The sequence below is a fragment of the Parambassis ranga genome, chromosome 14 (genome assembly GCF_900634625.1).
Source record: "Parambassis ranga chromosome 14, fParRan2.1, whole genome shotgun sequence".
Lineage (NCBI taxonomy): Eukaryota > Metazoa > Chordata > Actinopteri > Ambassidae > Parambassis > Parambassis ranga.
The window spans coordinates 7,686,847-7,799,604 of NC_041034.1; the positions used below are offsets into that span (position 1 = coordinate 7,686,847).

Below are 112,758 nucleotides of genomic sequence, written 5' to 3' on the forward strand. Positions count from 1 at the left end.
CATTAAAATCAGATTGAAATTTAAACTCAAATAAGTCAGGTAAAGGTCACTCCTGTGTTCAGAGAAAATATAAAACCAATCCCAAATAATGTAAAATATTGCAGCATTTCTATAACTTAGATTATAACTTGGTTGAGAAGAATGAGGTCTTATAAATTAAGGCGGTAGATAGGTAGTTTAACAGGACATGCACTGGGCTCCTGGAAGAACTCTTTCATCAGGAAGCAGATCAATCGCTCTGCCTGTGCAGGGGAACTGCACCGCTACAGAATACTGCAGGCGGAACCATCCTCTTTGATGATGACAGATAATGCAAAGTAATGGGCTGATGACCTCTGCCGAGAGGAAACAGGGACAGTAGGAAATGAGAGCTGGAGAAAAGGATCACATGCTGGTATGACCTGTGAGACGTGAGAATATGCAAATAAGGAAATGCACAAAACAAACACTGACAACAAAACACATAAGAATTCAGGTGACAATACAAGTCAACCCTTGTCTTCCAATTTTATCAGTATAAATCTTAAATCTCCTACCCAGAGCTTATTAAAACTGAATTATTTCTGCCTCTGTGCTGAAGCAAAACCACTCCTGGCAATCACAACAAAAAAATATGTGATTTGTAGCCATAAATTAGTGCAGTGTGAAAGAGAGCTAAATTACAAAGTCTTTGCTCTAGTCCTAGCCTGAAGTGATTGAATTCTTTACAGAGTGAGAAATGAGGAAAAATAATGCACTTGAGAAAATTATTCAAAGGAGACATATTGAGTGTGTTCTGATTTTGACAGTGAAATCTGTGACTGAGTTGTGGCTCTCGGAGCAGAACGGAGCAATCTCTTTTGGTCAATGCGCCACAAAGTTGTTGCCTCAGCAAGGTTACATGATTCAGGAGGCAAATTTACTTGCCAGGTAACATCTGTCACATTTTGATACAAAGCCAGAGACGTGATGCTAGCCTTTATTGTTAGGTTAATTCACTTTAGCTCCAACATGATTGCATAAAAGTATTTTTATGCTGACGACATTTGAATTCTGTAACTGCACAGATAAGAAAAATCGCAGCTCTCCCTTTCCAAATAAACAGCGACAGCACTCTCATCCTGCTGATCTGACATGGATCATTTGTCTGTCTCATGATGTTAAAAAAAAAACTGATGCACAAAATATGGATTCCTATACAACAAGCAGCCATGACTAATCATAAGCAGAATTGAGTTGCTTCCCCCTCCATTGCCTCTCATCATTCTTTAGACTTCTAATCACTTTTAAACTTGAAGAACATGCCTTTCTTCTTAATCCACTTAATTAAAGAAAATTGAAAAGTGCCAGAGAGGGTAATTGAATTTAGGGCAGTGTATTGCCACATGCTGTCATAATTGGCTTCTTTTATAAAGTCTCTGCTGTAATCCTGCCTGTCACTGCCTGGGTGGATGAGTGGATTAAAGCCACTGCATTTCCTCTACTGCAGCAACCTATCGTCTCCAACCACCTACTGCACACCCCAATTAAGATTTCTCTCTTCCTGGCATCAAGGAAAGAGGAATATGCTACTTGTTTTATATATATATATATATATATATATATATATATATATATGTGTGTGTGTGTGTGTGTGTGTGTGTGTGTATGCAGATGGTTGATAAATTTCCTTGAACAATGAGGAAAGCTACACACACACAGCTCTATTTTTAGCACAAATGCAACGACGAACATCTTCAGAACATTTACAAGATTAACATCCTTTAATTCATCTGATTTAATTTCCTGCCACCCCGTTGGTATGATTGCTGCACGGATCGTAAATTAGCAGGCATCTGGCACTTGCAGACCCTCTTTCTCTGGAGTGAGCTGCACGAGAACTAAAATAACAATTCACAGCTGAAGAGTTTGTGAAGTTTGTTTGTTCTGATATGAGAGTTCCGCCCTCTTGAGACTTGACGAACTTCAGACAAAATGATAGTCGACATGAAAGCACCTCTCCTTCTGGAATAGGGCGATGATGTGAAAACATTTAAATAGGGCAAATATAGAACAATGGAGTGCAATTGCTCTTATGTAAAAAAACAATTTTGGATTTTTTTTTCAGTAATTAAATTATTCAGAGGAGGAATAGCAGCATGACACAAAAGGGATAAAACATGCTCATCGTGCATAAATAAATAATAAAATAGATCATATAAATATTTTTTTTCCCAGCAAGATCTCAATACATGGTTTTCTCAGCCTAAATTTAGCGATGCACAGTTATTTTATTTGAGCCTTTGTTTCTGAAATGGCGCCCTGATACAGAAGCGTTGCTTTCTGAAGGAGGTAGTGCTGTGGAGGTGTGCCATGCTTTTTCTTATCTGCCACTGACTGGCATCAGGGACAGCAGCAGTCGACCCACGAGTGTTCTACCTGTCAAAACAGATTTAGAGAGCTTCTAAAATAAGTCTCATAATATAAACTGTTGCATGGCCTTGGCTCTATTTCTTTTTTCCATCCTATCCCCACAGCTACCTTTCCTAAGTTTTCCTTAACTTTTTGCTTAAGGGTTTTGGCCCATACGGAGTCCATGTCGGACTTTAATTGATTTCAGCTCAGTGAGTAGATGCTGCACTATTTTGTTGATGCAAATCAAATGAAAGAATCCCCCCCCCCCCCCACACACACACACACGGCAGCATCTTGAGGTTTTGTGTTTAACAGCAGAGTGCAGAATTCACAAAATCCCTTATCACTGGACTTCTTCACTAAGGTTGATCTCTGCTTCAAGGCTGATGCCAAGGTCAATTAGTCTTGACTAATATTTGTGATGTCTCTGAAGACTATTTTAAGGGGTTTCCCCCCCTTCAAATGCACAGTGATAGCACTGCATTGCTATTTATATCAACAGAAATATTCATGTCACATTTTCATTCATGCTCTGCCACATAAATTAACATTTAATCAGTCTAACAAAGCTTCCAAAAGGCCAAAATCATCAGTGTAAATTGCAACACTCACCATCTGAAATGTGTCTTTCTTCTTCTCAAGTGTATCTTTTCCATTAAACTAGAAGGAATTCTCTGACAGCTGTGACAGAAAGTTCTAGACTGAGAGAGATTTTGTTGCAGCTCCAGTGAAATTATAGCTTTACTTAATCTGATCATCAGATACTCTTATAAGATTTTGTATAATCAGTTTAGGATGTTTCACACAGTTTCTACATTTTAAACCTTCCCTTTCCCTCAAACCTGTCTCCTCTATTTTCTACTTCATCCTTTTGAGGACGGGATAATCTTGTTGCTTTCAGCTCTTTTAACTCAAAGCCGTGTTGAGGAAAGAAATGACAGCCACATGTCTCTTTCACAACATGCACGGTGTCTGGGGGCTCCATTACAGTGTTGCATTATTAAAGATTCTGTCAATTGAGAAATAAATATCTGTCTCCTAATGAGAGGTTTTTCTCTGTATGACTGTTAGACATCAGAGCTGCTGTGTTTCTGTGGGACTGACACAAAAACTGAACTACTATTTTGGTTTCAGATGGTAGAAATATGTGCTGCTAATAAGCATTGGTAATAACTCAATGTGAGTTGGAATTAGTTAAAACAAGCCTATAATAATGAGTCAAAATGATTTATAGTGGTACATGTAGGGAGAGGAGATGACACAAACTGTGACTCCAGACATGCATCATATTACTTTTAACAGCAGCTGCACGCGTACCCTTAATTTGTCATTCCAGGCGACTCTCTTGTTCTGTGTGTGGGGTGACTCCCCACTGGACATTCGGCTTTCCCGAGGAAATTTATGATGGCAGAAGCGAACAGAGACCCACCGCATGTTCAATTATACATCTTCTACACACCAACTGTCACCTTCACTTTCTCACAGTCCCAGAAATTATTCATTTGCTCTGTGAGAGTGCAGTCCCTGATTGCTTTGCTCATGTTATAGTGTTTTCCAATAGAAGGACATATACAGTCTGTTCTGTGATTAAAGCAATAGGAAAATTAATATTTGAAGCAATAATCACATTATGAACATCTTTTGAAAGTATTTAGTGCAAGTGTGCTGATATTATTAGCTGAGGAGAAAAATTGTGTGCTGTACCTTTAAAGGGGTTTTACAGTTCAAGACTTTTGGAGCTTTGGCCCCATCAAGAGATTTGTCACACATTGAGGACCTGTGGAAATCTGCCTTTAATCCCAAGAGCCTATAAGTATTGCACAGAAGGAAAGAGCGAGGGAGAGAGGGATGTGTGATGACACACACACACACAACATTCTACTACACACTCACAGAGGCAGAAATACACACCACAGGAGAGCTGACTGTGGCAGTAAACTAGCACAGCTATCTACCCCTCCACAGCGTTCCCACATGGCCTTTATGCTGGCAGAGGGAGAGCGGATGCTTAGCAACATCTCATCTACACGCTTTGCCAAATCAACAGGGTCGAGATCCCTTTAGGCCCGGAGAACTCTACTGTGCTGTGTGCACTGACAGGGAGTGGCCTCAGAGATGCACAGATTGGTCTGGGCTGACTCTTCACTCCAAATATTCCTTGTTAAAGTTTCAGGAAAAATGTTGCCTCTGCGAAGTAATCAGTACATCTTCATTCTTTCTGCTGCTCCAGGAGCAAAACTTTACATTTAAATTTCAACATGTTGACATTGTCCCACACTGTCCGTGTTACAGCCAAAATCTGCCCTTTAAAAAAACCATTCAAACCAGAAACCACAAACCACCAAACCTCCAGATGCCATTTCACCTTTTGGCAGTAAGTTCTCCCTTTAAAGTGCAGGGAGTACAGTGACATGAATCTGACTGCACAGTTGGCCTCATCGCAGCTCATCTGCGTCTGATGCAATCTGCATAGAAAGATGAGTCAGTGTGCACTTACACACAGACTGACTCAATGGATGCTTTTTTTTTTTAAACAAATGAACAGAGACTTCTTCCTTCACTGTGGAGCTGTCAGATCCTCCACCTCTTCCCATACTTTCACGACACCCACAACTTGATCCTGGCCAACTGCTTTCTGAGTCCCACATGGTGCAAATTGAATCAAATTCCAGTTACTGTACAACACACACACAATGTGAACACTGGTTTGATTCTCTCTGTGAATGCAAATGGACTTTGTACACTCAAAAAAGGTCTGGCTCTGGAATACTGTTTTCTTTTCTAAAAAAAAAATCCAAATTATAAGTGTAAAAAAGGAAGACATCAGTGTGTCAGATACTGATTTTCATAACTGTCCTTTAAATAGGTGTTTAAAATCATGTACAAAATTAGAGAAATCCTGCAAGGTTAAAAACATTTAGAGTTTGAGGACCAACTTTGTTCAACCTTGAAACAGAAATAGTAGAGAAAAGAGCTGAGCTTAATTTAGCAGCAGCATATCATCATTCATGTACACCTAAACAAATCACAGGTAACATATAAACACAAGAGTAAGTCCTGGCTCAGCCGGTTGCATCCAAAATAGCTCTGGATCCACATTTCCTTGCTGTGTTTAGACTTGGCTGCAAAGATACACCCTCTTCCAGGACTAGTACAGAGTACCACACACACACACACACACACACACACACACACACACACAGACACACACACACACACCTGCAGAGTCAGTGTTAGTGAGTGGGATGACAGCTCTGCTGCTATGTTGCTGGCCAAAACACAAGCTGAGACGTTCAACTTCCCAGCTCTCTGTGGTGTCTTGCAGGCGTCTACTTATCCTGGCTCCAGCAGTCACTTGTCTGTCCCTCACCAATCCTCCCTTCTCAGGCTGCTGCCAGGGCCATTAATGTTCAGTGGGCTTCCTGTTAAATAGCCTTGTCTCCAGGGGAGAGCAGTGTGCCCAGTTTAGCAGTTTGGCTTGTGCAAAGAGTGGGTGAGGAAAGGTTTGAGGGGCAGAGCAGCAGAGAAAGAACTCATTTTTAATCTGCTGAAGTAAACAGAAATCCTGAGGTACTGTGATTGTATTCCTCTAGACTCCAGGGGAAATCAAACTGTTAAAACTCATTTGGGAAATATGTCCCCAATTTGTCACTCTTGAGTGTGTTAGGCCACAGAGGATTACTGCCTATTTAAAATTGTTGATCATAATATTGATGGCATCACTTTAGATGCGATAATCATAGCACACAGCTAAAACCACTTCCTCACTCCAGCTGATGCCTAATTGCTGGTATCAGCTAAAAATATCTTGTTTTGATGCCAAATCTGGGGCATTGGGGCTCGATGCTGATTCCCAGAAGGACTTTGTGGAGTTTATGTTTGAAAATCAATACTGCAGACATAAGACATACTTTAATCATCACAAGTTCATCGACATACTTCTAAAATAAGATGAAAATGATGCTGAGCTGAGGGGCCTGTGGAGACTGATGACTCATAGAGTTACTAGCTGCAGGATGAGCAGGAGTTCAGTCCAGTCACTAGCCGACTTAGACGACCCTATACAAAAAATTCACATATGGAAGCTGCCACTAGCTGTATTACTGCCTTATACGTGTATACACTATGTTTCTACAAGCCAGTCAAGTTGCAATTTATGATAATAAGATGGGATATGTAGTGAAGAAACAATGTAGAAAAGTGTATTTACCAAGCAGCAACCTCCAGTGCTGAGAAGTGCAGCCCATGTGGGCTTGTGTTAAAAATTGCAGTTCACCCTGCAGCCACTAGGGACTGGCTCCAAAAGCAAGAAAAATGGCCATCTTTAGAACAGAAATAAACATGTTCACGGCATGATCTCTGTTATTAACTTCCCTCTATGTGACCACTGTATATAGGGTAAAAACATTTTTAAACTCACCGATTGTAGCTATATGAGGACTTAAAATTACGCATAATTATAGGTGTGGCTGCCTTGAGTGACAGGAGGGTGTCAACTTACAGCATGAGTTCCTGCTTCTGCCTGCAAACCTCAGCTCTGCCTGAGCTGTGTTTGGAGTTAAGGTAGACTATGAAGCTGCCAACACGGTCCGAGCCTTTCCCAGAGACTCAAAGCGACTGTTCAGAAACCTACATGTGAGGTCACAGAAGCTTTGTCCAGCGTTACATACTGTCTTTTTACACAACATTTTAGTTGCAATGTGAATTTGACCTTTGACCTCTTGCCAAAAAGGCATTGTCTATTTAAACGCATCAACAAATAGTTTTGATTTACAAGTATACGGACTGACATGTCCCTCATTAAGCTTCTTCCTCTTTCTAAACCCTCCCACTGCTGTCCTTTCAAAGCTCTTATGCAAGCCATCCACACACAAACACACACACACACATCAGCCACAATCACTCCTTGACGAATGCAAGCCCACACCTAACCTTAGACCACTCTTTACCCGAAAACGTATTTTATACGGACGTGGCTTTTTTTTTCTTCTCAAAGGGAAGTCATGTCTCTACACCATGACAGTGTGCCACAACACGACGAGTACAGGTAAGCACACAGAACACTCCCAGCTTGCTCTCAGACCAACTAATCACCCAGTGACTCACTATACTTGAGAGCTCCCCATTGGCAGCACTGATGAGTTCAAAATAAATCAGCACAATGCCCTCCGCAGTCTTTTCCATGACATCTACAGTGCACAATCACAACACCTTGTTGGTCTGACTGTTCTTACAACACATAAAGCTAACGGTCAACATCAAAACTTTTAGCTGACAATGTTTTTAAAAAAATTGGTTGAGGAATGGCCGAAGCTCACATAGAAACTCATTTTGGTAAACACTCATCCTCTCTGTGGCGACTGAATTTATGCATTGAATATCCGCCTGCGGTACTTGCAGATTTCCCATCTAAGACCTGGCATCACTCAGTGTGGCTGGGTGGCTGTAATGAGAGATGGAAGTGGGAGTAGTATGCTGTTTATTTCAACCATCTGTGACTGGCCTGAAGATTCCCTTTAATAGTTTTCTCTGCACTGCACAGGAAGAAAATGACTGCGCTGCGAGTAGATCTCCGTCGTGGAAGTGAAGTGTTCTTGATTTTACTCATATGTAAGAAGCCGATTTATTTTTCATGTGAAAAATTAAGAATCCCTGATAGCATGTCTCTCTTTGAAAAACGATGAATTATGAATGTTACTGCTGTGCTTATTGCTTCCGCTGCTGGAGTAAATATTTTCGCATACGATATAATGAATGATATAAAAGAGCAATATAACATATATGCAATAATATTTGTAGATTCCCTTACTAAAAAACAAATAAAACAAGAACTCATCTATCAAACAACCACATGTGTTGCAGTCTGTGTTGATATCTTTTGACATGTGGCCACAGAACAGATAACACAGAGGACAGTGTCATCTGCTGGGGTTGGTGGCTTTGCTGTGTGTTGTGCAGGCTTTTATACCATTGAGGTAAGTGCTCTTTGGGGACAGAGAAAGCAAAGTTGAAATGCACCGTGTCAGCCCAAACAGGTTTAACTCCTTACAGGTGGTCAATCATCTGTTCTTTAAATAGCAGCACAGCAGGCACTGTTGTAGTGGTCACATGTATTTATGATGAGGCTACCGACATGGCCTACTTCTGGGTGACTGCTCAGGTCCCAGCTAAGCAACACTTTTTCTCTCCGTCTCTCTCCACCCCCCCCTCCCCCACCACCGTCCCTCCCAACCCTCCCTTGTCTTTTATTTATTTTGTTTTTATCACTCTTTCTCTCCCCTAGTGTAAACTCTGTCCAACTAGATGTTAGGAAAGCATTCTATGAATACCCGATGCTGATTTATTTCTGGAATAAAAAGTTGGCTATGTGAAATAAATGTGTTAACATTATACCGGCACATTCAGTCTATCTGTACCTAAAGTGAAAGAGTCTGAGGATTTTTTTAACTTTAAATGTTTGCGTTATAATTTCTGCAATCCACAAATGTTTCTGTCAAAAACAGTAGCATAATCTGTATTTGCAGCTGCTGTGTGTTTGTGAGAATACACAATAAGCTATGTAACATTTCTCTTCACTACTAGACTACAACTGAATCCTGCAGAGACATACAGGTCCCTTTTTGTCTTATGGTTTTAGTCAGTGTACTGTACTGCACATAATCAGCAGCTCTGAGGTGTCTGTGAACAGTTCAGAATGGTGATGGGCTGATGTGATCACTCTCCTGTGTCGGGATCTGTTCTGATTCTGAAAAAAGAAGCACCAACAGTAGGAGGCGCTGTTGCTCATTTAACGAAGCAAAGACAAATACCTCACACACGTTACAGTATGGTTACAAGTCGTAGGCACATACACAGACATTTCTCAGCCGGGTTTTTGAATATAGAAATTAGTGATAGGGTTTCAATATGTTAAATAAAAAAAACTCAACTATTTTAGAATTATGAATAATATACAGCAGAATTTGTGCATGGGGAAATCCCAAAACTCCTTAACCTTTGACAACACTAAGTTTCCACATTAGCAGTAGGGTTAATGTCAGACAGGATGACACACCAAACCTGTTTGATGTATATTAATATAAATATGATATGTGTGTGTGTGTGTGTGTGTGTGTGTGTGTGTGTGTGTGTGTGAAAACGAGGGGGGGGGGGGGGCAGCCGTGAAGACACCACCCAACTCTGTAGGGGAAGGGAGGCGGTACGAGTGCGTGCAAAGGAGGGTGAGGGAGTGAGGGAGAGAGGAGAGGAGAGGAGGGGGTGAAATGCTGGTTTCAGCACCGCGGACAGCTCCCGGTAAACGCAGCCAGCAGCGGCGGGTCGGTCCAGAAAGCTGAGGTTCTCCCACATCTGGAGGACAGCTGCATGCTCCATCCTTTCATTTTGTATTTTTACTTTAATTCTGTCCGGACCAGGCGACATCTGTGCAGTGACAGGCTACAGATAAAAACCATTAGAGGACTGTGTGTGTGTGTGAATCTCCGCGAAGTTGAGCCTCCACAGCTCGGAACATTTCAAAGGAAGTTGAAGGGGAAACAAAAGTGACAACATCGCTTCAGCCACTTCCTCCTTTTTTTTCTTTTGGAAAAATCCTAGAATAAGTTATTGGACTTTTTTCCTTTCCGGTTGTGTTGAAGAAGGATTTATATTTGTTGGATAACACTCTTAGAAGCCAAAAAGAGGCAGGTTTTTTTCTTTAATTCGGTGCTATAGGATTTTTTTCAGCCTCCGCGGGCGTGTAATGCGCTTTTCCCAGGGGCGATGGGAATCCTACATCCTCTGAAGTAAACCTCTGATGCGCCCGGATACAGTTCTCCTCTCGCCTTACACTGATTCTCTCCTCCGACTTATCCACAACATCCACAGAGGGACGCTCTGGACTGTCAGTGTCCTTCCCATGTTTGACTACTGATAAAGACTGGGAGGTGATAATTGATTATGGATCGATGAACAAAAAATGCTCATTCAGATGAAGTTAGAGGGCCTGCGTCAGAGTATCAGAGGACACAACTTTTGACACTGATTCCCTATTTTGTCGGACCTGCTGTAGAAAAAGGTGTGTAGCCTGTGTGTAGCTGTTCATGACGGAAACGATGGCGCTGAGTGGAAACTGTAGGACTAATCCCAAAGAGCCGGCATCAGTCCAGAACAGTTTCCCAGATGTTGTTGAATTAAATGTGGGGGGGCAGGTTTATTACACGCGTCACACAACTTTGGTGAGCACCCCCACTTCACTGCTTGGGAAGCTATTCTCATCCAAAAAAGACGCGTCTAATGACTTGGCGAGAGACCCCAAGGGGCGTTATTTTATCGACAGAGACGGCTTTTTATTCCGATATGTGTTGGACTACCTCCGAGACAAGCAGGTTGTCCTCCCGGACCACTTCCCGGAAAAAGGAAGGCTCAGGAAGGAGGCGGAGTACTTCCAGTTGCCCGACTTGGTGAAGCTCCTGACCCCTGAGGATATCAAGCACAGTCCGGATGACTACTTCCAAAGCGACTATGAAGATGGGTCCCAGGGCAGCGACCACCGACACTGCCCGCCACCATCTCTCGTCCCCGCGGACAGAAAGAGTGGCTTCATCACAGTGGGATACCGGGGGTCGTGCACCATGGGCCGAGAGAGTCAGACCGACGCCAAGTTCAGGAGGGTACCTCGGATACTAATATGCGGCAGGGTGGCCCTTGCTAAAGAAGTGTTCGGAGAGACCCTGAATGAGAGCCGAGACCCGGACAGGACCCCGGATCGCTACACCTCCCGGTTTTACCTCAAGTTCAAGCACCTGGAGAGAGCTTTTGACATGCTGTCGGAGTGTGGTTTCCAAATGGTGGCCTGCAACTCGTCAGTCACAGCCTCGTTTGTCAACCAGCACACAGAGGACAAGGTCTGGTCCAGCTACACGGAATACGTTTTCTACCGTAAGTCACATGCACGCACATTCAGACGTGAATGGCCACTAGAAGGCGCGGCTGGTTTGTGCGCTGGCGTGAGAGTAACATCTGGTTGTGGGGGTGGGTGTGGGCCCTCGATCATGATCGTGGCGTCTGTGCTGAATGACCGGATGCTTTGCTGTGGGGATCATTTCTGTGATCCACATCAGACCCAGTCCTACTTTGTCAGTAGTTTTGTTTGCTTAGTCAGGGTCACCAAACTTGGTTAAGCTGACAGACAGTTGTTATCCTGCGTGGCACCTAGTGAGGTAAAGACAACATCCACACTCAGCTGGAGTTTTGTCTGATCCCTGTGGAACCAAACCAATTAGAGATCACTTCCTGTAATTGGGGTTAAGCCAAGGTGTTTTTCCCTGGAAGCAATGAAACCTCTGCAGCAAGCAACTGACAGGCTAGTTCATGTTTTGATCTCAGTGTGTTCAAACCTATTACAGCATGTTGCAGCATTCAGACTAAGCTCATGCAAGCTAGTTTGTATTTCATAAGATATAACCAGATTTTAATAATTTCACTCCTGTCTGAGCCGCAGCAGTCATCAGAGCGATGATTCGTCAATGTTTGCCATTTCTCATCATGGTGCAATTTGCTACTCCACCTCCTTTCTGCTTTCATCCAACTAATGCTTTCAACTTCTTGCACTTCCTCCTGGCTTGTCTACTGCACTCTCCTTCCGTTTCTCCATCTTTGCCTCTCACTGTTAGGAGCCCGGCAGAGTGGCAGTGAGGAAGACATCATCCTGACATTTATAGAGGCACTCATAAGATTTTATGATGCAACAAAATAATCCATATTCTTTGATGTGGCAGTGTATAATTTAGCACAAACTCTTGCTGTGAATCCACTGAGTGTACCTTGTATGACAGAGCTTGTCCTGCCTTAGCCCTGGATTGGTGGCAGTGGCCATTTTTTTAAACAATCCATAACAGATCCAAGAAAAGGCCTTGAATGTGATGGTTGTAACAAGTAAGTTAAAGGCTTGTTCTGTCATTTACCCATGTTTCGTGTATATAACAGATACATTTTCCCAAGCAGATGTATCCTTTTGCCCTGTTTTGGTCATAAAACATTGTGAAATCATTCAAACAGGTCTAAATGTGTGTTAAAGGCTTTCTAAGTTAAATCCCTAAAGTGAAATCAAGGTTACATAATAGATAGGATGTAGAATATGCTGACGGCTGCCAAAAAAACCCTGGAAAAGCTGCCAACAGTACTGAGATCATTGTGTCAAGGCGACTAAAGCATTATGATATTCACTAGTGTATTCCAACACTTAAAATATTACAATTAAATAAAGCAGCTGTGACCCTGACTCGTTTGTAGTACTGAAATCTATCCTTTTATCAAGTGTTTAGGAGTGAATAATAATGGGTAATGATGATATAAGCATGACACTTTATGTAGAATATATCCTTTGTTGTTCTGTATCCTCAGCATTTATACAAACCTGCTTTTAGCAGCAGCTGTGTTAGTTCTATAAACTCCTATTCCATCCTCATTTTAGTGGTACAGAACTGGCAGATTTTATACTTTCTGCAACTATAATGACGCCATAGACACTGTTTTATATTCATAGTGTAGCATTTCCAGTTAGAAGGACATCTCACCCAGTTGGTACCACAGGCTTGGTTGACACATGTCAGTGTCCAGTCCTCCAGATGTTCTGAAAAAGCTAATTTTCAGAATGTTCAAGTGTGTTTTATGATATTTCAGAATAATCAGTAATTCACGCCTGTCCTGAAAATATCTTTTATTTATCATGTTCCAAGATTTCTTTCTAATGGCTAGGATGGAGGCCAGGACCCCTAGTTAGAAACCACTGAGTCGTGCTTTCACCACCAGCAGAAAGGAAACCACTGCCAGCCTCATAAATCAAATAAGCCAAATGATCACATGGTCACAGAGCAAACAGGAGGAAAAAAAAAAACATGTGAGTGATTTGCTGGGCTTGGTCCAGGCTAAATGAGCTCTGCATAAATGGCCTGCATGAAGTACAATGATGGCTCTTGGCTCTCATAACCCCCCGAAGTAGCACTAACAAGCCAAATCAAGTGGTGGTGAGGGCTGCTGACACACACTGTACAGATACACACACATCACACACACCTTGATTCTGCAATATCTGGCAGAGTGTCTGTGGGCTGCCTCTGCAGACCTCTTCTTGCTTACTGACAAATAACAACTGCTTCCTGGCTTTGTTGACAAAATGTTCAGCCTGTTAGAGGCCACACAGTGAAAAGCAGGGGCACAGATGTGTCGGCTCTGCACTTCAAGCCAATATGCAGTCAAGCAAAAAACATGTTTGCACGCAAATCCATGTAATGCATGTAATCAGGCACAGAGCCAGGCCTACATCTAAGGACACACTCACAAACACACAGGTCAGGTAAGCATGCATTCACATAGGAACTCATGCAGGAAGTCAGTCTTGTGTTGCAGTCACACAATGGATTAAATGCAGCCATTGACAGTCTCTTGTTTATCTGCCTGTCACATTTTTTTTCTGGCTGGCTCCCTCCATCCCCCTCCTCATCCTACTATCTTCGCCTTCCTTGTATTTTCTCTCTTCTCTACTTTCATGTCTTCTCATTTTGCTCCAGTCAATCATACCTGGTTTCTCTCTCTTGTCTTGCTTCCCGCCTCCCCCATCCCTGGCTTCATTTTGCTTTGTACCCTGCAGGGGCAAGGAGCACTGTGGCAGCACCAGTTGCCTTTACATGCCTCACTGCACCGTCACGCCTCCTGTCTTGCTTTTTTATTCACATCTCTGTCTGTCTGTCTGTCTCCATGATTGTTTATTTACCTTCATCTTCAGCTGTCTTGTTCCACATTTGAGTTGTTTTTCAGTTTTTTCAGTTTTTGACTGTGCCTCTCCTTATCATACCTGCTCTTGGCCTTATTTGAGGGCTAAAATTACAGCACCTTATTGCACCTTTCTATGTCCAGCATCTTGTAATTTTCACATCCCTTTCTCCCTCACAAAGCTCCTAAAATGGAGACAGATGGTCATCACTCTTCATGAACAATTCCTTCAGCTGATGCAGTATTCAGAGTTTAATCAATCACTACAAGCTGCCCAGTCCCCTAGTCAGTGAAGCAATCCCAACCTATAACATTTCTACCGATGGGCTTCACGGTTACAGGTTTTTTTTCTTCTGAAAAGCTGCCTTTGATCTGCATCAAATACATCTACAGCTCTAAATTTCATTCATCTGTCCAGATTGATCCATTGATCCAATGATTATGGGCAAACCTCTGTTCTCATGTTCTTATTCGATGGCAAAGGCTATTTCATCTCCCATGCAGATAAAAACTGTGTTCAGACATCTTGATTGTAGATTTTGATGATTTTTTGAAACAATTTTTTAAACACGTTGTCAGTCCAGGGGAAATTCTCATTTTTATTGATTTTTCCTGTGATTGATGAAGTTCCATGAGGTATACTCATTCTTTCACATAAATATTTGTGTTTGGGGTAAAGTGCTTGCCTCAAGGGTTTCTAGAGCAGCAGTTGTAAAGGTAACTCACTTTCTGTGGCCAATTTAACTAACACGACTTTGTCAGCTTCCACTTACAGGCTCCTTGTTTTTCTTGCCAGGAGCCTGAACCTCCTTTATCACTTTCAGTCCTCGTTTTGCTTGTTATCTATTGCTCTGAACTCTACACGCCTATGATTGTACCTATCAATCTCCCTTCTGTTTGTGGCTATTTAAATTCTGGATACCCTCTGAAGCCCTGCGTAGAAGGCAAAAAAATGTTTTTACCAATTTCCTGCATGACTGGAGTGACTGATAATTAATCATCTCTGTTGACCCCAAGAGAACCATTGAACAAGACGACATTGTCCATGTGGCAGAAATGCCTGCTGAAAGCACTGAAAAATCATAGCTTTTGGCTCAAGCTGAATTTCCCTCAGGCAGCAGGACATGCCTGTGAGTGAACTGTGTGTCATCACAAATGGCTACTTTCAAATGACCATGTATGCTCGTGTGTGACACTCTGTGCCATTAGCTTGTTACACACAGATGAGTAACTCCTTCTGTGGCAAATGTGTTTTGGCAGGTGGCAGCGGTTATGCTGTGTGTGTGTGTCTGTGTGCCTTAATGCGTGACCCATGTTGCACTACTTTAGGCATTTGCACACCCGTTGAGCCACTAGCTAAATGCACCTGCACTTCACCAGCCCCTCATACACACACACACACACCCAATGGCAGACATGCACACTTATCTCCATATGAAACTACATCAAGCTAATCCTGAGAGCATCTCCCAGACCAGTCAGTGACGACATTAGCAGCGGCGGCCCCATGCTGCAGGCCTGTAGGAAGTGATTAGCTGAGGAGCAGACAGGCCATGACAGCTCTGAGGAGAGTCTTGATAGGGACAGCTGCTACCCTGGCCTCAGCTCCACAGGGGAGTCCACCACCACCACCACACACCTCAGCTCTGCATTATTTAGACTGAGATGGAACAGAAGGGGAGAAGAAGCAGGTGGATGTCTGATGTATGAAAGAAGATGAAACAAATACAGCTATTCATCTTACTATTGCTGCTGTACCATGACTGCTGCTGGTGCTGCTAGCTGTATGAGGGCTAGTTATTGGTATACCATTGCTAAATTTACAGCTACGCTTGTTTGCATCCCCCTTCTGGCAGTGAAAGTAATTACACAAACACACAGTAGACCTTTATCTAAAGCTGGTACATACTCGACGAGAACAGAGAACATTATTCTTGCTCTCAACGCTCCGAGAATAGAAAATGTGTCACTTTGGTCTCAGAGTGCTGGTTTGGCAGGTTTTTCAGTATGTTCTCGACATATCGTCTGAGCAGAACGTTTTTCTTGGTCATGTCTGACAACTACTGTGTGATTGGTCAGAATCTTAGAGTGGGTGTGGCCAAAGGTGCACAGACCCCACAAAGGTCAAACAATGCTGTCTTCCAGGCCTGTTGTTCAATCTATTATATACGAGCATGTGCATGCTTACCTCCCTGAACAATACCGGCTTGTTACCATCCCTTATTTAGGTAAACAGATATTTGGGCAAACAAGCAAAACTGTGAAATCACAAATAGTAGCAACATCTTTCTCCTTTTTCACTTCAAACTTGTTCACCTAAACTGCTGTTTCTGCCGTTGTTCAGCAGCGAAACATTTTCAAAACCTGTGTGTGTGTGAGTGTGCAACATGCACTGCAGTGGGAGTGCTGTATGAGGAGCTCTGCACACACATTTCTCATGATGTATGAAATGTCTGGGCTGAAACAAACTTTGTTCTTGTTCTTGCCACCTCGGGAACACGAACAGATTTCTCTGTTCTGGTGGAGTATGTAACAAGCTTAAAGGTGAACTCACACTGCAAGCAACCTGCTTGATAGCCGTCCCGCCACAGTCAGAGCACACAGTCTACGCAGACATAAAAGATGTCCATGTATGTATTTTGCTTTTTGTTGCTGCTTTGCAAAGGGATGTGCTGCTACAGTAGATGAAACTGGCAAGAGTCTGCCTTTTATTCTCCAGGAAGAGTTGGAAGTGCTGCATATTGTAGAAGCTGTAGGCGAAGAAGAGACTTTTGACTGAGGCAAAAAAATACAAAGAGAACTGTGGAGACATTAATGCAAAGATGACCTGCCTCATACTGGGATATATATTCAGTTTAAAATGAAAAGGAAATGGAACATAGTAAGTGTTAAATCAGATTTGTCAAAAGACAGGATGACTAATTTAAAGCAGCAACCAAGAGTAGAAAGAGAGAGAGAGAGAGAGTGAAAAGGGATGTGGTCTGTGGATGAGAGCTCTGAGGGTAAACAGAAAATGAACTCAATCTTCATTTCTTTTTTCAGAATAATAAACAATTTGTTACAGAATTTTTTAAAAAAAGAACTCCCTATCCTGGCCAAATAAAAGTCTTTGTTTTGTATTTGGATTGATTTTTAATTAATTTTGAAGAGGAAATTGTGTGTGTGTGATAGATAAAGGGCACGCAGGGTCATATAAAAAGAAGATAGAGTTTTTTGTTTGTCTAGCCTCCCCTTGACCTTCTCCCCTGGAAGCTTAGTGTAGCTACGTAGCGTAGAGTCCCATAATCCCCATCCCCTGGAGGACAGGGGGAAGTACGGTGCTCCGGGAGAAGGAGAGGGAGAGAGATGGAAAAGAAAAGAAAGTGCACAATGGAGCATCAACAACAAGGTTGCCTAAATCCTCGGTGACTGCCTCCCCTACCTGCCGTCTATCAGTCCATTTTCCCTTCCTCTGTAACTCTTGACACTTTATTCTCTCTCTGCGGTGGTAGGCACAGTTAATATAATGCTGATGCTTTTCCCCTGTTGTGTTGGAATAAGTGCTCTGTGGTGCGACGAGGTGTGGAGCGTTGCCATAATGACAGAAACTGCAGCTGGAGAGCCTCTTCACGCGCTCAACCCACCGGCTGGCTGCTGCAGTGCATCAATGCTTTAATAGCCCTGCTATGTGTGAGCCCAGATTGGCTGAAAACACAATGTAAATGATACACAGTGTGTCGACCACATCTGTAATTGCATCCCCTAATCATACCAACATGTGATTCCACTGTGGGAGTTTATGTCACAGCTCCGATTAAAGGTCTGAAGAATAAGATGAAAACATGAAACGTGGTTTAGAAAACATATTTGTTGGAGTTGGTCAGAAAATAATAGAATTCTTCTGAAATAGAAGCCTAAATTAAAGATAACCCTGCACAGCCAAACAGGAGCTTTTACTGAATAGAAACATGTTTTTGCTCACAGTCAAACTCATGCATCTGCACAGTGAAAAAAAACAAACTGTGCTTTGGAGTAGGCAGAAATGAAGGACAGCAGCAGCCCACCTTTTCCCCTTAGAGAACTGGGTCTGTCTCCGTTGTGTAGGACCAACGGCGTAGGTTTGCTTTTGACATTGGTGGGGACCTTAAAATTCCAACAACCTTTTCACACTTACTGTCTCACATGTGTTTTGGTGTTGCCAACCAACGTAGCCTCACACATGACAGCAGGAAAAGGCAGACAAATCACATGGCCATATGTGTTACGGTACAGGACCAGAGCCCCTGATATAACCCAATCAGAATCAGAATATCAAGGGCTTTGGGTAGGATCAATCACAGGAGGATATCTAAGGACGCCAGAGAAGCTTCACAGCTGAGCTAACAGATTCTGTAAATCGAAAAATGACGAAAACTGACATGACAGACACAAACTTTCAAGTGGTCAGTTATGAGTTCTCTCGTCAGCTGCCTATTTATCACTGCCTACATCTATCTCCAGTCTGAAGCTGTTCCTCTGATGAAACATTCAGTCAATATCCAGTCATTAAACTTGAATGAAAATAGCATTTCTTATTCCTCTGTGCTTCATTAGTATCACAAATTGTTGCTCACGCAGCAGTGGTCCACAGCTTGATTGAGGATATGGCCACACCACTGTAATTTCATTCCATAGTGCTTTATACCTTCCTGGGGCGGAATGTCGCCGGCATTTCATTTGTAAGTGGCAATGAAGTCTTTATGTGCATTAAGAAAGCTGAAGGCACTAATGTAGTAACTCCAGAGGAAATTAACTCTGGCAGAAATTACAGTGGTGAGCGAGGACAAAAGCTGATTTTGTCTTGAACTTCCACAAAGAGATTTTATTATTGATCAAGTAGATAAGTGCTAGAAAACTTATACCTGTATTTAAAAAAACACTAGCAAGAGGTTCAAAGTGTCTAAACACCAACAAATGTACAAATTCAGAATTTAAGAACTGTGTTAAAATAGTTAAAAAGTCTTGAACAGGCAGTACCTGATGTGGTGCCACTGCAGAGGATTATTCCAAACTCTAACTGTGTCTCATTAGTAATCCCTCTGTGTCATTTTAGAGTACTCAGCTGCTTGCTAGAGCATACTGTCATCCCCATTTCATTCCTAAGTAACTGTGAAGCTTCATGTCCATTAAAACACACACACATATACTGTAGGCATGCTTGCACACATAACCTCCCCTTCCCCCGCACGTACACTCGGAGGTTAGGTTATACAAACAGCTCACAGATGAAAAATAGCTCTCATTAGAGGGGAGATTAAAAATCAGACTGCTCACTTAAACACGTTCACCGTGGGTCTACAGATTTCTGCTGCTGTGTCTCAACTCACACTGTAGGAAGCAGGATAGATTTGGATGCCAAAGGGAAACACACCTCGTACGACCACTGAGCTGCTCCTTAAGCTACCTCATGGCCTTCTGCTTTAATCGGTTTCATTTGCTTTCATCTGCAGCTCTCTCTTTAGACTGAATGATGTCATTTTCAGGGAAAAGATCACAATTCTCACCTGAATCCATGACTTCAGCCTTGTCTAGTCCCTGGAAAGCACAATTAGACTAGAATTTTGCTCTTGTGCAGACAACATCGACATTGTAGACACTACATTTTACAGATCAGACACATTATGGTTGAGAGAAACATTCAACCCTGCACCCTTAAGCTTCCTCCCTTACCTCCCTATAGTCTGACTTTTAGATACTGCTACTTCTGCCAACACACACTCTATTGTTTCCCTAAATTTTTGGCTATACACTTCCACAAGGTGTTGACAGAAGTATATTGAAAACAGGCCGCCATGTTGCAGTTTTGTTCCATTTATTCATGTTACCTCTGACTCATTCGGAATTTTTACATCAAACGCTTACTCGTGTTACCGTATTTTCCGGACTATAAGTCGCACCGGAGTATACGTCGCACCAGCGGGCCAGCGTAAATCACTACGTTTTTAGCGTAACGTTGCCTCTTGAATTCCTCTTAACTTAAGTGGTACAGCTGCAGGGCATTGAGAGTAAGACACACGCATTTCAACAAGTCCTCACGCAGAGAAATGATTAGCTTCACCACACAGAAACTCCTATAAACACCCTGTAAATGAGTAAAAGGCAGATTACTGTGCGCTATAGCTGTCTGGAATTAGCGACCTATCGGCCTATCGGCTCAGCTGCAAGCACACGTTTAATGAATGTGCGCGTCACCTATGCTTGGAATGCAAAGTGTGGACAAGCTGGAGGTGAAAGAGAACCATCAGGAGAGGGACAGAACAGCTACCAACCATTATATTTGTAATGGGACGTCAAGACACAAGGCTAACTAATTGTATATATTTTCATATATAAGTCACAACTTAGTATAAGTCGCATACACAGCCAAAGGATGAAAAAAGTGCGACTTATAGTCTGGAAAATACGGTATTTCTCAGTTGATTTGGTGACATGATTTTTACACTATGGCTCACCAGCTTCCTTCATTTTAACAAAGAAAACAATAGGCCAGTTGATTGATGGGTAGCAAGGCATGTAGGGAATGAGAACAACAGTGCATTATGGGAGAATAAGTTTATTTTTTCCCCCACATTTCTGACAGTCACTAAGAGAAGGCAGAAATGAAAGGTGAATATAATATAATGCAGCTTTTATGTGCTGCTTTAACTATAGCACCCTCATTAGCCAACATGGTTGCTGAGTAGCAAATAACAAGTTACTTGTTTTTTTTGTTTGGTCAGCGTGAGTGTGTGTGTACTGTGCTTTGTGGTGGTGGGAGTGGCAGAGAATGGCAGTGCTAATATCAGAGAAGCTAGTCCCTGTTGTCCCCCAGTTGTCCTGCTTTTGTCACAGCCATAAAGCCTCAGCCCTTCTTAAGTGTCAGAGAGGACACAGACCAGTATCAGTCAGGTTAGGTGAATTAATTAATGTGAAACATCAGTTCAGAACTTTGCTTGTTCAAACAACATATTTTAGGTGTGTGTGGTCATGTAGTTCTGCAGAATGGTGAATAGTAATAAAATCCTCCTATTGAGCCCACACTCCTGTTTACTATTCACACTGTAATGAATAATTGAGTGCTGTGCAGAGTGCAGGACTACACAGCCCCAAAGAGGTCCAGGCTGTTTGTTTATAAAAGTAATGGCTTGCTACCTGGGGTTCTACGTACACATACTACCTGTGTAATGATCTCCTAACGTCCACTTGCCCTGCGTAAAGCTTTTAAATATCAGCCGTGTGTACAGAATGATTTGCTGGCTGTGTGATTATGGTCTGCAGACAGGGGGTCTGCTGGTAAATTGGTTTTTCAGGATACAAGCACATCAGGGTGTAAACGTCCAATGGCACATACACACAACACTTATACACATTATACAGATAAGATCGAACTGAAGTCTAGCTTAGAGACACACTGTTTACTACAAGATTAACCTGGCAAAAGCTTCAGAGGGATTAGTAAGAAGTTTGTGTCAACACAAGTCCGAAGCACACATGCGTGTTTGTGTCTGAATATAAGGCTCTACAGATTGAACGCCTAGATCTGATCTGATCTCTGGAGCATAGTGTACATGGTCGTGTGTGTTGGGACAAGAAGCAAGCAAATGGAGCAAGACAATTATCTACATCCATCACCTCAAAAACTCATTTAGCCAATTAAAACTGTTACAGGCTGACATTTAGGTGCAATGATCCCCTTTAATCATTACAAGTCTGTCTTTCATGAACACACACACACATCACACAAACATACACACACACACACTACATTTAAGCTGTTAAAACGGTGCGATCAGAGCAATAATGTAGTTGTCTCATAATATAATGACATGTCCTTGTTGAAGAGCAAATCTCATTCATCTTGATTAGGTCTTTGTCGGGTGTGTGTTCCTGAGTGTGTGTGTGTGTGTGTGAGAGAGAGAGAGGTGGAACAGAAGACACTGGCCTTTTCAGATCTCACTCTCCTGTTTTCACGCAACACCCAATAACAAATGTCACCCTGCCTCGGATATCCTCCCCCCTCTCTCTCCCTCCCTCCCTGTTTTGGAAGGAGCTCCTCTCTATCCTTCTTCTTAACATCCCCTAGCCTTTCTTGTCTTTCACACATGAATACACTATTAGCTTTGTTTTTCTTTACACAAAATATTGTACAGTTGAGGAGATATGCCAGATTGTGCAGACAAACAAACCCAAAAAACAGGCTTAAAATATCCATACTGAGTTAGTCAACCAATGAGCCAAAACCGAAGATTATGAATAAATATTCAGGGTGTGCTTGGTGTGTGTTTGACAGTTCACTCATGTGTTAAGGATGATACCTCCTCAAGGGCATTAGAGGGCTCGTTTGCCTTTTTCTATACCCAGCTCCTTTTTACTGATCAGGTGGTTTGTGTTCCCGCTGTAACACTTAGAGCGTCATAATGCTGTGCTGTTAGATGCACCACATGGGCCTTCTGTTTGTTATTTAAGTGTCCAGCATAAAATATTCATGGTTCATGATTAAATATTTCCAAGAGGAGGCAGGAAGAAGAACAAGATTAATGGTGTGCGTTTTGACCCAGTGATAAGCTGACATCTTGGTCATTCACTGTATGAACCTGATCCTGAATAGCATGTAACAAAAAACTTTTCAAAAAAATACCAATAAATGTTTGGATTTGACTTAACATAGAAACGTGTTTTGGATTGAAGTGTACGGGTGGGCGTCAAGTATATATGCCACAAGCATATTTTTTCTCTTTTTTTGTTTTTCTTCTTGGGTCTCACCTTCCTGTTCTGTATCTGCTGCAGCTTTAAGCATTTGGTTCTCAGCCAGTCGTGTAGATCTGATATTTTTCCACTATTCTCCAGAGCATCTGAAGCATCAAGGTGTTGTGCTGAGAGCACAGCCTTTCTGTCTTCCGTAAACAATCTCTAGCTGGGATTTTACTGATTTCAAACATCACACTAGGAGTGCACATAGCAGCATAGCTACCAGTGCTGGAGTTGCTGACAGATTTATTTTATTTTATTTTATTTTTTATATATCAGCACTCTGAGTGCTCTGAGCTTTTGTCTCCACAGCCGTTTCTCATATTAACCCTTCCCCATGCCCCCCCCACCCCCCACCCCCCACTGACAGCTGGAGTGGAGTGTTTGGGTAGGTGCAGTTTTCACTGCTTCAGGGCTTTGTCTCATTCCTGACTGTCCTTCTGTCTGTATTTGCCTCGCTTTTGTCTTCTTTTGGCTCTCCCTTTTCTGTGATAGTGCATTGTTGCCACAGCTTTTTTGTCTTTATCTTCATTTCTCTTTTTCTTTCCAAGCGCCTGAGGAGTAAAATCAGCAGCAGCCAAAACAACAGCTCTGCTAGTACTTTTCATTCTGTTCTGTTATTTATTTTCTCATCCCCTCTCACTCTCTAACACATTACTGGCTCAGTTTGTCTTTTCGTTTCTTCACTAAATTCTCATCATATCAAAGAGCCAAACTGCAAGCAGCAGAAGTAAAAAAAGAAAAACCTATTAAAGTTAATATTAGCAGACCTTTAGCAACTTAAAGATTGCAACTCTACCAAGATATTGTAAAATAAATCACTAAAGGTCAGCAGAAGAAGGATGAGTGGGACTGGAAGTCATAATGTAAGGGAGCTGCTTGTATTTCTACACTGTCCAAGAGTAAAAATAAAGAAAACTGCTGATAACTTCACATTCTGAACTAATTCTCAGGTCTCTCTGGCAATTTTACCTTTATTTTGCACCTTCAGCAACAAAATGACTTCATCATGCTTCGGTTTCCACTACATTATAATATTTTGGCAAAGAAAGGTCTGACCTTATAATCTGGTGACCCTCAGAGGGATCTCTGTGCCTGCCTCTATTATCTAATTCCTTCCTGCATGAAAAAAAGAAAAACACACAAAAAGCTTGTGTGTTCCTTTTACCTCTTCTCCCAGAAGGGGTTTCAGCTACAAACAGAAAACAGTTCTATCTGACCCCACACCAGTGACCCCTGCCTGCCTATGACATGGCAAAGGTACATGACACGGATCATTGAGATTCTAGAGGCTTTAAGTGTTTAAAGTAAAGGTAAAGAGTAAGAATATCTTTCTCTCTCACACACATACACACACACACAAACACGTTGCAGAATACAGAAGCTGGTGTGCATCTCAATAGATTCATCCGTCCATCCAGTGTAGCAGACTATGCACGTAGCCCAGATGCCCTTTTACCCACTCACGTCCTCCAGTTCTTCCTGGGGGATCCTGACGTGTTTCCAGGCCAGATGGGAGGTTTAATCCCTCCCCCGTGTGTTTGGGTCTGCCTCAGGGTCTCCTATCAGATACACATGATCAGAATACCTTTGTGGCGAGTGGCAAATCAGATGCACAAGTAACTAAAAGGGAGAACTGTAGGATCTCTGTCACCACAGCAGTCATACATTGACAGATACTTTACATTCATATACTGTAAAAGGGATTTCTGACCATTGCTGAGAAGGAGATAAATGCATATTTGGTCAGCTGCTATATCTGAATCACAAACAGCATAAGATGACTAATCACAGTTCCTGTTATCTCCATACTGTGGGTCTAACATAGGCTACAGTTAGCAGGTAGATCTCACAGTAGATGTGCTGAAGGCATTGCTACACATCTTAACCTTCAAAACCTAATTACACACCAATGGCTGGTTGCAAGTGTACACAAAGTTACAGAAATTGATATTTTGTAATTTCAGAAAATAAAGCACTGCTGCGGTCCACTGAGGAAAAAGTGCAAACCTGCTCAAGGCCTGTGGCTCAAGGCTACATTACTTGCTACTTGCATCACATAACCAAACCTCTGTATGATGAGATATTCATGGCAACATGTTACTACAAGGCAAAAAGACACAACTTGCAATGCTAAATCGGTACAGTCCCCTTCTATAAATAACAATCCTGAATTGAAGAGGTGATGGTTTAAATAGCATCTTCATCTATGAACTTGTAATTATAATACTATATATTAAAAACACATGATGAGCATGGCTTTATTTTGTTATTCATAGGTTAGGATTTCTGGCAGTTCTCCGTTGACTTGATATTTGTTATGATATGTTTTGGGTTAGTTTTGGATTCTTATTCTGTGCCTTTGTTCTTCCATTGTCCCTCTGTGGTGGCCATTTATTTCCATCTCACGGCTAACACAGAAAAACAAAATGCCTCACATTGTAACCTTCAATCTCAAAATGAAATTGTCAGGCTGCATATTTGCACATGTCTATCTGTTACATCAACTAAATAAGTAAAAGGAGATGGAGACACTCATGTTTTAGGCCTGTCTGTTTACATTCACTACAACTGGAATAAATGCACAAACACATACTCTCCACTGGATCTCATCGTTCTTTCTTTCTGCATTTGTGCTTGCGTATATTTAAATGTATTTTCATCTGAGTCACTTTTTGCATGACCACAGGAGGAGTGACATTCAGATATTCAAATCAAAACAGTGCCATCCGAAGATCCAGAAAATGAGAGAGAACATTTTGGAACATATTAGTTCACCACACACACACACACACACACACACACACACACTCTCTCTAATGCTTACGGTAAGACAGGAATCCATTATCAATCTAGAGTAGCCCAGAGAGAGTGTGAGTGATGTGGTATGAGTGGGTGGGGTGCTAATGTGAATGGATGCCTCTCATATATTGCATGCAGCTACCAGTCAACTGAAGTGATGACTTTGTGCATTCACGCTGAGCGGAGGACTTTCTGTGATCAACTTGGTTATGGTGTGATGAATGCAAGTCAGTACGACTTCATTTTGGGGAGGTGATGTGCCCGAAGCCTCTGAGGCAATTTATGATGACTCCGTTTTTCAACTTTCACTGAGAACCGACCGACAGACTGACTGTAGAACTTCAGTCAGCTTCATTCAGGCTGCTGAGTGTCTCTGGAAACAGGGGATTAACTATGAAACATACATGAATTCAATCAAAGTATTTTAATAAATCTAGCACAATTCCCTAACCGTTAGTTGTAATCACTAAATAGAAATTCCCTCCTATAGTCCTTTTCACATCTAAGTTTACACCCACACTACTGTGTTCACTTATTTTGCCTAATTAGTCATCTATACTGCGTGGGTAAGTGAAGACGGTGCATATCAGAAGTTGGGGTCAGAGTTCGTTGACAAAAACAGACAAAAGTAAGAGTATTGTATAAACATATTATAGCAAGTGTTGTTTTATTTCTATCATCCCAGCTGATACAACCTTCGTCAACAAAGTAGGACCAGCCTAGTATTGCATAATTGTGTACAAATTAAATGCCAAGGACCACAGTATGTCCATTTAGTCTTTGAAAGGTAGATGTGAGTCTCTACAACAATCACTGATTCTGAAGAGAAGCTTTGTGAAGAGATTTGCAACAAGTAAGACAACCTCATGTGCAAACCAGAAACAAATCCTGGATTTTACTGTTAAGTAGTTGTGCAGAGAATGAACTAAATATGCAAACATAGGCAATCAATTTCAAGCAAGATTAGAATATGTTGTTGTTGTCACTTTCTTCTTTTTCTCATTCTCTTTCAAGAAACAAACTTACCCAGGACCACCTTGTTTTATGCTTTTGGGAACAAACAGTCCTCCTCTATCTGCATCTAAAACACTCCACTGGGGTAGTTACTGTATGAGTTACACGCATTTCTCAAAGGCACCTCAACAGTGGGGGAGAGAATTACTTATTCACTTCTACCCCGTAGTTGTTTTTCCAGCTGGTACAAACATCCTTCCATGCCAGCCCATAATCTCTGTCTCGCCAGGAAGTTTCCCTTGTGCATCCCTAGCATTATATGCACCATAAATTGTAAGGTCGCGTGTTAAAAAAAAAAAAAAGAAAGAAAGAGGGGATCTGATCTGGTATTATCAAGTGATATTTCCACTCCGTGGGCTGCCTTTCACTGCTGCTTCACATGCTCATGGATCATCAGATAAGGCAGCGCTCTGACAGGGAAGCTATTGGCTGGCAGTGTCTCTGGAGACTCCCCCACTCCAAAGCTCACACTGGCAGCAGAAATGGCACACATACTGTACGAGCGCACACACATACACCTACACACTTAGAGAACTCAGACACACACAGATTCGCATGCCCAATGCAGATAGAGATGCAAAGACATAAGCACAGACTGCAGTGTTGTATATCACCCATATAGTGTAAGCTTTGCTGCTCTGGCTTTGTAGGTAGAGCAGGTCATACATTAATCACATGCTTTATCGATTGATCTCTAGCTCCTTCTTTTCTAGTGTCGTAGTGTCCTTGATCAAGATACTACATCCCAAATTAGTACCGATGGCCAGCACCATGCAGGGCTCACTGTCGCTGATGTGGAGGGATGTGTTCAGTTGCATTAATATCTTCATCTCCCCTTCCTCCCCTGTTTTAGTTGTTATTGTTGGTGTTACACTACATCTCCCCAAACAGCCTCAAACTCTGTGTTGCTTTGGGAAGCATTGGTAATCAATCAGTCGCTTGTGGGTGAAGATGTGTTAGAAGACAGACTTACCAAGTTTGAACTACATCATCACACTCCCCTTAAAGGCTCCTTGGAGATTGAAAATATTTCTCTCCTTCTTATTGTCAGAGGGTACGCCACATGATCACAGACCCAGTGGGACGCTGCAAAAAAAGACAAGATGAAAGAGTAAATGATGAGTCTTGTTTTCACCAGTGTTCATTTTAAGGCACTCTGAAAGCATCCAAAAGAAACTCTTCAGCATCAAACCTCTCACAGAGACGTGACCTTGAGGTTTGCCTGAAAATGATTTTTCCACAGTTACTTTCAGGGTGGGGGCCTTTGAAGTCATGATTGTTCTGGCTGAAGCGTACTGGGTGTCTTTTGTACATTATGATACCAGTACTGATGGCTCCAGGAAATGTCTGGTCCCAAATGGAATTCTCTATTGAATTCAATTTATGTGTGCTCTGGGGACCACTAGCTTCATAGCATACAGTGAGAAAGATTTATAGCACGGATGTTTCATCCTGATTTCGTGGCCCAGAAAGGAGATGAACAGAAAGGAGATCGCCTGTAAGCAGACTGTTACAAAGAGTTGTTGATGGAATTTGTTTTAGTGCTCTCAATGTTAGCTGTGATGATTTATACAGGAATGCAAAATATTTCACAGCATCCTTGTGTCAACTACACAACAGCCAGCCTGTTGAAGGGAGGACCTTGGGTGCCTTTAATCTGCCTTACCTTCATGAAGCTTTGGAGGCAGTAATGCGGGACATGGTTGTGGTGCCTTTAAGCCCGTGGTGATGGTGGTGGTGGTGAAAACTTGTGAATGAACCAAAGTGAGCAAGCGCAGTAGTGGGGGAAGATAGTGTGAAGTGTGAGTCTGTCTGAAGGGGAGAAAGCTGTTTTTTTGCTCATTCTCCACTAATCAGTTAAAGCTGTAGATGCCTTTTAATAACTAAAAATTGCTTTCATTGCACTGGCACAATCACAAAGAACCTGCTTTGTGAGCTTTACTTATTTGATTTGTGTGTTTTTTTTTAGGTTGTACTATTGTAGTTGCCATTAAAAAAATGCATCTGTAAACATTAGGTAGCCACTATTCTAGCCGTACTTCTGCCCTTCATTATTTGTCTGAATGGAAAAGACTGTTCTACTCTCATTAATTCAGTGAACCGTTTTGACCTGCAGTTTTGTATAATCGATTGGAAGGTGCTTTGTAAGAAAAGAGAGATTCAGGGAAGGAGACAGATATGGGGCTGAGAGTGGATACTGTATTGGATAGTCCTGCAGAAACAGGGCCATACTTTATCCTGACGCACACAGCCATGTAAAGCCAACTGTTAGCTGTACAATAGAATGCTATTATGCTCTCTGACTCTTTCATTTTTCAACGTGGAATTTCCAAGTGATTAAACAGGCAATCTATTTCACTGCTTATCTTATTATGAATTAAAGAGCTGTGAGTTTTGTTGTTAGTCCCACAGTGCACCTAATGTTATATATAACATATGGCGAATGGCTTGGCTTTATTGGACTTAAAAAGTCATCTATTCTCAGTATGAGCTTATAGAAATGATTAATTGTTTTGGCAGCTGTACCCCAAAAGTAGTATTTAAAAGGTTTCCTTCCCTCATAGGTTATACTTCTATGGATGACACAACACTGACTTTAGGCACAGGAAGTTGAATCCTCTCTTCTGTATTTGGTGATGTGTGAGTTGGATTCAGTTTAGACAAATGTACATAAATCTTTGTCCCTAACGGACAAACTAATTTGCATTTGAGTACACGATTGTATAAATACAGACAGCCTAACTCACCACACTGACTAGATGGTCAGAGTTGATGAATGATCATCTGCAGTCTAATTCTAGTGACAAAAAATGAAGACATAACTGAGCCATTTTGTACAATTACGTGACCATCTTGTCCAGAGTGCTCTGTGAAGAAAGAGTCTACCTTTCAGCAGCACTTGAAGAAAGATAGTTACTTAAGATGAGGCTGTCTTTTAAAGTGTCGTCTGACTATGCTGTCTGTCACATCCCTTTCCTCTCCTCTGCTTTCCTTTAAACCTGTAGCATTCAAGTAAGTCAATGATCATAGAAATTCTAATCTGTCTCAATACTGACAACTAAAGGGCAGCGACGTTTCTACCACTACATCCAGAAACTCAATAAGTATATGAGGATTGAACAAGTGCGCAAGATTAGGGATCGATATAGTCTGATCAGTCAGTTAGAGAGAACCCTGGTCAGAAAAAACAAGTCAGCAAGTAAGTCAGACCTTCATAAGGTTGAGGTATCACTTTTAAAATAGCAAAAGGCTCAACAACATTAATGGATATACACCAGCACAAGGAATACCCAAGAAAAAAGTCCAGGCCTCAACAGATTTTCCAGGACCTGCACAAGCTTTTGGCTAACATGGACAGATACTTCAATGAAAGATGCATACTGTCCATATCCAGGAGCAGAGGGAATATGAGGACAGGGTTCACAGAAAGGCAAAGGATCATGAGAGGGAGGAATGTGCAAGATGCATAAAAAAAGCTTCTAATCTTGTGCATCTGGCAAATATCAAGCACATACTGTGCCTCAGTTCCCTGATTGAAGCAGTGAAGAACATTACCATAAAAGTGACCCCATGTCTGAATGTCCAGCAGTGTTGCTGAGCCAAATTATCATGTAATAATGTAAAGATGTGGAGAATGCATAAAAAATAATTAGCTGACTCTGCTATCTCCCTCAGCTACTCAGGCCCAGCTCATTATTTTGTTTATAGCTGCAGCTCTGATGTAGAAACAGCGGCAGTGATTAGCTGGTGAAACAGGTGACAAAGTTGTATTTACTAGTGAAAACCGACTCATACAGTATATACATGTCCACAATCACTTATATCAGAGAGAGACTTTTAGTAAGTCCTAGTGTAAACAGAAGACAGCTGATAAGGTAATAATGTAGCTAATGCTCAATCATTCCTTTGACAATGCCACAGAAAATATAATTGCTACAGAGACTTGGCATTGCACATAATAGAGGAGTCTGGGAGGAAGCAATTTTACAGTCGCATGCTATTAATTAATTAGAGACTGCTCTCAATGAGAGGAGAGAGACGCACAATAGCTGAGAGACTGAGCAAGTTTTCTTTTAAGCAAAATGCCAGTGATAGCCCTTGTGACTGAAGGGTGAATCCTCTCTCTCAGAACAGTGAGGAGTGAGTGAGGAGCGAGTGAGTGAGGTGGTTGTCCTTTTATAATCAGCAACCTTCATTTATCCAGGAAATTAATCTTAATTTTCCTCCTCAAGCGTGCTCTTTATAGCAACACCATTTATATTCATATCACCACCTCAGGGAGATTTCTACAACAGCTCAGTATGGAGCAGCACCATGCGAGCAACTGGAGACTGCGTGCTGTGCTCAAGAGTACCCTGCATGTAACTACCCATATAACCTTTGGGCTGCACTTCAGGGTAAGACAAATTATACTTTATATGCCATAACGACACTTGGTGTTATTAAAAAAAACAAAAAAAAAAAAACAAAGGAAAAATCCCCTAACACGTAGCACAAATCAGAAATGTCATATGTTTGTCAACACAATCCCACTTTCACTATCACTCATCTCACCTTTCACCTTCTCTTTAACACAAACTCACAATTAAAAACATCAAAGACTTAAATGACTGTGAGAAGCTTTGAGGTTTAATTCAATATACAGCATGTCTTGGAATGTTTGCTTTGTACTTAATGCACAGAAAGCCGGCTGTTTGCTCGACTAGAATGCAGATAAACAGGGTTTCATATTTATTTATTTTTGTATGCGTGTGGGAGAATTTATCCACAGACTGACAATTATTATTTATAATAATTATTAACATTTTCAATCCATTTATTAAAACAATCAGCTGAGCCACTGATGTCCTACCTATCTAGATCTTCTTCTAGATTCTGCTTTCTCATAGCAAACATTTCTGTTAACTTCATGCTGCACTAACATGAAGCACTCTCCCCTCCATGTCCTTGAGGAGCTTTAGTACTGACTTGCAATCTTCAATTACTCAAAACATAAATTCCACAAAAAGTTCAGCTTCAAAGTTAAAAATCAGTTTCACTGCATACATTGACAGCTATATAACTCATCACCTTCTACCTTCAGCCACTAAAAGCATACATAATATATTTCATTACATTATACTAAAGATAGATTTAAGTCTATCATTACAGCAGGTTGGATTTTAAAAGACATTACACATCTAATAAGTGCTGCAGCTTCTTTATTTTTTTATTTTATAACATAGTGCTTTTCTATTTTTAGTATTAACACCAAATCAATATTAGGCCCATATATAAATAGATGTTGATGCAGGCTCCCATAAGAACAACAGGATCACTGTGTGCTTTAATGTTTGACATTATGAAATATGCATCATAAATACATAATACATAAATCCAGAAACTTTTCTCTCCCTGTTACGTTTCTGGATCTGATTAAATGCCTCGGTGAGTACCGAAGGTAAATTTCTACTTTGGGGTTGCGGAGCTGCCATGTTGATGGACAGGCATGCAGATTTTGAATAGCATTCCTCAGTGACAGCTCAGTGCTCTCCGGGGCTGCTGCCTCTAAGCAGATGTCCACTAAGGCAAAAGGGACAGGATGATGTCATAGTAAATACTAAGCTGACCCAAACATGAGGAGAGTGCACTGACTCCCCATGGGTACAAAGAATACAAGCATAATGAAGTTGGACATATGCGATGTGGTAAAAGTAGAAAACCTAGTTATCAAGTAAACTCTGGCCTGTGTACTTCAGAGGGTCTGATCTGCACTAATAAACTTCAAAAAAACAGATTTAGAGACCAGCCTTCTGAAGAGAATGCACTCAGAGAGCGATCCTTACTGTTTGTTCATTTATATCTGAGTCATCGAGGAGAGAAGAAGAAGAGAGAAGCGCCCACAACAAAGCTTCATTGAATCATAGAATGTGGTGGATTTCACTTACAGACATGATCATTATTAATGGATAAAAGTGGGTCCAGATGTTCCTTTCAGTCACAGTCTGTTGTCAGCTGTGACTATATCACAAACATGTCACACTACGATCAGCGGTAGCATTCTGCAATCTGTTGTTTCTGAACTATACAGTATGGATGCAGTTCTGATTACTGTGGAGGATCCTCTACAGAAGTGTTCCTCATTTTATTTTTAATCAATAGTTTGTGCAAACTTAGATGCATTTTCTTCTGTTGCAATTTTCAGCAAGTTCAAAAATGATTTAGTGGTTTCCTCATTTGCTTTTATAGTACACTTTCCAGTGTACCGCTGTCTGTGCACAGCATGCATAACTGAGTTTCTTTTGTGGTGTTTTAATTCAAACTCTAAATAAGTTGCCATTTTTTATTTATTTTATTAATTAAACATGGCTTCACACTGAAAGTCGGTTTAGGTTCCATCCTGCTTTCAGACTCTTTTAGATCTTAAAATGGGGCTCATCTGAGTCTGCTGGGAACTGGGTTATGTTCATCACGTCATTGTTTACCAGCGTGAGTTTACCACATAGCCTAAACCTTATTTGAAATTACTTTGGAATTGGGGCAGAGCGCCTTTATCTCAGTCTTTCTGCATGGTGCTGAAATATTCAAACAGTTTCTCTCTCTCTCTCTCTGCGGTCCTGAAACATTCACACACAGTCTCTCTTTTCTTGGTTTCTCTTTGTGTATCAAAATTAGCGTGTTGGAGATATGTGAGGCATTTGAAGTAACATTTAAATATTCTCAGCCTCAATCACAGTGTTAAATAAAAAGGTGTTGGATGAGCAATACAATTATATCCTGGATTTCACTGCGTTTTTTTTTTTATTACAGAATAAAAATCATTTAGCTTTTATATCCAGGATCTGTGCTTCCTGCCCACCCACGCACCATTAGTCAAGTTTGCCTTCTCCCTTCAAACGTTTCTTCTTCTGTTTGGAGCCTTTGGAAGGAGTTGAAGTTTTTTTTTCCTTCAGAGTCACATCAAAGTAGTCAGGTTACACACAGAAGAAGTTAGCGCGAGAGTGAAAGAGAGGAGGAGAAAGAGAGAGAGGGATGATGTACTGTGGCTCTGGATGTATTTCGGTTTCCACATTCACTCACATGCTGAGGAATGGCACACCGCCTCTTCATTCCACACCATTCACTCCTCCGCAGACACACACACAGGCACACGCACCTATGCACAATAGCACAATAGCATGAAAGAATGCCACTTTATCAGTACTAGCATGAAAGGAAAGCACAGTCGCTGAGAGGCAGCATCTCCAACTGTCTTCAGTGATTTTAGGACTAACGAGCTGAGGGTGCTAACAAGAGTCAACAAAGCTGCAGAGTCACTTGTGGTTATTCGTCCTTTGTTTTCACACTTGTTTTTTTTTTTTTTTGTTGCTTCCCAACTGTCCATCTGTCTCTTTTCTGCCACTGCTGCCTGCATGTCCTTATCTGCCCCCCGAGTTGCACCACCCATTTCTTTCCCAGCTCTCCATCACCCCATCATCCTTGCTGCTTGTCTTTTTTTTTTTTTTTGCCTCTGCGTCTCCTTCCTCATTATACTTTCCCCTTCTCCATCACCCATGATGCTCAAGTTCAGCCCACTGCACCAATTTGCCCTGACAGCGAATTGTGTCGAAAATAATTCCCTTTGCTAAGCGGCCTGTCCTGGACCAGGGTGCAGACAGATAGGAGATGATGGGAAGGCCTGTCAGCCTAGAAATTGTGTGGCCATTGGAAAACACAGAGTGAGTATACAGAAAAATAATTACACCAGTGGCTCCTATAGGACAAGAGCGTAAAAACAAAAACAGGCCAGCTTACTGTCTTCATACAGCTAGTGTGCTATAAGTGAGTATTAAAAGTGAATCAACAAAAAGCACATTGGTGCGAACTTTTCATTCACTGATATTGCCTTCCTTCAGTCCCCTTTGTAATATTAATAACACTGAGGGAATTCTGTGTTTTTACTGCACATTTAAGAACAATCTACTCAGCAACTTATCTCCTTTTCAGCACAAGCATAACAAATAGGCTGAACTCATTTATATAATTCACTAATCTCCCCGGCAGCATCTCATCTGGTAACACACATACAGTCTCTCTCTCTCACACACACACACACACACACACACACACAGATAATAATCCTACACATATTCCCCTAAAATTCACATTCTTGCAGATGCTCACATATTTCTGGGGAGTTCTCTGTGTTGTCTAGCTGACAAAGGTCCAAAGGGTGTTGGATGCTGAGTGTGTCTGGTTGTAGCCAAGACATCTTTGAGGCCAAAGTCTAATTCCTGCACATTCAATGGCAATCTGATTAGAGCTCTAAATTGCTTTTCCGCTCAACCTCTTAGCACTTTAACAGTTTCTCTCTCTCCCCTTCTACACCATATCTTGGTTCCTTTCACCATCTTTCTTTTTCTCTGTGTCCGCCTCACCCGTTTTCTATCTTTATAATTACTGTTCGCCTCTCGATCTCACTCCCTTCCTTTCCTTTTCCCTCTCACTCTCTTATTACTGTCTCTAATACTGCTGCACGTCTTACTTTCTTTTTCCTTCTTTCACTTTCTTAACCCTGTCACTTCATCTTTCTCACGCTGTGCCTTTCCCTCTCACTCCATTTCTTTGTTTCTTTCTCCCATTTACTTCCATCTTTCCCTGTCCATCACCACCTACTTTTTCTTTATCTGCAGCAGTCAGAATGGAGAGTGTTCTCCATTCTTTTTTCCACACTCACCCCATTAGCCCATTAGAAGCTGCAGTAAGATGTACATTATACTGGTCTCAGGGGACAGCCTATTGCTTTCACTACAGTCAGAGAGCCACAGAGAATGACGTGTACTCAAGGCAAGGGGTCCAGCACGCCTTGTTAGGTGTGTCTCAGGCTTCAACGATTAGCAATTACACTGTCTGCCTAAACTTCTTGGGACTTGATGGAGTCAGCACTCTAGTCCAATCAGATATCTGAATGAAGCTGTTTTCCGCAACAAAGTGAATAAGCATTTGATGGAGGGTATTACTTTGTTTTAAAATTGAACTTGTGTAGTCCAAACAAGATAGGAACAGGTATGTTATTGACTTGGAAAGAATAAATTATGTGTCTGAAGTAATGTAGAAACCAACTTTGATATGGTTATTGACATAAATGGACTGTGAAATCACAGTGTATGCAGTGTAAAACAGTGTGGATAAACTCCTGTTTTCTGCTTTAATTAAATAAATGTGGATAAATGTTTTAACTTCTTGTTGTCTTGATGATCACTCATATTTGTTGTCATTTAATTCTGCCTTCCTGCTGAATACTATTTGTAAATGTTTCACAATAAAGGCGCTGTTAGGGGTCCATTGAAATACTACAGGGCTTTTATTTTGAAACCCGTAGCAAGTTTGTAAAAGCAGTGTAATAAAGTAACTTAAACACAGGCAGTGGGAGGAAATCATGGTTTTAAATACTACTTTTATTACTATAAGAGTGCTATGGTCATTTATTACAGTATCTTTAGTACAGATATAATCTCAAGTTCAAGCTGTTTTAAGCTTGCAGCTCCAAACTTTCTATTCTTTTCTTTTCCTTTATTTTGAACTTTTTTTAACTGTGTCTTAATCTTTAACTTTAAGAGAGAAGCCTTGTACCCGGCCGCTGTATAATGACAATAAAGATCATTCATTCAAATGCAGACAGCATCAAGAGAGACGGTGAAAGAGAAATAATTGAATGAATCCCTGAAGCTACCAGACTGAGCTTTAAAAAAAATATAGTTATATTATTTTTGTTCTGAAAAGTGAAAAACTAGTGAATCTGATATAGAAAGCTTGTACCTAAAGTGTGCATCACAGTACACATAACCTCCATCCCTCTTCATCCCTGTCTTTACCAACCACCAGCCTTCTCCCATCTTCAGCCAGCTCAGCCTTGCTTAGTATTATCCTCCTACGACACACACACACCTCTCATTCCCATCCATCCCTCCCACAGCCTCCGTCACCTAAGGCTTTCCTGCTTCTCTGTAGCCCTTCAGCTCTCAAGCCTGTTACCTGGGCAGCCAAGTGATGGATTTGTTTTCATCAGACCTTGTGACCTCCCCTCTGGCCAGGCACTACACTGCTCAGACTGAGAATGACATTTAGCCCTCAGCCCACCCCCAGCCTGTCTCTGCAAGGACTGTAGATGACCTTTAAACTCTCAATCACCACCGGCATATTTACTCTGCTGATACAACACATATACATACATAGGCAAAGAAAAAGGGTGGGGAGTTTAAAATGACAAGGAGAGGGGGTAACTTTAGAGGCAAAGGTTTATAAGCTGGGGCAATTACCTGTCGTCCCCATTGATCACTGTCACCAATTTGCTGAGACGATAGACAGCAGACAGAAATAGTGTTTCATCACATATACAGTCATCAGCATCCTGATTCCTGAGTCCTGTATTCATGCTTTTAAATGGCTTTATTTAGTTAGCTTGTTGTCAGCTGATTTATTTTAAGAGCCCTACTATGTGTACTGCATTCAAGGAAAATTACATTTACTCAATTTGGATTGTAACCTGAAACTTTTATTGTCCTCCAAGTATTTGTTGCTCAGCCTCCATGAATGCGGCCTAGATGGCACCAAAGTGTTTCCTCTCTACCTAGCTTATAGTTAAGTGCTGATGCAGCAGTATACACTCTATACTCATGAGTAGGCCACACAGGGTGCATGCTGTGGGAGTGAAAATCAGGCAGGATTTATGCTGTTGTTATGGCTAGACCTGGCTACAAATGAATGGTATAAAGTCAGTGTTAAAAGCCTACAGTGTGAAGTTAAAAGGATGAAGCCCTTAACAATATTTGCTTGTACTTTATTAAAGGGTGCAAATCATTTATAGATGCTGCAGGGTGTATAGTAAATTCCTGTAGGTCACCATTATGGAATTATGTGACTTTCCATTAATGTGCATTTTTTAAACTATGGCTACTTATGGGAATGTATATATAGCAGTGACAGCAGTATATACTACATGCTCTCCCAGAGAGTAAGGCATGCACACATTGCAGCCCTGGCACTGCCCCCTGCAGTGACACAAGATGTGCGCTTCCTCATGACAAGGCCTTAGCCCCTTAAAATTGTTCCATCGCCATTTGCGCTTGTCTCTTGATGTTATTCTATCTCACGTTCTCTATTCTCTGTAACTCGCTTGCTCTGTGTTTCTGAGCCACTGTATGACAAGTCCCCACCCCCCCTGTGTGCTTTATTGGTCTGGGCAAGTCATTGGAAAAATACCCCAAACAAATGTTAGACAGAGATGTGTGTGGCTACACAGAGGATGAGGGAAGGCTTCTTTAATTCCTCTCTGTCTAGGTCTCACACAGCAAATTACCAGCACTACAAATGTCAGACACACTCACTGCTCTCTATCTCTTTCTCTGTGTTTGCCTGGTTTTCTCTGCAGAGGCACATTCCTCATTCCTTTTCTCCATCTCCTGCTGTCCGTGATTTTGATGTGCACCAAGCTTGTTTAGGCCATTGATAAGAAAGCTTGTCATTGATGTGTGGTCAAAGTGTTTCTCAGTGGAAGTTAGAGGTGGCTGTTTTGACAGCAGATAAGGGAAGAAGGTGGGTGTCTGAATGCTAATGCATGCCAAAAGATTCAGCAGCCCCTTTCATCTATGGAGAGCAGGGATGAAGCACAGGGGGTGAGCTGAGACATCCTGTACAACACAGGGCAAGAAGTTCACTTGGTGTTTTTCATATCGACACTTTTCAACTGTTCTTTGATTCATTTGTATCTGCTAAAAAGTAATCTAAATCTCTGTTTCCTATAAGTACAGTACAGCGTTTGTTTTTGAGTGCCCTCTCCATTAACCGGCCTCCATTAAAGCCCATTTGTGCAAGCAGGTTATTGCAGCCTATATATCACTGCACAATGGACAAATACCTACTATCATCTAGCTTTTATCTTCAGTGGGAAAGGTTGCTATCAAGACAACATGCAAATAACTCTGCGGTGATCAAGTATTTATTAACTCCAGATCCTACTGAAAGAGTGGGAACCATAAAACCTGTGGACACACTGTTGTTTGTCTTTTAATGGCTACAGATGGAGTGCAACTTGACAAAGTGATACAGGAAGCAGCACTCCTCTAGTAGCATCCTCTGAACTTACTGTATGCAAATCTAATCCTATTCAAATCTTCACCAGTTAAATATTGACACTCTGTGGTATATCCTTCAGAATATAGAGCTCCCGTGGAGGATACAGGGACAAATAACCTATATGGTCAAACATATGTACAGACTGGAGGCCTTGTTTGCACATGCACATGGAAGGGATCTGTTTGTGAGTCAGTGTGCATTACACAGAAAGATCATTTCCATGAACAGTCTCTTTGTATTTCAGTCAGTTTTCCCATTTCCCTACAATATTCTGAATAAAGCAAGCCAATTACAAAGGAGCACCGTTCCAATTACATAAACACTGATATCTAGCCCGGCAGTGGCAGCTGGTTGAATGGTGTTCTTGTTATGCTTAGCTGTTTTTTTTTTCATTCCTCTTCTCGCTAATTGCATCCCCAGAAAACAGGAAATTAAGAAGGTCAAGTGCCTCCAGAAATAACCCTTAAGATTCTGTCTCATTGTTGAGTCATTGGCATAGAGCAATAAACATACATCAAGGCCAAGAGAGAAGGAGAAACAGGTAAAAAGAAACAAGTGGAATAAAGGAAGACAAACAGGCAGAGAACTAAACCCAGGCAAAAGGTGCACATACAGGGGAAGACACAAATGGAGCAAAGGAGCTACAGTGCATGGCTCATCAAGTTGCCACCAGCAAACCTGCAGGTGTGACATCTGAACACTTACCATTAGCACTGCAACCTTGCTTCCCTGGGTCTGCTGATAGCTTCTTAAGGGTAGCATATTGGGGTCAAGGGGGATGTTGTAGCAGCAGTGGTAGCTGCATCTGCGGCCATATACCCCAGGTGTGCTGGGTGAGAGATGAGCCCTGGGTCTGGCTCTTGGCAAGGCTGTAGAGAAGTAAGCAAGAAGACAACTCAGGGAAGACAGGATCACAGTGGCAAGTTTACTCACTCTTACACAGTGCTTTGCTCATACAGAGACACACACAGAGATACAGGCAGTGCTTTCCTTACTGCACTGAAAAAGCATCATTAAAACCAGCAGTGGCTGCAGAGCTGGTCCTGACCCTGGGGACCTGAACAAAATTCTGCTAAGAGGCCCTGCATCCTGACCCGTGAGCCATGTAAAGCCTTTGCCATTGCCACAATGTCACACTTGACACCCCAGTGCTCCCACTACCATCCTACTGCTATAAGACTGTGTGCTCCATCTCCATAGGATGCTGTATGGGAGAGAAAAGAAGAAATCTTAAGTTTAATATGTAATCTATAGTTAGCATGAATCCCTTGCTTTTTGTCTTTTTGTCGAATCAATGTAATCACTGTAAAATGAAAGTAGCGCTATATAATTGCTTGGACTGGTCCACACTGGCCTTTAGTTTGTGCAAAGACATATGAGGACATGTTTCTCAGTTATTGATTCCAAGCATTTCACTCTTACAGGCACACAAGCACAGAACACACCCGTGGAAGTAGCTGGTAAACCACACACACAGCACTTCCTGACTAAAAGAGAGAGACAGCCCATAAACATACCATTACTGTTATTTACCTTACATCAAACTTGGAGATGAGGGCACAAATGTACTTGACTTCTGTTCTTGTGACTCACTCTAACAGTGTTTTAAAGGTACCTAATCAACTTGTGTAGCAAAGGTACTGTACCGGATCACCCAGCTCTGAGCAGGTGCCTTACAAGAATCAATTTTCACTGAAGCCAGTGAAGGAAGAGTTCATTCCATTTCTTAAATGTTCTCATCATTGATCCAGCACCTGAGAACTTTCTGATAAATGGTTTTCCCCTGTAAGGTGTCAAATACACGCACAAATGCACACATACACTGAGACCTTATTAGCACGATGGCAGAGGGAGCCGCAAGGGAAATGCATGCACACTGACAAAAGCCATCATCAGTTTTACAGCACATCCATACTTTGCATGTGTTGTATGTGAAATATTTGTTTTTCCATCCAAGAAAAATTCCATGAATCCATCCAATACAACTATAAATAAGACTTAACTGTGTTAGCATATAATAAGTAAAGATGTGTATGTGTCAATACATTTAAATAATGCAAGGTGCATTATGCCAGGAATCTACAATTCGTCAAAAATACCCTGCAAAGAGAAATAAGATGGTCGGGCACATAATCCAGTGAGTTAAGCACACACTAACTGCAGGGACGACAGCAGCATGATGAGAAAATTAGAACGGCAATTCCATTACTGCTTGAACTTGCATTAAAAGCTTAATTCCGACAATTAGTACTGGTACATCTAATTTGCAGGATTTAGGGACCCGTCATGCTCTCACCTGTGGAGTTAAACAACATGGAAAGCTAATTGAGATGGCTGGCAGATGTACTGCGCTGTCGGTGAAGATGTCATATATATTTACCCAAGCATCTGCTTGAAGAACAGCTTTCATCTATTCACTGTGCTTTCTAATGAGCAGCTGGAACACATCTACACAAACATCTATCAAGTTGTACTGTATGATTGATTTAATGTTTGAAGCACAGAAAACAAAACTATTCATGCAGCAGTTCAGGGAGGCCTAAAAACACACCATAGATGATCATCTTTGCTAATAAATTACATATAATCCCTCCTAGAAATATGGTGTCGGACAGGTGTCGATTTGTAGTGAAGAAAAACACACAATTCTGTGCGAATTAACCTTGAAAAAGTTCCTCCAGAGCTTCAAACATCATGCACAACTAAGCAACCTCCATCTGTTGTTGAGGATCAAGACTCTTCCTGTGGATATGTGTTGCCAATATCGCTCAAACTAACTCCTACAGTATGCATGTTGATGAGACCATTTGCCAACATATCTGTTGGTTAGTTTGTTAAAGGCCACTTGCAATTAGAATTTTCCTACAGGTTTGACATTTAGTTTTTTTTTTTTTTTTTTTTACAAAGTTCAACTGCAGTTTTGCATAATTACTCCTACCTGCTGTCATGATTAACTTCTGAGTTATCTCCAGTGTTCTGCAGCTAGTCAACAAAACGAAGAGTTAATGGAGGAACTGGAAGCAACGGAAAATAAGCTACCAAGTGTTCAAGTAAAGAGTCTGATGCTCCTAATAGAAAATAAACTCTGCATTTAGAGGAAGATTGTAGTCAAAAATGAAACACAAATGCTACAGAAGTGTTAATAGTTACACACAAATTTCCACATTTTCAAAATCATAATCCATTAAACAGTTATATACTCCAAGTATTTTACAACTACCAATGCATCCAAAAGCAATAAGGTAAAATCTGTGTGCCCTCAGTTTACTTCCATTAACCTGTCTTAGCAAGCGAGCTAATGCTTCTCTGAAAGTAAAAAAGTCCTAATCTGAGGACTGAAAAGCCACTGCAGCAACACTTATAAATGTTAATAATCACAAAATGTGTGTGCGTGCTTGACTTGAAGAGAGTACTTTATCTGCTCCTACAGTAAACATACTGCACCACAGAGCAGAGTGACCTGAATCACAGAACAGACAACTGGGCATAGCACATGAATACACAGTACATCTAAATGGAAAATACCTTGAGAAATTACAGTAGCCCCGTATCTCCACAAACATAATATCTGTGTTCTGCCTCCAAGCCACTTCCCTTTTAAATGAATAAATTGAATGCTGTGTTAAAGTCTGTGTGGGGGGAGCTTTCTCTTTTTTTTTCCATTTTTTCTTTTTCCCTCTCATTTGCTGAATTCCCTTTTCTCTCATCCACTCACTCTTTCCTCTCAATGCACGTTCAGTTTTGAATGAATATAAAAACCTTCTCTTTTCTTTCCTTCTCTCTCTCCGTCCTGCTCTCAGGCCTCAGTGCAGCTGCTGAAGTGAACCTAACATCATTTGCATTCCTAATAAGTGCTCTTTAAAAGGCACTCTGCTGTAACAGTGCAGACTGGGCAATATAAAGACAAAACATACACAGCCTACTCTTTTTTAAAAAAGACTAATGACTATCTAAGCAGCTCCAACATGCTATTTTCTAATTACTAGTTTGAATAATTATCACTGTGCAGACTAAGTATAATCTTGCCGTCTAACAGCCTTCAAACTCCTAATTTGTGTGTGTGTGTGTGCGTGAGACAGAAAGAGAGAGACAAACAGAGCAGCAGAGGTCGGGAGATTGATACAAAGAGAGATGTAAGAAAAGAAAATGTTCACATTGTCCTGAGGGAGACTCCCAGCAAAGAAACCAGTGTGAGTCATACCCAGCAGCAGAGCACATACACCACGCTGAGTGGTAAACAACACTAAAATTTCCATATAGCTTCCTACTACTGTAAGCTTGTGTCATAGGAAAACACCAGATATGCTCAAGCTTCTTCAGTTCTGCCAAACTCAACTCCACCTCTTCAAAATATTAAAATGGCAATGAACATCTTGATCACTGTTGCACTGCATACTGATAAAATTTTAAAACATAAAGCATATATGCCTTAGGTTTTCTGATGTATTACAGCCAACTTCATGACTCGCCAGCCTCCAGGTGGGAAAAAAACATATTAAATTCAATAATTTCCAAGTTGCACAGTCAATGTCTGAAAATGTGAATTTGAAGCCTTTCATATTTGGATTATTATATGAAAATATGTATAAGCCAAATAACAGGAGAGAGATGCAATCATCTGTGGTATGATGGTCAAAAATACTCACATAGAGCCTTTAAAAGGAAAAAATACAACCATCAAAAACAAGACACATTGTGCTTGTATATCACGCATTCCCACATTTTATAGTAACACTTGCACAAATTAATTTTTCACTCCATTTCTCATAGTCCATTCAACCAGAAAGGGAAAAAGTCCTGAACCCTTCTACCTGCAATAAATCAAATGTGCTAAGCCTAATGTAGAGTTTACAAACTCACTGGATGTATTATAAAAAGAGTATAATAATGTGGAAATGTGACATTCCTTTAAAAAAAATAATAATATATATATATGCTTTTTGCTTGATAAAATAGTTCCTGAGAAACAGGCTGTTAATTTTCATTGTTTTCAAACTTCGCAAAAGCAGCAATATGCCAGAGAGACAGAAGGGAATTGTCTTGCTGCAGATTGTCTATTTCTATCATCATGCATAATTTAAAACACCGGGCTATTTTAGGGGCATTGTGCAGGCTGGCAAGAGTGCGGGCAGAGTGTGAGCCAAGTGAATCTGAGTACAAGACTAATGATGGTAATGGCTGCAATTATATATATGGCCATGTTCTCATTTGGCTCACAAAGTCACTCCCTTTTCCATCTCTCCCCCTGCCTGCGTCCTTTTTGTCTTTAACTCACTTTGAAAGACAGCCATCTTATCTCTGCTTCTAACCACTTTTTACATTTCTCACTTCCTCTACACCTCTCTCTTTTTTCCCCCTTCCCTTCATCGGGTTTACCATCTCTGTCTGTGCAGACAGGTGAGGAGAGAAGGTTCTACATTATCTCTCTCCAGCTATCCTATCTATAGCCACACTGACGTTGTTATCGCATTGACAAAAATCCCAGTGTGCGTGACACCAATCAGATGGAGCGCTGCACTGTCATCAACCATCAACCTGGCTCACTGTCTGACATCTTTAGTGTGCTTGTTCCAAGGTATAAAAAAAAAAAACACTCTTCAGTGGGAGAGAGAAACATTTTTTCAAACCGTCAAAGCCGTTTTGAGAAAAGTTTTCATAGGAGCTGGCCTTTAAAAACACATTTGACAGGATCTGTGTCATGGAGTTTTCCTGTAAACAAAAATTTCTCTCATTACAACATAATCTTTTCCAATTTGTCCATACTTTGTCCTTGTCATTATTTTTTTAGGGGAACAGGGAAGTAAAAAATCCTTGCTTGATGACCATGTGGAGTAACATTATATCATTTTGCAACTAACAAAGGCCCTGTTCACACTGGAGAAAGTCAATCCAGCTCGAATAGTAATGAATCCGGATAGCCTTTAAGCTGGATACATTTAGACCTATTTTCAAATGGCTATCACACACACGTGTCCACGCTCAATCCAGGTTAATCCGGCTTGTTTGTTGTCCTTCAAACCGCTAGGTGGCGCCTCGTAATATACAGAGTCCATTCAGGCTGTGGTAGGACCGAGTGTCTTTAATTTTTTTTTTTTATCAAAAAGCCGTTTAGTTCTTTGTAGCCTTGTCGAAAATAAACTCAGGGGAAAGCTGTCGTAGTTCGATGGTCGTTTACATGCCGCTTTTGTACGCGACCCGGACACTGTCCCCGTGAGCAGAATTCGCTAGCATTCAGACCTGAGCCAGATGTAAGCCAATCCAGTTAGGTCCCGTTCACACTGGAGAAAGTCTTTCCAGCTAGAGTAGGATTGAGCCCAGACAGCCTTTAAGCTGGATGCGTTCAGACCTATTTTCAAATCTGGCTAGCACACACTTATGTCTGCACTCATCCAGCGTGTTTGCTGTCCTCCAAACCACTAGGTGGCGCCTCGTAATATACAGAGTCCGTTCAGGCCACCTCTCGTGGGTGGATCTAGCCGGATTGAAATCAAACTGGATACTGCTGGATTCGAGGTGTTCACACTCAGAAAAAAAACATCTGGATAGGCCCGAATCCCGCTTTAGCCAGATTTTTTCCCCCAGTGTGAATGGGGTATAAGATCTACCTCCAAGAGGTGGATTGAAATCAATCCGGATATATCCGGATTCGTGTTGTTCAGACTCAGAAAAAAAAAAATATCCGGATATATCCAGATACGGCCCAAATCCCGCTGTAGCCAGATTGATTTCCCCAGTGTGAAAGGGTAGAAAGAGACTGAATAAAAGACTTGACATTGACACATCCTTTAAATTGGTACACCAAGATTAAATTCTTGATCATAGGGAGGAGGCTTGAGGAGGGAAGGTGTAAAATATCCCAAATCAAAGCCTAGCCCTGACCAGGTAGGAACACAAAGCAACAGAAAACAAGCAGCATTTAAGCCACATAACGGTTCCACCCCTCCACCTATGTGCGTGGACATTTTTGGCCTGCATGAAGCATCTGTGGCCAGATTTGGCGTTCTGGTAACCTGGTCAATATTTCATCATTGGATCGATGAGAGTTGACCTATTTTGCATTCACTTTTCCAGACTAATAGAAAGGAATAAAAACACAACACACAGCTCATTTGATCCACACGGCATGGTTAAACAAGCTTTATAGCATGAACAATGCCTGAGTGAAATCCCCCTTCTTTCTTTGTCTATCGTCTTCTTTTCCTGTGGCCCACTTTATTACAGTAATCATTCATGTCTGTTTAAATATTTTAAAGGGTTACACACATTCCAATACACCTCTGCAGTCATTACTGTATTAAGAGTGTATGTGCTGTGTACGTCAGCCTAGTTTCATCAGTGTGTGCAGCACAACTTTAATGTTTGGCCTGTCTGCTTTTCAGCATTCAGGGTTTTCTCTAGAGGAGGAGGTTAGCTCAGCATTAAGCACAACAGCCCAGGTGTCACAGTCTTCTAGAGGGAGCTGGTTCTCTCACATGCGTTCATATTTTTCTCTCTACTTCAGTAGACATCACACACTGACTAGGTCGACATGATTTATAGAGTTCCTTCTGAATAAATAATCCAGTGCAGAAGTGGGTATCAGGACCAGGCGATGCATAGGTTTTAGATGGAGAGGAGTAGGAATGGGACATATAAGATGGAATGAAGAGATAGTGTAGAGGAATGAAGGTTAAAATAAGGAGGGCTCCAATAAGGTTGTTCATTCTCTTTCAAAAAGCAGTTTGTCTTTCGGCTTGTTACTTATGCATTAAATCTTAGTGTGATTGCATTGTTTTTCAGGGGATTGCTTTTCCTTCACAAACCATAAAATATTTGCTTTAAAACAACAGTTGCTGGTGAGACTGCTTTAGTAGCTGTTTAGATAGGATTTCAATTTTACTCACAGTTCTATTAAAATATATTTATTGCTGAGCTGCTGGAAACAATATCACTCAAGATGAGACACAAAAAAGCAAGATAAAGCTTTTTTTGGTCTATTTTTTCTTGCCTGCCAAAAACATATTTAGGTGTTTAGTTTCATTTATTACATTTTGCCAATTAAAAACAAAAAAAAGTAATCAAATGATTTAGCATTTAGCAAAAAAAGGGGCTCTGTGCATTAATGATGCATGGTTCAAAGATGTTTACAAAGCTTTTTTGGCAAAATCTCTTGTGAACATTTGGCTAGATCAGAGGTGGCTTAGGTGGAGGTGATGGTGGCAGCATGGGATGCTACAAGTAAAGGAGATGGAGGCCACTTACTTTGGTCAACGCTTGGTATCTAATGAAAAGAGATTATAAAAGAAGTGGAACGTCGCCACATGCACCTTCATCTCTCTCTGATGTGAGCACTCTGGACATGTCTTTGATGTCAAATTGAGCCCTTGAACTCTACAGTGATTTGCATTGCAAATAAAACCCAACACAATTCCAGGAAGACAGGAAGCATGAAACATAGACACGAGTAAAGCCCAAAACAAGCTGTAGAATAACATGCAGAGTTTGCAGGACAGGTTCATGCAAATCACTGCTTCAGCGAGTAATTTATTCAGTCTTCAGTCGATAGTGCTTAGGCATACAGTGTGATAAAGTGTACTGATAATTTATCAAGGCCACAGATTATTTTGGTGCCAATCATCCTGGTGTCACATTTGACTTCTGCAATATATCAAAAAAAATGCATGAAGAAGTTGTTTGAATCATCTCCAGCTTGTACTTACACCAATAATAGTCCACATTATAAAAAGACAGGTGAAGTAAAAATTACTCATCTTGTTACACTGGCATCTGTCTAGAGGTGGGATATATCAGACAGCAAGTGAACAGTCTTTAAGTTGGTGTGTGTTTGAAATTGTAAAATGGGATCTGAGTGACATTTAAAAGAGCCAAATCCTGACAGCTAGACAACTGAGTCCACAAAATGGCAGGTCTTCCTAGTATGCAGTGGTTCACAGGAGTCCAGAATAGGTCCAAGGAATTACAGCCGGTAACCAACAGACATGTGTTTGGCTCATGAGCAAGAGGAGAGAAGGCTGGCCACAGAAAAGAGACAGCGCACACACCCCCTCTGTGGCATTAGGCAGGTGGCTTTAATGTTGTGGCTGAGTGGTTGTGTATTCCAGCTAAATCTGCCTCATTATTGTCAGCAATCCAGCCCATCTGTACGACTATCTTGGGAATACATTTGTGGATAGGGGCTGGATCTGCTTCCCTGTCGATCCAGCTGTTTGATTTAACAACCCCATTCCTTCCCTCATCAGCAACTGTGTGCATCTTTCTCATAGGATGTGCAGAAATGATGTAAGAGGTCGTTGTTTAAAGCGATAGGCTCTAATTTTTCAAAACCTCCGCTGGGCCCTTAAAAAAAACTCTGTTACATTCACTTGGAGAAATTGTTCACCGTTTACTGCCATCTCTTCTGGGAGCCTGTCTGTGGGTGTCTTATAGTCTCTCATTACAGTGATGGAAGACTGGATCAATCTCTCAGTCTCTGAGATCATTATCCAGTCATTCTGATTCTGGTGCTGCTTCCAGACAGACTAATTCCAACAGACACGTGTAGCACATCTCACCTCTAAAACTTGGGTTGTATCATTATACTTCCCAATGTCACTTAGTCAAATCAGTGTATTTAAAACATGTCAGTTGATTTATTTTCATCTTGCTGTGCAGATATTCAAGGGCAGCCTTTGAAGAAAGGGTTGTGTAATATCCAGATTAACATGCAGCTCTGTTAACCGGACTTTGGCAGCAGTTTTTGCTGAGATGTGAGAGGTGGATATGAACATTTTTATTCAGAAGGCATTTAAATAGTGCATGAGTCATTCATTGTATTTATGTTATGTCCTTAAAACACATACACACATGCCCATACTACATACTGTAAAAACCCCCTACCAACCATATTCTGCTAATACTGGATTTCAATTCCCAGGTAGTTTATCTGACCTATGTTCTACATTTAAGCTGCTATTGAGGTGGGTCAGTAATGCATCACTGGAAACCAACAACATGTCAAGAGAGCAATGTTCATTTCAAACCATAACCACCCACACTGATCAACACTAAAAAAAAAAAAAAAGCACAGCAGAAAGTCGGGGAAAACATACTAAGGCCCTCTAGGAATATGTGTGCTTTGCTTCTCTTTTATCTCCCCTCCAGGAGAATCCACTGATCTATTTGATATTTGTCCACACGTTCTTCAGATGAGTACAAGAGTGAAGTCGAGTGTACTTCAAAGTCCTCAGAAATGGTCTGTTTTGCTTCATATGACCGACAACTGTCCAGTTCTACACATGCACAAACTCCAAGCCCTCCTCTTCCTCTCTGTGTATCCCTCTCTCTCTCTCTCTCGACTGATTACTGTAATCAAACAGCGGGGGCTGCAGTCAAGTCTTAAGTGCTCCATCTCCATCCCATGAAGAACACAAATACTCCTATTTTCTGCACAACCAGGACACAGTGCAAAAAGGTCACAGGTAAAAGGGAAAACAAAGGCAATATGAAAAACCATAACCATAAAAAAGCACTACAAGCAGCAGGAAAGACTTGTTTCAATAGAGTTTATGCGGGTGGCACAGAAAATGACACAGGGAGGTAAGAAAAAGCTAAAAATGTGAAAAATTCGGACTTGCTGTGTTCTTTGAAAGAGAAGATATTCCTCCCTGGCAAAAAAAAGACAAGTGACAGTACGTGCGCACAGGTTAATCGGCTGGCAGACAGGCAACAGATAGGAAGTCAGAGCAGACAAGGTGCTTCACAGCAGAGACAGACTGCATGCAGCTCGCACACCTTCCAGCTTAGCTTGAGCTAAAGCTTACAGCTGATGGTGAGCTTTAGACAAAGACCCTGAGTCATAATATCCAATCTTCACACATCAGTTGTTTTCTTACTTAATGGTTTGTGCCTTGAGTGTTTTCCCCAGCTACCTGTTTTTATGTCAGCAAAACCAATTGAAAAGCCTAATGAGCATAGGTTTCTGCATAAGAAATACTGAAAACAAAAGTGGTACAGTGAGGAAAATAAATGTATGTTGTGGATATGTAAACACGAGGCAAGGTTTCTTTTTGTTTTTTCCTGCAACAACAAACAACACAGCTTCAGCTTTGGAGTTCAGCTTTTAAAAAAACAGGAGAAAACAGAGGTCCAAGCTTTTCTACACAGTCTCTGTGGCTCTGACTCACCTCTGCCTGGCACATGGAATAGAATTACATCACACCTTTAGCAGTAACTAGTTAAAGTGGTAAAATCTCCAGAGGTAAACGTCTCCCAGGGGTCTCGGTCGCTCCTAGGCTCCATGTATAATCACTGAGGCCACTCGAGGGCGCAGTGACAATGAAATGTAACGATGGGTCTTAATAAGCTGCTGCTACAAACGATCAATAGAGTTTTTTTATCTCATGGGAAGACAAGCCCTGTTTACCTCCAACAGCCTTTTTCAGTTTATCTATCCTTTAATGCATTAAAATAACTTTACTAATAAGCAATTTCTAACTAACATGCCACACAGCTGGTATTAAAAATGCAGAATAACATATGTTATTGAAAAACAAGAAAAAAAGATAAAAAGTGAGACCAGATTGACTTGTGGGTCTACGTCATACAGCGCTGAATTATAGATTACTCTAAAGCAACTTGTTACAGACTGTTTTGTAGCCGTGTTTTGCTAATGTCTTTCCCCATTGTCCTTCACACAGAGCTGCAGAGTTTGTTTGATCTTCTGAAATGATTATAAGGATCTGTGTGTTGCTCTGAGCAAACAAGGACAGACAGAGCAGCAGCAAGAGTGTGACTGAGGTGCAGAACAGTCCAAAAACAAAGAAATGAGACAACATGAATGCCCATAAGGACACGATGAGACAAGAGATGAGCAGGCGAGAGATAATAAAGGATGGAGAGAGAGGAGTGCAGCAACAGTAAGTATGAGTCAGGGCGGAACTGTGAAAACTAGGAAGAAAGGGTGAGTTGTAAGAGTGAGAGGGACACAGAGAAATGTGTGTGTGTGTGTGACTGAGTGGAGGCCAGATTAGAGAGGCAATATCAGACTGTCCATCAATGTCACAGAGCCTGTGTCCTCTGTAAGCCATTTCATCCATCAGCCAAACAGGCCTGATTGTGTGCAGGCGGCAGTACCAGCCTGTTTACCTATTCTGCATTGTGACGATCAAATCCCTTTTCTGTAATACTGGGTTTAGATTAGGGGCTCTGTGGATTCATGCTACAGATGCTAACAGCGATAAAGTACGTACTGGAAATAATAACAAAATTCAAAATTAAAATATTGTTGAATGTATCACAGGAATACATCAGCCTTGAGCTATTAACGAACAGCAGTGTTTACATCAACCCCTGAATTTCTGTGCAGTGTGGAACAACCTCCTGTGATGACAATACAGAGGCTGTTTATAGTCGCAGCTTCCAGCTGTTGTTTTAGTGTCACTGGTAGCCATAATTTTGGACATAAATTGTTTTTCCTGCTGTCCTTATGCTAAGCTGAGCTGAGCTAAAATGCTAAAACACCTCTCACATGAACGAGAGACAACAAATGGTCACATTTTCAGGACTTTTATTCAAACATTTAGAGCTGTATGCCTGCAGTTTTTTAGGCCATAAAGTGATGGAAACAATAATATAATATAAAAAATGAACAGTGCGATCTGTGCATGTCACCACACACTTTTATGCATTATTTATCCAGGATTTATACGTTTTGACAAGATGATTAGAGTCCTATTAACAAGAGCTTTAAAGATGGAGCATCACATCCTGTCAGTGTGTTCTTAATGAAAAATCTAGAGTGCTTCTTCTACAAAAATCCCCCGTGTGCCGCTGTTCAAAAGTGACATTGCTTTGAAAGTAGAGTAAGGGCCTTTGTAGGTTACAGAGCTACAGAGGCAGTCCAGGCTGATCCAGCTGCTAGTGATTAATCCACTGCCCTCACTCTCGCTCAATGCAGACACACTGGCTCAGTGACAGTATCATGATAACTGTTTCCTGAGCTCGATATGTAAATATTCCATCACCAGAGAAGTTTTGACGGAGAGTCTGTCAAAGCACAAGACAAGACTACTGCACCTGAGGGATGCTTTTTTTTCTAGAGAGCTTTTCAGGAATACTCACATATTACAAGGCCAAAACTCAGTAAATGTCCTAATTAAAAAGACAACATTCAAGCAGGAGACTCAGCATGGCTGTTCTAAATAAAGAGCTTATATTCTTAGCTTGCAGATATTAGACATGGTTCAAATGTGATTCTAGTAGCAAGAAAAAAAGAATCTTTAACAGTGGAGACATTTTAGCTGTTGTGCTCTGTCAAGACATCTCTGTCTATTTGAAACGGTCTCTCACCTTTTCTCACCAATGTAAAAAAAGATCAAACTTCTGTGTTATGTTTGTACTTATACGATCAAACTGCTGTGTCATACATGACATTGACAGCTGGTACTGGTCTTAAAGATAAAAATGTTTTTTAAAACTAAATTTCACTTTTACTATCATCTTTCCTTTCTTTGCGTGAACCTATGTGGGGGTTTTTCATTTTCCACCATGAAAGGAAACATCCATCATCTTTTTTTCTATTTATTTATTTATTTATTTTTTTGTTTACTGGTATTTGGTCGACCATGACAGAGTGTTATGAAGTTCTGCCCCTGTGCTAGAATTCACTGATTGTTGCCATTTTCTGGCTCCGCTTAGTAGAATAATCTGGTGGGACCGCTCACTGCAGGCTTCAAATAAGATTTTCAACCCTACATAATTCTCCCCGGGGAATTTATTCATTTTCTGCTCTGTATGCACACACACATATTTGAGAAGCTCAGACGTGACAATGGTCCAAAAAGTGCATTCAATTTGCACAGCTCGGAATGAAGGTGCCTTTTTTTTTTTTTTTACAAACAGTATGTGTAAAGACACAATGTTTACTCACAGCTAGGTGCTGCTCGGAGAGTGTTTTATCTACCTCATAATGAATGTCGCTAAACTGTCTGATCATGACAATGACGCTGATGATGATGATACTCATTTGCTTATGAAAAGATGGATGGGCAGGATGGGGGAATAACAAGCAACCATATCTTTGTCAGTTTGTTTCACTGTCCATAAAAAAAAAAATCATTCATGCTCAATAGGCAAATACTCTCTGACCTCCTTTCTCACCCCTTCACAAGCATGGTGTTCGCTCCATTTTCATCGGTCATCAAAGTCCATTAGAGGACTGTTCATCAGACAGACTGGACTGTGTTATTCAGTGAATACTGCAACACTTGAGACTGGTGGGGGTAAATTAGCGGCATTGATCAAGAACCAGGTTTCCATTGATTACTTTAAGCTGATGGAGCGTAGAAAGACATTTTGCAAATCTGGCTCCCCATTTCATACTGAGTGTGTACAAAATGTGGAAAAAGAGATGAAGAAAAGAACAACAGGGCAGTAATAAAGACAAATTAAAGGCATGTTTATTTCACTGCTGTTGAGAGCCGTTGCCTTGGATACCGTGAATTTAAACAGAGTGGGTGACAGAGAGAGAAAAAAACAGGGCAGAAAGGGAAACAGCGGGACACATTGTTTAGCATTGTGCCTCGTATCGATTCCACCCTGTCATCGCGCAGGTAATGGCCGAGACTACCTACCAATTAGAAGATTAGAGATTTGGTGTATCTCAGAAGGGCAGCTGGAGAGACGGGGAGAGCGGTGGGATGAGAGGAGAGGTGTGAAAGAGTCCTCAAAATCCAGTCCCACATGAATAGCAACATATGGTTAACGAAACATAACAGTAAAAGAGAAAGACTTGTGAGTGTTTCTGACTCACAAACATTGCTAAAGGAAGCTGGTACAAGAAATCCTTCAAGCAAACATGCAAACAAATCCACCAACACCTGCCTCCTACAATCAATGTTCACACTGCAATTTGTTTATATGAGCCTCAGGCTTCAGTGTTCTCATAGAAAGCTGACAGATCCATCTTGCTGTTAGGGTTTATATCAGTGCTGACCCAGAAAAGGGTTTAAACAGTCACGCTCAAAAAAATATGACACAATACATAGAAATTATGAATGTTAGGACATTAACACCAAGACAGAAAACGTTGTGTTTCTCTAAGTTCGCTGTAAAGCATATAAACAAATATGGAAGAGACCTTACAGTATAGGTAATGTTAAGTTACTATCTGTGCTATGAGAAAAGGTGGTTTCTGTAAAAACAGTCCAGTTTTCTTGTTTGGCTTTGATTTGTTTTACCAATTGTGTATTAAATGCTAGCATAAGAGTCTAGAACAGCTCAACTAATGCTTCACATGTGATGCTAAGGAGCTGTGCAATGATGTTTCAACTTAACACAAGACATGGTGCAGACAAGTAAAAAAAAAGTCAAACAGTTCTCAAATGTTTTTTTTTTTTTTTTTAACTTAGATCACTTGTGTCAGGCCAGACAGGCAGCCAGAGAAGACAAATAAATCAGATGAGTGGGTGGGCAAAGGTTAGGATCAAAAAGGTATAACCGCTGCGAAAGTGATCAATCTCAAATCACATTCTTCTGTAAACTTGCGAGGTAATCAGAGGTGGGTGTGGCAGGGTCTAAAATTACAAAGACGAGAGGCAACAACAAGAAGCAGGTGAAAAAGCATGAAAAACAGAAAAAGGGCACTGGAGTAAGCCACGAAAGAAGGAAATGTACTTTCAAAATGGAACCAGAAAATGAAAAAAGCAAAACACACAGCAGGAGTTTTGAGACAACAAATGTTGCCCCTACCTATGCAGTTGAACAGGGTTAGCAACAAAATGTCATAATTAACAATACTCCCATAATAAAATCAAAAACGTCAGCCTGTGTCACGTCATAGAGCAAAAACATCATAAGTTGTCCAAACTTCCTCTTTATAAATGCACTGAGACGCTGCTTGTCTACATCCCTCGGAGTATGCTGCCATTGCCAACATGCCAGACATTGTATGATATACTGCAAATGATTTTACTCCTAGTGGGGATGAAAGGGATACAGACACCCCCCATTGTGCCATCTGGCCTCATTACAGGACAGTTCTGTATGTTATTGAACTGTAGGGGTTTACCTGTGGGACACTAGTAAACAAGCCTAACTGTGTCTATACAGAATCTGTTTGCCAGAAATAACTGGTTGTACATAGTATAGATGTATTAGCATACATTTGCAGTCACACACGTGTGTGTGTGTGTGTGTGTGGGTTTATGCTGTAAAGATGTCACATGACTGGATGCCTTCAAGGCATAAAATACCTCTGAGCTGCTTTTGTCTCAGACACAGATGCTTTGAATAAAAAAAATATTCCCAACAGTCAGTGTACACATAGGTAGATCAATTAGTAGATTGAAAGTATGCATTCAAAACATTTTAATGAAAATGCCACAGCAGCATTGTTGGAGAAAGGAAATTAGTTTAACAATAAAAGCTCTACAAATGTGAGATTGTATGTTTTGCTCATTCTAGTCTATCAGCAGGTACAAAGACAGTTCACATAAGGAGATTGGTGTCTGGCTCCTGTTGATTTTTCATTTTGTGCTGATGCAATTTCACTCTCAGCTAATGCTTGATTAGTTTTTGACATTAAAAATAACTGGTTGGGTTTAGATATGGATCATAGGGTTAAAAAAAACACCCTTTAATAAATCCACTTGAACCTCTCTTTTGAGGTTGCCATGGTCAGAAAGCATTGTAATGAGTCCCTGTTGGAGACTGTCGCCATGTTAACAGTGTCAACAAAACTCAGAATACAGGCGAAGAGGTGGGGCATGAGTGGAGCTGAGGTGGGCGGGCAGTAAGCAGAAGCAGTAAGCTCGGACACGAATACAGCACCCGCCTGTCACTGAAAGTGGCCACGCCCATAATCATGAGTAAGTGTAAGTACTAATGCAATTAATTAAACTAGTGAGTTATTATTAATAGAAATTCACCCTACAGGTGTAAAAGGGAGATAGATTAGATGTTTTTGTTGTAACAGGGCCCATTTTACCATGGGAGTCGTTTTGGACCCAGCCCCTAGAGGCTGCAGAGTGAACTACAATTTTTAACACTTGACTGAATATCTCAGCTGTGGAGTATGTTGCTTGCATGACACACACACATATATATATACATGGTGGTTGTGTGTGTGTAATAAAAATATGTAAACAAAGGGGGTTAGTTGCATAATGTGCCAAGTTTGCAATAGTCATATTGAGCCATGCTTGACTCCTTTATACTTGTTCAATGGTGTGACAGCAGAGACTTTGATTATAAACAGTTCTTTTGGGAAATGATTCAGTTTTTCCAACTATTGTATATTAAAGAGAATTAAGCACTTGTTTACTGTTTTTGTAGCCACTAGAGCCAGAAGTAAACAGTAACAGGGATTATATGCTAGAGGGAGCAGAATGTAATCTTTGACAGAGGCAGTTTGTGCCACACACACACACAAAAACAACAGCTGTCATGTATGTGAATGTGGTCATTTGTCTTTTTTTTTAAACACATCCTACAGGAAGTGGATAGGTAGAAAGTTTTTTTTCCTCTCCGTGAATGTACAGGGATCGGCCTATTAAAAAAGCATAAATCACACATTGTGATGGGTGTATGAGGTAGAAACTGAGAGACACCATATGGAGTTCTGTCAGTGAGCTGTGGAAGAGCTAAATGTAGGATGTCGAAACACAGCCTGCTTCCAGTGTATTCGCACACACACAGTCACAATTCATAAACTTGCTCACACACATTAAGGCGTACACACTCACGCTCGCCAGCTGCGGGAAAAGACGTGCGGCTTAATGACACTTACTGTGAGATCAACTCTGGAGACGCTCTGAAAGTCACAATGAGCCTAAGCTGTTGTAGCTAATGACCCAAGACACACAGAGACAGAGAGACGTATATAATTGATCCGACTATGAACAAACACGCACAAAAACACATGAAATTAATTAACTAAACTGACAAAATAACAGAACAGTCTGCACACTGTGATTTCAATTAGCTCATTTGGCTTTCACAGTAAGAAAATTTTGAGTGACACTCAATTTTTCTTTTCCTCTTTTTATCTGTCTAAACTTATTTCTGACATTTGCATGGCACTTGGTGTACACAGTCATCCTGACACATTGCTTTACTGCCAATTACTGCGGCTTTCATACCCCCCCTGCTACGTGTCTGCATGTATGACTGTGTGTGGCTAAGAGACAGACGTGCATGTGTGATTTTGTGTTGCCGCTGTGTGTTTGGTAGCGATGCCCTACTTCCTCCATCTACCCATCATACACAGTCCCTAATGAGGCCCCTGGGAAGCTGGCCAGAGCTTGTGGCTCTCCAAAAGCGCTCCAGTTCCAACTCTATTTCAAAGCTGTTGCCTTCAAGGCGGCACAGCCTTTGAACTGACGTGGTTGGAAACCAGCAGTCCAGCTTTGTCACTGTCGTCACTCAAATTAACACTATACACCCAAATGATATTTGAAAAAAAGTTATACACCCATTTCTTCATAGTCAATCGCACGAAAAATCTTTAATTTTTCTCTAACTTGTCTGAAGTTTGCATTTCATCACAGCATCAGCGGCGACTTCAGGTGGAAAAGAGTACTGACACGGAAGCTGAGCAATGAATTGCTGCAGACGGGGTCAACAAAAAACATATTTCAGCCACTTAAAACTATACACACGTAAAAAAAAATCAATATCAGTTTAAGTGTATGTTTTATTGAGAGTATTACTGCCTCTTTACCTCACAGCCACACGGGGAACTGAAACCATTATATTGCTCTCCTCAGAGCCAAAAACAGTAATTTTATCGAAGAACACAGGAGTGGTGCTGGAGAAAAGAGATGTCTTTACCTCTCACAAAATGCCTGCAAATGGACATCATTGATGGCTGACAGAGGGGCAGAAGGAAAAAAGCTGAACATGAAAGAAGAGGAAGTGGCAAAGAGAGCTAGCTGCAGATAGAGCATCAACATGTAGAGATTTACAGTAGGTTATGTTAAAGAATGTCACTTCCCCTCAGGGGAAATCCATTTCCTTTTGGTTCACCAAGCATGCTTATTCTTGCACATCCTGTCCTGTGCTGTTTTCTTTAAAATCCTCCCTGCTGGGAATACTTCAGGTGAAATGGGACAACACCGATGAGCCATTTACAGATGATGCTCCCGACTGAGGCTCTTAACATGGAATAGATGTTTCAAGTGGAGTGTAAAGAGGGAAAAGCAATTCTCAAGTTCATGTAGTGTTTTGTTTTCAGAGAGTTCACGGGGATAAGATGTTAAACTCTCAGAGGCGTGCACTCTCACAGCCACCTGCGTGGAGAGAGATCACGGAAGAGAGATATTCACAATGCTGAAAAGATGGTAAAGTGGTAAAACCCTGTCTAAATTGAAAATTATCCCTCCTGGCAGCAGACCAAATCTCTCCAGAGCTCATCGCATCTGTTACCTCTCTCAGCTTTTTCCTCTCGATAAAGAAAAACAACTCTGGACCATGTGGCCACATGCTCAAAAAGAGTTAAACAGATCCAGTAAAAAAAAAAAGAGAGCATGATGGCATCAGAGATAAAGAGGCCAAATACAAGGAGTCCTGCCAGGACGTGAGAGGATTTAACACCGAGGCTGTATTGATTAAACGCCTTTCATTCTGTATACCTTTCAGAGTCGACAACAGCCCTTCTTAATCCTTTGATTTCTCTACTTTTCAGTCAAACCCTTTCATCACTTTAACCATCCTTCCTGCACTGACTCTGAATTATCTGTTCCTCAGAGATGCACTACAAGCATCTTTGCAGTTTGTTTTCTGAACGGGTCATTTTCTTTTCTGTCTCTGTAATATTTCAGATGTCAGCCTTGATTGTTCCTGACAGTTCAGCCCTCCTCACAGTCGCCCTTTTCATCCACACTCAGACATCCAAGTCACAAAGTGGACAACAGATTTGCTGCCCAAACACTTGAGATGTCTAGCTATACGGCCTCCTCCGAGGAAATCAGTGCCAGTCCCATGAATTGTTACACACAGTCACATGTGGCTGTGGTTGACTGTTCATGAGCAATAACAGCATACAGTAGCGATAGTACATTTGTTATTTTAATACACGGCATGTCTTTCCTTGCCATAGGCAGTGTAGACAAATGGGAGAGCTTTGCATCATTTGTACAGAGTCAGAAGACGACGTTTGACCAGTTAAATGGACAGGCATCAAAGCATTAACAACCCACCCTCTTACACAAAGTGTCAGGATTTTCTGCTACATTTCAACAGTGAGGATGTGTGACTTAATTTACAGAACATCATCATTACGGCTCAGAAACAGCCAGCCTCCTGGGATGTCCCTGCACTACAGTGCCTTTAGCCTGCTGAGAATAACAATAAACAAAAACAGCAGCAGGCATTGGCCATCTAAAAACATCTGAAGAATTAATTGTGGAATTCTTAGCGAATATTTCCTACTTACTGTTAAATCTAAGCCCAATCTGCAAGTATGTGTAACTGACACATGGGGTACTGATCACAGGAGAAGGCATGAATACTAAGGGGTGGATGGAAAAAGAGAGAACAAGTAGCAGTACAATGTTGAGAAAAATAAGTATAAAAAAAGAGCCAGACTAAAGAAAGAGCAAGAGAAAAGTCTGTAAAGGCACTCCATTATGTTGGCAGAGAGGCGTAAGAGGGGTCAGATGACAGATTTGGGAGACAAAGACTGATTGAGAATGAATGAAACAAGCGGATGGAAACTGAGCAAGACTGATGATGACCAGAGGGAGAGAGAAAAGGAAAGACAGACCAGAAAGGCTTGATGCTGCTGCTAATGAGGAAAAAAATAGTCATCTTTTAATAGATGAAAAATGAATGATCATTCTTGCAAATTATGATAATGATGAAATCAAAATGAAATGAAGTGCCATTTAACCTCAAGTTTGCGAGCAGCAGTCGTCTGGATGTAACTGAACGCATCAGCATAGAGTCAGAAATACAAAGAGTAATCTATAAGCAATTACATTTTGAAAGTAGCCTTTCTAACCTGTGTGTGTTTGTATAGCAGACAAACAGAGAAAATGAGTGTGTGACAGAGATAGTGCGCTGGTGAGTGCTCTGCTGGGCAGTGATAATGCTCATGCAATTGTTTGCAGATTACAGCCGGCTTGTTTGTCCAGACATCTGCAGATAACTCATCAGTGGACACGGTACAATGGAATCTGTGCGTGTCAGCCTCAATACGCAGTATGTATTTTTATTATCACAAACATGTCAGGATACATAACTGCTGTGTGTACATGTGTCTTCACACATTGCACAAACATTCACACTTTTCCTCTGTGTATCCACCTCAACTCTCGAGGTCCTTTATGAGTTTATTTATTGTTAACGCAGCACTGTACTGTATGTGTGGTCTATTCTTTTTTTTAATGTGTGTCTGCCTGCTGCAGTTTGCCAACATTTTGTGCTGCCTCAGGCTGCTCACTCGGTCGCTTTTACATCAAAAAAACACTCTGTTTTTTCTCACCGTTAAAGACTCATTTGGTCATAGGTTCTCATTAATCACCTGTGTTTTGCCCACAGGGGGCATTGCAGTAACATTCACATGTGAATATGTGCAATCAGCGGAACCTGGGAGAAAAGTGCCCTTAAAAATGTGTACAAATGATATGACAATCTGCCAACAACTGCTGCTGCTGCTGGTGTGAGGTGGTTGTCTCTTGTCCACTTGTATTTTATGTTTTGTTGGATTGGTAAATTGAAAGTATGTGTATTGATTGACATCTTTACTTTAATAGTGGATAAAATAACTGACCCTCCAACAGCCAATACATGATTGAAATATGTGGGAGTAATCGTTTTTACATGTGAAGGGTGACTGACAAATCCATGTCCTAGGGTAAGGGTGGTCAATTTTAGTCAGGCAGCTAGTTAGCTGTCAGCTACTTGAATGGCTGTTCAGTGGAATGGATATGGATAAAAAGCCCCACTTGTAGGCCAGAAACTGAACCATTACTTTCAGGCACAACCTCACCAGTCACCCTATCTTGGCAGGCGTAAAACTAGATATTAATGGAGTTCTAACATATATAAGGCTATTAAGTATTGTAACATATGGGAAACTACATGAAGCTATTCATTTATCTGTCTATATGTATTGATATAAGCAGCCAAATTAAAGGGGTAAATATAAACAGCAACAGTATGAGCACTAATGGTCTGGCACTCAGTGTGAGCTGGCAGACACAGACTGGAGTTGGTGCTTTCATTAATTTGCATCATGATGAATGCTTAAGAGAGCAGTCTGGATATGGTGGTTTGAAAGTAATAATCTGCCCAAGTATTATTAATGAATGCTAACAGAGGCTGGTGTCTGTTAAAAAAGAAACTCCAAAACTTTTTTTTGAACATTTGGAGAGGAGGAGGGTTGATTAGTAATCAGTGAGACTGGCCTTCGAGAGGAAAATTTAACGGTGCCTGAATCAGCATCAGCACAGCTACTCTGTAATATTATACCCCCAAGTCCCCATTGTTACAATTAGTGCATGTGAGGACGGAGCACTGCTGGTCTGTGACAGGCATTAATTGCACATTTCCTTCATGCAGCAAAAACTATTCACAATCTTATGAAAAAATTAACACTTTAAGCGTTCTTTGTCTCATATGCACCCCCTTTTACTAATATGCATTCAGCTTCAAACATTCAAATGAGAATAATAATGTGTGCCAGTAACTAAGTTTCTGCCAAAATCTCCCTTGTAATCTAAAGAAAGAGCCTGCCAGTGCGCCTCTGTAGCATATGCTGAATCCTACACTCCAGCATGTGTTGCATACATTTTTAGACAATATGTGGGTTCATGATTTACACACTACTGACAAGATTTTTACAGACACTCTACAACAGGGAGACAGAAAGTGTTGGAAATGGAGGGACTGAAAAATCAGTAAGAGGGGATAATGTGCCGCCTGAAATGGAAACTCCCATCATCGTGTAGTGTCACTCTCTGAAATGAAATGTAACACCTGCTTGTGGGGAAGACAGGCTTTTTCACTCAAAACAAAGCATGCATGAGTGCAGAAACCCACTAACAAAAGACATACTGTCTTTAAATACAGGGGTGAGAAAACACAGGCATTAAAGAAGGGGCTGATTTAAGAGGCTGAAGACTCAAATGCATCATTTCACGCCGCCTTGTGAGGGACTAATAATGCTGCATTATCAGAGACACATGCAGAAGAAGAGAGAGGGAAAAGGAGGGAGCGGGGGGCATGGAGAAGAAACGTTTCATTCTTGTTATCTATTATGCCAACCTTGCAAATATAGCTCTGACCAACAATCTGCTTTTACGCTTCTTGCATTCTGAATAATGCTGAATTTTCATTTGACAGCTGACAACTTTGCCGAGAACTCATTCTCAGGGCCAGGGACAGTTTAATCAATATCTGACCACCACGTTTCATCCCGCAGCTGAAATCCAGACAGATGTAAAGCATGCTGGCTGCTGCAGGTTCACACTCCAGGCTTGACCAGAATCTGTCAAACTGAAGTGTCCTTGGGCAAGATGCTGAATCACTGCCAACTTTAGTTGCTGTTCTATTGACCTCTCCATAGAGGAGGGTGTGTGGAAAATAAGTAGGGGCAAATACATGATAAAATATACTACTGCTAAAACCAAATAACATCATTTGGTGCCATCTAAGTCTGTCTATTCTTTGCATTTAAAACAATATTTACTAATTCAGTTTCACTGGAACATATACTACTGTGAGTGGAAATAGAGGGCCCCCCTCCCCTTTTTCTGTGGAGCATGCCTCTATTACAAGATCATGATCTCTCATTATTTATTAAACATTCACAGTTTGTAAATGAAGGATCTCATAATTTCGAAGATAAGAGAGAGACAGAAAGAGACATAATTACCAGATTAGACTTTTCTTCTGTAAATATAATAAGCTTATGTCTTCAATAAATAATTTTTCAGCTGCAAATATGCCTGTGAGGATAATTGCAAAAAAAAAAACAGATTATATCATATAAACATAATGAAGACACTGTAGAAAGAAAACTGTATTTGTAAACTGCATTTTAGGAAAAAAAAACCTACAACACATTTGTACCCATTTGTAGTAGTAAACAAATCAATACTATCAACACTAAAACGCTATATTTAGTAAACCAAAATATATTTTAGAAAAACAATAAGTAGTATATATGAAAACCTATAAGCTGTAGGGTATAAGGATTGCTTTTTTTGTGTCATAACACTGAGACCTTCTCTGATGACACTGAAAAGAAGACTGACTTTCTGGACCCAAAGAGCATTTGTCTGAGCTTTTGAACTAAAATAAAATCCATTTCATAACAGTGATGCCAACCAGAAAATAGACTCATATTCCCAGAAAATCGCACAGAGTACAGCCAGAGTCTCATTTTCCATCTTTTCTGATTGATTCTCTATGGTGCTACAGATCGGTCTGATACTCAGAGGAGGAAAAAACTCTTTGTTTTTACTTGGGTAGTCTGAACACTCAGCTCAACTTTCCTGATGATTGTAGCAAACCGAGGGGGGGGGGTAGAGATATATTAGCAATTCAGTTTTAAAATGCACTGGTAAGTCACATCAGTTATAGCCCCTTGTCTTCTGATTATTAAATATGGTAGGAACTGTGTACAATTACAGGCTTATGCAGTGTAGGGAGGCTTAATACAAAAATACAAACAGGCTTGTAGCTTACACGTTATCCTTGTGGTGTTTTATTGTCATGACAGCCATTTACAAAGACCTTATGTCCTATGGTATGGTCTAATCCATTCTTATGCAGTGGACAATGGCATTAATAGGGAAGAGAGACACAGACAAACAGTGTTATTGAGTCATAGAACTTGGGTAAGCCTGGGTGCATTTTCACAGTATATTCTGGCAACACACACTGGATATACAAAGACTGAAGGCATACTGCACAAGAACAGCTTCTACGATTGTCTGCAAAGATTTTCCACACACTTTTTCCACACATATGCATTTGTAAGTGAAAAATCAGGTTAGAGAGTCATTTTCTAAAACTTGCTAAGAGTGTCCGTCAGTCTTCCCTTTTCGCACCAGTGTTCATTGTTCATACAAGGAGTCATCCATCACAAAAGAAAAATGGCTGCAACCATGAGGCACTTTAGTTTGACTTTTCAAGCAAAATTACCTCTTATGAAACATCATTTCTGAACAGAATTAGATAAGATGAGCAGGCTGAGGTAAGGCAAGTACCCAAAAAGAATTGCAAAATAAGCCTCAGTGGTATATAACTGTGTCTGAGAGCATATAGGATAATCTCAGTCGAAAGAAATTCAAACTTCTTAGGGAGGTGACTTGACAAGATGACAAAAATAAAGAGGGCTGAGAGCCAGAGAGAATACAAACGGTAGAAAAAATGGGAAGCTTAATATTAACAAAAGACAAAGGAAACAGAGAAGGAGGCTAGAAAGGAAGAGGCAGAGAGCAAGACACGGCAGCAGAGACATGCAGACAGCAGAGCTGAGGTGGGAGGCAGAGAAAAAACAGACAGAAAAGGGAGTGATAGATAGAAGAGGTTTATTTGCTTTTGTTGTGCCAACATCATTTATCTCCGGTGAACAGCCTCCCAGTGCTGAGAGGCTGTATGACAGAAATCAATCAGAGGGCAATCGTCCATACACTTCCACTGATGCGCCAACCCATCGATACAGGCATTAGGAGAGGAAAAGAGAAAGGCACAGGAAGAGGAAGAAAGTACAGAGGATAAAATATGAAGACATGAAGAAGATGGCTTTTTACTCTAAAATGTTCTGCATGTCTTTATCTATCCACTCAAGAGTCATTAAAAAGTACTTTCATGTTAGTATGACCACCAAATACTCCTGTGGTTGCTTCCCTCTGTTTTGCTTGCAGCTCAAAAAGAAAACATCATTTTTCTTTTTTTTTACCTCCAAACAGACATAATGAGGTAAATATCTGAGTCTGTTTGGACTCACCAAACCATATTTTGGGAAGAACGGAGTTGAATCAAGCCACAAAATTTGCCAAAAGGCATGTTTGGAAGTCTCTTTGATTTCAACAACCTGTACTAATTAAATAAGAGATGATAAAACAATTAAAGATTTTGTTAGTGAACAATTTGCTTATGTTCTCAGTCAGGGGTACCTCAAGGCTGTGAACTGCTGTGGTTAATTTAATCAATAACATGGTTACAATTAGGTCAGATACTGTCCATCATAGCAAACGATAAAGAGGGATAAAGGAGCATTCATCCCTCAATGTGAGGCACAAAATGCCTTTTAACAGGGCACCGCCCAGAGCATCAGAGCATGATGAAATATGATGATGTTGAGCTACACAGAGGGACGTTTGAACATACCTTTGCATAATTAGAAGGTATAGATGGATTAAAGGCAGGGATGGAAAAGCTAGTGATGTATGTATGAGAGTATTTATTCTGTTTACCCACTAGTGTTTTGTGACTCGGCCTTTTCTGGTCAGAGCTAATACAAGTTGTGGAGGTTCCTGCTGAGATCAATACATCAGAGCCCGGAGCAGCAGTCAGGAGGCGCTGTGCGTTTGTGTGTGTGTGTAATAGCATGTGACAGTCATTAGACTTCAGTCAGACCTCCTGCCAACCTGCCTGAAAAAAACAACAACACCACCAGATCACATGAATCAACCGCTGCACATATAATTCATCTCACACAGACACGCACACAGACCAATGGCGTGTGTGTGTGAGATGCTGACCAGAGGCATGGCCGACAGTCTGACACCTCTGATGACGAGAATGGGAACCCCACCTGACACCAGAATCCCTTTTTCTGCCCAACAGCATACAGATAATAGTTCCAAGGCCAATGTCACTTACACACTGACTGATGACCAAAGGCACACACACATCCAAGATGGATATAGTGATGCACACAAACTGACCTACATCAGGCTCTCACATGTACATATAAGGGCTCCTGTGTGCACAAACACACAGTGTACCCTGAAGGAAAGTATGACCTTACTCTCACATGACAGCAGAGAATGCTGCACCTTCTAGACCTACACATGTGATAGATAACATTTATTTTTACACACACATGCAGAAAAACACACACGCAAGTGCTATATCAAAAGATAGGTTTGAATAAAATACAATATTAGACATTTATTTTAGACTACATTACTCCATATGTAGGTCCATAGGTTAGAGGTGCTTGCTTCAGCCGAACACAGTCTTAACAGGAGTTGCTCTATACAATTTATTCATAAGGCTTGAGCTAGGCAACCGGACTTGTAGAATTGTCCTCCAAGCAGATTCATCAGTTCTGCGTGTCATGTCTTCAAGAAAACTCTACAAGTCCAGTTGCCTTGCTTCAACCTTCTGAATAAAAATGACCTGGATGACTGATAATCTTCATCAAGATATAATAATGGAGGAGATCGAATGGACTCTGAAATTACTTTAGAAATAAAACCAAAAACCAACCAATGTGCCATATGTTCCAAAGCATACATACAGGACTGGCACACATTCTTGTTACAAGTGCACCTTCCTCCTTGCCTCCAGTGATTTATTCTACAGTACATCATTCCGAAAATGCTGACATGCATGTGGGAGTGAGTGACAAGAAGGGGCCCTCTTCCTAAAGCATCTCCTGACTGGTCTAACAATGAATATCACAGTCATGCAGGATCCAAGTATAAACAGATACTGTACCTCATCTATGACAACAAGTAGAAAATCAGGCATTTTCTAACAATTATATATCTCCTACAAGATAAAAGGTTGATTTCCAGGTCTCTGAAATGAGTTGTGTGAATATAAGTGTTACCTGTTAAACACCAGATCCTTGTTCCATATTATGTCAAATCACTTAAAAAGCTCCTTCACATGGTCAGTGCCCTGCTAAGTGGATTACTCTGGCATGATGCAGGGACATTTATCACAGTTCTTGCACTTTAAATGACCTCAGGTCAAGTAGAACAAGCCAACTTTCAATTACAAATTTCCACCTGAGTGATGGATCCAAGAGTCCTCTGGGACATTCAGTAACAATATGCTTCATTCCTCTACGGTGTAATTAAAATCAGACAGTTTGTGTAGCCACTGTACCCTTTCAAAGTGCGAAACCTTGACCTTTAATTATGACACCTCCATCAGTGTAAATTTTGAAGCGCCAAACCACGCTGCCAAAATGAATCATTCAGTGATGAAAATGAAGTGTAAATGTGAATGTGGTCACCCTGATGGAAGGTCCAGGTTACTGTAATGTATACCTTTTTACAATTATCACAGTTCATGTGATGCACAAAAAAAACACTCAATTACTTGACAGGAGTAATAAAGAAAGAAACAACATAAATTAGTTCAAGCAGAGAGCAAATAAGAGGTAAAAACTGAATAAGCATAATGTAAACATCAATTTAATTCTCACCTCAATTAGCATGACATTATAACCACGCAGTGTAAATACTAATGAGAAAATGCAGGAAGCAGGTCTAAACGTTTACACTTTCTTTTCACTTCAATTAGCAGCGAAAATTGGTTTACTTCTGACACGATGTGTTGCTATGAATCATCGACACTGCATACTGATCCTTTTGGGAACATAATTACAGTATCACTGGTGAGGATGAGAATGAGGAGATGCTCCTAATTTATTTTACAAATCTCAGTTATCGACGCTCAAAATTTAAAGTCCTCAATTAAATATTTTGCCAGCCAATTTGTCATGAAGGAACAAGTTTGACAGGAAATCCAACTGGTCAAAATGATAAATCCGATCCCTCCCCAGTAGTCTTTAACATTAGCAAAGCTAATAGCTGCTCACAATACCTGTAAATTAAAGCCGCATGTCACTGTCAAGGCTTAAAGGATGAAGAACTAAACGGAGGTGGTTGTAATTACTAAACGCCAATGTTTAATCAGAATGTCATATATCAAATGTACAGACACATGGACGCACACACGACAAGGCTGTGTGGGATATTTGCTATACCACCATTACCGTGTTACTTTTATTTGAACAGGCGGATTGGCTATTAGCTGATTTGACAGTTCTCTAGAGTCTGGGAGCCATTTTTCATACCAGCAATTACGAGTTTGCATCTCATTGATCAGAGGGCCACCTATTCACTCAAAGTGACATAAATTAACTCATGTGTCCCTTAACAAAGTCCCCGGAGGAGACACCATTTCACTTATCGAAGGGTTAAATTCTCCATCTTGCTTGCGTGATTACACCTGTTTATCTAAGCTTTATATGCATTCCTAATTGTGTGTGTCTATGCTCACAAATGATACATTTATAGTCTTCATCTGTTATTGTATATATAGAAGTGTGCTTGTGCTTTTGAAAGTGTAAATGCTGTGGGTAATTAAAAGAGATCCCGTGATTGGTGACAAAGGGTGTTGCTGTTCTTTTCTGTCAATGAATTTGACAGGCAAGCTCTTACTTCACATATAGCAGGCAGCTCTGTGTGTGTGTGTGTGTGTGTCAAAGCTGTCCAAGAAATATGTCTTCTATTTATACTCACATAAAGATAGTTACGATGTGTGCTGGCTGTTTATGAGCGGAACAAATATTGGTCAGATGAATTGATTTCTACTCTGCAGTCTCTCTACAAACAAGCCAAACATGCTGCTGAGGATAAAGGGAATTAAAAGCAGAAGGGCATTTATTTTGGGCAGAGTTATTTATAGTCTACAGTTGTTTGAAGTGAAAAGCTCAGCAGAAGAAACAATGGTACTATTTGAACTTGATGAAGAGATGAAGATGCATGGGAATCTGAAGCCTGTCAGCTTCTCCTGTGTGGATGTAGATTCCGAGGGGCGGGACTTAAAATCAGTAAGGGGGGGGGGTGTATGTATTTGTTGGCCTCAAGGGCTTTGATCTCTTGCCTCACTAAACAGAGAGAAGTCCATCAGCAACAGATACCCCTTCAATTATTCAGGAGGTTAGCATGAAAAATAAATGGCCTCCTCGTGCACTGAGCTGGTGTGTGGTGATGATGCTCTCAGCCTGCACAGAGGTTAGGCTGGGCAATTGCTTTCTTTCAGCAGTTATTGTGGATCACTGCTTCTGTCTTGTTATTGGCTGAGACCCCAACTCTCGGAGAGCTGGCTCAACCTCACACTAACACTGAGATACTCAAGATTTTCTTGACACATACTGCTGATCAGTGTTAGCTGCAGGTCTGGGAAAACAGAAGTTTACTAATAGCCATGGACTACATGTTTGAGGGAGCACAGCTCACCAGAAACTTTCCTACAGAGATGGACCCTGTTCCACACAATGAGTGCAACACTTCAACACACCGGAATGCCTCAATTTTACACAACCTGGATTTGTCATAAGACTGCACAACAGGGGAAGTGAATTTAATAAAGGGAAAAAATAAAATTTAGCACAGCTAAGAGCTAAGACAGCTAAGCATGACCTTGACCCGTCAATCACTTACTTCCAGTAATAAATAGTCTCCGTTTCCATTCCAATTACAAATGCCTACAGTGTTTTATGCAAATGCAAGTGCAATGTATGAATTTGTACCTTCATTGTCTGCTTTCTGCTCACCCACTTGTTTCATGTGACAGCGTGGATCTATGAGGGTAGTTCTCTGAACAATACAGGCTTGTCACATAGTCAGCCAACTCACTCTGTGATTAGACTGGAGGCAAGCCAGTTGTCCCTAATGTCATGTCATTTGTTCTAGGTGATAGTCATTTGGCACTTGCTGAGTTTTCTTCTTTGTCAGTCTTTAGTGCTTCTTACTTTGCCTTTCTTCTCCTGTCTGACTAATTTGTGCCTCTCTTTGTCCCACTGTCTCGTTTTCCACTCCACGATGATGGGTCCACAAAAAAGAAAGGGTGGATGAAGTAGCTCTGCACAGAATCTAATATTAGCTCCCTCTCCTTCTTTCCAGGTGGTCCATCACGTTGGTCCTCCCCTCCATGTGACTGCTGCTGCAAGAACCATAAAGGGGATGGTGAAGGCGAGAGCGGCACCTCGTTTAATGAACTCTCCACCTCCAGCTCTGAAAGCCAGTCTGAGGCCAGCTCTCCCCAGGGAACCGTCATCTGCGGCCCAGTCAGTCGCCAGTCCCACCCCCACGCCAACGTCCAAACCTTGGACAGGCCACTGAAAAAGGGCCCCGTTGCTATGCTCCAGCAGTCTGAGCAGCGACGGAAGAGTGACTTGCTGCGCACTCTGACAGCCAGCTCCCGCGACACCAGCACCAGCAAGAAAAGGCCTGCGAAAGAGAAGCTAACAGTCGAGGAGGAGCTGGAAAAGTGCATTCAAGACTTCCGCAAGATCAAGATCCCAGAGAGGTTCCCTGAGAGGAAGTATATGTGGCAGGCCGACCTGCTGAGAAAGTACCGCCTCTGAGCCAGGAAACACCACAGATGGGGAGCAAACACATGAGGCCAAGGATCAAGTTTACGTGTTTTTTGATCATGATTTTTGCAACAAAAGGGAGATAACACAAAACTTTCTGGGGAATCTTCACATTTGCCAGAGAAGGTTGGCACAGAATCTAAAAAGATTCCTAAAAAACAGACTTCTATTATTGGCGTATGTAGTATGTATGTGTGTGTATGTAGTTTAGGCCTACTGTATGTACTGTAGGTACGTGCTGTGATGTGCTTGCTGAATGCTTCGGAGCTTTGACTAATTTATCCCAGAGGACCAAGTGGCTGAAGACATTGTCCATGAACCAATCAACCCACTGAAGGCTTACTGATGGCTACTGGACTGCACAAAAATCCATCACAGGAGCCACAGTTTCAATTTCCCAAAAAAAGGACAAACACTAAATTTGTATGTGAATGTGTGTGTTTATGTATGTGTGTGTTTGCACCCAGGTGGCCTAGAGGTCACAGATAAATCAGCATCGGGACCTATTAATAATTCATGCGGTTCCGACAGTGCTCTCACTAAAAATACACCCAGAGATCTCTGCTGCCAGGGTGGCACAAATGGTTGGGTTGATTACTTTACTTTTAGGCAACATTTGGAGAATTCTGAGGCAGGAGGAGGTATAGTTTCATCTGCATTTGAAGTGAATCCCTTCCCAAATATCAGTTATATACCCAAAATGTATCAAATCCTGGATCACATTCATTTTTTTTTTGCTACGACGACTAGATGTAGAGTACCAGTATCCAGGTTACTATGTGAAAACATACAGACATTATACACACACATTTTCCCATCTTGTACAACTCATAGGCCTTTAAGCCTAAAACAAAGAGAGCACTCAGATACACTCATTCCAATATTCAGACCAACGAAAGGATCAATTGAGCTCAATATGACACCGACAGTAAATACAGGAATGAGACAGGATTGCTGCATTTGCGAACCCTGTCAACACAGACGAATGCTTTCTACGCTCACTGTTGACAGACTAATCAATAGTTATTGATGATAAGGTCCGGTGATAGAGCTGATAGAGGTGAATCTTGTTTACAGTAACTAATGAAGCTCTTGGGTTACTGACAAAGACAAGCTGCTCATGTATTCAGCCAAAATGAGCCATTATTCATATATTCATTTATGTACTCCACAGCATCTGTCACAGTCAAGGGGATGTATTGCAATGTGGTTACAGAAACAAAGATGGAAGACACAGCTATTTTTTAAGTGCACAGCTAAAGAGCACAATTTAATTTCTCCACAAGCTTGATTATTATTTATCTAAAGCATTTGCTGGATAATATGTTACTGCCATAGTCACTTACAGACTTTTTCAGGGTGCAAATTTAATTATTGACCACAGTCAAAAGCACAATTACTCACTGATGTTGCAGCCATAAAACATCTCTTTCTAGCCTTATATTTCTATTTCTTTATAAGCTTATTAGCATATTTTTTGCCATATATTGTGACAACATGGTCAGTGCACATAAGTGGAATTCTGGTGAGCTTAAATGTTGAGGCTTCAAACAAATGGCTGCAACATGCTTTGTTCTACTTCTTTGGCTTGATTTTTTTTATACATCTTCACCTACTGCAGGTACATCACAACCGTGAAGCACAGGAAGTTCAAATCACAAGCACTTGCCAATCAGACAAAGAAAGTTAAAAAAGCTTTTACTGTTAATGTAAAAATATTTTAAATTTATTTGCATCAGAAGTTGTTTTTGAGGAGACTCATCTAAAAGAGAAGACACATTTAGTTAGTAAGACACAGTCCTGCGTTTGGTAAACGACTGCTTAAAGATACACGTGTATATTGATCACAGCTTCAAGGTAAAAAGCATGGTATTCATAGAAAGATGTAGTCTGCATTAGAAAGTTATAAATATTATATGATATTTATAGTTCGGAATGACATGGGTTGTAAGATTAGTATAAACAGAATAATTAAATGTGTTTGTTATAAAGGTGCAGAGGGTTGCGATTGATAGGCTGATTTTTCAAAGAAAAACTGATACTCAAAGAATATCATATATACATTTAAAAATATAATCATATTTATTTCATTTAACTTAAAAATAGCCCTGATATGTTAATAAAAATGATAATTAGACACTTTATTATAGTTATTTTTCTATATAAAGAACTTTAAATAAATATATTAGCCCTTATGTTGTCTATAAAATGTATTTCCTTATCATAGGCAGCAAGAGATTGCTATATTCAGTGGTGCCCATAAAACTGCTATGGATTAGTATAGTATACAGTAACATGGTTGCAATAGGTGCTAGATAACAGTCAGCCGATCTCCTTGTGTCAATACGATGAATATGACTTATTTTTCTACATTGCTAGAATATTACATTTTCATTTTCAAGTCATTGATCTTATCAGTTGAAGTTAATCCATGCTACATATCATATGTAAATTAAACATCATAAATCATACCTAAACCAGAATAATGTATTATACTCTCTGTAAATAACATGCAAATCCATTTGGCGTAGCTGCTACTCGGTTCTTAGTGATGCAGTAGACTGACGCTAATGTAACAGACATTCTTGTTTTATCATTTGGCGCTGGACTATCAGGGATGAAGGAAAATATAATACACACCTATAACATACAGGATATTTATAACTATAACAAATGATATGCCAGGTGTTTTTCTAAGACAACAGTGTCATAAATGGAGTGTCAGCACATTTGTCAGCAGAGGCAGTCACTGGTGAAGACTAAGACATATTTAATAGTAATTTGCAACCAGTGTCATTTTTTTTCTTCAGAACTTAAAAGGACCTATTGAAATGTAAAGAGGTACACATTATATGACTGTAATTGAGTTTCTGTTACCACACAGTACAGTGTTAGGATCAGAATATATTTGTTAATGGTTTGGCTGTGTACTCTTCAGATTTAAGGACAATGGGATGAAAGTACTGGCTTGAAGGTGTTTACATCACCTGAAGTCCAAGATGAGAGGACATACCAGGGCTTTTTCCTAAACCTAACCAAGGAGTTTTGGTCCTCCGTCAGCAAATTATTGTCACCTAAACAATCATGTTTGTCATTTTGTGTGTGACTGGTAATCAGTCTTATCTTTGGATTATGTATGAGGGCTTCTCGATACAGCACATTGTTCAGTGTAATTATTGTCATATTGTAAGTAAAATAGGTTATAAAGAAGAATATGTATAAGACTGTGGCCACGTTGTAATAGGCAGGACATATTTCTCACCTAAATACTTCTAGATTTGAAAAAAAAAAAAACAATGGTGGCAACATCCATTTAGTCTATGTTTTCATTCGGGGCATCTCAGCTGAACATGAAGCTAAGAATCATAAAATCAGATCGGCCTATAACAGAGCAGACGACCATCTTGTACAGGTGGTTTGCATCCCCAGCTATAACAACACCAAAGGTAAAATACACACTAACCAGGCTGCAGTTTGGTTGCTTTTTGCTTAGATGCTGACTGACTGAATGAAGACTTTTCTTTCTCACTTTTCTTTTTTCTTTCTTTTCCTCTAGTGCTAATCATATGCAGCCCAGCAAAGAGTGAATGATGTTTCCGCTTGACTCTACCCATCCTTTTTTTAGTTTTTGGAAAATGTATTAGATTTGTTTACTTTGAGATTATTCACAACAAGGTCGATCAGTCACGGAACTTCATCCAGGAGCATTTTCAAACACAGATTTGTTATAAGCTGTGATTAGAGATGCAGCTCAACAGACAGGACGCGAAGATAAATAACAAAACACCTGGTGGCCTTCTAGAGTAGACTACAGCTGTTTTTTGCACAATGTATAAAGTTAAATAACACAAAGTATTTAAAAAAAAGAACAAGTTAATCACATGCCCAACACAGCTACAAATAATGTGTCTGTCAGGATTTGAGCATTGTTGTATTGTAGAATGAACAGACCAGATTTCACTTGAGATGATTTTCAGTTCTTTGGGCCTGCAACAAACAGACGATGTAAATCTTATTAAGAAGAATGACTGGAATTTTGTTTTAAGTCTAAGGTGATGTGTGAAAACTGTGAGAGGTTGATCTGATGTTAAGTGTGTTGAAAATGTTGAAGTCCAGTCTGTGATTTTTTTCCAGTTGTACCCTGCAAGTGCAGCCCGTGTACATGACTGCAGCCCTTGTTATTTTCCTCCTGCCTGTGATGAACCTGCCAGCTACAGAGAAAATCATATTATTTCTGATACCACCATTACAGAACTGGCACATGCTGTTTGAAATAAGGGGGTGTCTGTATTGATGTATGTTGTACTTACACACACACACACAAAGAAAAAAAGTAAAAAAAACAAAAAAAAAAAAGTAAAAAAGTTCAGAAACATTGTGAGCATGTTGGTATACAAAACTTATAACAGATTTACCTTAGTCTGTTCTTGTGAAAAAGATTATGTTAAAAAAAAAAACAATATTTGACAGTAAAAAAGAAAACTTGAAAAAAAGCACAAATGTGTTGATAGTGTCTGCTGTTCCTCCACAGGTGTATAACATTATCAAATAAAAAGTCAACTCTGCAGTATGGCCGAGCTCCTGCAAAACAGAGCACACGTGTTTCACCACATACATGAAATATGAAAGCTTATCTCGTATAGCTTTTCTGATCAATACATGGAACATAGATTTACTTTGGAGATCTCACGTAATATGAATGAGGAAGGTCAAACAAAAATCTGTGGTGAGAGCTGCTCTGTATTCCAGGTGTGATGTCTTGTTAACATGTCTGCCTTTAGAGACAGTACAATTCATCTGAGAGGTACGAAGCATATAGTAATTTTGAAAAATGTATGAGTACAACAAATAAACAAGACGTTCTGTACAGCGACCCATGAGTGGCATTTATTCTCAATACATCACAAGGAGGATATTATATTGTAAAGATAGAGGTCATTATTAATATCCCTGTTGCGAAATAACTGCAAAGATGAAGGCATAAATATAAACAAAACTGGCACGGCATGGTTTTACATTAATGATCAGTGTACAAGCCTGAAGAGATCAATATGCCAATATTCTGCTATAGTAGCACTTACTGACAATGGGGAATGTCCGATGTAATTATTTGCGATATTTCAGTTTACTTATTGCAGTGTATTGATTATATCTACATTGAATTATGTCAGGAAAGTTTCAGGACACTAACAATGCTGTTTTATGCATATTAAGAGTGGTGGTCAGGTGACATGGGAGTGGCAACAACAATAAATTGTAATCTAATGTTATTAGAGAACTTCAACTTCAACCTCCTGCCCCAACAATAATAAAAAGTCCATATTTTGTACATGCAAAAATTACAGTACAGTGTAATGCCAAAGAAGCCCATCTTCAAATCCTGAACTGTTTGTGAAAATAAAATGGCTAATAAAAAATGACCGTTCCACACATGTTACTGTTAACATGGAGCAGGGGGTTTTGGACCAGGCAAATAAAGCCTCCTCCTTTTTCCTTCTGCATATTTCCAAGTGCAGTGTCTACATGTCCACTGACACTGTGGAAACCTGAGAGCCTAGGACAACTCATCAGCTGGGAAAGAGTTTGGGGTAAACAGCCCACTATACTTATGTGTTGGGAGAATAATGAGGAAATCTGAAGCAGTAGCACAAGCATGCTGGTTATCTGTAGGAAACTTGACAATGCTGTCTGCCAGGTGGGTGAACATGGCAGAATTTGAAATGATAGGTAAGTAAACATCCACACACACACACACACTGGACTATATATTCACACTGCAAACACTGCAACATAGCTCACATTTTACAATTAATACACAAGCAATTTCATCATATGAAGCAGGATATCAGCTGCAGTGTTTTCAGAAGTAGTGTCCACCAACATCACACTCTGTAATGAATCTTTGATCATTTTCCAGTCTGAACACTACATGCTCAGTACCCAATTAAAATAATTAAAATTAGTGCTGTGTGTCATATGGGATGGGGGCACAGTGGCCCAGTCCCACTGTTGCTAAGTCCAATTAGGCTCAGGACTGGTCTTCACTAAACAGCTCTGGATAACTTTTTGCTGCAAATGCTGCAAAAATTTACAGCATTTAAATGTCTTAGACCTTAATAGAGATCATGATCATGATGTCTAACAGCTCTAAGGTCACCACTGGGACTTGAATTGAGACTAATCAGTTATAGGAGATTTACACAGAGCTGGACGCATTATGAGCCTTGTTCTTCTCAGTGAATGACGCAGATACAAAATGTGAAAAAAAAAAACACGAACTATAAAAAGCTTGTCTTCTACCTCCTCCAAGTCCTCTGACAAAACTTCAAGACAATTAAATCATCTATTTAGCATCGGCATATGGAGAGAAATCTGCCAGACTGGCTCATCCCCGGACAATACAGTTAATTATACTGATTTCAAAGTCACAATCAGGGAGAGAAAGTCTGGTTGTGAGGGAAGATTGCATGTTTCATGTCTTTCTTTGTGGCTGCCAGCTCTCCATGGAAGGGAAGCGGAGAGAGAGTTAGCATGACATGCTCAAAATAGCATCAGTGGGATCAGCTATCTCCTCAAGATCAGGAAATGGGGGCTGCATGTGACTCTTTTAGAGCTGGTCTGAGCCTGCGATAAAGAGAATGGTAACATAAGAAATTTGCAGATGAGAGGTGTGAATACAAGTGTGAGGAGGAAAAGGAAGAAATTCTGGAGCAGAGACAGGGAAGTGGCATGATGACAGAAGCAGGTGCAGAGACAGGTGGAGGAAGAAGGGAGGGAAGTAAAGAGCAAAAGCAGCAATGGGGGAGAAGTGTATAGGAGGAAATAAAAGATTAAGAGGCAGGAGAAAAAAAACTGCAGGAAGTGCACAGAGCCCGTGTTGCCTGTCAGCATCCATCTCCAAGATAAGAGCTGCAGCTACATGATCTGTTTCCCAGCATTACAGATGAAAGCGAGTGCTCCTGCACTGCAATCAGATCAGCTGTGTGTATCGCCATTGTTGCCACTAGCTGGGATGATTTTCCCTGCAACACAGCTGAATGATGCACACTGCCAGGCATTGTGGAGCAAACAATAGAACAAGCCTTTGTGCACAATAGGCTGATCCAGCTTCAGCTGTGTCCTGGAGGCACAATCACATTGCTGAGATTAGTAAAAGGACATTTAGCACGTTATCTCTTTTTCTCTGTGAACTGAACTAAGCCAAACATTACTTGAGGTCTCACTGTGGAATAAAAGTCACACAATGAGTACAGCAAGCTTGTTGATGTACAGTGAAGCAGGCACACACACAGAGAGGAAGACTTGCAAAATTTGAGCTATTTATAGTATTTAATGTTAGACCTCAGGAGAAATTGGGTCTGTATATTTTGTTTTTTGTACTCTCAGTAGTCTCATTCATTCATTCATTCATTTTTTTCTTTTTTTTGAGTACCATTCCATATTTTTGCATTAAAGACATCTGCCATCTGCTGTAAGCAGGTGGAGGGTTTGTTGTTACACAACCACATTTAAACTGTATAAAAAGATAATGTTGTGCACTACTGTAAAGCAGCGGTCCCAAATGGACTCAGCCAGACAGCAAGCGACTCAACACAAGACAAACAGCAACAACAAAGCGACACGTCTTTTGTTTTGTGATGTAGCAACAAGACACTCACCAGAGACAAGCTTATGGTCATGTCACTTTTTAAGCTAAATATCTAAAGCGTTGTTCAGCAGAATCCAAGAGGGAAAAAAAACAGCCCATGCAACAGACTCTTAGAGGGCTAGCTGATGGGAATTCATTACTCAGGCTTCTACATTGGAAGGCCGCACCAACTTCACAGTCACTGGCACCAAAACTGTTACCACACAAACCCCTGCTGATACTGTAGGTTGGTGATCGCTCAACACAAATGTGGTCTGATCACTTGCAGCAGATCCAAGATGGTTGGCTGCAGCATATTACAGGCTGGAAGAGCTGATAAATGAATGAAAGCTACATTTTCTTCACTCTGTGTCTCTGGGCCCCTGCTGATCCTCAGCCTGTTGATTGAAGTTAAAGGCAAACACCAACAAGCCACTTATAATTGCCATTAAATTTCTACTATATCCTTATCTTAAAACCCTAACTGCACTAAATGCAAGCAATATTAGGATTAGGAAATCATGTGACACATTGCAGTGTAAATACAAGACAAGCAATCTTCATCTTTTGTAAAAGATGGCAGCACTGCACCAACAACAGGCTGGGGAAAGTACATGGATGTTCTCAGAAAATGCATCTTTGTTGGACTTTAATGATGCCCACAGCGGTTGTTGGTAAGAAACTCTAAATGTAAATAACGGTGTTTGTTTACAAGATTCACTCCATAGGGAGTCTTTATATTGCCTTCTATGTGTACTGGGGAATTTAGGTTTATTATTGCATGTTTCTCTGGTGCTACATATTGCGAAACATTTGAGGCACTGTTACTGATCATCTGCAATAAACAAACACAATGAGAGCAGAACTAATCGTGTAAACATTCATAAGTGGTGTTTTCAGTTGAGTTTTATGTGCATTTAGAACTGAAGCGAGGGATAATTTCACAAAGCATTTAAAACTGGATGTGTTGTTTTATCTGCTAGTCTCTGACTACCACTTGTTTCCTTTTAGGATGTATCTCAGAACAACAAGTGGAAACACAAAGAAGAAACAGACAATTGACACAAACATACAGTATGACAGCTTGCCAATTAGAGGCCATGTTGTTGCTTTGCTGGCTGGAGACTTCATTTTTAGTGAAAGACTGTTGAGCACCCTTAAACTAAAAACTTAAACCCTTAAACTTAAGAGGGTAGGGGCGGTGGTATGGTTGCACTTTCATATATATGTATATATATATATATATATATATATGAAAGTGCTGGAAATGAAAGTGCTTTGAAAATTAAGTAATCAATGTATTAGCTAACACTAAGAGGTCCACTGGCATACTACAGGCTGTTAATGTTTAAAGCCTTACTGGCATTTTACTTTTTAATGCTGTTGGCCATTTGTATCGATTTATCCAAGTTATTTATAATTTGCCAATATTTTAATGTATGTTTAAATGTTGTGTTATTACTTTACATTACTATCAGAGCAGTCCATTATCCTGCTGTTATTAAAATCAATACGCCAATTATAGGATGAAGTGCCTAACTGTCAGATATATCCATATATATCTATATATATATATCTATATATAAATCTATATATATATCTCTCTCTCTGTATATATATATATATATACACGTGCTGGCAAGACTGTGGTTCACCTTTTTTTTGGCCAATTGTTTTTCAAAGGAATCCTCTCTTAGGGGGACCTTTATCTTTTCACACAATTCAATTTCTTTTTGAACTATTTATTTCGTTTCAAGCTATACAAATGTAAAACTCTTACCCCCTGCCCCATAATTCACAAATCAATAAAGTCTAAAATACCTCAAATATAATGTACAGCATATTCTAAAGGTTATATAATACCATGCACTACACCACCTAGATGTCAGGTGTGTTTCATTCACTATAAGTCCTTCTAGAATGTTGACAATGTGGACACTGTAACAGTACTGTCATAAAACCAGTAACTATTTTTATATCAACACTGACCTAATATATTTTTAGAAGTGTTGACTCATTATAGTTGGCTGTCTGTACTACCAACAGCTTGTGCAGCTTTTCAGCTGATATTCGAGCCAATCAGCTTCTGACAGCTCAATCAGGAAAACGTGTTATTAGCACTGTATTGTCATTTTTCATAGAAAGTGTTCCAAAAGTGTCTGCCATTCAGTCCCAAAAAACAGAATGCCAAAATCTCATTCAAAGTCATCAAAAGCAGTTTACAAACACAAATGTACATTTTATGCATATAAACACAGATACACACAGTCTGACTATTATATATATGTATATAGACTATTAAAGAGAGAAAGTGAGGCAGAGCTACAGTATGTATGAGACATTAATATTGCACCATGTTGTAATATTTAACGTGTTAATTAAGGTGCCCTGTGGGAATAGAATCTAACATGCTTCATCTACTTGGTGCAAAATCACCCTTTCTTAACTCAGCAAGATCAGTGCTCGTTTGTGTATGTCTGTGCATTATTGTATGATAAATTTAGTGTTAGCTTTACACATTGAGATGAGGCCCTGTTAGCTACGCTACAAGGCTGTGACTATTTATGTAACCCTCTGTCAGATTAATAGAGGCTGCGCACTAATACAAGCACAGTAATTAATTGTGCTATTCATGGCATGGCTGGAAAACAAATAATACAGTATCACAAATAATCTTGCTTAATAAATTATGTTAGATCTGAACTGTTGAAACTTCATGTTTTTGTATTTTTTTTAAACTTCAGTTTGTGTTGTTCCCTTTAAATATATTAATTTAGTTTGCTATCAGAGTTCAAATATACACAAAAATGACAGTTTATGAATATCCCTACTGTTTACTTGTTCAGCTGACAAAGACTGGCTTTGCTTAACTTACTGGAGTCTGTAAGGGTATTACTCTCAGATGGGTCCACCCATTCCTGGACTTGAACTGCACTTTCAGTGACCAGTGGGGGCCTGTAGTAGAGCCCACATTTGGGGTAAGGTGCTGCACAGACCTGAACTAATTATGAGCACAAGAGAACCAATACCAGCTGTTTCACTTTCGATTTGTGCAGAATCTTGTCAGAGATCCAACCTTTTCCTATATGCAGCATAGCATATCAAGGTCCTGGGCAGTAAATGATTTTGTTAAAAACACTATTCATTCAATTTCCACTAAAAATCTTACAATGCTTGCTTTATTACTAGGCTTGTGCAGTCATGTTGTACAGATTCCAGTTGTAGAGGATCTAACAAAGAAAAGGGCTAAAAAATAGACTATTTCCACCCTCCTGGGCAAAGTGACAGCAACATCAAATTTATGTCTAGCCAATGATTACAAAGTGTGAAGCCTGAAAGCCAACATGAGACAAAAAACCAGTAGAGCCAGTGTGGCGAGAGAGAGATCTGGAAACAGCCTGTTCTTTGTGTGGATACCTGTTAACTGCTGCCAGGGAGGCCACTAGTGACTTTAATGGTGGAGAACACCTGAGCCTGCCAACATGGCAGCTCAGTTATTATCGCGTATGAAACCTGAAAGCTGAGTGTGGCTCTGTAGAGAGCGTGAGGGGTCTGTGTTAGGTTGGCAAGGTGAGCGCTGTTGAGATTAAGAGACACTCAACTCCCCAAGCATCAAACCAGGGTCAGCAGCTCAGGGCAGACAGACACAAGCAGACAAATGAGTTACTTTTTCATGCATAGAGCTCATTAGTCAAACTGGTTCCCTAACCTGTAATATAGTATGAAATCCAAAATTAATGTCAGCTCACATCCTCACAAATTGTATCCACAGCCTTTCTTCATTATGATTTAAATCAAAATAGTTGAAAGCGCCAGTATGGCACTGATGTTGAAACTGTTATTATCAGGATGAAACATTGGTCCTTTTATAATGACATAACTTTTTACAGCATTCAAGAGCTATATTTTTCTTATTCGGCTGAATAGTGCAGTGTAACACAGCTGCTACTAAATGTAAGTCAAGCACAGGAACAAAATGCTCTTTCCATTCTGAATACCAGATTACTGCACATTTAGCTGCTAGGTCTTTGTTGCACTTGTCAATCACTGTTGTAAGATGATATTTCAGCTTGTACTTTTTGCTTTTCCAGTAAGCTACAGGAAGTCGTGAGAGATGAGCGTCATGAGCAAGAGATGAATTAAAAATGATCTGATCGATTGTTGCTCCTGAATAGTTGATCGCATATTAAATCTTTATGAAATGTTACATTTATAGACTTTTACACTAATCTGCGCTCAATGTACTGACCAGTTTCTTTATCAGTCACATTCTCTTACACTCCCTAAATTATAAAGGCATTATTGGCCAATACTGATGATGTAAGCACAGACTGCACCTTGTGGTCTGATTACCTAGAAGAATCATAGTAGCACAAATTGCAGAAAACTTAGTCCTCCTACATTCTTTCCAAACATGTATCCCATGAGCCCAGTCCCACAAAGAAAAAGCATAAGGGACAACATTTCAGACCTTAAAAATAGAATGTGTGCAAATTTCACCATCTGCCCCGCCATCTATGTGTTTGTAGGCACAGGACTCATCCCCATGGAGACCAAATATAGTGACGGCATAAGGTAACGGTTTCCTTGTAAAATGTGCTTAATGTTATGAATGTACAGTATGTGTATTAGGACAAATCATGATTTACCTACTCTGTTTTTTAATGGCTAACCTTGACCAGTAGTTTAACATGTCTAACTCTAACTGCAAATGAAAATTAAATTTACCAGCGAGAAAAAACAGACTCCACCATGCTGTCAGTTCCACCACCATCGCCGTGTATCCTAATGTAAACCCCGGCAGCTGTATCAGCCCTATGACCAGATGACATGAAGCAATACATTGCTTTGTTTGTGACCATGACCATCTGTCATATCCAGGGGATGTATGATTGATAATATGTGGTGTTTGTGGGGATCTGTTGTCATTCATCATTAGTCCAGTCAATACATCTGGTCATTTCTTAGCTTTCAGTAACTGTTGCACCTCCTCAGAACAGAAATAGGAATTGCTTTTGATTTCAAGCTAATTGTTATTTTATTGGAAATCAATATTCAACAAGACAAATCTAGCATTGCTACAAGCATTTGTAGCATTTGAATGTTCATTCACTGTGCCTGAACAGAGTTGGATGATTTTTTTTCTTTGTTCTAGCAATACAATAGGTATCTTCATGTTATTATATTCTGTTCTTATAATTCTAAGGGAATCACAACACAATAATGTTAGACTGGATAAACAAACGGTACAAAAGTGACTAAACACAGGCTAAACATAAAAATGTGATTATATGAAGCTATTTGTATGCATAATTCTGCAGCTCTTTTAAAACAAACACAAAGAAGTTTGCTTGCAAGGCTTGACCTTGCTGTGTTCTCTGATATGGACGTGAAATCAAGGACAGAGTGCTGCAGTAGGATTACTTGAAGATGGCAGTCAAATCCTTTCAGCACCAGAAAAGTATTACCAGACAACAAAGAAATAGAAGTACAGAAAAAAAAAGCATTTCCACAAAATATTCTGACTGTAAAATGCCCTATAAAACCACAGGGCCACCCAAACTATAATAGCATACCTGGAACGGAAAATGGAAAAAGTTGGATGCATTGTTGGATGCAAAGAAAGGTGCCCTGAGAGTTGTTTGAACATTTAAATGGTTTGACTTGGTTAAAGTTTTGACAGAAATAAAAAGGATTATCTGTTTTCTGTCTCACTCATCCAATCCAGTTCTTAAAGACGTGCTTTGATTTGACAATAGATGGTGGATTACCACACAATTAAACCCTCAATCTTACACCATCTGTAATGGTAGCAGAAAAAGTAACCGGCCCCAGTAGTTTCAGGGGAAACCCCAAAATGTGACGCTATCTTGCTGCCAATGGGTGATAAATTGAACATAATTGCATTAACTATTAGGATACTGTGGTGGAGCTCTCGCTTTTATCCGTCCAATTAAACTGACTCAGTCATTACAGGAATGAGATGTATGAGAGGTAAGATGCAGCTGTGCGAAATCCAAGCAATCACATTTAATGTATTCAGTGATTATTTGCCTTCCCAAAGAAGGGGAAAGACATTTGTCTTGACAAGACTTGATTTTTACAGGAGAAACATTCTAACGAGGCTAAACCCCATGTTCTCCACCCTGATGCCAGGGTCGCAGTTATGGCATTAATGTCATGGCTGTGATTGCATTTCAAGCCATCACAGAGGAAGTCCCAATCTTTCTGCTCCAGCAAATCCTCTCCTTTCAACTATTGTTAGAGACCAATGCACCATGCCACACATAGAATAGTCCCCTGCAATACAGAAGCCTATAAATAGCCTATATCTATCCAAGATTTCATAGATTTAGCTCATATAGCTCTGCTCTGCATCAGATCATCCTTGGGTCTGTGAGCTAGTGTTGTAAAGACTACACTGTCATAAAGGATATATTTTCTCTGAGAGCTGTATTTGAGGACCCATTGCATCATGGTGCTGCTACAAGGCTGTCCCACAAAACAAAGCAAAGAAATGTGGTCTTCTTTTCCCTGGTTGGACCTCAAGGTATCTGTTCTATTTTATAGTAGTAGATGGATTTTTTTCCCCAAAAAAGAATGTACTGAACAGCCAAGGCATTTCAAATTAAGTATTACATAACTGTAGCTCAACGCAGCTTAATTAACTGATTGTTTTTCCCTAGATTTCACTGATTAATTTGCAGAGAATATGTGTTTATTCTTTTCAAAGGGAACAAATGATGAAAGACACAAAAAAACATGACATAGCATTTAAGCATATGAGGCTATGAATTGTATTACTGCTCATGTAATATCTAAATGCTTCCCTGTACATTCATTAATGAAAGCAGTGTAGTGATTGTTGTGTAATAATGGCTTGCGGTTTCACCAAATATCTCAGTTCCCCCTTACCCTGCCATGGGAAAGTAGGACATATTTTTGCGTTGTTGTACAGAAAATGGAACACAAAAAGATGAACGATAGAGTGTATGGCATTTGGCAGTGGGTGACAAATACATTATTGCTTTGCGCACAGCAGCAAACAATCCAAGTGCTGCTTTGGAGAGTGAGCTGTCACAGTCCCCATGCCCAGACAGCATCACACCATAAATATCAATAAAAGAGAGAAAGAGAGATGTCCTCGGGGGCGGACTGCAGCATGGTACATGAATTAGAAATGTCACCAATAAGTTTAAAAAAAAGAGAGAGGGAGCAGGACTGCAGCATGCTTCTCAATTCATACCTGCACAAAACAAATTTTGCCTTGAGGGAGTTCACGTCATTGACTGTGGATGCCTGTCAGCTGCAATGGGAACAACTGGATAACCACGAGCTGATGAATAAAATAACATCAAGATTTATTTTTCACAATTTTTTTCACATAGTTGTGCAAAAAGCTGTTGCGTGCACTTGAAATGTTCCGCATGTGTCGAAGCAGGCAGTATTTATTGCACAGTTGAAATAATAATTCGGGTGAATTTCAATTTTATAATCACATCTAATGCCGTTTTTATTTATAAGTATTGAACTCCTAGGTAAGTGTCCACACAAAACTCTAACTCAAATGCTCTACAAAGTTATAATTATCAGTTTGTGTTTCCAAGTCTATTAATCAAAATGTAACTCCGCAGCCTGTGGTCAGGCATATGCAGCAATACATCATCCTTACGCTCACTGACTCGGTCTTTAATTAATAGCATGCTCACAGTGCTGCTTTCACTTTTCTCTAATGGGTAAAATGCTTCTATACTCATTCAAAAGCCCAATGAGAAGTGAGAAGTGCTTGAACTCAAAGGCCTTATCAATTAACTGCAGTATTTCCTCAGGGGCGCAAAATAAAGAGGCATTAGGAGTCACACCTGGCAAGACAGATGTGTAGACGAAGGTTATCTGGCAGCATTCCCTGACCTTCTGGTGACTTCACCTCTGAGACGCACTCATAACGGAGACAGAGCAGCAGGTCGACTGGTGATTTGTCAGCTGCTGTATCACTGTGCGGTGGGTGGGGGGGTGGGGGGGGGGGGGTCTAAACAGTAACCTGTTGTGCTGCTGAGCTGAAGACGGATGAGTTCTTCTTTTGGTTTCTGTTCGGAACATACAAGAGATATTTCTGACTTCTCATTCAAGGACGCAAGGACTACTTGAATGTGTTCTCTAAAGCTTAATTTATGCAAGCAGCAGATTTTGTAATCGCCAAAATGCACTTCTTAATATTTTGTCATCTATACAAATAATTTATTAGATATCCAAAGAAAGTAATGTTAGACGCAGACCTCCTGATTTTTGCACCATCTCTGTGGTGAACTCCTGGGCTTTTTTTCTCTCTCCGCTCTTTTCCCTCCTCTGGTTAACAAGCCATTTATTAGGTTTTGTGTTGTTTCCCACTGGGAAAGTATACCGCACACCTTCTGACCTGCAGCTCATTTTAGCTCAATGGGCTCCGCTTCTAAAAGCATGCACAGAGTCATAACAGAGATGGTGCACAGAGCGAGAAGGCCGTTTATTAAGCTCAATTGTCTCCCTGGGAGACAATAGGGAGGACTTAGAAAAATATCTTTCTGACCTGCAGTCTGATTTAGCATTGCAAAGCTTAGTTTATACACAGGCCGGCAACAGTGAATATGTAGCCCAAGTAAACATGCTTAATATGGAAAATAGCATTTTGTTGTAGGAAAACAAATAAGTGGGAATAGTGTTTTTCTTTTAACAAGACATGTTTTTCCATTTGAAGAGTATACCTGTGGTGGCATGGCATAATGTGCTGCCTGACAGCCCAGTCCATTCATTTTCTAGCCTGAGGCAATGCATGGTAAATGTTTCTCTCTCTCTTTGTGTTGAATGCATTGAAGTTCCTGACCTGCTGTTATGCATGTAAAAATCACATGTATGTTTGGTTGCTTAGACATTATTGATTCCCAATATGAAATATTAGCAATTTTATTTTAGTTCCACACACAAGTAGTAAACATTTTAATTGCTCAAATGGATTTAGAAAAAAAAACAGATGTAATTACCCTAAACACATTTAGAGTCGTGGATATTAATAGACGAACACAGATGAAATGGTTACTTAAAACCACTTTGCATGTTGCTAGGCACATTCAACTGGATTGCTACCGACGTGAAGCAGTCACACTAACCCGCTTCAACTGATGTGTAGCAGCCAGTTTCTGGCACCAAGGTGTGTAATTATCTATTTTAGCTGCCCCAGATAGGCTGAATCAAGACAGCACCAGCATGAGCCATCTGGCAGTGCGAGAACTCAAGTCTCTGCTGGCAAAAAACACAAATGTGTGTTCACCCTCCCTGTTCAAACACCCACCGTAAAAACCTCCGCTCCTCTTGTTTTACAGATTGTGTATTTGTCACGGTCACTTGGACGCAGTCTCAGTGATTTGTGTGTTCTTTTATTCCAGCTGCCAGTCAAATGGGCAGTCTGGGTTATTTTACTCCTCCTGACAAGCTTTTATAGAGTACCAGTGTAATTTTCAGATAAAAAAGGCGACTTCCTGCAAATCTTGGTGGAGGCTCTTTGTTAAACATGGGAAACAGGGATTTTAAATGCAGTGACAATATGGTACATTTTACAAGAGTCTTCCGTCTGCAATTACACAGTTGTTTGTGCAGATGGTTAGGTCATTCTATGTCCCTATACAATCAGGTTTATATAAGAAGCAGTAGTACCATAAACACAACAGCTTTTAACCTTTTCCTGAACTCATTCTTGAAAGTGACATTTAATCTACACCACGTGGCTAACGGTGTTCTTTTAAGCAAAGGCCTGGGAACAAGCCAATTATCCAGAACAAGAGCCACACTGACCTTAATTGACCCTGTAACAAAGCCCACTCCATTGCATCTGCACATGTAAACGATGCATCAACACCATAAAAAAAAGCAATATCGTGTGACAGAAAAATAAGACTGGATCTTAGGGACATGTGCATAGGTCACAGCTATCTTTAGTTTAGACTGTGGGCCTATTACAGTTGTAATCTGTGTGAAACAGGGCCAGATGGGGTCTAACCTTGGTTCACTCCCCACTGGGCATTCATCTTAGCTCTAATTAGCTGCTTTAAGAAGCTTGCTAGGCTAGTCATATTGTACTGAATACTGACACTCCCGGCTCTCACACCTTGGCTCACAGTGGAGACCAGGCCGTGTCTGGAATAAGAAATCTCACCAGTTTTGAATGACATTCAGTGATAAAAGAGAATGTTAACGGCTGTGACTCTGTATTCCTACAGTGTTTTAATAGAATGTAAATGCATGATTTAATATTAAAGTCAATAAAACCCCCAAGTATTCTTTATTTCATGTGGTCTGAAAGGTTTTCTGTTTTAACTGATGTTAAAAATATGCAGCAGCTTGTCCGGCCGACTTGAAGGCAATCAGATACACAAAGCCAGAAAATATCACCGGAGGCAATCAGCTTTGACAGAGCAGCAGTGATAGACACACAGTATGCTACAGCAACTAGCATAGCAAGTATCTAGCTTTATATATATATATATATATATATATATATATATATATATATATATATATATATATATATATATATATATATATATATATATATATATATATATATATATATAAAAATATATATATATAAAAGCTACCTAACACTACAAATTAGGGATGTCCCGATCCGATCACGTGATCGGAAATCGGGCCCAATTACGTGATTTCAGACTCGATCGGAATCGGATGTTACCTCCCGATCAGGACTCGGATATATATTTATTAGGGCTGTCAAAGTTAACGCCTTCTGTGCAGGGTGGCTCTGTGCCCTGTAGCGTAGGGGTATGACTAGGCCTGTCGTGATAAACAATAAATCAATTAACTGCACGATAAATTAAATGGGCTCGATAGTTCTTATTTTTTAACTCATTGTGTAACGTTTACGGGATGTTCTGAGCAGACCACGGTCAGCTCGCTGTCTGCGTCGCCACGGTGCGTCACAGCGCTGCAGGGCTTGGACGTTACAGCGACACAGAGAGCTGTGAAGCTGCTCAACACCTTTTCAACACTGCCATAATTCACCACGACACTAAACATGCTCATGTATAGAACCTGCTATGAGAGAGAGTCCGCGTTGTACGAGTGAAGTTCTCTGCCTTCTCACTGGCGGCACTCGCTGCAGCGCCACCCATTCTAGTCCTCTTGCCCAGTCCTCTGGTGCCATCTCTGCTGTCAGTTTCTATGTGTTTCTGTCTACATGGTGGCGTTTGTAAAATTCACTGCAGCTGTCTGCAGCGGCCTGATGCGCATACACACATGCAAACGCAAACGCGTGCGCACACAAGCACATGTGCATACAGGTGAGCCCACTCCCAGAGAGTGCGTGTTGTTTGGCTCTCTGTTGCTCATGACGTGCTAGTTGGTTTGACTTAACTCCATTGACTATGCTCAGATAAGCTATGGTAATAGGCCTACCACTACTCATAATAATAATATCAACATTAATATTAATATCATTAATAATAACAATAATAATAATGTTGATGATTGGGGCCTTTCCAGTGTTAAATGTTCTTTAAAAATTAAAGTTTATTGATCTTATGGAGAATCTTGAAAGTTTTGGTTCGGGACTCTGTATCGGCAGATACTCAAAATCAAATGACTCGGACTCGGACTCAAAGGCAAAAAAACCTGATCGGGACATCCTTACTACAAATACTGTATATTATGTTGATTGCTTATTCCATAGGTTCTCAATGTGGGGCCCGCAGAAACATTTATGGCGGCCCGCAATGAATTATGTGAATTTGTGTTATGATATGAATTACGGACATTTTTGTCCTGTGGTAAATTGTTTCACATGGGCTGTTTTTCAATGTTGCACCGCTGCTCACGCATGGAGCAGAGCGCAGGTATTAGTGGAGTTGTTGGTGAGAATGGACAGGGAAGTTCTGAAGCAGGAATTTGTGTAGAACTCTTTACACGACTCTCGGCGTGCATCGCGTTCACACACACACAAACAGGTTTTGGAGACTTCTGGAGACGCTGAACAGCAGCAGAAGCAGCAGTTAAAGAGGTAAACAAACATGTTTGTCGCAGAGGAGAAGGATGATGTTGCTACTGTTTGGTATTTCACGGCTTTCACTGGATATTAAATAATAACCCACAGCCTACTGTATTACATGTAGCCTAATACTAATGTGGATTTTTTTTGGATTTCTCATGACTTGGAATAGGGTAACCACAATCAATGCAGGTAACACGTCATGCATGAGAAGAGAAAATACCGTCAAATACCAGAAACCATTATTATAATATAAAAATACCTATATATATATATATATATATATATATATATATATATATATATGGAATTGTGCTCTATTTTTTTATTCCACATGACTGGATAAAGACCAATAAATGTAAACTGCAGAGATACAACTGGGTCTTAAAAATGATTACACGTGTAATTTTTCTTCTTTTTTCAGTTTTTTTGTTTGGCGGCCCTCAGTCCAATGTTGGGTTCATAAATTGGCTCTCAGCTATCAAAACTTTAAGAAACCCTGGCTTACTCCAAACATTTTAAAATCTGTTATTGAGCAGTTTCTCAAATGTCCACTTGAGGCTGGCTCCAAAGGTGTGTCAATTCCACGATGGTTAGGGGAGGACTGTGGTTACAGTATACATACATTATCTGATAGCAAAATAATGCAAATGTGGTGTAACTGTCAATATGAGGAAGCAATACAATGTTGAAAAGCTTTTTTTTTTCCCAGTTTTTGCTGTCAACATTTCAGCGAAGTGTTGATTTTTTGTTTCTTTCCCACTGATTAAGCTCATTAGGCATCATTCCACAATGTTTAACACTTGAAAAGCAGCTTTGCATTTCCATCATGTGAAATCATGTGTGGGTGAACCATGTATAGTTCATAAAAAAAAGTCTTCACCTTTTTCTCACCTTTCTGCACTGGTTCCTAGATTCATGTGGCCTCATTACTCTTTCAATAGCACAAACTGTTTTAATTAGGCCATAGCCAACAGCCGCAGTCCTATTGATTGTCATTCCAGCAGCTCATGATAGATTATAGATCGAATTGATTTTAGCCTTCAGACAGGCAGTACATGACATGGTGTTCTGTTAACACAGACAACCACATACTAACATTCAACTGGACACCTAGCTTCCTCCCTATCCAACTCCATAATCCATCACTGCACAGGCACTTGTTCCCATTCTCCACCATAATGATACTCTTACAACGTAGCCAGTTTATAAGACCTCACTTAGTGTCGCTGTGCGATGAAGAGGGATTAAAGAAAATAACTATGTGCAGATGTGAACATGCGTGCTTGTTTGTTGAAATAATTACAGTTTTCTTTTTATGGTGAAACCAAAATGCAGAATTTCCTGGTGATAGAAATATGCAGCAACAACATGTGAGCGACAGGTAGAGGGAAGAAAAAAACAGTGGCTGTCATTTCATCTCTACAGGACTCCGAGAACAACACAATGGGCAGCTGATGGCTCTGCTGCAAGGAGAAGAAACCAGTAATTTTCTGTTATTTTGTACCATGGCTGAAATGATCACTGATCCATAAACTATAATAAAAGGTAAAAAAAAAGTACATCATTAAGAACATAGAACACTTTTAATGTGGGTAGATGCAACAGTACAGTGGTGCAAATATAGATTGTGGGTGTGATATAAAAGAAGGTTATACTACAAGAACATTATGTAGTTTATATTTTTACCTAATAAAAATGTACTGTGGTCTGTTGAATATATTTTGGAACTACAGCCAATATTGTGCAAATTCTAACATGTTAAAAATAGACCATATTCTATGACATTTAGATGGCGACTTTCCTACAAGCAACCTTTCAGGATTATTGCAGGTTGAGCAAAAGGTGAGGAAGTCCTAAACCCCTAAGATGTTTTTTGCTTGTATGTTTTTTTAAATCATGGGTCACTTACATTCCCCAACAATGTTTTTCCTTATCTAACAATCATGTTTAGATAAATGGCAAGGGATTGTTTGGCTGCACTCACAGGCATCTTATCTTCATTACCGTCTTCCTTTTAAAGAAGTAAGATGTCTGAACAGAGACTATTGCATCCACTGCATATTCAGACATTTAAAAAAAAGAGTTCGAGTAGAAAAGCCAGATCAGTGATGACAAGGTTGCTGACAACATTTTTACACTCTTTTTAGTGTTAACACCACAGCAGGACTCTTTATGTAATTTTGCTGGTGAAAAGTGGAAGATATTGAGAGAAAGGGCAAGAGAGATAATGATAATACCATCTACATGTGATTAGATCTTATTCATTCTATTCCTATCGCCTTAATGAGACATTTAAAAAGGCTGTGAAGTTTCTCCAATTATTTCCTTTCCATAAGGAATTGGAGCTTTTGGGTGAATATAGTGATGACAGGACCAAATTTCTCCTCTGCTAAATTCAGACTTTATCCATGAGCGCAGCAACCACCACTACCAACACAGCCACAGGCAGAACTTCCCACTACCATGTGACTTAAAATTAGCATGTAATGCCTGATTGAATGATCCTTTTCATGAGTGTGAGTGTGAATGGTGACCTGTCCAAGGTGTATCACCTCTCACCTGTAGATAACTGGGATAGGCTCCAGCCCCCTGTGACCTGTTCTCGCACCCCGTGACTGCACTGCAGGACGAATCGGGTTCAGATAACGGATTGGATGGATGATCCTTTTCTTGCATAGTGCTACGGTACACTGATATTGCAGGCTTGTTGTCTTAGCTGTAATGCCTGCAACTCTCACCACTTTCATCTGTCTCAATTCAAATAATGTTAAAAAAATCATTCAGTCATGCCACTGCTTTCGTGGCACTGTCACTAATGTAGCTGCAGATGTAGCAGCACACGCCTCTACTGTATCAATTTCATAAGAATAATAGTTATGATACTATGTCTCACACACACACACAGATATGCATTCTCAAAACGTTGGCATTGACAGTACCTTGAACCATGGCACTCCCCCCATGATCCCTCACTTAAACCTCTTGACCAACCTGAACTCTCAGTCCCAGCCCCAGTGATTTACATAATTACAGGAACTTATCTGACCTGGTGAAAATGGTGTGTCATCACACTGTCAGGGAATTATTTCCATCTGAAAGACCAATAACAAGGGGAAGGCAAGAGAAATAATAGCAAATTATACAAACCCCCTTGTAACTAATTGGGTAGAAGTCACGCTCAAACAACCGTCTGCACTGATTTATACTGGGTGAAAAAAGTGATCTCCGAGAAATTAAGTGCAGAAACGCCATCATGATGGCTACTCCCCATGAAAGGTGTCATAGACCTCTTAGAGACACGTGTAATCAACTGAAAAATTGAGTATGTGTAAAAATACAATCTCTCCTTCTGTTTTTCTTATAAACTATGAAAAGAGAAACAACATACAAAAGAAATTCAGACAAAATGTTTGATCCATGCCAATATTTCTGGTAGAGCGCAAAAATAGAAAGCCTATCTTGAACATGAGTCTGTGATCTTAGGTATTCATTCAGGTAGAGTGAGTCAAACAGAGCTGCAAACTTGAGTGTAAAAAGTTCACACAACTGTCAGACTTGTGTTGATTTCGCTTAAATCAAGCTGTTATCTGTGTGATTAGGGAGGGCATTGTTAGCAACGGCACTGAGCCCCCGAGGTTGCTGCCGCTAATGACTCTGGTTCAAAAGGAGCAATACTTTCATGTCTCCTTTGATTAGTCAGGTTAGCTGTGACTCAGAGCTAGAAAACACTTTGGAAACAGAGTGAAAGTGTAATGGTGTTGTGACCTGGATTACAATGCCCTTTTGGACTCTCTGCAAAGATTCTTCAAAGTCACAGTGAAGAAGAACAGCCATCCCAGCATGAATAAGCATTTTGTCTCCTGTTGAGATATTGATCACATCTATTTCCTCATTCTTTCTTCAAGCCTTATTTCAGAATCTTCACACCCATAGGACCACATTTTGACCAGCCTAAATCTTAATAAAAAGAAGAAATATTTGACTATTTCAGTCTTGGAACTAGTCTCTCTCACTTTCTTTGTAATGCTTCCATCACATGCCTTTCAGTGTTCTAAAATATTACACACATCACTGCATTCTATTGGGTGAAAAGGTTTTATTCACCTTTGGTGTCCAAGCCTGCTATTCCAGAAAACATTATCCGCCAAAGTCAATGCCAACACCCTTGAGAGACACACACACAGAATACTTAATATGCCCCAGTGTGTGTTATTTAGTGCAGACCAAACCATCGACACTCTACGTATTTGAGTAGCTTTGCAGTTTATCCACAGATGATACTGTTTAGGAAGTTAACATTAGATAAGGGCATTTCAGCCAGTATGAGTTTTGTTCCAAAATTCAGCTGACAACATGAGACACCACAAGGAAGCAGTGCAGATGTCCTGTTTCCCTCATTAGCATCCTTAAAGCCTCAAGGCCATTATGACTGAAATACTTGAGAAAAAAAGATTATCTATTTTGTGCCACAGGTATGTCTGACCCTGCCAGGTGATCCATTTGCATTATCACCACAGAGGTAAAGGTCCTTTCTCCCTCTAAACCCAGTGTCCTGGGTTGTGTGTACGGATTTTTTTCAGATTCAGCAACCTGGGAAATATTGTCCACTTTCATGGTTTCAAGTGTCACGTTCCACACATCTAAAACATGTATTACTTCATCCATTGGCAACAGAAACCTGCCCTGACTTTTTCATCACTTTTGGCTTAATAGTCATCGTCAAAAGTGTCACTGCTGATTAGCTACAGTCATTTCCTGTGCACTTTAAAAAACGCTGTTATGAGCAATTTGCTTATCATGTCCAGTGGCATCAGTATTACACATTACCTGAAGGACAATGAAGGAACATAGCTACATCAGAACCAACTGATTGTTCCACATGATGCTGCAAAAAGTGGACCCTATAATCTCTTAAGTGAAAGCTGTGTAGAATATTAAGTTTGTTCATGTTATACAGGGGCCTAATTGAATGGATTTCTGCTAAGCACATGGTGTTCACTTTCAGAACAGGGAATGATTGTGTAACAGTTCACCCATGTAGTGAAATGATCACTCATTTGTAACTCTAAGTTGTCCTACAGTAAGAAAGTTCATGATGTTTTTTACACAAGATTACTTTTCTTGAATTGGTGCCTCCTTGGTCAGGACAGAGAAGGTAGCATAATAACTTATGGCCTTACGTAGTCTTTCATTTTCTTACATAGATGTGACGGTGCTCATTCAATACTACTGGAGAATGGATTTTCATGGGGAGAATAAATTGAGATTGAATTATTCCTTATTACATTTTATCCCGAGATTACCTGAACTAGCAGAACAAATACAATATTTAATAGTGTCCAATTCATTCTCTTCTTGGCACTGATATTGCACTGATATTGAAGACTACATAATGTGATAGATTCAGGCTGCGGCGCTGTAATTGGTTCCTCTAGAGATGGAAACACTGAAGGGAAAAACAGTTTACCTTTAATATATTTGTGAGGTTGTGTAATTGTGTGGATACACAGGTCAGTGTACGCACGTGTGCAAATTTGTTCTGCCCTAACAATCTAGTTCCTCTTGTCATCAATGACCAAATATGCACTTAACTGATAACTTTATCTTTACCCTCTATGTAAAGATTTTTTTGACTAAAACCCCCCAAAAAATAACACTAAATGCATAATTATCTTTTTTCTTATAGTAAAAGATCTGACTAAAATGGGAGCAGCGTCCAAGACCTCTTAATTACCATTTGGAGATGTATGAAGCCCAAACGCTGTTTACTTGACCTCTTGCAGCTCTCATTAGTCTGACCACTGGGGTGCTGCTCATGACCTTCTCATTTTGTTTTATATCTCCTGTGTGGACTCAGCCAGATGTCCCTCTATTTCAGTGATTTTTTTTCATCTAGTGCCCTTATAAGACGTCCAAAGAAACCAAATGCAAAGTTAATGATAAAGCTCATCCAATTATCACTGTAGCAATTGAAAGTTGACTTATGTCACTAGTGAGATAAGGTGCACAGTCAATTCCCGCTGCCAAAGATGGCCAATACTGTATGTGTGATACCCCAGTTATGTAAATCTTTAGAAATACAGATAGGTAAATTTAATGCAGGATGCCTAAGAAAGTATTCTACACACATCAATAATTCAGTTCCTTCAAAAAATGGTAAGGCAAAGGGCTGGTTTAAGTGTTTGAAGTAAACTAGTGAGGGTGTAAAAAAGCATCTGCTACAGTGCAATTCACAAAAAAAGCAACTGAAACTCAGCCAGATGGTTGTCGTCCTCTTTCCTGTCAGTTACTCCTTGCAGCACAGAGGAAGAGAAATCAATTACAAACCGCATAACAAACTAAAAAAACCGCAACCATGATGGAGCCGAACAGACAGCTTTTTATTTTTGTTGCTCCTCAGCAATGAGATTTAAAGATGACAGTATCTTTGCAGAACTCATAAATGAAGTATTTTTACATTTGTGGAAGACAATCTGCTTCCAATGACCTCCAATCATTTTTAAAATAGTGAAAGGGAATCTGCTTATCTACTAGGAGAACACTTTTTGTACATGCCAAATACCTAGAAAATGAAAGAAGTTTCCTTGTAGAAGAACAGTATTGATGACGCACTCAGCCACAAGTCAAACATAACAAGATGTGCATCCATGGGTCACTGCATTTACATATGACCGTAGGATCATTGGGTTGTCAGAGTAAATGAAAAAAACAACAGATGTACTGACAGAAAGATAGCCCAAGGCCTGATGGAGAGCAGACAGCTCTGTTGTCAACTATTCATTTCGTAGTAGTGCTTCAGAGATTATAGATTTTCTCCACTACACTGTACAAAACATGAAGTCAGCAGCATTCACCATCAACTCAGAAGCCAATATTATTGTCTCCTCCGCAAAAACAGGAGAAGGGAATAGATTTCCAAGTGTGCTAAATGGATGTCATGCATGTGATACAGTAATGATGGTCATCTTGCAGGTGTTCAACAGAACAGCAGTGTACAAGTGGCCACTCATAGCCCACAGAGTAATGTGTTTGTCAGGGTTCATAAGCACTGAGAAAGTGAACCTGTCTGTGGGTCAGCAACAAGTAAACAAGCTACTGTGGCATTACCTTTCAAAATAATTGCAAATAAATAATCTGATTGAACTGAAGTACAGAGTAAACCTTTCTGTACACAAAAAGCCTGAACACACCCCGAGGGATGACAACAACAGCGGAAAAAATAATTATTTCTTTCAATAGTTAAGTTTTACTTGATTTGATTTCATATTGTTGTGATTATGTTTTAGATTTCCTTAAGCAGATTATGTGATAGAGCCCAATCACAATGCTTACAGGATGAATACACAGGTGTTTTTTCTTTCTTGCTTGAGAGTCTTTGTACCTGTTATATAATAACAGTGCTATACAGCAGTCAGTCTTGAATGGATAAATTATGTATACGATAAGAGCTAAATAACGTTTAGAGATTGCCTCATCTTTGGACCTAGCCTGTAGTGGCTATCTGAGGGACTAAAGTAGCCGCTTAGTCCCTGTCAACTACTGGATGTTTCCAGCACCTTGAAAATCGACCTCTGTTGTATTATTTTCCCCTGATGAGGATGGGCCAAGAGAAATTGTGCAGCTGTGGCACTTCTTAAATTGCTGACAGCAGTTTTCTTCATTTATAACTTTCATCTTTATAGTCAATATGAATATATTGAATATCAAACTAACTTCAGCGTTCTGAAGTTATCTGGGTACAAAGATCTGAATGTAGGTAAAAGCAATACAAATCTTTTACTTAAGTTTGGGTATGCTTTTGTCATTGTGGAAATCTGATCTATCTGCCCTTTTCTTTCCCACCACTAATCATCCTCCATCCGTTCACTTCTCTCTCCTCTTTTCTTAACTACTCCTCCCTTTATCTTGACAAAACTCCATCATCCCTTTCATAAGCTTTGATCAAAGCCCTGAACCTATGAATTTGACAGCGAGCATACACACTGAATTACCATCAGCTGGCGAAAGCAGTCATTTCCCTAACTTATTACCAAGCTATACTCCCCAGAAGGCAATTGAATGGAGATTAATGTCTTGGTAATGGTCATTCAGGTACCACTCTGCATTAAGGACTCTGCAAAAGGGAAAATATCCACCCTGCAGACCCAATTTGATAAGGGTCACACTGGGGGGTTTAAATTGATCCTGTTTGAGTGGAACAGTCTGGCTTGAGGAAAGAGTCAGATGGCTGATTGTGTTGTGGTCTACCGTTTTTGCATGCAGTAACATTTTTAGTCTACTTCCATCAGTTTTCTTGATTAAAAAGTGTTATTTGGCAGCTGAATTAAAACACATATATCCTGATTTGTTTTTCATTTAATCCAGAGAAATGTACTCTTGTATTAAATAAAACCATCAATTACAGTGGATATTAATTTCATTTCACATAATTTCACATTTTAAAGGCCACTTATGTTAAAACAGCTGCTCTGAGCTCTGCCCAGAAGGTTTAATGGTTCAAATCTTTCTGCCCACCAAAGATTCATTTTGGGGGGCAGATTTTGTGGTTGTAAAAAAAAAAGCAAGTTGGAAACCAGAAAAAAAAAAATCAGAGCCAGAACTACTCAGTAGTCTGAAAATGTACTGCTCTTTCTAAGACGCACCTAGCAGACATACACTAATAAAGACTGATAGAGATTCCTTATTGGTTTAAAATGTTTTAAAAAAAACGCACTCAAGTCCTTTAACTGCCATGGTCACGAAACACTTTTTGTTATTTGAGAGAGCCTGAACTGCTGATGAGCACTTGACTGCCTTTTCATAGTTATTCTCATTAAAGGGTAAAGTAGAGCTTTGCCAAGATTTGCACAAAAGCAGCTCTTTATTCTGAGAGGACACGCAGCTTACCTTTAATTATCCTCAATTTAAATATATACCCTTACTAATTAAGTGTTCCAATTACAAACAAGAAAAAAACCTAAAGAGTCAGAAATAGAGTAGGGACATTTATTATAAAACATGCACTATACTGTTTAGGTAAGAATGAAAAAAATCTGTTAACTGGTGATGAAACAAAAGCCACCATGGCAACCTGACAAAAGAATACCTATGCACAAAAATGACAAATGCCTGAGTGCATAGAAGACAGAGTGGAGGTACTAACTTGGGAGTATGATGGAGTGTTTTCTAATCAGGATAACACAAGCAAAAACAGATTTATTTTTAAATAAATACATGTTCATTGTAATGTTACTTTAGATATGCTGATATTTGTTGGTCAAGTGACAGAAAATATTGGGTAACTGTAGATGGCAGCAGTCAGTGGGGTGCGTCCACACCTTATTAACCCTGCGTTTACGCATGTGATTTGAGAGACGCTGTGGGAGGAACCTTGCCGATCTCTGTGGGATGTGTGTAAGCACAGTCGGTCTCTGCAGACTCAGATGTTAGTGAACTGAAACAAACTGCTGTATATACTCAGTGTGCTTCTCAAAGGGAACTATTGATTTCTGATGAATGTATTCCCAAAAGGGAAGCCACAAGTGCAGGTGCTTTATTTATATTGTGTGCATGACTTTATTGAAGAACAGGGAAACAGATTGATCTGTATGTTTCTTGTTAGAGACTGCTGTTTTAAAGTCTTGAGAGCCTACAGTGATATTACTGTCGGGTTGAGTTTCAAAGCACAGATTCAACTTGGCAGATATTTTCTAAAGAGATGTCACAGATATTTGGCGGCACAAGATTAGGCAGAATGTAAAGTCACCTTTGACGACCAAATTTTAACATGTTCACGCTTGAGTCCAAGTTAATGTGTGTGCCAAATTTCACAAAATTTCCCCATAGCGTTTCATGTGACATTGTGGTCACCAGCCATGTGGAATAAATATGTTTCATGACAGATTTCAAGACAACTGCCAAAAATGGAACTTGCATCTGATGCCATGCAATAGGCAGCTAGTTAACAAACAACAACAGTGGCAGCCCCAAGACTCTTTAAGAGATCAGGGCAGTATAGTATAGTGAAAACTATAGACAGACAACACAGAAGGAAACAGGTGGAAGAAACACCTGTGTGGCTTAATTAATGGCATGATGTGTTATCTCAAACCGGGACACTCCATTATTACCCCGAGTTAAATTCCAACCAAATATTACAGCAGTCAATTTCACTAATTACTTTCCTTGAGTAAAGAGTTAATGGGTTGTTGGTGGACATTTGCATGGTTGACAAAGCATACAATACTTCCCCTAATCAGCATCACTTGAGTCTTTTTCACTATGCAAAAGACTGCAATGCACAACAAAGACATCACACATACTGAAGCATTTCATATGCACTGTAGAGCAAATACTGTAGCAAATGTCCTCTGACTCTAGAGGTGAAAAGCAGCAATCAGAGCCACACAACAAATTAGTGTTGTGACTTCATAAGAGAAGACTGTATACAACCCTAGAAATCGGCAGCTTAATAAATACCAGGATAAATATGTAACAACACGGACACAAACAGAACAGGAAAACAGAAAAAAAACACATATTCAATAAAGAGTGAGCTGAAAATATTCAGATATCTGCATTACCCTATGCCTTAATGGCCTTTCCTACAGAGGAGGTGTGACTGGCTGTTAAATATGCTGGTGCTTGAAGCACAGAAGGTGTTGATAAGGCAGCCTTTTACCATCTGTATAACACATCAGAAATCATGGTGGTGTGTGCATTAATGGGACAGCACAGTTCCTGATGTGCCCTATGCATTGGCCTTAACTTCAAAGATTCAGAAGCTCTATATCTCATATGATAATTGGAACTGGTTGTTCTGCTTATCCATTATTGATCTATGAACAGCATGCTGCATCAATTTACATGGAGTCAATAGAACAGTTTATTGTGCACACTTCTCTGCTGAGGAACAGGTAAAGCTGTGTTCAATCATTGAAGAAAAATGGTAAACAAATACAACTGTCACTCTTTACGCAACAATAATTGACTTCTTAGTTATGTGCAGACCTGTGCATCCGTGCACACTTGCACATGCCTTTCATCACTAGTAGATGAAGAAAACAAGTAATTAGTGATCTTTTTCCTCTATGTAGATTCTTTTAGTAAATGAAAGGAACAGTGGATTATTCGGAAGGTACTCAGACGTGTTCACTTTTATCATGCTGACAGTTTAGTTTAAAATATGAAAGCCCTTTTTTACTGATTTACAATCACAATCTTTTGCAAATGAATTAAAAGCTACAATGGAATAAGACGGTTTTGGGAAATGATTTGTGATATGTTACTGAAAATCCTTGGATATAACATCCCTCTGTGTTGTACGGTGTTATATCTAGGTGATCTATGTGGAGCGGGTATACAAACGGAGGACCTATATTTGGTTAAAGTATTGCTAGCAGCAGCTAAAAAAGCGATTACAAGAAAATGGGCAAAGGAAGACATCCCCACGCAGGATCAATGGACACACATTGTAGAGGAAATTTACACAATGGAAAAAATGACACATCGGCTAAGACTGCAGGAAGCACAATTCACGGAGAAATGGATGAAGTGGACAATTTATATAACTGAGCAGCGACAATACTCAAACCTTGATTGAGTATAAGAAAATGGAATATGGATGGACTGTCAAGAAGGGAACCCCCATATGTTTACATTTCTGTTTGAGTTAAATTGTATTAATTTAGGTTTTACATCTGTGCAAGTGAAAAACAACTTTAATATAGATTTAAGTGGGGAAAAAAAAGCTACAATGGAATATGTCTCAAAATTAAAATGGCCATGAGAAGCAAAGATCCAAAATCTCCCTTTAATGCAAAGAGGAGTCTTTGAGTTAATCGAGGTCAATTCAATTAACAACTTTATAGTTTGTTTATAATGTAAATCTAATTGTCTAACTCATGATGACACACATAATTTTGTGCTCACAGTGTCATTGCAGAAATTAAAGACACATACATCATCTGCTTCATGTAGTGTAAACAAAATGATGACCACATGGTGAGTGTCAGTTTTTTTGTGTCATCTGTATGTTGGTCTCTGTAATATTTAATATGCCCAATTGAGTCCCAGAGCCACGGTAATTAAATATTTCTCTTTATCACTTCAAATAGGAAAATTAAAATGACAGGCAATTATAGATTATGATGACATTTTTATGCTCGTCTGTCAAACAAACGAACAACAAGACACAACCTTTGCTCAGAGAACTGAAGATGGAGCAGCTCAGACAATTTTATTTTATGTATATATTTAAATAAAAACATATAATTATAGATATATATATCATTTCTGCACCACCAAGGACAGGAAGAAAGAAAGGAAGAGTGTGTGAGAAGTGTGTACTGAAGCACTCATTTATTAGTTCAGTCTTCAAAGAAATGATTCCCACAGGAGAACTTGCAGGGAACTAATAACTCCAAGCTCCTCTGAAAATGAAGATACTGCCGGTGTTTTGATGACATACACAACAGCCCACTGTGGGTGAAGACAGGAACTACAACATTATAAAACAAGCAGTGATATCAGCGCATAAACCAGGTTAGAAAACATAAGATTATAGTATCTGCTGCAGAGTGTCATGACATGTGTAATCAGTGTTTTTTGACTGGTTAATCAGAGGATATTCAAAAGGTAGCATATTAGAATACAGTATATAACAGATAAAAAGACATTACAAAAGAAACAGAGATGGTCCAATTGCACTCTTGTTTAGTTGTGAACAAAACAAAACAAATGTTCCCAATCTGTTAATTAAGCTTCTAAAGCAGTGTGACTATTAATATAATAACATCTTTCTACTAACGCAGTACGCCTCCACTACATGAGCGATGTCAAGATACAGCAACAAACAATGCTGGTGCTGAGAGCACATTTTCTGCCAAATATAAGGACTAAAATCTAAGCATATTAAATCAATTAGGAAAGGCAAAACTCTCACATCATAGTTTACCAACACTGATACAAGATAGTAACAAGCCTGCAAGCTATTGTAACTTGGTAACTATTATTCCTGTGTGCCCTCACACTAACTCTTTAAATGGAGAAATGAAGCTTTGATTTTAATCTAACTTGAGCTCTTGAATGAAGTTTGTGTCTTTATTCCAATTGAAGTATTTGTCAAAGAAATGTATGAAATATGCAGGGTTTAATAGGGGAAATCATTTACTGTATATTTAAATTAAATGGATGGCATTGAAGACAGTTCAATTAGACTGCAATTACTTCAGATATGCATCTCAGACAGAGAGAGAACTACCACAAATTCTCTTGGTGTGAAAACATTTACATGAGTTAAATGTTAGAAAACATGCTAAGAGCTGGCTTTTGTTTTTTTTCTTGTTTTAGACATTAACCATTTGTCTTTGTAGTTTGTCAGGGCGCTCTCTTTGCGTCACAAGGAGTTTCGGATGTCAGTGGGGATGAAGCAAACAGGTATATTTTCTTCTTTTAAAATGGAAGTAGGTATGGTCTGGGTGACAATTGCGTTTTAGAGTGCTTTAGTTTTCATGACAAGTTGTCAGAGTCAAAGTGTAGGTTGCTTATGTAACTCCACATGCCACTGACCAAACGCAACAAGTGGCTTAAAGAGCCAACAAGTATGGCAAACTGGTTGCATTTAGCAGAATGTGTCAACTGCAATTACCCATGAAGAGGCATGTTCTAGGAGTTAATGTTCTATAAACACACTGTAAGTTTTATCCAGGCAACAAAAACAAACGTGTGTCAGCAAAAAGGAAACCTTACATGTGTACACACCCTCTCAAGCTGGTCTGATTGATGCACAGTGTGAGACGAGCTCTTAGAGAGTTTGAAGGCCAGTTTGTTTTATTGACTGTAATATCATTACTACACCCTTAAAATTGTGTCTGAACTCCCTCTTGATAAAAAACAACACAACTGATAATGCTGCATCACTTCCTGTGTGAGGTCAATAATGATGCTTTTTAGGACCACAAAGTAGAAATCATCTTTCTTGTGAACTTGGTTTCCCCTTGCCTTCTCTATGTTCACTGAACTATTTACATTTGGTCCGCAGCCTGATCAAAGGCCTCAAATTTGAGATGGTTTTAATGAGAAGTTCCAGCTATAAATTATTCCGAATGACCTAATTGCATGGGTACTTCTGCTACACACAGACGTGCACACACATACATGCCTTCCTTATCTCTCTCTCTTGCCTTCTCTCTTTCTTAATATTAGCTATGAGTAATTTAGGTTTAAATGCAGCAAGTGAAGAAGTCATTGGGCTCACAGTATTATTGCTTATGAGGGTCTTCTACAGAGTCAAACATCATTGTCTTTTACCACACATAATTACTCCCATTGCTGCCCTTTATTGTGGTCTCAGCATGATGGATGCCATTCTCCTTTTACAGACATCAGCTCTCTCTTTCGTTTCCTATTTTGCAGTATTGCCACCATAATTCTTAAATCATGTGAGTGCAGCCCTGAAATAAGAACGATGCATCTATAAAGGCGAAATGGGAAAACAGCTTTCAGAGCGGTGGGATGGAAAACAATGAATGCATCAAAAGCAAAGGGAAAGACCATATTGTGTTCAGGAGAATGCTTTCTCTCTTTTCACCCTTCACAGTATAAATACATACGTTACACATGGAAATGATCTCTATATGTATGCAGAGCTCAGTCCAAACATTTGTTTTAGCTGCTTGTGTTCTTGTGAAAGCACCAAAAAAAAGGACACCACTGTTCTCCACGAGCTTCTCTGTGCTAGCTGATGCTGCAGTGTATGACTATACAACACAATAAAGACAGATTCTAGAGGTCCAAAAGAAAATCTTTTTGTGTATGATAATCAACAACCCTGGTTGTAGAAATTTAAGGAAAGTAAAAAAAGGGTCCCTTTGCCGCTCAAAACAATAGATTGCTTCAGCTGCTCTGAACCACTGTGAATGTTTTCCAGGTAACTGTCATTGTTCCAGTATTTAAAGCATTGTCTTTAGCCACTCTTAGCTCCCAGCCTATTTACTCTGCTGTCACATGCCTCTTCTCCTTTCAAACTCCGTACTACTGTCTGCAGTCTCCTGACAGTCTTCTCCTGTGTCCTAGCTCTTGTTTATCAGTCTCTAGTCAGTACCTGTGAGTCTGCAGTCCATTTAACCGTGACTGGTGATATTCTGTTATGCTCTGGTCCCTCCACTTTTCTGACTCTGCGGTAGAGCCTGTTAAAGCCCACCAACTGTGTCTGCAGTATTTCCCCCAGCAGTGCCTTGAGGTGTGGACCCCTCACTCTCTCTCTCTCTCTATTAAGCCCAAGGAAAATAGGCATTCATCTACAGTTTTTACCCCATTAATCTGCAATCTACTTATGAGGTGAAGCTGTCTAGAGGAAGTACTGATATACACTGGCAATAGCTGTGGAAAGGAATGCATTGGATGTGATAAAGTGTCATTGAATATATTGCTATCCATTTACTGTGCTACGATAAAACTGATATTTCTTATTTCATAGAAGTTATAAAAGCAATACTGTGCTACTGAAATTAAAGCAAAGAGCTAAAAACAAGCAATGTAACTATTAACAGGAACAAGAGAGTTTCTGTAAAAGTAATTCCACTGACCACACTGTGTATGTCTGAAAAGTATGATCTGAATTCCAGTCCGTAAGATTTGAGGTCTTTACTGATAGTCTGTAACAACCAAAAGATTAATTACAGTGTGAAAAACAGACCCATCTGCTAATTATATGATCCATTATTGGACTCAAATGAGCAGCCTACATGACAATCCCATTCATTATCATTCTCTTCAAATGGCCTAATTACTTGATAGCTTTTCCACTTTTCCCCACTCACTGGGGTCCCAGAAAAAAAGAATCTTAAAAAATTATTTAATTTATTCTTCACATAGTGCTCCTGCAAAGTTTCTTCAATTGATTGGCAGGATGATTGATCGCATACACCATTACAGTTGTAAATGCCTGAAATCTGTGTTGGGTCACTGCAATTATCGAAAGTGAGATCTTCTATTGTGTGAACAATTCAGGGATGGAGGGAGAAACTAGTTCCAGATATTAAAAGGCCTTGTACCTCAAAAACACAACTTGTCAGTTTAACTAAATTCAACATTAGTTACTGTGCAAGAAGAACAGATTTTACAGTGGGAAAAAAACATGCTCCATTCCTACTCTCTGCTTTTGTAATCCAAGCATGTCACAGCATATACACCATGCTTTATCGTTCCATGTTTATTCAGTTCCATGTCCCTGTGGTTCATCTGACTTTTTCATATGGATTGTTTGCAAGGTCTGTTATAAAGCAGATAAATATGTATATATTTGATTTGATGGCTAGTAAAAATCCTCCTAACGGTACAATGCTACAAAACCAAATAAAGCAGGCAGGGAGGAAAAAAGAAAGTGGAAAAGGATTTAGGAAGTAAGGGGAAAAAACACCATGACTGAGCGACAGAAACATAAGAGAGACGGAGAAATTCCATTATCCACTCTCCAGGCAGAGAATAACATAATTTTTACAGGAAGAGGTGGAGCACTTTTCTGTGCCATGCTATTTATTAACATTTTCTTATCACAGCACAAGAGCATCAAAATGGACCGGTAAGCACCAGTATTCACGCTCCTATCAACACAACACTTACAGGGAGGAACTGGGGTACACTGCATCATTGAATTTACCAGATTGAAAAGATAAGAGACATAAAAAATAATAACTGGTGTACTAAAAAATACATTACCCTGTCATTACTTCAGATCCTCACATTATTATCAAAACTGCATATATGACTTTGTAAATTAGTTTTGCTTCATACATAAAATGCCCTTAACTGAGTTTCAGCATTACAATTTGCCATTTATGAATGTGCCACAAGAAAGTGTGTGGGTGATCTAAATGACCTATATGACTACAAAAGATGACAAAAAATATAGTCTTTAGGAAGCAAAGCACGTGGAAGTCTACATAATAATAAAAGATACACTGCTGGAGCCGTGACTGCATTTTTTTTACAGTCAGACTACAGTCCCTAAATGTGTCTGAGCAGTTTTAATTAGGCACACAGACAGACACTCAGCTGGAGCCCCAAATATACCGGCAGATCTCTCTCTCCCCCTCTGTGACCACTTCTATTGCTACTTGTACTAATTAAGCAATGCTTCAATTACTTCTATACTAATTCTGTTTGCTCAGCTGCAAACATGGTGCTGAACATTCAAATACTTTCTCGGTGTGCTCCTCGGTCACATTGAAGACGCTTTATTAGCATGATGGTACATTATAGTAGAGTTTGGCTATTGTCTGTGCATTTATAATGCCCTGACTATCACAGCAGAAGAAGGCTTATCCTCCAGCCTGGACAATTACTTTTCTATAAAACCAGCAATCCCTGTCACATATCGGGCATACAATGGATGTACTCTGGGGAAACTGCAGGCATACTGTGGGAACAGTGACTGGACATAGCAGGAGTGTATTATGGACAAACAGTGGGCTCAGACATACTGGGACAGTATGTATACATGAGTACTACTGGAACTTGTCCATTCCTAGAAGCGTCAGCTAAACTAAAGAACAGAAGAAATAAAAATGATTGAGAGAGGGATAGATACAGAGAGAAAGAATCAAAGGCCAGTATCTTCAGAATAGCTGGGTGGTAAGTTGAGAAAGAGGCAGCCTTCTGAGACTAAATGTGTTCTCCAGCTCTGGTGCCCTCACTGCCCGCTGCGTCAGCCCACACAATGACTGCCTGGTCAACCATAACGTTCTTTGCCTGGACACACACATACACACACAAAAAGTTCACATACTTCTAGAGAAAGACTTCACTGCTCCTCTGACTTACAAGTTACCTCCCGTTTCCACCATGATGAAAACTAGAGTAGGCTTTTGTTCAGACCCAGGGGAACAGCCGTTCCTCTCCTTCACCCTTCTTTTTGCTCTCTTTATCTTGTTAAATAACTCCACAGTAAGTGGATGAAGTCCAGGCCTGCTCTGATTCTTTCTCATTGATTTCTCACTCTGTCTCTGGCTCTCTTATCATTATCTGTTTATTCTTTCTTAGCACTTTCCTTGGATAAACCTCACTGACAGTATTTACAGTAACAAACAAAAGACAAAACGTAATGCAGCACCATAAGTATATCAATAGTACTCATATGGGCAAACTAGTCAACAGGTCTGCATGTCAGAAATCCATAATGAAGATTTGAAGTTAACTGAGCATTCTTCATTTCCCTGTTTGCTTTCTTTCTCTTGTTTTCTGGCTGTCGCTACTCACTTGTCTCATCTGCCAATGTGTATTAAAAAACAATTACAATTATATACACCTTTATTTAATATTTGTGATTGAGATTTCTATTTTGTTTTCTTCAACACAACACATTTCTAATGTACAGTATTCTCTTCTCTCATCTTCCTCACCTTCTCTCTGAGCTTCAGCTGGCAGAACCTTTTCATTTTGTCTAGTTAGAGGAGGACAGTTTTAGCTGCTATACTCTATGCAAATATCATACTGGCAGACAATGCTCCGCTATAGCAGGATAATAACAATACTTTTTATATGGGGGTTTGTCATATAACCACGTATTTCAACTCTTTAAACTACCTGACTGCTCGCAGTCAGAGTTAATCAACTAGTGGGGAATTATGAACACACAGCACGTAACATCTTCAATTCTTCTTCCCTTTCCAGAATCAGAACTTCAAGTAATCCGGCCGTAAAACTATTTTTCTCAGCCCACAGCATTCAGATCTCTGCGAAACATGTCCGTGTTCTTCTATTTCTTATGGTTTTCCGGCACAAGGTCTCGGTCTGACTGCAGCACATGCATTTTCAAACAGACACACACAGGGGGTCCTGCCCTTCACTATCTCTGATTGGTTTAGACTACGATATTAATCTAATATGTGTCTATTGTTGAACCACAGGGAGGCTTTCAGTCGCAGAGAATATATATCCCTTGAATGGCTGGTCGCATTGGTGGGACCTCAGCTTTTTTCTGGTAGCACCACTGAGAAATTAGGTTGCACGTGCAACCACGTTAGTCGCACTCTAGAGCCCTGGCAAGAACCCAGGTCTCTAACTTTATTTATAGATAGCAGCATCCACATTTTTATCCGTTTATCAGCATTTACTGATATGTGCATGCAAAGCTTTGTGCATTGTGTGTAATATACTGTATGCTGAATGCCAGCCTTGGCTGCTTGCTTTCTTCTGAGGTGAGATTATGCAGCCTGTATCCCATATGGGTCTGCCCTGCCCCAGAAAAACAATGTGAAAAGGCCAGCGCATATCAGCAGTTTGGTAAACAACCTCCTAATTAGACTCATTGATTACACACACCTGGCTCAGTCACCCATGAGATAACTGCACCTGAGGGCCCTGCCAACATTCTGTCAATCCAAAAGCTTTCATACTGTAATTCATGTTAAAATAAGGCATCACAGAGAGAATTCCGAAAGAGAAAAGGGAGAGACTGTTTTTGTGGTGATAATGAAGTATGCCCAAATCTATCTTTGATCGCAGAAAATTTTGTTCTCTGAAGATAAGCCAAAATGAAACAACCACAGTTATCAGCTGTCCAACAATAACAACCAACTGCAGTTCTTTCTTTGGCCACTAGAGTCTGAGTGTTAATGCAAGTAAATCCCAATGTTATGCTGTGCTTCACAGTAGCAATAAACATGTTTACGGCCATTTATGCTAGCCATCAAAAGGTCACCAAGGCTGCCATAGTAGAAGAAATATGCTATTTTATATTTTATTGAAAGTGAATACATTAATTTGGGCGTTTCATTTGAGAGTTCACAGTGTGCACGTGTACAACACTGTGTGCCTAATGATTATGAAATAGGGCTATTGTTGTTACAGCACTGAAGACAGGTAGCTACCTTGCTGCCCTGAAGCTACCTGTGGTGTAGCATGTTTCACAGCATAAGACAATTACCATTATGAAACAAGTTGCTGTTATATTCAGAATGATGGATGCCTTTGGGAACAACACAATTATGTTCTTCTGCCTCTCACCCTTTATTTTGGCAGAGCAAATATGGCGCCTCTCCAAATCTGTGCAGATGAGGGGTTGCTATGCCTGCAGGAAGCCTACAGACCTATAATCTTATAGGTATTGTCTACCCATAGCTTTGAGGTACAATAAATGTCGATTTTGCCAAGAATACTGTATTAATTCATTGCTTTAACTGTTTCCCAAAATATTCAGCTTACCCTTAGGATGGTAGTGAAGAGTGTTGGGAGAATAGTGCCTCAAAAACCTTTTTGCAATTAAAACTTTGCCCATTTGGGTTATTAAAACATTGGCAAAATCTTTTGGATAATAAATGTTAGTGTCTATATATACAGTATGATATAAAAAGGCCCCCCTTGGATAAGGTCTGCCCCAAAAAACAAACACAGCCAACAATATCCACATTCTGGCAGGTGGCGTATTGTAATCAATACTTTAGAGGTCGAGTTGCATGTGGCTTAATTCTATAGGTGCTGATTTGCGACCCCTTTTTTCTAGTCCATTTAAACTGACCTCTGCTTTCTTTTTTTTTTCTTTGCATATGTTTCCTATTATTTTCTAATTCTTTGCAATTAAATTTTACCCTCTTAACTGTTTTATCCTATAAACAGATACTTTTTTAAATATATGAACGGCAAAATCAAAGTGGTTTCTTGGTAATACTCCACTGTCCACATATTGAAGTCGCATCTGCAATATTATGCTGCTTCATCCCCCTCTATAATGTACTGCCTCCACAGTCCTCCTCCTCCTCCTCCTCCTCCTCCCTGCAATCTCATTATGAAAGCTAAATTAGCCATGGCACATACCTTCAGAGCATGCAGCAGCCATCGGTCTCGGCTCACAACTACTCGATCATATAATTGAATATCAAGTCTGCTGGGGCCCTTCATAACTGACCGAACCACTGCATGAACATGAATGCACACACAGTCAAATCTGTGCAAGGAGACACATGCAGATGCATTTTTTATCAGCTGTCAGTGGGTCTTATCCATATATTCCAATAAGTGTACAGGGTCTCACTTAAGGGCATTGTGGGGACCACATCATAACACACAATTACAAAAAGACATAAATATATCCAAGAAACATGGTATTAACCTGGCAATAACCAGTCAGGCTATGTCAAGATAGTGACAATCAGAGCCACCAGTGTTGTCCATCTTGCCTATGTTGATTTACAGTCTATGATGTTTACTGAGATTTAGTTTTATTTAGTTAGCCCCAGTCCCAGTAAATAAAAAGTGTATTCCAAAGCACAGATACACCAAACGCTCATGTATTTCTTATAAGATTGAGTTGTTTTCTTGTGGCAGTATATACAGTCAACCTTAAATAAAATTATAAATAAAAAGCATTCTGAGTGGTTCTCACAGACCACATATTTTTGTTATTGCAGCTATATTGTCCTTGCACATAAAGCCACTGAAATGTGCTTGTTTTTGTTTTGGTAGAATATTTATTTTTCATTTCAATGCACTGAGATATTGTTATAGTTTTATCAATTTGTATCCTTTTCTGTGCAATGCACATATTGAGTTATTCTTTACACAGCTTTGGAATCTGAATCCTTGTCTCAGATTAGTACATGTGTCCTGAATGCAACCCTTTATGTCCTCCTTGTCGACCCCTGTGTGTCTGCTCCTTCCTATTCATTTCATAATAACTCTGATTGCATTATAGAAGATTAAACATATCTAAAATGTCAGGCTCCCTGTTAAATCTGCCTGGGTAATGATGTCTCAGTGTGCAGACTGTATTGACAGTTTGTCGACATATTTGCAATCCCCAAATGTGCACACACAAAATGTCAAACAATCGCATTGACATGCATAGCTTCACATTCGCCCGCTGTAATACAAAGAGGTAGATAAGCATCTATGGGAGGACTTTGTCTGCTCTTTCTTTTTTTTTTTTTCCAAGGTTTGGCTTTGATCGCGTACTCTGTGCTCTAAAAGTTATTATAATGTTATGAGCTGCAATCTTTTTTCTGTCAATCTTTTGCCACAGTCACCACATTTTGGCCCATGTTGTCTGCATGCTGCCCCCTACATTCAGCCTCCAGTAATACAGTCTGCTCAGCCAGCTGTGGTGTAATTAATTTCTCATTAGTGTAGGCAATAATGACTATCTCATAATCTTGCTTGCCCTCTCTCCTTCCCCCCTCTCTCTTTTTTCTTTCTCGCTGTTGCTGCATATGCATTCCCCCCTCACCGCACCACCCTCCTCCCCATTTCACCAACACCGCCAATGCCTTGCTGGAGGGAAGTACTTACATCCATGGAAAAAAATAAAGCAAACAAACAACAATTAGCTTCCTGTTGACATGGGGAATGGACTCATCTCCTGCAAATTACCACTCGCTGAGGAATGGGCAACTGAGACTTTCATTTAAGGTGTTTTAATGGATCACCTACACTGAGGATTATCATGAAACATATACAAACAGGCTGACACTACAAAGAAAGAGGTCAATGATCATAGCTACAAATGTATATGATTGAAAGCCAAATTGTCTTTCTTTTTGGATTAAAAGAGCAAAGGAATTACTTTTTTCTTCCTGGTATTCTTCTTACATTTGACAAATCACAAAGATGAAAATTGCTAGCCATGAGTAAATGAGTAACTGATGAAAACATTTTGGAACACAAGACTAAAATTCTGTTCATGACTTAATCCCAAGCCTTCCTGCTCTCCCTGCACATTATTCATCTACTGCATATTTTATCTCTTCTTCCTCTCTTTGCTCGCTTTCCTTCACTTCTTCCCCTCACCCATACTGGTGTGAGCCTTTCTGTCCTTCGTTCAAACGGAAGTAATGTGTCAGATAAAAGTTCGACTTTGATCGTCCTTTGACTTGGAGCGTAGCTCTGCTCCTCACTTCTCATCTAATAGATTTAGCATTTCACCAGGCTCAACCACAGTCCAATTTTCAAATCAGCTTGGAGTTTCCCTACCACTTGTTCATTATGCATCACTGGCAGTTAAGAACTTTT

The 112,758-nt window shown here is 40.1% G+C and overlaps 1 protein-coding gene across 1 annotated transcript; it reads left to right on the forward strand.

The window, feature by feature from the left end:
• The first annotated feature begins 10,451 nt into the window (after window positions 1–10,451).
• kctd16b (potassium channel tetramerization domain containing 16b) lies at window positions 10,452–70,467 on the forward strand. Its single transcript, XM_028421803.1, has 2 exons — window positions 10,452–11,289; window positions 69,639–70,467. The coding sequence occupies exons 1-2, from the start codon at window positions 10,452–10,454 to the stop codon at window positions 70,100–70,102; spliced, it is 1,302 nt and encodes a 433-aa protein (XP_028277604.1). The 3' UTR covers window positions 70,103–70,467.
• The last annotated feature ends 42,291 nt before the right edge of the window (window positions 70,468–112,758 follow it).

Bases quoted from the DNA above. Each gene is read 5' to 3' on its own strand.
- kctd16b (XM_028421803.1), top strand. From the start codon at position 10,452: ATGACGGAAACGATGGCGCTGAGTGGAAACTGTAGGACTAATCCCAAA. The intron at 11,290-69,638 runs GTAAGTCACATG...CCTTCTTTCCAG, and splicing joins CACGGAATACGTTTTCTACC to GTGGTCCATCACGTTGGTCC.